This window comes from Dioscorea cayenensis, chromosome 21 (genome assembly GCF_009730915.1).
Source record: "Dioscorea cayenensis subsp. rotundata cultivar TDr96_F1 chromosome 21, TDr96_F1_v2_PseudoChromosome.rev07_lg8_w22 25.fasta, whole genome shotgun sequence".
Taxonomy (NCBI): domain Eukaryota; kingdom Viridiplantae; phylum Streptophyta; class Magnoliopsida; order Dioscoreales; family Dioscoreaceae; genus Dioscorea; species Dioscorea cayenensis.
The window spans coordinates 3,896,475-4,040,653 of NC_052491.1; the positions used below are offsets into that span (position 1 = coordinate 3,896,475).

Consider the following 144,179-nt stretch of genomic DNA (forward strand, 5'->3'; position numbering starts at 1 on the left):
ACCTTCTGAGAGTTATCTTCTTGTCTTTCTTTTGTGCGAGTATATGCTCTATTATGTTATTTGTCTGAACTCGTATTTTCTTTTACATTTTGTTGAGCTTCACTGAACCCCTTATATTCCGTGCAGATGGCCTTAAGAGTTATGCTGATGGTGTTTTAGTCATAGACATGATCATGTGATGTTGTCACATGGTCGTGTGAGCTCACAACCTATACAACATGCCCATGAGTTAGACTTCACCAAACAATTAATGAGGAGTTCAGGGGAGTATTGCTTTAATTGCATTCCCACACACATTATGCTTCCATTGTTATTATTTTTATTGTGCTTGCATGCGTACATTGAGGACAATGTACATCTTAAGTGTGGGGGAGGGTTCACCTTATACATGACTATACTTGTGTTTTCATGAGCATGCTCTTGTTGCCAATGAAGGTTCACCTTAGGGTTAAGAGTTTAATTCTTAGTTTTTGGAGGTTATAAACATGGATTTTATCGTGCTCTAGTTTTCATCCAATTTTATTGAATATTTTTGTCCGATTGCTCTTTGTGCACTTTTCTCACTCATTAGACCTATGAAGTATCTAGTTCATTATGTTTGGGACTTTAGTGTGCTAGTTTTTTTTTGAAAAAAAAGAGAGATTGGAAATTGTTTGGTGTTTGTACATAAAGGGTGGAAAGAGCTACCACCCATGATGTATGTAGCTACTCTCATAAGTCGGATACTTGTTATGCCCTAATGAGAGAAAGAGCTATCTCATCGGATGTGTGAAAGCTGCCATCCTTGGTCGAAAAAGCTACCACCTCGAAAGTGTGAAAGCCACTAGTGAGGCATCTTAGGAAAGGGCTACCTTAGAGGTTGTGTAAAGCTACTACCTATTCTTTTCTATTTATAAATAAGTCCCGTGTTAATAATAACATGGTAGTGGACTTAGTGTTGACATGAGTGGAGTTTTTCACACACACACACGCTTTTGGATTTTATCACATTCGTTTTTGATTGGATTGTTTGCTAGAGCATTGATTGTTTTGTCTAGTGTTTGATTCTCTCCATGACTGTAGAATTTTCTTCTTGTACTCTTTTGGTGAACCTAAGGCCAAGCACTTCTCTTTTCTTTCCATGAGTTTAATGTTTAATTTTGCTTGAGGACAAGAAAAGACTTAAGTGTGGGGGAGTTTGATAAGTGCTTGAGTAGACATATTTTTATATATGTTTTACATGCATTGAGCATCATTTTTACTATAGTTTTTGTCTCATATTGTGTATTTGGTGTTCTTTTATGCATATAGGTTGTGAATACCTTGAAGAGTAAAAAGGAAGCAAAGATAGGCTATAAAGACACAATGTTGGGAGTTCTTGTTCAATTCAAGGACCAAGACATGAGAGGAGTTCATAAACATGGAGATGTGTGCCAACTTCCAAGAAGATTAAAGTCAATTCACTAGTTGGAAGGGCACAAAGGCAGCCACATCTTCATGTTCATTCTCTTTGTGAAGATTGCAAGACCTTTCAAAGATACGTCGATGAAGAAAAGTTTTATTGCCTACCACATGGACGTGTGCCCGGACATGTGGCCTCAAGAGAAGAGTATTCGGATCGCTTTTTGTAAAAACTACTGTAGTAACTTCACTGCAGCAGTACTGTAGAAAAAATACTATTCACGCGCCCGTATGGAAATTCCTGCAGCCCACGCGGCCGCGTGGAAAATCCACACTAGCGCATGAGGACACGTGACAGGCGTGGTTTTGGGCTTTAAATAGGCCGTTTGCCCTATTTTTGAGAGACTTTTGGCAAGGGTTTTCGCGAGCACTTTGAAGGCAAGGTGGCTAGGGTTTTGGAGGAGGTCTTTGGCGATATTGGGGGGCATCCATCACCAACTTTGATCGATCGTCTCTCCATCATAGCATAGAGGGAGCCTTCGGCGACCTAGCTTCGGAGAAGGATTCTTCAAGATGTTGGGTGACCCATCAAGGCCATCATCACGAATTTAAGGGGGTTTTACTTCATGGTTTTCATTGTTTTTCATTGTAATAATCATTGTTTCGTAACTTGCTCTATGGAGGGCTAAACCTTAGTATGTATTTGGGCATGTGAACCCTAGGATCTATGTTTTTGTAATGATTTGCTTTATGTTTCTATTAAATCCGAGTTGATTTGAGTTTTAATCTTGTATTCCCATTGCTTCCTTGTTTAATTAATCCTTGTGGTTGATTGGATTCGCATGATTTATTACTTTGATGTGAGAGAGATCTCCATTATAGTTAGAACTTCAAGGTTAAAGAGGGTTGAGAGGGTGAGTCATGAGATAGTGGAGTGTTCCCTTTCCTTTCTGATTGAGTGTTTCCTATCTCCGTATTCCCTATACTCTATGAAACCATATTGGGTGTGAGGCGTGAGACTGAGAGATTTCTCCGCTGGGACCTTGTAGGGGGTTAGAGATCCTTTGCCGGGAATTAGGGTTGGATCTATTTTTAGGAATTGGTTTCACTCTTAGGTGTCCGTAGAGCGTATTGCGGTCATATGGGGTGTGAGGTGTTGAGATTGAGCGATTTCTCCATCGGGACCTTGTAGGGGACTAGTACCAGTGGGTTGGAGGCAAGGGCCGGTTGTTCTTTGATTACCTCGACTCATTAGACTCTGTTTAGAAGCATTTAGTGAATCATGAGCTTCATGTTAGATCCTAGGGGAAGCATTGTCCGAGTACCTCATCTTTATTGATTGAGATCTCCTTTAGTTGTTTTCTTGCTCGTTTGCTTGCTTATTAATTCTCTGGCAATTAGTTCATTTCATCACATCCATTGATTTCGAGTAGATAACTAAGAAGTGGTCAATACTAATACTTCTGTTCCCTGTGGATTCGACTACCCACTCACCAGGGTAATTATTAGTTTGACACCCATGCACTTGCGGTTTACACGCATATTCGGACGTGTTAATAACCCACAAAATTGACTTGCTCAACTGAAGATGCATCACCAATAGGAATAGGATAATCGGTTAGAGCATGTCCTCCCCCACAACCTATGTAAGTAGTGATGGCCGCCAATCTGTTAGAAGTTAGAAGGTCTTATTTCTTGCTCAATGATTCCACTTGGGCCACGAAGGAAGTGACTACACCGATTTCGTGGAGTCTGGCTACTTTCTTCCTTTCCCATGCGTTCCACTGGTAGCTGTTCATGGCCATTTCCTCTACCAATTATAGTGCTTCATCAGGGGTCTTGTTCCGCATTGTACCTCCTACGACAGCATCTATAAGCTGTCTTGTATTTGGATTCAACCCGTTGTAAAAAGTTTGAATGATCATCCAATTGGGAAAATCGTGTTGTGGACACTTCTGCAAGAGTTCATTGATTCACTTCCATATTTCAAACAATGATTTGAGCTCTATCTGTATGAATGAGGATATCACATTACAAAGCCTTGCTGATTTTCCCAGGGGAAAGTATCTCGCAAGAAAGGCTTTGGCCATTTCATTCCAAATCGTGATGGAAGACTTTTGCAATAAATGAAGCCATTGCTTGGCTTTTCCTTTCAGAGAGAATGGGAAAGCCCTCAATCTGATAGCATCATCCGACACTCCATTAATCTTTAACATATCACAAACTTCCAAGAAGTTCTAAATATGATTGTTCGGATCCTCATAAGCCAAACCATTGAACTGCGCTGACCGTTGAGACATTTGAATAAATGCTGGTTTCAGCTCAAAGTTTCTGAGCTGTGATTAGAGGTCACACAATACTCGATAGTGTGCCCAAAACTGAAGGTCTAGCATAGTCAGAAAGTGTTCTCTGTAGCTCATTCTATTCTGCCATATTATCCGACCCTTGACCTTCTACTTCAGCTCTAATTGAAGGTTCCTGTACAAGTTCTTTTCCCCTTCTTATAAGTGTACGCCCAAGCTCAGGATCTTCTTAAACAATTTGTGAAGGGTTCCCTCGGGTTATAACCTGGAGCTGTAACCAAAAAGAAAAGAAAAATAAGAACGATGATAGAATAATAAAATGTGAAATAGAATGAATGATGAATAGATAAAATAGCAAAGTGTAAAGTATCTCTAAACGCCTACTCCCCAGCAACAGCACTAAAAACATGACAATGCCCCTTGCATGTGACTTGCAAGTGCAAAGGTTTGTTGAAGTAATAAATCCCAGGTGAGTAGGTGACGAGGTCCCCTTGCGTATATCCCGCAAGTGCACGGGTTTGTTGAAGTAATAATCCCTGGTGAGCGGGGTCGAATCCACAGGGAGTAGGGAGTAAAGACACTTAATTCGATTCTTAGCTATGTGGAGTATCAACAATGATAAGTGTGATAATGATTCAATTCTCAACAATTAAAAGCAATAAGTAAGAGAGCAAAAGTAAGGAGGAGGTAAGGCAATCGATAAAGATGGGGTACTCGAATGATGCTTCACCTAGGATAATCGCTTCAAGTGCAAGAACTCTCTATTATGCTTCCTAATCAACGCAATGGTGAGTCATGGAAATCCTTACATACATAGTCCCAAATCTAAGGTCAACTATGCCTAACTCTATTCATGTCCCGGAGGAGAGATTAAATAACCTCTCAACTTCGCACTCGAATAAAGTTGCAATGAGCTCTAGGGATTCCAAGTGATAAATCACTTCTTAATTATAGACCTAACCCTTTGGTCCAGGCGGAAGGTCCCTAGCCACAATTAAGCCCTAGATACTAAGATCCCCTCAACGCTTCACTCCATTGCACGCGCAACTAGGCCCCAGCGAAGGTTCATCCCTTAGACCATTCACTCTATTATGGCTGCAAAGAACTCAAGGAACGGAGATAGAATTTATCACGTTAGAGCGGAAAAGGGACGCTCCTGTACCTCTTGACTCACCCTCTCAACCCTCTCCAACCTAGCTTTGTCTAACGCTCGTGGTGTGTCACAAACTCACAAGGTTACCAACAAGAACTCTCAACCCTAGTGTCACTCTAGGGGAAACGTTCATACAATCAAGCATTCAAGGTTGGAACTCATAATAAACATCAATTTATTGAAAGCATAATAAAAAAGTTCAATGAAACGAATACATCCTAGGGTTCACAATCACCCAAGTACCCACTAGGGGTTTAGCTCTCCATGGAGCTAAGTACAATCAAAGAAATCGAATGTAAAAGCAATGAATCCATAAAGAAACCCCCTCGATGGTCGTGTCGATGGTCTTGTGGAGAGTCCTCTACTCATCACAAGGGATCCTTTGTCCGGCCTAGGATACACCTTGCCGGATCGATGCCGACGAAAGCTCTCCAAATAACCTTCTTCCAAATGACGCGCGATGTCAGAGCCGTAGAACCTCTCCAAAACCCTAGCCAATATCCCTCAAAACCCTAGCCGAAGCCCTCTCTCAAGTTGGGGAAGAGATGGAGAAAAGAATACCAAAATCGGGGCTGAATCGGCTTTAAATTGGGCTAGAATCGGGCAACTCCATGGGCGTGGATGCTACACGCGCCCGTGCGGAATTTCCACACGGGCGTGGATAATTTCCACACGCACGTGTGGATTCTCTGTTTCTTTGATTTCTCGGCCGGCTGTGAACATTGCTGCTACAGTACTTGCTACATTGTTGCTGCAGTGCTCTGCTACAGTCTTCGACCTGAATAACTTCCCAATTCCATACTTTCATCGAGGTAACGCAAACGGGCACACGTTCACATCGTGAATCACTTGCTTCTTCAATGATATATATGTTGGTGGAGCTCTTGTTCTGATATGCATAAGACGGAATGCTCGACTGTGACTGCCTTTGTGCCCCTCCAAATGGATGTGCTCACTCGAATACGAGGAGGTTGGCACACACTCTAGCATCTCACACCTGTCCTATGTCTTCGCGTTTGAACCTTAGCAAGATCTCCTCCAAAATAGGTGCATTATGATCCACATTGGCCTATTTCTTTCATACTCAGCCTCAGAACCATACCTGCATAAAAGTAACATAAAAACACACATATTAATGTAAAAACCTGAGAAAAGTAATGCTCAACATAAGGAATGAACACTTCGCATTCATATCGCACAAGCACTTATCAGTGGGGTATCGTATCTACAGTAAATAAAGAATAGAAACAACAAAATTGCTACTTAACTAATTGGAAATTAAATAATGATGGTGTGGATAAAGATCGATGCAAACAAACTAAAGAAAATAAGAAAGAGAGGAACAAATAAATGAGAGAAAAGGCAATCAATAAAAGTGGAGTACTCGGATATTGTTCCTCCTACGATTATTTCTTCAAGTGCAAAACTAATTATTATGCTTCCTAACTGATGTTTAATGAGTCATGGACATCCTTAAATACACGGTCCCAAACCTAAGGTTAACCGTGACTAACTCTACACTATGTCCAGCCGGAGAAATCTCTCAGTCTCAACACCTCACACTGTGTAAAGTTGCAAGAAGATCTAGGGATTCCAAGTGATAAACCCAATTCCTATATGTAGATCTGACCCTTTGGTCCAAGCAAAAGACCCCTAGTCACAATTAAGCATAAGATATTAAACTCACTTCAATGCTTCACTCTGTTGCTCACGCAACTAAGCCTCTGTGGAGTTCATCCCATAACCCTTCACTCTATTGTGACCACAAAGAACTCTTGGAATGTGGAGGTAGGATAAATCACACCGGAGGGTAAAGGGGATACTCAGCTACCTCTCGACTCACCTTCTCGACCCTTTCCAATCTTGCTTTGTCTAACCCTTATTATGTGTCACTCACTCATAAGGATTACCAATGTAGACTCTCAACCCTAGTGTCACTCTAAGGGAGAAATCATTTAATAAGCATTCAAGATTGGAACTCAATTAAAGAGATCAATTAAGGTAAGCATAATAAAAGGTTAATGAAATAAATACATCCTAGGGTTCACGAAATCCAAGTACCTGATAAGTGCTTGTCTGATAAGAATGCGAAATATTCTTTCCTTATGATGAGCATTATGTTTATTAGGTTTTAGCACTAATATGTGTGTATTTATATTACTTTCATGCATATAGTGTTCTGAAGCCGAATGTTAAAGAAAGAAGCCAATGTACGTCATGAACGCACTATTTGGAGGAAATCTTGAGATGGTTCAAAGGTGAAGTCATAAGTCGGGTTTAAGATGTAAGAATGTGTGCCAACCACCTTGTATTCAAGTTAGCACAATGATTTGGAGGGGCACAAAGGCAGTCACATTCGAGTATCCTGGCTCGTGCATTGATACCAAAATCTTTAACAATGAAGCTGTTTATTGAAGAAGCAAGGCGATCTATAATGTAAACATGTACCCGTTTACATTACCTCGATGAAAACATGGATTCTAGAGTGTTTTGGGCTGTTATTGTAGCAGATTCTGTTCACAGCTGGCCGAAAAAATGAAGTTCAGAGAATCCATACGGGCATGTGGACATTATCCACTCTCGTGTTGAATTTCCACAAGCCCATGTGGAGAATCAAGAGGGGCATGTGGTTGCCCATTTCAAGCCCTATTTAAGGCTGATTTCAGTCCCTTTTTCAGGATTCTTTTATCCATCTTTTCCACATCTTAAGAGAGGGCTACAGCTAGGATTTTGAGAGGTATTGGCAATGGATTTGGAGAGGTTCTATAGCTTTGACATCGTGCTTGACACGTCCGAATATGCGTGTAAACCGCAAGTGTACGGGTGTCGAAGTAATAATTACCCCGGTGAGTGGGTAGTCGAATCCACAGGGAACGGAAGTATTAGTAATAACCACTTCTCAATTATCTAGTCGGAATCAATTAATATGATGAAGTGAACTAATTGCAAGCAAAGCAAACGAGTATGCAAGAAATAAAGTAGAAGAGTCTCAATCACTAAGGATGAGGTATTCGGGCAATGATCCCCCTAAGATCTTCCTTGAAGCTCAAGATTCACTAAATGCTCTACAATCGAGTCTAATGAGTCGAGGTAATCCAACGATAACCAATCCTTGTCTCCAAGCAAAAGGCACTAGTCCCCTACAAGGTCCCGGTGGAGAAATCGACCAATCTCAACACCTCACACCCTATATGACCGCATTATGCTATAAGGAAACCTAAGAGTGAAACCGATTCCTAAATGTAGATCCAACCCTAATTCCCGGCGAAGGATCCTAACCCCCTACAAGGTCCCGGCGGAGAAATCGAGCAATCTCACGCCTCACACCAAATATGGTTGCAAAGAGAATATGGAATACGGAGATAGGAAACACTCAATCGAAGGGGAAAGGGGACACTCCTCCATCTCAAGGCTCACCCTCTCAACCCTCTTTAATCTTGGAAATCTAACTCTAATGGAGACCTCTCACATCAAAGTATTAAATCATGCAATGTAAATCAACCACAAGGATTAACAACACTAGCAAGCAATTAAATCACAAGATTAAAACTCAAGACAACTCGGATTAACTAGAAGCATTAAGAGAATCAATTCAAAATATAAATCTTAGGGTTCACATGCCCAAATACCCATTAGGGTTTAGCCCTCCATGGGCCTAGTTACAAAAACAATAATGGATACAATGAAAAGCAATAAAACCCATAGAAAAACCCCCTCGAATTCAGCGGATTGGCCTTGATTGGTAGTTCTACGTCTTGAAGGGTTCCTCTCCGAGCTAGGTCGCCAATGGCTCCCCCAAGATGCTATGACGTCGAAGGAACCTATCAAAGTTGGTGAAGAACTCCCTCTCAATTGGCGAAGACCTTCTCCTCAAACCCTAGCCGCCTCTCTCTCAATGTCTCCCTCAAAGCTCCGCAAAAAGTCCCTTTAGAATCGGCCAAAAGGTGTATTTATAGCCTCACCACGCGTCTGTCACGTGCCCCCACGCGCCCGCGTGGGCTGCAAGAATTTCCACGCGGTCGCGCGGAATTTCCGTGCGGGCGCGTGAACAGTAATTCTGCTATAGTATCACTGCTACAGTAATTATGCTACGGTAATTTCCACAAACGCGATGATAAACAATCTCCTCTTAAGGCCACACGATCGGGCACACGATCATATGGTAGGCTATACGGCTTTTCCTTCATCAATGTGTCTTGAAAGGTCTTGAAATCTTTACAAAGAGGAGGAATGTGGAGACATGGCTGCCTTTGTGCCCTTCCATTAATAACTTGGCTTGCAAAACTATGGAAGTTGGCACACATCTCCTCATACACGAACTCCTCTTGTGTCTTCCAACTTGATTTGTACAAGAACTCCCAATATTATGCCATGATAGCCTATCTTCGTTCCCTTTTGAAATCCTAATGCCTTCACAACCTATATGCATAAAAGAACACCCAATACACGAAATGAGACATAAACCGAATAAAATATGATGCTCAATATATGTAAAACATGCATAAAAACATGTTCACTCAAGCACTTATCAGTGCTCCATTGGGAAGAAGGTTAGTGGGATAGCTTTCGTTGGCATCGATCCGTTTGCGGTGTATCCTAGGTCGGACAAAAGGACCTTTTGGAAGGGTCGAGGCTTCTCCACAAGACCATTATCATAACTATCGAGGGGGTTTTCTATGGATTACTTGCTTTTACATTGGATTTCATTATTGATTGTAACTAGCTCCATAGAGAGCCAAACCCCCTAGTGGGTACATGGATTTGTGAATCCTAGGATGTATTTATTTCATTAAACCTTTTATAATGCTTTCATTAATTGATGCTTTAATTGAGTTCCAATCTAGAATGTTTAATTAAATGAATACTCCCTTAGAGTAACACTAGGGTTGAGAGTTCTTGTTGGTAACCCTTGTGAGTGAGTGACATAACACGAGTAGTTAGACAAAGCTAGATTAGAGAGGGTTGAGAGGATGAGTTGAAAGGTAGCGGAGCATCCCCTTTCCCCTCCGGCGTGATTTATTCTACCTCTATTTCCTCTAGTTATTTGCTGTCATAGTAGAGTGAATGGGCTAAGGCTGACCTTTCGGTGGGGCTTAGTTGTAGGGGCAACAGAGTGAAGCGTTGTAGTGATTTTAGCACCTGGGGCTTAATTGTAACTAGGGACCTTCCACCTGGACCAAAGGGTTAGGTCTACATCTAGGAAGAGGATTTATCACTTGGAATCTCTAGAACTCGTTGTGTTCTATACAAGTATGAGGTGTTGTGATTATTCAATTTCTCCTCCGCGACATGTATAGAGTCAGGCATGGTTGACCTTAGATTTGGGACCATGTATTGAAAGATCTCAACTACTCATTAATGCATTAGTTAGGAATCATAATAGAGAGTTTTGCACTTAAACTGATCGTCCTAGATGGAACAATATCTGAGTACCCCATTTATATTGATTACCTTACCTCTCCCTTATTTGCGCTTGTCTTTCTTGTCTCTTTTATTCTTGTTTACATTACATTTTTTTAACAAAACTATTATTCATCTTTCACTTGGTTAAGAAACAATTAAAGTATTTTTATTTCCAACTCACAGTGGATACGGTACCCACTCAGTTAGATTTTATTACTCGACAAACACGTGTACTTGCGAGACATACCCAAGGGGTGTTGTCAGTACTCACTAAGGGTTTTAGCTCTCCATGGAGCAAGATACAATCAATAATGAAATCAAAAGTAAAAACATGCAATCTATAGTAAAGCCCCCTCGGTATTCGTGTTGATGGTCTTGTGGAGTTGCCTCGTTCTCTCCAAAGGTCCCTTTGTCAAGCCTAGGGCACACCTCGCCAGATCGGTGCTAATGAAAGCTCCCCCAATAACTATCTTCTAAGAGAAACACGGTGCCGAAGCCATAAATCACTAGAAAAGCCTTACTAAACAGTCACTTAAACCTAGCCGCCGGCCTCTCAAAAGTTGGAGAAAAGATGGGAAAAAGGATGGAAGGATCGTCCAAAAATTGATTGAATCACGTCTTAAATATAGCTGGAATTGGGCATCCACATGACCCTGTGGTTTCTCCACACGGGCCTGTGGAATTTCCATAAGGGTGTTGGGAATTTCCACACGCCCATGTAGATTCTCTGGAAATCTAATTTTCAGCAGGCTGTGAACAGTAACTACTACTATGATCCGCCAAAACACTCCCAATTCCATACTTTTCATCGAGGCAACATAAACGGGCACACGTTTTTGACGTAGATCGCAACTCTTCTTCAATCAAAGTCCTCATTGGTGAAGATCTTTCTAAAAATGCACAAGTTGGGATACGCAAATGTGACTACCTTCATGCCCCTCCAACTCTTTGTAATGCCTTGATTACATGGAGGTTGGCACACATTCACGTATCTTAGAGCCCCACTTGTGTCTTTGCGTTTGTTCCTTCCAAGATTCCACCAAATAGTGTGTTCACGATCTACTTTTGGCTTTTTTTTTAATATTTAGCTTCACAACCCTAAATGCTCAAAAGAACACAAATACACATGTATTAGTGCTTAAACCTGATAAAAGTAATGCTCATCGAAAGGAAAGAACACTTCGCATTCTTAACACACAAGCACTTATCACTTTTATTCAGGGACTTCTTCTCCAGCGGTGAATCCCTCAAGAGGATGATGATTAGGCATCACCACATGAGCTAAAGGTATCAAGGTTTAATCAGAGACACTAAAGAAGTGAAGTTTGCCCATTCCATGGAGTTCTTGATGTACAATTTAAGAAATCTTTGTAAAAAGGGGAAGTCATGTTTTCTTTCTTGTTTGCATTTATCTTCTACTCTCAATCATGTATGAATTCATTAGGGGCTAACCGTTCCACGATGTCTAGAGATTGTGAACTATATTGTTTCTTATACTTTGACTACTTGTTTCTAATACCTATAGAGTTCTAAAGTGTTCTTGTGTTATTTAATGTGTTGCATAACTTGGCATGATTGAGTGGTGTAGTTGATTGTGTAAAACTCAGCGTGTGTGGATTATTAGAGTTTTGATTACCTAGTGTAGTTGAAAAACTTGGCATGTATGAAGCTCATAGTTACACTTGTAAAGCATAGTGTATTTGAGAGTCCTAGATGCAACCGAGCTTTTGAGTACCCACAAGGATCTTATAATGTACCTTGGTAGGTATTAGACTCAGGTTAGTATCTCGAGCACATAATAATCATCCACGGGTATTGCTCTCTTGTTATCGAAAACTCATCCCTAGTCTACCAGGTTCCTACATCTTTTAGTTCATCTTCTTTGTTTAGTATTTAATCTCTTTATCACCCATTTGGATATCCTAGGTATTAGAGGATCAGTTAGTACTAGAAGTCTAATCCACATTATTTAACAATCCTACCCCTCACGGGGTACCACTGTATTACTTATAATGATCCGTGCACTTGCGGAGAGTATATCAAGTTTTTAGCTCTGTTACCCGGGAGTGGTAACTTTTAGGAAAATTAGGATTCTGGTGATCTAGTTTGTTTTTATTGTTTATTTTTGTGAATATTTCTTTATTTTTTTTATCATTCATTTACCTTTAAATGCAATTCTTAATCTTGAATTAATCTATTTCCCTCTTTTCTAGGTCTTAGTTTAGTTCTTGCATGAATAAGAGCTTTAGAGTTGGTGTCTTGATCTTTACATGCTATTGCTTTGTTTTTTTTTCTAATAGATTGTTTGTGTTTTAGTGTACTTTATTGTGATTGGCAAAGTTTTATGTCATTTGAGTATGTTTCCATGATTCTCTAGATTATTTTTCAATGTATATATAGTCTCTGTGTATGAATATCTGTTGCAGAAATTAATCTGCAGAGTTGTAATTTTTCTGAGTCTTCTAGAGAAGACACATGGCCGTATGGAAATTTCACATCGGCATGTGTTTCAATTCAGAGCTCAACTTCTCCATCCCGAGAAGACACAGGAGTGTGTAAACACCCATGTGAGCGACCTTGTGAAGGTCACACACCCATGGGTAATTTCCACATGGGCGTGTGAATCTTTGAAGAGACTTCTTCTCCATCCCAAGAGCACACAAGGGCATGTGAGTGCCCCTGTGAGTCCCCCTGTGAGCATCCACACGCCCGTGTTAAATTTCCACATGGGCGTGTGGAACAAATAGCTAAATTTCTCTAGAGAATAGAGAAGCCACAGGGGTGTGTGGGTGCCCCCGTGGGTCGGATACATGGGCGTAGGGAATTTCCACATGCCAGTGTGGATGCATTCAGAGGCAAAAAGAGATATCCTGAGAGCACATAGGGGCGTGTGTATGCCCTTGTCAAGGACCCTCTAGAAGTCACACGGGCATAGGTAATTTCCATACACTCATGTGGATGCACTGAACACCAAAAGGCGCGATTTAGCTTTAAAACACACTCGTATCTATTCATTCTAAAACTCCTAAATGCTCAAAGAATGCCTCTCTTCACCTTCTTGACCCCTCTCCATCTATTTATATGGATTTGAGTAAGTTTACCAGCCGCATTCAAAGTTTTTCACTCTTATATCATCAGTAAGCTTCCTCTTTCTCTTTTCTTCACTTGATCTTGATTTCTTTTGTTTTTTATGCTGATTTTGCATCATTTTCATGCTTTAATGGTTGGTGAGTGACTTGAGAAAGATTCTAAAATGATTTTGTAATGTATATTGAGTTTATTGGAGGTTTGGCCATGCAGCTTTCACGCACAAAGATCCACACAAGCGTGTGGAATTTCCACATGACAGTGTGGATTCCTACATAATGAGTTTTTCAGTTAAATTTGATCATTTTCTTTTCAATTTTATAGGAATGGCTCCCCATTCAAAGAAGATAGCTAGCAAACATCCTCGCGAACCCTCACCATAGCAGCTTGAGTTTGCTAAACTCGAACATTAAGCACAGTTCGAGTGTTTGTGAAAGCTGAAAATTGGACAGTCGAGGTTCCCAGATTTTAGTGCACTTAGAGAGATACAGTTGGAGGACTAGATGGCCAATGAGGTTGAGGAGTTATTGTCTGTGGGTAGCTGGTGGAATTTACTGTTAATCAAAGAGCCAGCTATTCGTATGTTAACACTAGGGTGCTCACCTTGTTTAAGTTTGACCGATCGTATAGCACTTTCTCGAGCATTAATGACATATAGTTTCGCGCATTCATTCAGTATCACAGTATGAGTGTGACTCAGTTTTCAGTTTGACTTGGGTTATACGATGAGGCCTTCATTGACACAGAGGAGTATGAGCAGTTGCCGACAGAATAATTTGGTAGCTTAACTCCTCAGCGCACTTAGAGAGCATTGTGCTGACAGGGACAGTATGAGCAGGAAGTGTCCAAGGCGACGTGTCTCTCCCGCCTAGCATACTAATACATCCACTCTGTTCTAAGCAGATTAGTGAATGGCTGTGGCGACAGTAAAGGAGTTTTGAGTAGACAGGAGTTACTATATCTATACTCTATTGTACAGAGTGAGCCGATCCATCTAGGCACATTTTGGCCGAGTATTTGCTTCACCAAGGCCAATACGCCAGAGTTGGGGTGATCTTCTCAGGCCTATACATTACTCGACTCATTATGGGGATGGGTCTAATAGAGGTGATCACAGGGGCCAAGAAGACTGATGGGCATGATCTATAGATGCAAAGATAGAGTGTATATTATTATCATACCCCCACCAAAGACGGCCAAGGATAAGGGTGATGCAGCCGAGGTATCTCAGCCTGTTCCTGAGCAACAGCAGGAGCAGATGGAGACAGAGGCACCTCCCACATTACGGGAGCCACCTCCAATGCGTATCTTTTATCTAACTCAATCCCATAATCGCTATGAGAAGCTCAAGAGTGCGATGGGGATGCTAAATTCAGATTTAGCTAAGGTTCATGCTACACAAGTTGTGAACCATGCCTAGGTGATGGCATGTCTCGATATTATACAGTAGCTACTTGAGCAAGATGTGACCTCACCATTTGTCATGAGACCCCGAGCTCCATCGACATCTCCAGCAGCACCATCATCACCATTAACATCACCAGCGGCATTACCAGCGGTATCACCAGCAGTAGAAGAGGCGCCAAATGAGTAGTACACCGATGCTTGAGGCATCTTTATATTTCTTGTCTTTCTTTATGTTTTGTTTGTCATTTTAGCATGTTATTTGGACTTGTACTACTCATAAAGGGTTTTCCTCCTGAGTTTATCTTTTATTTTTCAGTTGTTTCAAGTTGTATTTTATTTTCATATTTTTATATACTCGAGTTTATTTTGTTTTTGTTGAGCTTTACTTAACCCCGTTGTGCATACGTGCAGATGGTCTTGTGAGTCTTGGATTTAAGGAATAGTCATGGGCCAGTCATATAGCTTTTCACATGGCCGTGTGTGCTACACAACCCGTTGGAACTCAACTCTCAATAAATATAGCTCCATCAAACATACAATTGGAGTTCAGGGGAGTATTGTTTCAATTGCTCATCTCCACACATATTTGTTTTGATTTTTATACTTTTTTATTGTGCTTGCATGCGTATATTGAGGGCAATGTACATCTTAATTGTAGGGCGAGGGGAGTTTACATTACACACGTTCTTTACTTATGCGTTCATTAATCATGCTTATGCAGGCAATGGCGGTTCACCTTAGTTGCAATGCTTGTATTCTTGAGTTTAGGAGAATTTTTAACAATGAATATTATCATGCTCTAGTTTTAATTGAATTTTTAGGAATTTTTGCCCCATTAACATTTGTTGCACTACTCATTCATTAAACCTTGTGAAAACCCAAGTTAAACATTTTAGGGACAGTTTTAGTATTTTTCTTGTTTTGATTCCTTTAAAAAAAATGGAAAGCAATGGATAAGAAAAAAAAATGTGTTTGTTATTGTTATGCATTAGGGGTGGAAAGAGCTATCACCTATGAGGTATAAAGCTACTGTTATAAGTCAGATACTAGTTATGCCCTAATGAGAGAAAGAGCTATCATATAGGATAAGTGAAAGCTACTACCCAGGTAGAAATAGCTACCACCTCGAGAGTGTAGAAGCCACCTTGGCGGCCACCTAGGAAAGGGCTTCCTTAGAGGATGTGTGAAGCTAGTACCTTTTCTTGTTTTGTATATAAATAAGTCCCGCTTAACAAGAGCTTTGAGAAGTACATGTTGGGTTGACTAGAGTGAGTTTACACATACTGACACAATATCAGGTTTTTGTCCTTTTTTATTCAAGTTTTTAGCTAGAGCAATGATTCTTCTTATTCGGTGTTCAAAAATTTTCTTTACTTTTAGAATGCCTCTTTTGCATGCTTTTGGTGAACCTAAAGCCAAGCACTTTCAATTTTCCTTCTTTTATGATTGAATGTTTATTTTTGCTTGAGGAAAAGCAAAAGTATAAGTGTGGTGGAGTTTGATAAGTGCTTGTATATAAGTAACATGATGTATACTTTTCTTACATTGAGCAATACTTTTATCAGATTTTATAGCTCATTCATGTGTATTTGTGTTCTTTTGTGCATTTAGTGTTGTGGAGACAAGTTTAGGAGAATGGAAGTAAAAGTAGATCGTGGACATGGTTTTTGATGAAGTTCTTGAATCGAACAAAGATGAAGACACAAGTTGTGCCCAAAGACATATGGGTGTGTGCCAACCTCCTTTGTGCTCATGTGAATACACAAAGTGGAGGGGTACAAAGGTAGTCACACTCATTTGTTCTGACTTGTGAAACATTAGCAAAAGCTTCATCATTGTGGTTTCATTGAAGATCCATCACAATCTATCGCATGGATGTGTACCCATTCATGTGGCCTCGATGAAAAAAGTGGATTTGGGAGTGTTTCGGCAAAGAGCTATAGCAATTTATTATAGTAAAACTCTATAGCAAAATCACAGTAACAGTTCCTCTTCACAGTGCAAGAAATAAAGACCTGGAAATTCACATGGATGTGTGGGAATTCCAGAAGCCCATGTGGTTGCCCGATTCTAGCCCTATAAATACCGCTTTGAGAGATTCTTTTGGGGATGATCTTCCTATCTTTTCTGTATCTTATGAGGGAGAGGTGGCTAGGGTTTGGAGAGGCTTTTGCTAGGTATTTGGAGTAGTTGTATGGCCTTCAACATCGATTTCCTTTGGAAGAGAGCTATTGGAGGAGCTTTTGTCGGCATTGATTCAGTGAGGTGTGCCCTAGGCTTAACAAGGGAACCTTTGGAGAAAACGAGGCGGCTCCACAAGACCTTTGACATGGACTATAAGTGGGTTTTATCTATGGATTTGCATGCATTTACGTTCGATTTCATTGTTGATTGTGTTTTACTCCATGGAGAGTTAAACCCCTAGTGGGTGCTTGTACTTGTAAACCCTAAGATGATTTTGTTTTTTAGACTCCTTTTATGTTTCTTTAATTGATGTTTTTAATTGAGTTTCAACCTTGAATACTTGTTGAATTGATTTTCCCTTAGAGTGACACTGGGATTGAGAATCTATCTTGGTAATCCTTGTGGATGAGTAACACTCCATTAGGATTAGACAAAGCAAGGTTGGAGAGGGTCGAGAGAGTGAGTCAAGAGGTAGTGGAATGTACCCTTTGCCTTCCGATGTGATTTATCCTACCTCTACATTCCAAGAGTTATTTGTCATCATGATAGAGTGAAGTGCTAAGAGATAAACTCTACTGAGGCTTAGTTGTGATAGCAACAGAGTGAAGTGTTGAAGTAATACTTAGTGGTGGGGCTTAATCATGACTAGGGGTCTTTAGCCTGGAGCAAAGGGTAAGATCTATATTGGGGAATAGGGTTTTTCACTTGGAATACCTAGAGCTTCAAGCAAACTTACACAATGTGAGGCGTTGAGAGTATCCCTTTTCGTTGGGGCATAGTGTAGGGTTAGTCACGGTTGACCTTAGATTTAGAACCGTGTGTCTTTAGATTTCCATGACTCATTAAAATCAATTTGGAGATATAATAATTAGTCTTGCACTTGAAACAATAGTCCTAGGGTGAGCAATGGCCGAGTACCCCATCTATCCATCGATTACCTCTCCTTATTCCTATTGCTCTCTTTTCTCTTTACTTTATTTATTTTATTATTTTCATTGATATTATTCACTCCAATCACAAATTGATTCGCTTGATAGCTAAATAGCATTCATATTTGCTTCCTAACAACTATTCACTATAGATACGACTACCCACTCACCGGGATACTTTATTACTTTGATAACCCGTGCACTTGCGGTACACATATGCAAGGGGTGTTGATAAGTGCTTGTGTGATAAGAATAGAAAGTGTTCTTTCCTTATGTTGAGCATTACATTTCTCAGGTTTTAATGCTAATATGTGTGTATTTATGTTAATTTAATGCATATAGGGTTGTGGAGCCAAAAGTTAAAGAAAGAAGCCAATGTGGGTTGCAAGCGTACTATTTGGAGGAAATCTTGAGAAGGTTCAAATGCGAAGACATAAATCAGGTTCAAGATGCAAGAATGTATGCCAATCTTCTTGTACTCAAGTTAGCACTATGATTTGGAGGGCCACAAGGGCAGTCACATTCAAGCATTCCTGCTTGTGCATGTATAGCAAGATCTCTACCAATATGTCCGTTATTGAAGAAGCAAAGCGATTCACGATGCAAATGTAAGCCCGTTTGCGTTACCTCAATGAAAGCATGGAATTAGGAGAGTTTCGGGCCTGTATTGTCCAGTGTAATATAGTAAAGTACTATAGCATTTCACTGTAGCAAGTACTGTTCACAGGTGGCCGAAACTGAGTAAAATAGAGAATCCACAAGGGTGTGTGGAAATTCCACACCCCACAAGGGCATGTGGATTCCTGAATCCAGCCTTATTTACGGCCGATTTCAGCCCCGATTTCACAATTCATTTCCTAATCTTTTTCCCAACTTGAGAGAGGGCTGCGACTAGGGTTTGAAGAGGTATTGGCTAAGGATTTGGAGAGGTTCTATGGCTCTGAGATCACGCTGCATTTGAAAGAAGGTTAGTAGGAGAGCTTTCTTCGGCACCGATCCAACGAGGTGTATCCTAGGAAAGACCATCGCCACAACTATCGAATGGGTTTTCTATGGATTCTTTGCTTTTACATTTGATTGCATTGATTGTAATTAGCTCCATGGAGAGCTAAACCCCCTAGTGGGTACTTGGCTATTTGTGAACCCTAGGATGTATTCGTTTCATTGAACTTTTTATTATGCTTTCAATTAATTGATGTTTTATTTAAGTTCCAATTTTGAAAGCTTGATTGTATAAAACTCCCTTAGAGTGATACTAGGGTTTAGAGTTCTTGTTGGTAACCCTTGTGAGTGAGTGACACACCATGACAGTTAGACAAAGCTAGATTGGAGAGGGTTGAGAAGGTGAGTCGAAAGATAGCAGAGCGTTACCTTCACCCTCCGTCATGATTTATTCTACCCCCATTTCCTCAAGTTCTTTGCGGTCATAGTAGAGTGAATGGGCTAAAGGATGACCTTCCGCTGGGGCTTAGTTGTGGGTGCAACAGAGTTAAGCGTTAAAGTGATTTTAGCACCTAGGGCTTAAATGTGGCTAGGGACCTTCCACATGGACAAAAGGGTTAGGTATACATAAAGGAAGAGAATTTATCCCTTGGAATCCCTAGAACTCATTGCAATTCTATACGAGTGTGAGGCTGAGAGGTTATTCAATTTCTCCTTCGGGACATGTATAGAGTTAGGCATGGTTGACATTAGATTTGGGACCATGTATTTAATGATATCCACGACTCATTATTACATGATTTATTAAGTATAATAGAGGGTTCTTGCACTTGAAATGATTATCCTAGGCCGAGCAATATCTGGGTACCCAATTTTTATCGATTGCCTTACCTTCTCCTTTACTTGTGCTCTCTTTCTTGTTCTTTTACTTTTATTATTTCACATCTTGTCACACATATCACTATTCATATTTCACTTAGTTAAGAAATAATTTAAGTGTTTTTATTACCTACTCCCTATGGATATGATACCCCACACATCTCGGATTTTATTACTTTGACAAACCCGTGCACTTGCGGGACATACGCAAGGGCCGTTGTCAAGTTTTTGGCACCGTTGTCGGGAAGTAGCCATTTCGAGATACTTTGCACTTTGTTTTCTTAGCTATTCATTCATTCATTTTAGTTCACATCTTCTTTTCTATCATCGTTCTGTTTTTCTTTTTCTTTGTTTTTGGTGCAGCTCCAGGTTATGACCCGAGGAAACCCTTCACAAATTGTTGAAGGAGATCCTGAGCTTGAACGTACACTTAGAAGAAAAGGGAAAGAACTTGTGCAATAACCGTCTAAACTAGCTGATTTGGAAGTAGAAGAATCTAAACACATGACAGAACAGAATAAGCAATAGCGTACATTATCCTATTATGCCAGACCTTCAGTATTGGGGACACAATCAAGTATTGTGCATCCCCCGATTACAGCTTAGAACTTCGAGCTAAAGCTGGCATTCATCCACATGTTGCAGCAATCTACACAGTTCAATGGTTTGGCAAATGAGGATCCAAACAGTCATATAGAGAACTTTCTTGAGGTGTGTGATATGCTTAAGATAAATAGGGTGATGGACGATGGCATCAAGTTAAGAGCCTTCCAATTTTCTTTAAATGGGAGAGCAAAGCAACATGGATTCCTGGAGTTGATGATTGTTCAGACCTTTTACAATGTGTTGAATCAGAGTATAAGGCAACTCTTGGATATGGCAGCAGGAGGTACCATAGGTAGCAAGACCCCCAGTGAGGCTCATCAACTAATTGAGGAAATGAGGTTAAATAGCTACCAATGGAATGCTAGGGAGAAGAAAAAGGTGGCCGGGCTCCGTGAGATATATGTAGTAACTTCATTGGTGGCTCAAGTGGAATCATTGAGTAAGAACTTAGATCTTCTAACTTCGAATAGAGTGGCAGCCGTGACTACTTGCACCAGGTGTGGTGGAGGATATGCTCCCTCCGATTGCCTGATCTCCATTGGTGACGCATCCTCAGTTGAGAACGTCGATTTTGTAGGTAATGCAATGAGGAACCAAGGGAATCTATATAGAAACATCTACAATCCGGGTTGGAAGAATCATCACAATTTTTTGCGGAGCAACCAAGGTCCACAAAAGGCCATAGCACTAACGGGTTTCCAACAAAAACAAAGCCCAAACATGGAGAACCGAGTTTCAAGCTTGGAGACCCCTATGACGGATTTGGAGAAGGCCTTGACTAGGTTTGTGCAATCGTTGGATACAAGGTTTCAATCAGTTGAGGCTACACTTCGCAACCACATCGCCTCTTTGCACAATCTTGAAAATCAAGTTGGGCAGATTCTGAAATCTCTATCGGAAAAGCCACATGGAAGCTTGCCGAGTAATTTCCAGACCAATCCTAAAGAGCATGTTAAGGCGATCACTTTGAGAAGTGGTCGAGGGGTTGAAGGTAGGCTTAAAAGTGAGAAGCCCAATAAACACGTACACAAGGTCATAGAGGTTGAAGAAGGAACAAGCAAAGAGAAGGAGGTGGCACCCCCACCTTTCAAGCATAGAATCCCTTATCCTTCTAGGTTGAAGAATGACAAAGCGGATGAATAGTACAAGAAGTTCCTGAGTTTGTTCAAGCAACTCCACATCAATATTCCTTTTGTTGAGGCATTAGCCCAAATGCTTAAGTATGAAAAATTCCTGAAGGACTTATTGACTAATAAGTGGAAGTTGGAGGAGAGTGCTTCAGTAATCTTAGAGCGTCTTGCTCGGTGGTGCTGCAAAAGAACATGTTGAACAAGAAGAAAGACCCAGGAAACTTCATCATTACATGTAATATTGGCAATTTTGGTGAATAAATGGCATTGGCGAACTCAGGGGCCAGTATTAATGTCATGCCATACACCTTCTTTCAGAAGCTAGGCTTGGGAGAGCCTAGGCCCACTCGGATGACTTTGCAATTGGCGATTCAAATAGTGAGACATCCGAGGAGCATTAGTGAAGACGTGCTTGTCAAGGTGAACAAGTATATTTTTCTGGTTGACTTTGTAGTGCTAGACGTCGATGAGGATGCGGATGTACCTTTGATACTTGGGAGACCATTCTTGTAGAGTTCCAATGCATTGATTGACATGGACGGTGGGGTGCTAACATTGAGAGTTGGACATGACAAGCTCAAATACCGCCTTGCTGAAGCCATGCAGTATTCTCTTGATTTCGATGATGCTTTGTATTTTCTAGACACTATTGATGATATTGTTGATGAATACATGCAGGAAATGTTCAATCCGGACCCGTACAAGGGTTTGTTCGACCAAGAGATGGAAAATGAAGAAGTTATGATGCTTGGTTTGATTGAAGAAGTACGATCTACTCCGGGGATCCTGAAGAAGGTGCTCTGGAAGATGAAGATGGCAAGGAGACACCACTGGAAATGCTCCAAGGCTGTTGGAGATGAGCGCTGATCGCTTCCCCGCAAGTGTACGGGATCGCCAAGTAATACCTCGTGCAAAGACACGAGGATCGTATTCCACGGGGCTAAGGATCTCCTATTACTCCTTCTCGAGCTATTATCTAGCCTAAGATCTTAAGTGATGGATTTACTCTACTAAATACAAATAAAACTAAACACAAGATTTGCTAGCAAATTAGAGAGAACAAGCAATAAGCAAGCAAGAGAATCAATGAAGTGCAAAGGCCTATGGATGTGGATCCCCTTGAGGGGTTATCATGCAACATGGATGATGATTTAAAAGATGCAAGGGTAAATTGGACCATGAGATTCCAAGATTAGAACAACCCCAATTTCTCGGCGATTGAACCCTAATCCCATACGAACATAGATAAGAATTTCTTCCAAATCTACATTCCTATGATTGCATTAAGTACAAGGAAATCTCGCTTAGGAATAAACCTACTCTTCTTCGGATTAAACCTACATGGAGGGCTACCAAACACCCAATTTCTCGCGTGATGATACAAGTATCCCCTTCTAATCCATTCATGACCTAATACATGCGAGCAAGTCACATCTACATGCATCATTCATAAAAAGAGCTACGGATTTCTCCTTGGTGTAACACTTAGCATGAAAAACAATGGATTAGATCTCAAACATACCCAAGCATAGAATTAACAAGTAATCATCCAAAATACATGATAAAAACCCCCCAAGGTTCACCGACACCCGTGGCCTTGGGGGTCTAGTGTGTCATCATCTCATAACAAAGCATACAATCAAGCAAAAACATGAAACAAAGCATAGGTATGACACTCCCTAGATGAAATGGTGAAGGATGAGACGAGAATATGCCGAATGACGCTTCCCCCCGCCAAAGGAATGCCGAATGACGCTTCCTCTAGCCGCGGTTCTCCTTCCTTCAAGTCGTGATCGATCTCCCCTTTGAATGATGTTGCCTTCTTGCCTTGAGAGCCTTGGACCTTGGGCTTGAATGATCTTCTAGCTTTCTTGCCCTTCTTCTCCTCCCCAAGGTCACCCAAAATCTCCCAAATGATCTCCCAAAAGTCGGCCAACAAAAAGTTCTTTAATCAGCCCTAAAAAGTGAGTATATATACCCCCGAGGCATACGGGCAGTATAGGGGTCGTATGGGGGTCGATAGCACGAAAACCCCTAGATTCGCTCGGGCAGGGTGCATACGGCCTCCATACGGCCCCGTATACTGGGTAGTATGGAAATCGGACAGAACACCAACTCAATCCGTGCTACATAGCAGATACTGCCCCCATACTCGGGTAGTATGGGGGTAGTATGAAATTCTGCTTTTCTTCTCTTATTGCCAAAATGATATCTTCTTGTTCTCCATGGCTTCCATATGCCCTACAAAGCAAATAATAGACGATTAAGCGCGAAACGGGCATCAAACCTCACAAAATACATGCAAAGTGCATACGATACATATATGAAAACACCTACATTTAGACACTTATCAAGCGCGAACCGAACAAATTGGATGCACCATTTCTAGGTGGTCCCAAGCCTGTTAACTCTCCCTCTACCTTCAAGAGGCTTTGCGCTTCATGCTTTCAAGCTATGGGTAAGAGGGAAACCTTCATCTATGAACCCCCGTGAGGTAAGACAAGCTACGTCAAGTTAGTGACGTAAAACAAGCGCTTCGTGGGAGGCAACCAAAGGGTTTACTGTTTTCTTAGTTAGTAGTTTAGTGTTTGCATTAATAAAAGTGTTGAGTGTTGGTGTCTTTATTTTTAAATACTTTTATTATGGGTTTTTAATGGCATAGTGTGTTTTCATGTGGATTTGGTGAAGTTTATGTCATTTGAGCTTATTTTTTGTGTTTTCTCTCGTTGAAGTTGCCTTGTAAAGAAGGCTCTGAGTGTATAGTTGTGTTCATAAATTTTTTGCAGTGTTTCCAAAGTTATCTAAGTGTCTAGAGAAAACACACGCCCGTGTGGAATTTCAGCACGAGCGTGTGTTTTTGGTCAGAGTTCATCCAGAGACAGCACAGGGGCGTGGACACTCCTTGTGAGCGACCTTGTGATGGTCCACGCCCGTGGGTAATTTCCGCATGGGTGTGCGCCTTCCTGTAGAGACTTAGCAAATTATCCCGAGAGCACACAGGGGCGTGGACTCACCCCTGTGTGTAAACCTATGACAAACACACGAGCGTGGCCATTTTCTGCATGCTCGTGTGGATCTTACAAAAGAGCTCTCTCCATCCCGAGAAGATAAAGGGGTGTACGTTCGGCCCTGTAAGTTGGGCCTGTGAATGGCCATGCCCGTGAATATTCTAAGTGTTTCGCACACCCCGTGCGTAATTTTCACACGAGTATGCGAAACACTTAGAATAATTCTCTCGGTTGGACAGAGAAGCCACAGGGGTGTGCGGCTGCCCCTCTGGGTTGGGCACACGGGCGTGGGTATTTTCTGCACAGCCGTGTAGTTGCGTTCAGAGAGATTGAGTGTTATCCCGAGAGCGCACGGGGGCGTACGTCTACCCTATGGCTCTTCCCTAGGGAGATGCTCGGGCGTGAGTAATTTCAGCACGCCCGTGCGGATGTACAGAACGCCAAGAGATGCGAGTTCCTTTTGAAGGATCGCCGTTCCCCTTCATCCTAATATTCTTCATTCTTCTGAGATCACTCTCACATCATTTCCCGACCTCGCATAGCCGATTTGGAAGGATTTGTGCTTGGTTTTCTGACCGATTCAAGGTTTTCAATCTCAACTCGTCGTTAAGCCCTAGTTTTTGTTTTATTTTCTTCGCTAATTCTTGATCTTAATCGATGAAACTGCTTAGTAATGCTTTGTCTCTACAATTAGAATGATTATGCATGTTTAGAACGAAGTTAGAAGCAATTTAATGGTGTATTTTTGGATTTTTGAAGTGCGGCCGTGCGTCTTTTTCACGCCTCGTGGATCTACATGGGCGTGCGAAAATTCCACACGACTATGTGGATTTTTGCAGCATTACCTAATTAGCTAGTTTGATTAATTTTCTTTCAAAATTTGTAGATTATGGCACCTCGGTCAAAGAAACAAGCTGATAAACGGCCGCGTGAGTCATGTCCTGAGTAGAAGAGTATGAGATTTGCTATTCTGGAGCACCAGGTTCGTTTTGAGCGTTTATCAAGACTTCAGTTTGGATAGATTCGATTCCTGTACAAAAGCATATTAAGAGATTTATAGCAGGGAGATGAGTTCGTAGATGAAGTCGATAGTCTCGATTCAGTGGGAGGTTGGAGTCAGTTATTATCGACTAGGGAGCCGGGCATTCGTCTGATTACACTTGAGGTCTTATCGTCATTCGAGTTCGATAAATCTTATGCGAGATTCAACAGTCTTGACACCATTTAGTTCAGAGCATTTGGACATCACTATAGCATGAGCATTACTAAGTTTTCAGTTCGGTTTAGTTTAGAAGAGGAGGCATTCACAGACACTGAGGAGTATTACCAGTTAACAACAGATTACCTTGGAGCTTTGACCCCACAGAGAGCTTATAGGGCATTGTGTGGTCAGGGTCAGTATGAGCCGGGGATGTCCAAGGCTATGTGCCTTTCCCGACCTGCATACCGATATTTACATACCATTCTGAGTAGGTTGGTGAATGGCCATGGTGATAGCACTGGTGTCAAGAGCCGACAGGAGCTTCTGTACATGTATTCAATGGTTCAGCGCATATCGATTCATCTAGGGCATATCATAGCAGAGTATATCCAACATCAGGGGCAATATGCCAGATTGGGTGCGATCTTCTCGGGCCCCTACATTACGATATTAGTTTTCGGCATGGGTCTCTTGGACGCGATTCGCGGGGCTGAGAAGAAGAGTATACCTGCTCCCTTGAGCCTGGAGACGATGAGATTCATGGGTACGGTCTGCAGTGTTCGGACATGAGTTTATGCCTTGGTTCTACCAACTCCAGAGATAGCTGAGAGCGAGGATGATGATACCGAGGCTTTGTAGCCTATTCCTGAGCCTCCGCTGACACAGATAGAGACAGATGTACCTCCGGTAGCAGAGAACCCATCCCAGTACGCATGTTTTCACCATCTCGAGCCCATGATTACTTTGAGAGGCTCGAGAATGCTGTGGGGTTGATACGGATAGAGATCGCTGAGGTCCAAGTAGAGATTGTTGAGGTTCGAGCTGCATAGGCTGCACAACATACAGATTTCATGGGATGTTTTGACACGTTACAGCTAATTTTAGAGTGAGACTTTACCTCATCATTTTTCTTGCTGCCGAGGATTCCTTAGGCCCCTCCGGCATCACCATCACCACTTCCACCAGCACCTTTCCATCTAGCGTAGCAGCAAAGGAGCCAGAGCGCGGCATAGACACTTGATTTATTTTCTTTCGTTTTATTACTTTTTGCATTTCATTTTGGACTTGTATACTCACTAAGGATTTTCCTTCTTAGTTTATTTTTGTTTTGTTGCCTTGAGTTGTATTCATTGCTTTATCTTTTATATACTCGAGTTGTTTTTGTTTTATTGAGCTTCACTGAATAACAAGGTCCCCTTCCGTATATCCCGCAAGTGCACGGGTTTGTCAAAGTAATAATCCCGGATAAACGGGTATCGAATCCACAGGGAAAATGGAATAAAAACACTTAATCCGCTTCTTAGCTATGTGAAAGATCAGTAGTGATAAGTGTGACAATGATTCAATTCTCAAAAGTAAAAACAACAAGTAAGAGAATACGAGTAAAGAGGGAGGTAAGGCAATGGATAAAGATGGGGTACTCGGATAATGCTCCACCTAGAACAATCATTTCAAGTGCAAAAATCCTCTATTATGCTTCCTAATCAATGCAATGGTGAGTCGTGGAAATCCTTAAATACATAGTCCCAAATCTAAGGTCAACTATGCCTAACTCTATACATGTCCCGGAGGAGAGATTAAATAACCTCTCAACCTCACACTCAACGCTTCACTCCGTTGCACCCGCAACTAAGCCCCAGCGGAGGGTCATCTTTTAGACCATTCACTCTATTATGGCCGTAAAGAACTCAAGGAACGGAGGTAGAATCTATCACGTCGGAGGGAAAAGGGGACGCTCCTGTACCTCTTGACTCACCCTCTCAACCCTCTCTAACCTAGCTTTGTCTAACGCTCGTGGTGTGTCACTCACTCACAAGATTATCAACAAGAACTCTCAACCCTAGTGTCACTATAGGGGAAATGTTCATAAAATCAAGCATTCAAGGTTGGAACTCACAATAAACATCAATTAATTGAAAGCATAATAAAGAGATTCAATGAAACAAATACATCCTAGGGTTCACAAATACCCAAGTACCCACTAGGGGTTTAGCTCTCCATGGAGCTAAGTACAATCAAAGAAATAGAATGTAAAAGCAATGAATCCATAGAGAAACCCCCTCGGTAGTCGTATCGATGGTCTTGTGGAAAGTCCTCTACTCATCCTCCAAAGATTCCCTTATCCAGTATAGGATACGCCTCGACGGAAGCTCCCCTACCAACCTTCTTCCTAAGGAATGACAATGTCGGAGCAATAGAACCTCTCCAAAACCCTAGCCAATAACTCTCAAAATCCTAGCCGAAACCCTCTCTCAAGTTGGGGAAAAGATGGAGAAAAGAATACTGAAATTAGGGCTGAATCGGCTTTAAATAGGGCTCGAATCGGTGACCACACGGGCCTGTGGATTTTTCACATGCCCATGTGGAATTTCCACATGGCCATGTATAATTTCCACACGCCCGTGTGGATTTTCTGAATTCCTATTTTCTCAGCTGGCTGTGAACAATGTTGCTACAGTACTTTCGTTGGTGTGTGCTGCTACAGTACCTGGCCTAAAATACTTCCCGAGTCCATACTTTCATCGAGGTGGCGCAAACGGACACACGTTCACGTCATGGATCGCTTTGCTTCTTTAATGATGGACAAGTTGCTGGAGATCTTGTTCTATGTGCATAAGTCGGATTGCTTGAGTGTGACTGCCCTTGTGCCCCTCCAAATGGTTGTGCTAACTCAAATACGAGGAGGTTGGGACACACTCTAGCGTCTCGCACTCGACCTATGTCTTCACGTTTGAACCTTAGCAAGATTTCCTCCAAAATCGGTGCATTATGATCCACATTGGCTTCTTTCCTTTATAATCGGCCTCACAACCCTACCTGCAAGAAAGTAACATAAAAACACACATGTTAGTGTAAAAACCCGAGAAAAGTAATGCTCAACATAATGAAAGAATGCTTCGCATTCATATCACACAAGCACTTATCACTAAACCCCCTCGTGTATGCGTGCAGATGGTCTTGTTATCATGGGAATTAAGACTTTGTCATGGGTACAGCCAATGGTGTTTTAGCACTTGGCCATGTGTGCTTCACAACCCATTGGAACATCACTCCCAAGGATTTAGCTCTATCAAATGCAACACTAGGAGTCAGGGGAGTGTTGTTTTGATTGCTTCACCCACATTTGTTCTTGATTGATATACATTATGAGTGAGCTTGCTTGTGTACATTGGGGACAATGTACAACTTAAGTGTGGGGGGCAGTTTCATAGTGCACACATCTCTTTTGTATTAATTTTGATTGATATACATGCTCACATAGCCAATGGTGGTTTACCTTAGTTGCAATGATTGTATTCTTGAGTTTAGGATAATTTTTAACATTGAATGTCTTCATGATCTAGGTTTTTCTTGAATTTGTAGGAATTTTTGCCCGACTGACACCTGTTGCACTACTCACTTTTTAAACTCTTTTGGAAATTCATGTTTGTTATTAAAGGGACTAGTTATTGTTGTTTCTTTTGTTATTTGAAAAAAATGGAAAAATGAAAAGAAAGGACAAAATATTTTTATTGTTTAGTTGTGCTTGTTGGGTGGAAAGAGCTACCACCTATGAAGTATAAAGCTTCTCATAAGTCAGATACTAGTTATGCCCTAATGAGAGAAAGAACTATCTCATAGAATGAGTGAAAGATACTACTCTGGTAGAAAGAGCTACCACTCGAAAGTGTGAAAGCCACCTTAGCAGCCTCTTTGGAAAGGGCTACCTTAGAGGATGTGTGAAGCTGCTACCATCTTTGAAATTTTGGTATTGTTTGTAGATAAATAAGTCTGTTGTAGTTAGAACTTTAACGAGTATAATGTGGGTTATTTTGAGTGAGTTTACACACTTACACGATTTCGGGTTTGTTGTCCTTTTGATTCAAGTTTTTAGCTAGAACATTGATTTGTCGTATTTAGTGTTGAAATCTCCCTTACTTGTATAATGCTCTCTTTGTATGCTTTGGTGAACCTATGGCCAAGTACTACCAATATTTCTTTATCTATACTTTAATGTTTTAATTTTTGCTTGAGGACAAGTAAAAACTTAAGTGTGGAGGAGTTTGATAAGTGCTTGTATGATAAGAATACGAAGTGTTCTTTCCTTATATTGAGCATTACTTTTCTTGGGTTTTAATGCTAATATGTGTGTATTTATGTTACTTTAATGCGTATAGGGTTGTGGAGCCGAAGTTAAAGAAAGAAGCCAATGTGGGTTGTAAGCGCACTATTTGGAGGAAATCTTGAGAAGTTTCAAACGCGAAGACATAAGTCGGGTTCCAGATGCAAGAATGTGTGCCAACCTCCTTGTACTAAAGTTAGCACTATGATTTGGAGGGACACAAGGACAGTCACATTCAAGCATTCCGGCTTGTGCATTTATAGCAAGATCTCCACCAATATGTCCGTTATTAAAGACGCAAAGCGATTCACGATGCAAACGTGTGCCCGTTTGCGTTACCTCGATGAAAGCATGGATTCGGGAGAGTTTCGGGCCGGTATTGTGCAGTGTAATGTAGTAAAATACTGTAGCATTTCACTATAGCAGGTACTGTTCACTGCCGGCTGAAACAGAGTAAAATAGAGAATCCACACGGGCGTGTGAAAATTCCACATGCCCGTGAGAAAAATCCACAGGGGCGCCCACATGGGCATGTGGATTCCTGATTCCACCCCTATTTAATGCCAATTTCAGCCCCGATTTCACAATTCTTTTCTCCATCTTATCCCCAACTTGACAGAGGGCTGCTGCTAGGGTTTGGAGAGGTATTGGCTAGGGTTTGGAGAGGTATTGGCTATGCTTTGGAGAAGTATTGGCTAGGGCTATGACATCACACTCCGTTTGAAAGAAGGTTAGTCGGAGAGCTTTAGTCGGCATCGATCTGGCGAGGTGCATCCTAGGCCAGACAAACAGACCCTTGGATGAGTAGAGGACTCTCCACAAGACCATCGCCATGACTATCGAGGGTGTTTTCTATGGATTCTTTGCTTTTACATTTGATTTCATTGATTGTAATTAGTTCCATGGAGAGCTAAACCCCCTAGTGGGTACTTGGGTACTTGTGAACCCTAGGATGTATTTGTTTCATTGAACCTCTTTATTATGCTTTCAATTAATTGATATTTTATTTGAGTTCCCATTTTGAATGCTTGATTGTATGAATACTCCCTTAGAGTGACACTAGGGTTAAGAGTTCTTGTTGGTAACCCTTGTGAGTGAGTGACACACCATGAGAGTTAGACAAAGCTAGATTGGAGAGGGTTGAGAGGGTGAGTCAAAAGGTAGCGGAGCGTCCCCTTTCCCCTCTGGCGTGATTTATTCTACCTCCATTTCCTTATGTTATTTGCGGTCATAGTAGAGTGAATGGGCTAAAGGATGACCTTCCACTGGGGCTTAGTTGCGGGTGCAACGGAGTGAAGTGTTTAAGTTATTTTAGCACCTAGGGCTTAATTGTGGCTAGGGACCTTCCACCTGGACCAAAGGGTTAGGTCTACATCTAGGAAGAGGATTTATCACTTGGAATCCCTAGAACTCATTGTAATTCTATACGAGTGCGAGGTTGAGAGTTTATTCAATTTCTCCTCCATGATATGTATAGAGTTAGGCATGGTTGACCTTAGATTTGGGACCATGTATTTAAGGTTCTCCATGACTCATTATTGCATCAGTTAGGAAGTATAATAGAGGGTTCTTGCACTTGAAACAATTGTCCTAGGTGGAGCAATATCTGGGTACCCCATTTATATTGATTGCCTTACCTTCTCCTTTACTTGTGCTATCTTTCTTATTCTTTTACTGTTATTATTTCACATCTTGTCACACATATCATTATTCATATTTCACTTAGGTAAGAAATAATTTAAGTGTTTTTATTCCGTACTCCATGTGGATACGATACCCCACTCATCTGGGATTTTATTAGTTTGACAAACCCGTACACTTGAGGGACATACGCAAAGGGCATTGTTAGGTGTATCATGAAGCATCTAAGATCATATATCTAATCTCCTCCAAATTACTCTTTTTTGGTCAAGAGGTCTTTAAGGAACTTTGCATAGCAAGGCATTTGAGGCAACGCCTCCATAAATGGGATGTTGATGTGCAACTGCTTGAATAGACCCAAAAGCTTCTTCTATTGCTCATCATTTTGGTCATTCTTTAGCCTTGAGGGATAAGGAATTCTTGGCATGTAAGGTGGACGTACTACCTCTTTCTCTTTAGCGTTTTCCTCAACCTTCACTTCTATGGGTGGCTCGATCATCATTTTTTCAGTAGGGATCTTACTCTAAATTTCACAACCACATATCAAAGTGATCACCTTCACATGTTCTCTTGGATTAGTCTTCGTGTTGCTAGGCAAACTCTGTTGAGGTCTTTGTTAAAGTAACTTCTGAATTTGACTGACTTGGTTCTCCAAGTTATGCAAAGATGCGGTGTGGCTGTGAATTATGGCTTCAACCGACTGAAATCTCGTGTCGAAGATTGAATGCACTTAGTTAAAGCCTTTTCCAAATCAGTCATCCAGTTTTCCAACCCTGGAAATCTATTCTCCATATTTGGGGCTTGTTATTGTTGTTGGAAACCTGGTGGTGCCGTGGTCTTCTGTTGCCCTTGATTACTCGAAGACAGGTTTGCGTGGCTCCTCCACCCCGGATTGTAGGTGTTTCTATACGGATTTTCTTCACTTTTCATTAGATTGCCTACAAAATCCACTTGTTCCACTGAAGTTATACCACCAATAGCAATCGGTTAATCAGATGAAGCATATCCTCCCCCACACAAAGTGTAACTCATCACTGCTGCCAATCTAGGAGAAGTTAGGGTATTAACATGTCTGAATATGCGTGTGTGCACCGCAACTGCATGGGTGATGAAGTAATAAAATACCCGGTGAGTTGGGTAGTCGCATCCTGATAAACGCCTAAATGTATGTATTTTATATGTATTAATCTTGTATTATTTGTGTATATTTTAATGAATTGATGCCGTTTAAGTATAAATTGGTTATTTCGGTGTTGCAGATTTTAAATGAGCCGAATGAAGCTCAAAAATACAAATTGGATGAATTCAACACCAAAAACGGCATTTTTGGGGTTCCAGCACTGTAGCCGAGTAGTGTAGCACCGACACCTTTTCTGGGCGAAACGGCTGTGAGCTTCATGGGCTCCATGCACCCGCATGGATGCCCGTAAGGTTCGCTGGAATTTCACAACCCTCGGCGACTGCGGCAAATTACTGTAGCAAAATCACTGTAGATGAGTACAGTAGTACCAACATATTTTCTGGGCGAAATGGCAGTGAGCTTCACAGGCTCCATGCACCCGCATGGAGCCCATATGGACCTGACAGGATATATTATGGGCTGAACTTTTACGGCAAAAGGAGGAGGTTTTTGGAGGAAGCTTTTTGGGGAGTTCTTGGAGCCGACTTCCACTAGTTCAGAGGAGGCAAGATCACACATTTTGGAGAATGGGAATCAAAGGGAGAAGCTTGGTTTGGCTATATCTTCATCGATCACTTCTTTGGGAGCTTGTAGACGACAAGGGAAGCCGCCCCGATCGAGTCGTCTGTGGAAGCCTTCCACCTCACTTGGCTTGTCATCTCACTTCTATTGTTTGAGGGAGTTTTCATATGCCATTGGTAGTTGTTTTCATGGACCTATTGTTTGTATTTGTTTGCATGGACGAGTAGACTCCAAAGTCACTGGATGCCGGTGAACCTTGGGGTGAACTTGTGTATTTGGATGATCTAATTTTGTCTATTGTAACTGTTGTGTGTTTTTGATTCATTCTTTGTGCATTAGATGTGTTCCTTACATGAGAACTCTGTAAACCAACTGCTAGGTTTTACTTGGTAGCATGACCATTGCCCTTTGACAAGATCCCCTTATGTATATCCCGCAAGTGCACGGGTTTGTCGAAGTAATAATCCCGAGTGAGCGAGTATCGAATCCACAGGGAGTAGGGAGTAAAGACACTTAATTCGATTCTTAGCTATGTGGAATATCAACAATGATAAGTGTGACAATGATTCAATTCTCAACAATTAAAAGCAACAAGTAAGAGACCAAAAGTAAGGAGGAGGTAAGGCAATCGATAAAGATGGGGTACTCGGATGATGCTTCACCTAGGATAATTGCTTCAAGTGTAAGAACTCTCTATTATGCTTCCGAATCAATGCAATGGTGAGTCGCGGAAATCCTTACATACATAGTCCCAAATCTAAGGTCAACTATGCCTAACTCTATTCATGTCCCGAAGGAGAGATTAAATAACCCCTCAACCACGCACTCGAATAAAGTTGCAATAAGCTCTAGGGATTCCAGGTGATAAATCTCTTCCTAATTATTAACCTAACCCTTTCGTCCAGGCGGAAGGTCCCTAACCACAATTAAGCCCTAGATACTAAGATCCCCTCAACGCTTCACTCCGTTGCACGCGCAACTAAGCCCCAGCGGAGATTCATACCTTAGACCATTCACTCTATTATGGCCACAAAGAACTCAAGGAACAGAGGTAGAATCTATCACGTCGGAGGGGAAAGGGGACGCTCCTGTACCTCTCGACTCACCCTCTCAACCCTCTCCAACCTAGCTTTGTCTAACGCTCGTGGTGCGTCACTCACTCACAAGGTTACCAACAAGAACTCTCAACCCTAGTATCACTCTAGGGGAAATGTTCATACAATCAAGCATTCAAGGTTGGAACTCACAATAAACATCAATTTATTGAAAGCATAATAAAGAAGTTCAATGAAACGAATACATCCTAGGGTTCACAATCACCCAAGTACCCACTAGGGGTTTAGCTCTCCATAGAGCTAAGTACAATCAAAGAAATCGAATGTAAAAGCAATGAATCCATAAAGAAACCCCCTCGATGGTCGTGTCAATGGTCTTGTGGAAAGTCCTCTACTCGTCACAAGGGATCCTTTGTCCGAATTAGGATACACCTCGCCGGATCGATGCCGACGAAAGCTCTCCCAATAACCTTCTTCCAAACGATGCGCGATGTCGGAGCCGTAGAACCTCTCCAAAGCCCTAGCCAATACCCTCAAAACCCTAGCCGAAGCTCTCTCTCAAGTTGGGGAAAAGATGGAGAAAAGAATACCAAAATCGGGGCTGAATCGGCTTTAAATAGTGCTGGAATTGGGCGACTCCATGGGCGTGGACGGTACACGCGCCCGTGCTGAATTTCCACACGGCCATGGATAATTTCCACACGCCCGTGTGGATTCTCTGTTTCTCTGATTTCTCGGCCGGCTGTGAACAGTGCTGTTATAGTACATGCTGCAGTGCTCTGCTACAGTCTTCGACCTGAATAATTTCCTAATTTCATATTTTCATCGGGGTAACGCAAACGGGCAAACGTTTACGTCATGAATCACTTGCTTCTTTAATGATATACATGTTGGTGGAGCTCTCATTCTTATGTGCATAAATCGGAATGCTCGAGTGTGACTGCCTTTGTGCCCCTCCAAATGGATGTGCTCACTCGAATGCGAGGAGGTTGGCACACACTCTAGCATCTCACACCTGACCTATGTCTTCGCGTTTGACCCTTAGCAAGATTTCCTCCAAAATAGGTGCATTATGATCCACATTGGCCTATTTCCTTCATACTCGGCCTCACAACCCTACCTGCATAAAAGTAACATAAAAACACACATATTAGTGTAAAAACCTGAGAAAAGTAATGCTCAACATAAGGAATGAACATTTCTCATTGATATCGCACAAATACTTATCACCCTTGTACTAGACACACAAAGTTTGGAAGGGATTCATGTACGAATACGCCGTGACCATTGGATATTTTCTACCCCTTCAACATTAGGGCTAGATCAAGTTGTGTTCCGGCTCTAATTAGGGATTTCCTCCTTTGTTAATGAAATCGTATAAGGATTTGATCTGAAGAAATTCTGTATCAATACTTATACTGGATTAGGGGTCAATTGTCGTGACCATCGGGTTGATCTAATTTAGGAAATCTCTAGGTCCAAACCCTCAATTGCATGACATTCTTAGCATCCTTTACAGTTTAGTAGCCCCTAGGAGAGTCGTATCCATTACCATCTCTTTCCCTGGATTTTATACCCTTGCCTTATTTTAGACTCCACTTGTAGTTCTTTCATTTTAATTAATAGATTAGAGAAACCCTTCGGATCTTTCGGCTAGACAATACGCAAAGAGGAAGTAAGGGTAGATCCTTGGGCCCAGGGAATACGACCCTCTCGTGCTCGCACGAGAGATATTACTTGACGACTCCATGCACTTGCGGATCTCGCATCAAGTTTTTTGTGCCGTTGCCGGGGACCCACAAGGAATACTCGAAAAACTTAGAGCTTATTGATTTAGCCATTGTTTCCTTCATTTTGCACATTTGTTTCTTTTTATTTTTTTGTATATAAATTTCCATTCATTTGAAATTATTTTCTACTTTAAATATTTCTTTTTGCTTAACATTTCTTGGTTATTCATTATCCACTATAATCATGGCTGCAGCTAGTGGTTGGGGTGACGCTTCCTGTCTACAGATCCCATACTCGAATTCCCTATTTAAATATCTAGCGGTATTTGAACTGAAGGGAATGATGAGTACACATATTCTTGATAGTTGGAGACGGTCTGAGCATTACAATTTGGCTAGAATTGTACCCTTGGAAGAACATGACGTGCATGACCTATTCATGCATAATATGAAGTCTAACAATGTGTTGCCACTAGTTAAGCTTACTCCATCTGTCCTCCCCTCCATCCCCATCGGTGAGGAGGAGAGGAACAAGTCTGATAACTCAAGTGTACTAGTTCAGCGAGATGAAGAGGAAATAGATCTCATGGGGGGAAGTGACTCAAGGTCATCCGGATGTGAGATTCACACTATGGAAAAGTGCATGGATAGTGGTAGCTCCAAGGAAGATGAGTGTAGAGGGTTCGAGGATTTTGATCTCAGGAAGTTTGGGAGATTAAAATCATCAATTGAGGAACCGCCGGATCTAGAACTGAAGCCGCTACCCGAACACCTGGAGTACGCATTTCTGGCAGATCAAACTTCTTGATGCAGGCATCATTTACCCTATCTCTGATAGTGAGTGGGTGAGCCCAGTGCAAGTAGTACCAAAGAAAGGGGGAATGACAGTGGTCACTAATGAAAAAAATGAATTAGTCCCCACTAGAAAGGTCACAGGTTGGCGGGTGTGCATAGACTATAGAAAACTCAATGATGCTACTAGAAAAGATCATTTCCCTCTACCTTTCATTGACCAAATGCTTGAACGACTAGTAGGGCACTCATATTACTGTTTCTTGGATGGTCTCTCCGGATACTTTCAAGTCCTAATTGCCCCAGAAGACCAGGAGAAGACAAATTTCACATGCCCTTATGCTACTTTTGCTTACTGTCATATGCCTTTCAGTCTATGTAACGCACCAGCTACCTTCAAGCGATGCATGATAGCCATATTTGATGATCTAGTGGAAGATATCATGGAGGTTTTCATTGATGATTTCTTAGTTTTTGGTGATTCTTTCGACCTCTGCCTCAAATATCTAGAGCGGGTTTTAGCCAAATGTGAGGAAACCAACTTGGTTCTCAGCTGGGAAAAGTGTCATTTTATGCTCAAGGAAGGCATTGTGCTTGGTCGTAAGATATCACAACAAGGAATTGTAGTGGATAAGGCCAAGGTTTCCACTATCGAACAGCTACCTCCCCCAACGTCGGTGAAGGCCATAGGAGCTTTTTGGGACATGCAGGTTTTTACAGAAGATTCGTCAAGGATTTTTCATTGATTGTATGACCACTTACAAAACTCCTTGAGAAGGACACGGTATTCAAGTTTAGTGATGAGTGTATGACTGCTTTTCTTACCCTTAAGAAAAAACTTGTTGAAGCCCCGATTATTGTGTCCCCCGATTGGAATTTACCTTTTGAACTCATGTGTGATGCTAGCGACTTTGCAGTGGGAGCAGTTCTTGGGCAACGTCGAGGAGGTCATTTCCACCCTATATACAATGCAAGCAAGACATTGAATGATGCTCAGGAGAATTATACTACCACCGAGAAAGAAATGCTTTCTGTGGTTTTTGCATTTGACAAGTTCTGTTTATATTTAGTGTTATCAAAGGTGATCATGTTCACCGACCATTCCGCTCTAAAATATCTTTTGAGCAAACAGGATGCAAAACCTCATCTGATCCAGTGTATACTCTTGCTTCAGGAGTTTGACTTGGAGATAAAGGATAAGCAGGGGCTAAAAACTTGGCCGCCGACCATCTATCACGCCTTGTGATCCCATTGGAGAGCACCAAGGATTGAAAGGAGATAAATGATGGTCTTCCTGATGAGCAGTTGTTTAGCATTTGGATAAAATAAGAGAAGAAGAAACTCCATGGTTCGCTGATTTTGCAAACTATCTTGCTGCAGGGACACGTCCTGATGGGCTGACTTATCAACAAAGGAAGAAGTTCTACTCTGATCTGAAATATTACTTCTAGGAGGATCCTTATTTGTTTAGAACTTGTGCTGACCAGGTGGTGAGGAGATGTGTATCTCATTCGGAAGGGTATTCTATTTTGGAGCACTGCCATGCTGGTCCCGCTGGGGGGCATTATAGTGCCAACCGAACAACCAAGAAAATTCTAGATGCAGGTTTCTATTGGCCTTCCATCTTTCAAGATGCACAAAAGTTTGTTCAATGTTGCTATAGGTGTCAATGGACTGGAAACATTTCACGAAGAGATGAGATGCCACAAACCTGGACCCAAGCTTGTGAGGTGTTCGATGTGTTGGGGATTGAGTTCATGGGACCTTTCCCTAGTTCCCGTGGTAATCAGTTTATTCTGGTTGCTGTGGATTATGTTTCTAAATGGGTTGAAGCACAGGCATCCCCACACGTGATGCACGACTGGTAGTAAAATTTTTAGAAAAGCTATTCTCCAGATTTGGTACACACAGAACGATCATCAGCGATAGGGGAAGCCACTTTTGTAACTCTCAGTTTGCAAACACCCTGAAGCTATATGGAGTATTCCACAGGGTTGGAACTCCGTATTATCCTCAAACTAGTTGGCAAGTTGAAGTCTCTAACCGCGAATTGAAACGGATTTTGGAGAAATCCTTAAGTCAGCACAGGAAAGATTGGGCAGATCATCTGGATGATGCCCTTTGGGCATATCAGACAGCATATAAGACACCTCTTGGAGCAACCCCCTATAGGCTGGTCTCCGGGAAACTTGTCATTTACCCGTTAAATTGAAACATAAAGCATATTGGGCTATTAAGCAATTGAATTTCGATCCTCATCTAATCTGCCATAAGAGGAAGTTCCAACTAAGTGAGTTGGATAAATGGCGCACTATAGAATATGAAAATTCCTTGCTTTACAAGAAAAGGATCAAGGAGTATCATGACCGACACATTAAACAAGGGAAACACTTCAAGGAAGGGGACCAGGTTCTCTTCTTTAATTCCAGGTTACGACTCTTCCCGGGGAAGTTAAAATCGAGGTGGCACGGACCCTTCACAATTTCACAAGTCTTTCCCCATGGCGCCATCGAGATAACTCATCCGGAGAAAGGTATATTTAAGGTTAACGGTCACCGACTGAAGCCATAACTATCTTGGAGCACTTCTCTTGGGCTTGGAGGTATATCCCCACCATTTGATCCCCCATGAGGTAAGAATAAAGGTACGTCGAGCTAATGACGCTAAACAAGCGCTTCTTGGGAGGGAACCCAAGTCTTTTAATTCATCATCTTTAAATTTTCGTATTTCTTTTAGTTGCTTAGTTTCTTTATTGTGGTTGAATGCTCATGTTTGTGAGATTTTTGTATTTTTCTTTTGTTGTTGTTGTTGTGCTCAACTCATGCTTAGGCTTGGTCGCTTGTCTTTGGCATGAATTAGTATTGTTTAGTTGTGTTTCATTGTCATCTCAGTGTTTAAATGGTTGTAATTCATATTTTATTGAGTTTGCAAGAGGAACTATGTCAATTTTTTGATTTTCTAGGTCCATATGGGCTGTATACGGCCCGTATGGACACTTGTGGCATGATCCATGGCCTTGCGAGCATCATTGCAGCCGCAAGAGGCCCCTCGCAAGATCCTTGCCCATGGGTTGTGATGTGGTGTATGCTTAATTCTTCAAGTTCTTCCTTCATTTGTAAATTTTGGGAAGCTCCATGTCTAGGAGAAACTCTTGCAAAAAATTTTCACGAGTTACTGTAGCAAAGACTGAATTTTTCATTCTTCACATTGAAAATGTTGTGCAGTCACTTTTTCTTAATTCTATGATGATATGGATATCTCGTATGATTATATTCATGAAAATCGTGGTTTGATGTTGTGTTTTGTGGTATAGGAATGCCGGTCAAATGAGTTTCATCGAAGCGACCAAAACGCGACGCGACACCTATTGGAGAACCCTCCTTCACCTTACCACACCATAAGAAACATCAAAGATTGTGACTCTTCTCCTTTACTCTTTGCTGGCTTTGTTGCCCACTAACTGTGCTTTCACTGAACAATCTTCATCAACCAAATGGGGCAGTCTTTTTACCCTTCCTTTTCATGCTTCATTTATTTATTATGAATTGTACACCATGTTCTGCTGATTAATGTACATTGAGGGCAATGTACGATTCTAGGTGTGGGGATGGGTTATTTGCATGCTTACTTTACCGGTGATAGCTAAGATTTATTGTTAAGAACCTCCTGGCTTGAATGAATGATAGTAATGACTTGTAGTGTTATTTGTGCTTTAAGGAAGTCATGTTTTCTCTCTAGTGCTTTCTTCACAACTTTGACACAGAACTTCTACCTTGTTTGCCCTAGCTAACCCACTGCTTTGATTTAAAGTGTTAGAGTGGTAAATTTTTCCCTCAATGGTCTTTTAAGAGCTTGTGGTTCTTTTGTTCATTTTGCTTTATCCCTAACTGAAGTTTTGCATGAAGGTGCTTAGTAGACATGTATATAAAAAAAATGGAAAAATGAAAAAAAAATGAGTCTATATCAGTATTCCTCTGCTAATTTAGCATGAATGCGTCTATGTAGATTGTAATCGAGTAAGTTGGGTGGCTCTTGTGCCTAATCAGCATGTGTATCCCTCTGAAAGATTATAAGATATTTTGTGCAATCTACTTTAGGCGGACTCGGAAAAAAAAAAGAAAAAAATAATAATAAAAAAATTAATAATAATAAAAAATAATAATGATAATAAAGAAAGAAAGAAGTATTTATTCTCCTGGACTCAATCATGCATTCACCTAGATATTAAAGTATTGAATGTGGGCCGAAGGACTCTTGACTTACTATTGGGGCATCTTTAACATCCCTAACACCGGTAGTCATTGAATGTGGCGTGAATAGAGGAAGCGAGGGATGAAGTATACACACACTCACGAGTAAAGCACTCTAGAGGAATCTTGACTATCTCTACTAAGTGGGTTATTGTACCACTCATTTTTCTTGATTTCACTTCATCGGTGCCTATGGGGTTCTTCACTATTTAAGCTTAAGGTCGTACATTTAGCCGTTTATCTTCTTGCCCTTATTCTTTTATGTGTGTTTACTTGGGGACAAGCAAACGGTTAGGTGTGGGGATGTTTGATAAACGCCTAAATGTTTGTATTTTATACGTATTAATCTTGTATTATTTGTGTATATTTTAATGAATTGATGCCCGTTTAAGTATAAATTGGTTATTTCGGTGTTGCAAATCTTAAATGAGCCGAATAAAGCTCAAAAATGCAAATTGGATGAATTCGACACCAAAAACGGCATTTTTGGGGTTCCAGCACTGTAGCAGGTACTCCAGCTGAGTATTGTAGCACCGACACCTTTTCTGGGCGAAATGGCAATGAGCTTTACGGGCTCTATGCGCCAGCATGGGTGCCCGTGAGGTTCGCTGGAATTTCACAATGCTCGGCTACTGCGGCAAATTACTGTAGCAAGAATATTGTAGCTGAGTACTATAGCACCGGCATATTTTCTGAGAGAAATGGCAGTGAGCTTCACGGGCTCCATGCACCCGCATGGAGCCCGTATGGACCTGACGGGATATATTTTGGACTGAACTTTTAGGGCAAAAAGAGGAGATTTTTGGAGAAAGCTTTTGGGGGAGTTATTGGAGCCGACTTCCACGAGTGCAGAGGAGGCAAGATCACACGTTTTGGAGAAGGGGAATCAAAGGGAGAAGCTTGGTTTGGATAGATCTTCATAGATCTCTTCTTTGGGAGATTATAGACGACAAGGGAAGCCGCCCCAATTGCGGCGTCCGTGGAAGCCTTCCACCTCACTTGGCTTGTCATCTCACTTCTATTGTTTGAGGAAGTTTTCTTATGCCATTTGTAGTTGTTTTCATGGACCTATTGTTTGTATTTGTTTACATGGACGAGTAGACCCTAAGGTCACTGGATGCCAGTGAATCTTGGGGTGAACTTGTGTATTTGGATGATCTAATTTTGTCTATTGCAATTGTTGTGTGTTTGTGATTCATTCTTGGTGTATTTGATGTGTTGCTTACATGAGAACTCTGTAAACCAACTCCTAGGTTGTACTTGGTAGCGTGACCATCACCCTTGTACTAGACACACAAAGTTTGGAAGGGATTCATGTATGAATACGCTGTGACCATTGGGTATTTTGTACCCCTCCAACATTAGGGCTAGACCAAGTTGTGTTCCGGCTCTAATTAGGGATTTCCCCCTTTGTTAATGAAATCGTATGACGATTTGATCGGAAGAAATTCCGTATCAATACTTATACAGGATTAGGGGTCAATTGCCATGACCATCGGGTTGATCTAATTTAGGAAATCTCTAGGTCCAAACCCTCAATTGCATGACATTCTTAGCATCCGTTACATTTAGTAGCCCCTAGTAGAGCCGCATCCATGACCATCTCTTTCCCTGGATTTTATACCCTTGCCTTATTTTAGACTCCACTTGTGGTTCTTTCATTTTAATTAATATATTAGAGAAACCCTTCGGATCTTTCGGCTAGACAATACGCAAAGAGGAAGTAAGGGTAGATCCTTGGTCCCAGGGAATATGACCCTCTCGTGCTCGCACGAGAGGTATTACTTGACGACTCCGTGTACTTGTGGATCTCGCATCACATCCATAGGGAATAGGGTTACCAATACTAACTGCTTCGCTGCTATCTAGCTAATGATAAATGGGACAGTATGGCGATCTAATATGTGAAAAAATGAATACCGGAGATGAATATGCAAGGGTAAAATAGGAGATCTCAATAAGTAAAAGTGGGATATTCGAGCAATGCGCCCCTAGGATTCAGGTATTAGGTATGGGATATGCAAAGTGTTTCTATGATGAGTAAGGTAAGTCATGGAAATCCAAGTATAATCGGATCTGACCAGCAGATCACCGATACTAGTCCCCTACGAGGTCCGGGTGGAGAAATCGCTCAATCTCAACACCTTACACCACTTATGACCGCAAAACACTCTAGGGATTCCAAAAGGTGTATCTGATTCCTAAAGATAGATCCAACCCTAATTCCCGGTGAATAATCCCTAACCCTCTACAAGATCTTGGTGGAGAAATTTATCAATCTCACGCCTCACACCAAATATGGTTGCATAGAGTCTAGGGAATACGTAGATAGAATACACCAATTGGAGGAGAAAGGGGACGCTCCACTATCTCATGACTTACACTCTCAACCCTCTCCAATCTTGAGGTTCTAACCCTGATGGAGACCTCTCTTTCACCAAGGCAACAAATCATGCGAACCAAATAACCATATCATCAATAAGGCACACAAGTATTAGACAATCAAGATTGAAACTTAATCGAACTCAGTTTAAATAGAAACACAAAGCAAATCCACAAAAGACAAGAATCCTAGGGTTCACAAGCCCAAATACCCTCTACGGTTTTAACTCTCCATAGAGCAAGATGTGACTGCCTTTGTGCCCTTCCAACTAGTGAATTTACTTGAATCTCCTTGGAAGTTGGCACACATCTTCATATTCATGATCTCCTCTCATGTCTTGGTCTTTGAATTACACAAGAACTCTCAACAATGTGCTTTTATAGCCTTTCTTTGCTTCCTTTTAATACTTCAAGACATTCACAACCTAATTGCACAAAAGAACACCAAACACAAAATATGAGATAGAAACCATGGTAAAAATAATACACAATGTATGTAAAACACATATAAAAATATGTTTACTCAAGCACTTACTAGGTATCTAACTTCTTGCTCAAAGACTCAACCTGGGCTACCAATGATGTCATTACATCAATCTCATGAAGTTCGGCTACCGTCTTCTTGTCTCGTGTATTCCACTGATAACTATTTATAGCCATCTCTTCAATAAGTTGTCGAGTTTCTTTGGAGTTTGTACTGCCTAAGGTACCTCCTGCTACAACATCAAGTAATTACTTCATACTAGGGTTCAAACCATTGTAGAACATTTGGATAATTATCCACTCACAGAACCCATGTTGTGGATTGATAAGTGCTTGTGTATTAGTAATACGAAGTATTCTTTTCTTACTATGATCATTTCTTTTATCAGGTTTTAGCAATAATGCATGTGTATTTGTGAACTTTTGTGCATGAAGGGTTGTGAAGCAAAATATAAAAGAAAGAAGCCAAAGTGGAAAATCATTGTAGCAATTTACTGTAGTAGTTACTATTCACAGCATACATAAATTTGGATTTCCAAAAATCCACATGCCTGTGTGGATTCCCGATCCAGCCTATATAAAGCCGCTAACAACCTCAATTTCAGGATCCATCTTTCATCCTTTCTTCTATCTTTTCTCCAACTTTTAGGAGGCCGGCCGCTAGGGTTTAGAAAGGCTTTGGCAAGTCTTTTGGAGTGGTTCTATGGCTTCGACACTGCATTTCTCTTGGAAGATAGTTATTGGGGGAGCTTTCGTTTGAACCAATCCGACGAGGTATGCCCTAGGCTTGACAACGGAACATTTAGAGAGGATGAGGCTACTCCGCAAGACCATCGATACGAATACCGAGGGGATTTTACTATGGAGTGCATATTTTTATTTTTGATTTCATTATTGATTGTATCTTGCTCCATGGAGAGCTAAATCCCCTATTGGGTACTTCAGTTTGTGAACCGTAGGATGTATTTATTTCATTAACCTTTTTTATGCTTTTCTTAATTAATGTCTTTAATTGACTTCTAATCTTGAATGTTTGTTGAATGATTTCTTCCTTAGAGTGACACTAGGGTTGAGAGTCTACATTGGTAATCCTTGTGAGTGAATGACACACCATGAGGATTAGACAAAGCAAGTTTGGAGATGGTCGAGAGGGTGAGTCATGAGGTAGCGGAGCGTCCCCTTTCCACTCCGGTGTGATTTACCCTACCTCCACCTTCCATGAGTTCTTTGTGGACACAATAGAGTGAAGGGTTAAGGGATGAACTCCGCTGGGGCTTAGTTGTGCGAGCAATAGAGTGAAGCGTTGACGTGACTTTAACACCTGGGGCTTAATTGTGACTAGGGCCTTTCGCCTGGACCAAAGGGTTAGATCTACATATAGGAATAAGGATTATCACTTAGAATCCCTAGATGTTCTTGCAACTTTACACAGTGTGAGGTGTTGAGACTGGTTGATTTCTTCACTGGGCATAGTGTAGAGTTAGTCACGATTGACCTTAGGTTTGGGACCGTGTATTTAAGGATGTCCACTACTCATTAATCATTAGTTAGGAAGCATAATAGTCGGTTTTGCACTTGAAGCAATAATCCTATGAGGAACAATATCAGAGTACCCTACTTTTATCGATTCCATTTCCTCTCATTTTATTGTGCCTCTCTTTCTTATTTTCTTTAGTTTATTTGTATCGATCTTTATCCACACCATTATTGTTTCATTTCCACTTAGTTAAGTAGAAATCTTGGTGCTTCTATTCCTTATTCCATGTGGCTACAATATCCCACTCACCTGGAATTTATTAATTTGACAAACACGTGCACTTTCTAGTCAGACGAAAGAGGTGTGTCAAGGATATTTCTGCAAGAGATCCTTGAACATATCCCATGTCACAAAAAGAGACTCCAATTCCATTTGCACAAAAGAGGGTATTTTATTCTTGAGCTTTGTAGATTTTCCAGGAGGAAAATATCAAGCTAGGAAAGCTTCTGCCATCTTCTCCCAAGTAGTGATCGATGCTCGAGGCAATGAATGTAACCACTGTTTCGCTCTTCCCTTCAAGGAAAATGGGAAGGCCCTCAACTTGATGGCATCATCGGTGACTCCATTAATCTTGAGCACGTAGCACACTTCCAAGAAATTCTCGATGTGGTGGTTTGGATCCTCATCGGCCAATCCATTAAACTGTGCCGACTACTATAACATCTGAATGAAGCCTAGCTTGAGCTCAAAATTTTGAGCCGTGATCGGTGGCCTCACAATGCTAGATTGCTTGCCAAGAATTGTGGGTCTTGCATAATCTAAGAGTGTCCTCAGCTACTCATGATGTTCAGCTATATTGCCAGACCTGCAACTTTTATTATAGCTTGATTTGAATGTTTTTGCATAGGTTTCTTTTTGCATCTATGAGTTCTTCTAATTTCCAGATCACCTTCAACCAATGTCGAAGGGTTGCCTCGGGTCAAAACCTGGAGCAGTAATCAGAGAAAGAAAAACAAATAAGAATGAAGAAAGAATAAGAAAGTATAAAATAGAATAAGTGATGAATAGCTAAAATAGCAAAGTGAAAGTGCTTCAAAAACGCCAATTCCCCGGCAATGGCGCTAAAAACATGACATACCCCTTGTGTGTGTATAACGTGAGTGCACTGATCGTCGAAATAATAAAATAACCCGATTAGTGGGTAGTCGAATCCACAAGTAATTGTTCTTCAGAAGCACAAAGTATTGCTATCTTGCTAGAGTGATGTGGGATAAAAATACGCGCCCTGGTGTCGTGTCGATGAAGGGACACCAGGCGATATATCAAATCACAAATATTATTTTGTTTTTGTGGGCTCTTCCATTCCTAATTGAGGCAAGCCTCCATTATTAATTACCCCAGACTGAAATCTTAGGAACCTCCGATTAAGGGCTCAAGTATAAGTAAAGGCAAGAAGATTTGCAGATTTTAAATTTTATTATTTATCTATTACATATATATTATTAGATCACTTATGTGTTAACATATATATATATATATGTATATATCTGATAAGCGCTTGTGTGATATGAATGCGAAGCATTCTTTCCTTATGTTGAGCATTACTTTTCTCGGGTTTTTACATTAATATGTGTGTTTTTATGTTACTTTTATGCAGATAGGGTTGTGAAACCAATTATGAAGGAAAGAAGCCAATGTGGATCACAATGCACCAATTTTGGAGGAAATATTGCTAAGGTTCAAACGCGAAGATATAAGTCGGGTGCGAGATGCTAGAATGTGTGCCAACCTCCCCATATTTGAGTTTGCACAACCATTTGGAGGGGCACAAGGGCAGTCACACTCAAGCATTCCGACTTATGCACATAGAACAAGATCTACATCAACTTATCCGTCATTGAAGAAGCAAAGCGATCCACGGCATAAACATGTTCCCATTTATGTTACCTCAATGAAAAGTGGATTCGGGAGTATTTTTGGCATAGTACTGTAGCAGGTTACTATAGTAAATCAATGTAGCAAATACTGTATCAGTTACTGTTCACAGCCGGTCGAAAATGACAGTTTCAGAGAATCCACACGGGCGTGTGGAAATTACCCACGCCCGTGTGGAAATTCCGCACGGGCACGTGAAGCATCCACGCCCGTGTAGTCGCCCGATTCCAGCCCTATTTAAAGCCGATTCAGCCCCGATTTTGGTATTCTTTTCTCCATCTTTTCCCCAACTTGAGAGAGGGCTTCGGCTAGGGTTTTGAGGGGTATTGGCTATGTTTTTGGAGAGGTTCTACAGCTCTGACATCGTGCATCGTTTGGAAGAAGGTTATTGGGAGAGCTTTCGTCGGCATCGATCCGGCGAGGTGTATCCTAGGCCGGACAAAGGATCCCTTGCGACGAGTAGAGGACTCTCCACAAGACCATCAACACGACCAACGAGGGGGTTTCTTTATGGATTCATTGCTTTTACATTCGATTTTCTTGATTGTACTTAGCTCTATGTAGAGCTAAACCCCGAGTGGGTACTTGGGTTATTGTGAACCCTAGGATGTATTCGTTTCATTGAACTTCTTTATTATGCTTTCAATAAATTGATGTTTATTGTGAGTTCCAATCTTGAATGCTTGATTGTATGACCATTTCCCCTAGAGTGACACTAGGGTTGAGAGTTCTTGTTGGTAACCTTGTGAGTGAGTGACACACCACGAGCGTTAGACAAAGCTAGGTTGAAGAGGGTTGAGAGGGTGAGTCGAGAGGTACAGGAGCGTCCTCTTTCCCCTCCGACGTGATAGATTCTACCTTCGTTCCTTGAGTTCTTTGCTGCCATAATAGAGTGAATGATCTAAGGGATGAACCTCCGCTGGGGCTTAGTTGCGCGTGCAATGGAGTGAAGTGTTGAGGGGATCTTAGTATCTAGGGCTTAATTGTGGCTAGGGATCTTCCGCCTAGACCAAAGGGTTTGGTCTATAATTAGGAAGTGATTTATCACTTGGAATCCCTAGAGCTCATTGCAACTTTATTCGAGTGCGAGGTTGAGAGGTTATTTAATCTCTCCTCCGGGACATGAATAAAGTTAGGCATAGTAGACCTTAGATTTGGGACTATGTATGTAAGGATTTCCACGATTCACTTGTTTAGGGTTTAGGGTTTAGGGTTTAGTAAACTCACCATTGTATTGATTAGGAAGCATAATAGAGAGTTCTTGTACTTGAAGCGATTATCCTAGGTGAAGCATCATCCGAGTACCCCATCTTTATCGATTGAATTACCTCCTCCTTACTTTTGCTCTCTTACTTGTTGCTTTTAATTGTTGAGAATTGAATCATTATCACACTTGTCATTGTTGATACTCCACATAGCTAAGAATCGAATTAAGTGTCTTTACTCCCTACTCCCTGTGGATTCGACCCCGCTCACCCGGGATTATTACTTTGACAAACCCGTGCACTTGCGGGATATACGCAAGGGGACCTTGTCAATATCATATATTGCTGCCTGTGCCTTGTCATCGAATTGCACGCCGCGTTACTGCCGTGAGATATATACCTCACTACTGTCTTAAAGTTAGTTTTATCATCATTGCACAAAGCCACCTAATAGACAACACCGTCTCCATTAATTGCACGCCGCGTTACTGCCGTGAGTGTAATGTAACCCTTTCTTTTAGTCTCATACATTTTGAAATTGCTTTCATTAAAGTCTTACACTTATCTTCCTCTCCTTATCCATCAATATATATATATATTTTTATATTCAATAACACAAGGGTCGATGAACTTAGCTTTTAATTATATATTAAATATATATATTGATAATCTTCAAAGATAAAAAAATCAAACTCTTGTTGTATCAAATGATTCTTCAAGAAACATTTTGGAAGAACGTAGAGGCTCTTAATAGGCTTTTCAAATCCTCATGTGATTCCACAAACATGTTCCAAACAATGAGAATCAACCAAGTATCAAAGTCTCATATCACCACCCAATACATAAATCCATCTCCTTTTTCATACTTTTTTGATTAACAGGCTTTTTCAAATATTTCGTGGGGGTATGCACATGCTTGCATGCATTCACATAATATATATATATATATATATTTAAATATCTCTTCATGGTGGGCCTACCCTTTTTAAGAGAAATTTTAATTAATATGAGTGCATGCATGCCATTACGTGCATTTCATTTTTTTTTCTACCTAATATTCATTCATTTTTAATGTGGATCTCCGTCATGGTGAGACCCACAAGCTTTTATGTCATGAACATGCATGCAGAATACTGACATGCTTCTCGTCCTTTGTTTTTTTTTTTATCATTTTTTATTTGCATATAATACCCTCTCCTTTTTTAGCTACAAATAGTATTCTCACATATAATATATATATATATGTTGTAGCTTGGCCTTAGCATTCCAATTTAACCAATATCTGTAACTCCATTATTGGTCGACTTCCTTCCTTTTATTTATTTATTTATTTTTATTTATTTATTTAATTTCTGTTCTTTATCACATCACCAACAAAGGCAGGTATCTTTCACAATAAATCATTCATTGTGAAGTGCCATTACAATTTTCATTTATTATTATATTTTTTACTCATCTGATTGGAGATGTGCTAGTTTGAGAAGTTGCCATGCTAACGGATTAATTCCAATGTGTTTGCATATATAGTGATGGTTTCTATCACTGTTAGGAATACCATTCCTGATGTTGTTGTCCATTGCCAGATCCGGTCAAGAAACCAAGCGTTCTTTGAATAACTCATATCTAATATATATTTCCATTCCATTAAGTTGCAGCTTTTATTCCATGCAGAGCAAGCAGTTTGCACAGTTGTTGGCTTGAATTATACAAATCCTCAAGAGATGAGATTGATGCAATATCCCCGCAAGATAAGCAATGTTACTTTGGCTATTATTTTTTTATATCAAGGGTATTATTGATCACTTCATTCCTCTTTCCTCATTGTTTCTTTGAGAATCATCATTAATTTGATGCTACTTCTGTAATGGCTTCCTCTTCCCTCCAAAAATATTTCTCCTTCATTTTTTTTTCTTCTTCTCTTTCGTCTTTTTTGCTTCGTTACCTCTCCTTCCTTCACTGGTTTTCTTCTTCACTTCTTCGCTTTTTCTTTCTTCTTTCTTTCTCTCCATCCTCTTCTATTCCTTTTAACACACAAGAACTTGGTCAACCAGCCTTCGAGCCGTGCTGGGCGTGGAGTAAGAGAAAGGACGAGCGGTATCAACCTCTAAAGTCTTAATTAGGTCTCTATGATCCATGGACGTTCGTCCTCTGCTAATACTACTCGCATAGTCATATAAAGCTCGAGACGCCATCCATTGCTCTAGCCACCTTGGTTGCTGCTCCTCTGTTTCACTTCTCTCTTCAGTAGATCGTTCTGGTCTCCATGCCTGCTGAGAGAACGCGTACGAGAGTGCTTTCTCTCGTTTCAAGGCTGCGTCTTTCCTACTCTGCTGCAAAGCTTGGATCTCTTGCATGGTACGTGGCCGCTCCTCCATTTCATCCCTTAACATGGATCGTCTTTCATAAAACTCTTGGAGATGTTTGGACTCCCAAATGGAAACATCGCAGCTGAAGGATGACTTGCTGCTGCTTGCACTGGCAATGGGGCATCCGCCACCTTCGTGAATGAGACGCAGGCGTAGGTCGCACACGCACCAGAGCTTGCATGCATCTCAGTGTCATGTTGGCTTGCTTTCTAACGTTGTACCCGCGCATCAACCCCTTCAACGCTCGCAATGCCCATCTCGCCTCTTCTCTGTCGTCTAGGAAGTCCACCAATGTCCCGCACAGCAACAACGGAAGCAGCAACACAGCAACGATAGCAACGTCAATATATATATATATTACGACGGTGGTCATCATCGCCTCGATCCTTCTGTTTTCTCCGAGTTCTAATGTCACTTTCGTCGCCGGTCGATCTCTTTCTCTGGCAGCAACACAGCAGGGAAGAAACGTCAACAAGGGCAGCATGCGGCAATAATAACAAGGAATGATGGCGTCAGGCAACAGTAGCAACGACGGCGGCAGCAGAGATGGCAATAGGCAGCAACAACGGCATTGGGATTTTTTTTATGTAGATATATATAAGAGGAGAGAAAGACCTTCTTCTTCTTTCTTTCGTCTTCTTCAGATCTTCCTTCCCTCTCCTTCGTCTTCTTCTCTGGTTTCTTCTTCTTTCCTCTAGCAAAATCCCGGTTTGCCTCTTTTAAAGATTTCACAAGGCAGTTGCGCGGTTGCCGTTCGTAAAGCGGTGCGTCGGTTATGAGCAAACGTGGAGCGGTTCCGCATGAACATGACGGCCACGACAAGCATATATATATATATATATTTCTTATATTTTTATTATTTGTTTATTATTTATTCATTTCATATATATATATATTATTATTATATATATTATACATATATATTATATTATAGATTACATATTTTATTTAATTTTGAATGATCGTCATGTGGCCACGCCTGACGCCCCACGTTCCTACTTCTTTTTTTTTATTTTAATTGTATTATTATTATTATTATTATTATGGTGTTTTTATTTTTATTTTTAATTTATTATATTGATATATTATGATTTTTAATTTATTATATTTATGTGTTTATTTTATCTTCCTTTGATTTATATATATCTACATCTATATATATATATTTATGTATTTTATTTTTATTTGATTTTTTTTTTATCTGATTTGGATTTTTATTTATTTATTTATTTATTATCTTTATCTGATTTATATATATCTACATCTATATATATTATTTTTATTATTTATTTTTATTATCACTATCATTAGTTTATATATATAATAATAATAATAATTTTTTTGTTTTAATTTTTTTAATTAAATTTTTTTTAAATTTTATTCTTATTTTTATTTATTTTAATATGTATATATATATATATATTTTTTTATTTATATTATATACCTCATTATTATTATTATATTAATTGTTATTATCATTATTATTATTATTATTTATTATATATATATTTAATTTGCTTCGAGATCAATGCGCTCGACTGATCTTGAAATTTATGGATTTGAAATTGCCTTGAGCTCTGTACTGTCGGCTAATCTTGGAATTTGAATATTTTGGATCACTTCGAAATCGGTACCCTTAGCTGATCCATAGATTTAAGTATTTTAGACCGCCTCGAGGTCGGTGATCTTGACTGGTTCTGAGATTTGTGTATTTTGAATATTTTGGATATTTTGGATCGCCTCGAGATCGGTGCTCTCGGCTGATCTTGAGATTTAAGTATTTAGGGCCGTCTTGAGATCAGTCCTCTCGACTGGTCCTGAGATTTGTGTATTTTGAATATTTTGGATCGCCTCGAGATCAGTGCTCTCGGCTAGTCCAGGGATTTGAGCATTTTAGACTGTCTCGAGATAAGTGCTCTCGACGGGTCCTGAGATTTAAATATTTTGAATATTTTGGATCGCCTCGAGATCGGTGCTCTCGGCTGATCCTGAGATTTGAGTATTTTAGACTGCCTCGAGATCGGTGCTCTCGGCCGGCCTTGAGATTTGAATATTTTGAATATTTTGTTTAAATTAGGAAATACATTTAATTTATTTATTATTTATTTTTTTTATTTTTTTTATTTATATAAACAAGTGAAAACCAATTTGTGATGCTGCGTCAAAATATTAATGCAAATAAAAGTAAAAGAAAAAGGAGAAAGCAAGAGGAATAGAGAGAGATAATAAATGGTAAGATGGGGTACTCCAACAATGCTCACCCTATGACTATTATTTCAATTGCAAGACTAATATTATGTCTCATAATTGAAGTTTAATGACTCGTGGCGATCCAAAGACACACGGTCCCAAACCTAAGGTAAACCGTGACTAGTCCTTTACACTATGCCATGGCGGAAAGGGATACTCTTAATGCATCACACTGTGTAGGACTACTTGATGCTCTAGGGATTCTAAGTAATAAACCCTATTCTTTAATATAGATCTAACCCTTTTGTCCATGCGAAAGACCCCTAGTCACGATTAAGCCCCAAAACTAAGGATTGCTTCAACACTTTACTTTGTTAGTCGCGCAACTACACCCCAGTAGAGTTTGTCTCTTAGCACTGCACTCTATCGCCACCGCAAAGAACTCTTGGAATGTAGAGGTAGGATAAATCACGTCAGAAAGTAAAGGGGACATTTCGCTACCTCTCGACTCATCCTCTCAACCCTCTTCAACCTCGCTAAGTCTAACCTTAATGAAGTTGTCACCCCTTCAAAGGATTACCAAGATAGATTTTCAACCCTGGTGTCACTCTAAGGGAAAATCAAATCAATAAGCGAACAAGATTGAAACTCAATTAAAACATCAATTAAAGGAAACATAATCATAGTCAATAAAACAAAATCATCATAGGATTTACAAGTCCAATCACACATTAGGGGTTTGGCTCTCCATGGAGAAATACAAAATCAATAATGAAATCACAAGTAAATGCAAGCAATCCATAAAGAAAACCCCTTGTCATCCGTTTTGATGGTCGTAAGAAGCCGTCTCATCTTCTCCAAAGACTCCTTTACCAAGCCTAGGACAACCTCGTCGAATCGATACGGACGAGAGCTCCCCCAATAGCTATCCTCCAAAGGGGATCGATGTCGAATGTCGCAGAACCACTTTTAAAACCCAGAAAAAGCCTATCTAAACCCCAGCCGCTCTCTTCCCAAAAAAAAGGTGTTCTGTTTGTGCATTGGGGTGGAAAAAGCTACCACCTATGAAGTATGAAGATACTCTCATAAGTCAGATACTATTTCTGCTTTAATGAAAGAAAGAGCTGTCTCATAGGAGGAGCGAAAGCTACTACCCCGGTAGAAAGAGCTACCTCCACAAAAGTGTGAAAGCCACCTTGGCGGCCGCCTAGGAAAAGGCTACTTTAGAGGTAGTATGAAGCTCCTACATTCTCTTTTTGTGTATAAATAAGTCCTCCTTAATAAGAACTTTGAGGAGTACATGTGACACACCCCTTGCGTTTGTACCGTAAGTGCACGGGTCGTCGAAGTAATAAAATACAGCGGTAAGTGGGTAGTCGAATCCATAAGGAATAGTTGTTCAGAAGAACAAAGAATTGCTATTTAGTTAGAGTGAAACCCAATTTGTGAGTTGATTCAAGATATTAATGCAACAAAAAGTAAAAGAGAAAGAGAACAAGTAAGAGGAGTAAAGAGAGATGACCAATAGTAAAATTGGTTACCGAGACAATGCTCACCCTAGGACTATTGTTTCAAGTAAAAAACTAATATTATGCACCCTAATTGAAGTTTAATGAGTCGTGAAAATCCAAAGACATACAGTCCCAAACCTAAGGTCAACCGTGACTACCCCTCTACACTATGCTCAAGCGGAAAAAAATACTCTCAACAACTCACATTGTGTGGGACTGCTTGAGGCTCTAGGGGCTCCAAGTGATAAACCTTATTCCCTAATATAGATCTAAACCTTTTATCTAAACCTTTTATCTAAACTAATATAATTTTATTTTTGCATTTTATTTCGGACTTGTATTACTCAGAAAGGACTTTTCTTCTGAGTTTATCTTATTGCTTTTCAGCTATATCGAGTTTTATTTGATTCTATTATATTTATAGACTCGATTACTTTGTTTTGGACTGAGCTTAACTGAACCCCCTTGTCTATACGTGCAGATGGTCTTGTGAGTCTTGGAACTAAGAAATAGTCATTGGCACGGTCATGTGGTTTTCCATATGCCCGTGTGTGCTCCACAACCCATTGGAACTCAACCCTCAATGAATATGGCTCCATCGAATTCAACATTAGGAGTTCAGGGGAGTATTGTTTCAATTGGCCATCTTCACATACATGTTTTACTTGTTTTAATCTTTATTGTGCTTGCATCCATAAGTTGAGGATAATGTACATCTTAAGTATGGGGGAGGGGGGAAGTTCACATTATACACGGTCTATACATATGCATTATATGTTCATGCTCATGTAGCCAATAGCGGTTCACCTAAGTTACATTAGCAGTATTCTTAAGTTTAGGAGAATTTGGAACATTGAATTCCATCATGCCCTAGTTTTATTTGAATTTTAGGGAATTTTTGCCCAATTTTCTCTTGTTGCACTACTCATTCATTAAACCTTGTGGAAACTCAAGTTCAACACTTAAGGGACTATTTTAACATTGTTTTGTTTTAAGTTTAAAAAAAAGGTGTTCTGTTTGTGCATTGGGGTGGAAAAAGCTACCACCTATGAAGTATGAAGATACTCTCATAAGTCAGATACTATTTCTGCTTTAATGAAAGAAAGAGCTATCTCATAGGAGGAGCGAAAGCTACTACCCCGGTAGAAAGAGCTACCTCCACAAAAGTGTGAAAGCCACCTTGGCGGCCGCCTAGGAAAAGGCTACTTTAGAGGTAGTATGAAGCTCCTACATTCTCTTTTTGTGTATAAATAAGTCCTCCTTAATAAGAACTTTGAGGAGTACATGTGACACACCCCTTGCGTTTGTACCGTAAGTGCACGGGTCGTCGAAGTAATAAAATACTGCGGTAAGTGGGTAGTCGAATCCATAAGGAATAGTTGTTCAGAAGAACAAAGAATTGCTATTTAGTTAGAGTGAAACCCAATTTGTGAGTTGATTCAAGATATTAATGCAACAAAAAGTAAAAGAGAAAGAGAACAAGTAAGAGGAGTAAAGAGAGATGACCAATAGTAAAATTGGTTACCGAGACAATGCTCACCCTAGGACTATTGTTTTAAGTAAAAAACTAATATTATGCACCCTAATTGAAGTTTAATGAGTCGTGAAAATCCAAAGACATACAGTCCCAAACCTAAGGTCAACCGTGACTACCCCTCTACACTATGCTCAAGCGGAAAGAAATACTCTCAACAACACACATTGTGTGGGACTGCTTGAGGCTCTAGGGGCTCCAAGTGATAAACCTTATTCCCTAATATAGATCTAAACCTTTTATCTAAACCTTTTATCTAAACTAATATAATTTTATTTTTGCATTTTATTTCGGACTTGTATTACTCAGAAAGGACTTTTCTTCTGAGTTTATCTTATTGCTTTTCAGCTATATCGAGCTTTATTTGATTCTATTATATTTATAGACTCGATTACTTTGTTTTGGACTGAGCTTAACTGAACCCCCTTGTCTATACGTGCAGATGGTCTTGTGATTCTTGGAACTAAGAAATAGTCATTGGCACGGTCATGTGGTTTTCCATATGCCCGTGTGTGCTCGACAACCCATTAGAACTCAACCCTCAATGAATATAGCTCCATCGAATTCAACATTCGGAGTTCAGGGGAGTATTGTTTCAATTGGCCATCTATACATATGTGTTTTACTTGTTTTAATCTTTATTGTGCTTGCATCCATAAGTTGAGGACAATGTACATCTTAAGTTTGGGGGAGGGGGGAAGTTCACATTATACACGGTCTATACATATGCATTATATGTTCATGCTCATGTAGCCAATAGCAGTTCACCTAAGTTACAATAGCAGTATTCTTAAGTTTAGGAGAATTTTGAACATTGAATTCCATCATGCCCTAGTTTTATTTGAATTTTAGGGAATTTTTGCCCAATTTTCTCTTGTTGCACTACTCATTCATTAAACCTTGTGGAAACTCAAGTTCAACACTTAAGGGACTATTTTAACATTGTTTTGTTTTAAGTTTAAAAAAAAGGTGTTCTGTTTGTGCATTGGGGTGGAAAAAGCTACCACCTATGAAGTATGAAGATACTCTCATAAGTCAGATACTATTTCTGTTTTAATGAAAGAAAGAGCTATCTCATAGGAGGAGCGAAAGCTACTACCCCGGTAGAAAGAGCTACCACCACAAAAGTGTGAAAGCCACCTTGGCGGCCGCCTAGGAGAAGGCTACTTTAAAGGTTGTATGAAGCTCCTACATTCTCTTTTTGTGTATAAATAAGTCCTTAATAAGAACTTTGAGGAGTACATGTGACACACCCCTTGCGTTTGTACCGTAAGTGCACGGGTCGTCGAAGTAATAAAATACTGTGGTAAGTGGGTAGTCAGATCCATAAGGAATAGTTGTTCAAAAGAACAAAGAATTGCTATTTAGCTTGAGTGAAACCCAATTTGTGAGTTGATTCAAGATATTAATGCAATAAAAAGTAAAAGAGAAAGAGAACAATTAAGAGGAGTAAAGAGAGATGACCAATAGTAAAATTGGTTACCGAGACAATGCTCACCCTAGGACTATTGTTTTAAGTAAAAAACTAATATTATGCACCCTAATTGAAGTTTAATGAGTCGTGAAAATCCAAAGACATACAGTACCAAACCTAAGGTCAACCGTGACTACCCCTCTACACTATGCTCAATCGGAAAGAAATACTCTCAACAACTCACATTGTGTGTGACTGCTTGAGGCTCTAGGGGCTCCAAGTGATAAACCCTATTCCCTAATATAGATCTAAACCTTTTATCTAGACAAAAGACCACTAATCACGATTAAGCCCAGACACTAAGGATTACTTCAACACTTCACTCTGTTGCTCACACAACTAAGCCACAGTGAAGTTTGTCTCTTAGCACTTCATTCTATTGCAACCGCAAAGAACTCTTGTAATATGGGTGTAGGATAAGTCACGTCGGTAGGGAAAAGGGACATTCCACTATCTCTTGACTCACCCTTTCACTCTCTTCAATCTCGCTAAGTCAACCCTAATGAAGTTGTCACACCTTCAAAGAATTATCTAGATAGATTCTCAACCCTAGTGTCACTCTAAGGGAAAATCAAATCAATAAGGACACAAGATTGAAACTCAATTTAAACATCAATTAGAGGAAACATAATAAGAGTCAAAGAAATAAAATCATCCTAATTTTTACAAGTCCAAGCACCCATAGAGATATAAAGTCAAAGATGAAATCAAAAGTAACTGCAAGCAATCCAAAGAGATAACCCCCCTTGTTGTCCGTGTTGATGGCCTTGAGGAGCCGCCTCGTCTTCTCCAAAGACTCTTTTGTCAAGGCTAGGGCGCAACTCGCCGAATCGATGCCGATGAAATATTCTCCAATAGCTCTCCTCCAAAGGGAATCAATGTTGAATGCCATAGGAACGCTCCAAAACTCCCAAATTCATTTTCTTTATCAAGGCAGCATGATTGGGCACAGATCCATGCTGTAGATCCTGTCGCATCTTCAATTAAACTACATTGATAAAGCTCTTGGAAATGTTACACACGTTGGAACACATGAGTGTGACTGCCTTTGTGCCCCTCTACTTTGTATATTCACTTGAGCATTTTCGAGGTTGGCACACACCCATATGTCTATGATCACAACTTGTGCCTTGATCCTTGTTTGATACAAGAATTTTATCAACAATCGCGTCCACGATCTACATTTGTTTTCTTTCTTCCAAACTTGTCTCCACAACACTAAATACATAAAAGAACATAAATACACACGATTGAGCTATAAAATCTGATAAAAGTAATACTCAATGTAATAAAATTATACTTCATATTACTTATACATAAGCAATTATCAAACTCCCTACACTTAAGGTGTTGCTTGTCTTCAAGCAAAAATAAAACATTCAATCATCTAAGAAGGAAAATTGAAAGTGCTTGGCCTTAGGTTCACCAAAAGCATGCAAAAGAGGCATTTGACTAGTGCATTTCAAATATATATTTCCATAACCTTTCATGCATTTATCATGTCTTCAAGCATTTATTTATTGTGATTCAGTGCTACTTTGGATACTACAGTGTATTTATGCATGAAAACAGGTCCCTATGCAAAAGAGCAGGATTCGGCGCAATTATAGTGTGAAAAGATGAGAATCTACATTGCTCTCAGGCCTGACACGGTCTCGACATGATCGTGCGCATTCCACTGATTATTCGAAGCGATCTATGAAGATGAGTACTGTAGCAAAATCACTGTAACTGAGTTATTGTAGCATTCTACTGTGGTGTTTACTATATCAAATCACTGTAGTACAAGTCTGGAGAAGGGATACAGTTTGTGTGCTTCGAGCACGATCGTGTCGAGCCTAAAACCCTCATGTCGGAGGATGTGTCATGCCTGAAATTGCTTTTCTGTGACTGTTTTTCAATGATTTTCAGTGGGAGTGATACCCTTGTGTCCAAGGCGTGTCGTGCTTGGAAATTTGATTTTTAAGTCAAATCTAGGGCTTTCTTTGGGGAGATTCACTTCACCCTTTCTCCTTCTTCTTCTGGGCAGCTGCCATAATCTTTCACTTCATATTACTAGGGCTAGACTGAACTTTGGTGCTGGAGCACGAGTAGTGGAGGCACAAGAGAATTAGGGCTAGTAATGGAGCTCAACATTGGATGCAATCTTGAAGAGAAGGGAGTCTTATCTTCTTTATTTAGATCTGTAATTATTTTGTCCAAGTTTTACCCATCCTTCAGGGACTAACCATCCATGGTGCTATGGCATGTTGATCTTTGATGCTTTGTATGTTTTGAATGCTTTCTTCTAATGTTCTATGTAGTTTGAAACTAGCGTGTGAAATGCAGATGGCCGGTGGCTATGATTTAAATAATTTTGATTAAATAAAGTTTCTCGATAAATATCTGTGATAATAATCTCTTGCATTAATTTGAGAAATAATTAAGAAACAAAATAATACTCTCCCACTATTAATCTCATCAACAACAAAAGAAATTGGGCTTTTCAGCGAGCATACTCTTTTAAATTGATTATATTCTGGCAACAACATAAATATATAAATATATATTTATATTACGATATTAACTACTCATTGAGAACAAAACTTCCAGGAATTCAATAACTGCGTGCTGAAAAAATAGTGGTGAAAAAATCACCATAGGTACTACGAAGAAGTGTTAGTCCCTAAATATTCAATCCATTTGTTTAGAACTTGTGTTATACCTTATCAATTAGAAAATCATTTTTAGTGGTATTTTACAATATTATTATTTTAATCCTCTGATGTTAATTATGGGAGATTTTTTTTTACAAAGTTGATATACCGCATAGTCACGGACTTCCACAAAGCCGAGAAGTGAATATTCAATCTTGCATCCTCACCTGAAGACGCGGGGCTCAAAAGGCAAGTTCATGCCCACACCAAAGACCTGCTATCACTACTTTGCTACTGGGAGAATTTGAATTTGGGGCAATGAAAATTCTCTATCTCGATCTTAAACAAGAGGGGGCTCTGCAACTGAGCTATGAGTTATTTGGCATCATTGGAGATTCTAAACCCTTTGCTGCTATGAGTTATTTGGCATCATGAGAGTCTCTAAACCCTTCGTTTTAACAGGGTACAATTAAGAATAATATAAAGCTAGTTTTTGAAATCAAATAGTGATAAGTTCCCCTTGCGTATATCCCCCAAATGCACGGGTTTATCGAAGTAATAATACCGGATGAGCGGGTATCGAATCCACAGGGAGTAGGGAATAAAAACACTTCACCCGCTTCTTAGCTATGTGAAAAATCAGTAGTGATAACTGTGACAATGATTCAATTCTCAAAAGTAAAAACAACAAGTAAGAAAGCACGAGTAAAGGAGGAGGTAAGGTAATCGATAAAGATGGGGTACTCGGATAATGCTCCGCCTAGGACAATTGTTTAAAGTGCAAGAACCCTCTATTATGCTTCCTAATCAATGCATAGTCCCAAATCTAAGGTCAACTATGCCTAACTCTATACATGTCCCAGAGGAGAGATTAGATAACCTCTCAACCTCGCACTCGAATAGAGTTGCAATGAGCTCTAGGGATTCCAAGTGATAAATCTCTTCCTAATTATAGACCTAACCCTTTGGTCCAGGTGGAAGGTCCCTAACCACAATTAAGCCCTAGATACTAAGATCACCTCAACGCTTCACTCTGCTGCATGTGCAACTAAGCCCCAGCGGAGGGTCATCCCTTAGACCATTCACTCTATTACGGCCGCAAAGAACTCGAGGAACGGAGGTAGAATCTATCACGCCGGAGGGGAAAGGGGACGCTCTTATACCTCTCGACTCACCCTCTCAATCCTCTCCAACCTAGCTTTGTCTAACGCTCGTGGTGTGTCACTCACTCACAAGGTTACCAACAAGAACTCTCAACCCTAGTGTCACTCTAGGGCAAATGTTCATACAATCAAGCATTCAAGGTTGGAACTCACAACAAACATCAATTAATTGAAAGCATAATAAAGAGATTCAATGAAACAAATACATCCTAGGGTTCACAAATACCCAAGTACCCACTAGGGGTTTAGCTCTCCATGGAGCTAAGTACAATCAAAGAAATAGAATGTAAAAGCAATGAATAAATAGAGAAACCCCCTTGATAGTCGTGTCGATGGTCTTGTGGAAAGTCCTTTACTCGTCGTACAAGGATTCCCTTGTCCGGTATAGGATACGCCTTTACGAAAGCTCCCCTACAAACCTTTTTCCAAAGGAATGACGATGTCAGAGCCGTAGAACCTTGATAAGTGCTTGTGCGATATGAATGTGAAGCATTATTTCCTTATGTTGAGCATTACTTTCTCGGGTTTTTACATTAATATGTGTGTTTTTATGTTACTTTTATGCAGGTAGGGTTGTGAAACCAATTATGAAGGAAAGAAGCCAGTGGATCACAATGCACCGATTTTGGAGGAAATCTTACTAAGGTTCAAACGCGAAGATATAAGTCGGGTGCGAGATGCTAGAGTGTGTGCCAACCTCCCCGTATTTGAGTTTACACAACCATTTGGAGGGTCACAAGGGCAGTCACACTCAAGCATTCCGACTTATGCACATAGAACAAGATCTCCATCAACTTATCCGTCATTGAAGAAGCAAAGTGACACATCCGAATATGCGTGTGTGTACCGCAAGTGCACGGTTGTCGAAGTAATAATTACTCGGTGAGTCGGGTAGTCGAATCCACAGGGAACGGAAGTATTAGTAATAACCACTTCTCAATTATCTAGTCGGAATCAATGAATATGATGAAGTGAACCAATTGCAAGCAAAGCAAACAAGTATGCAAGAAATAAAGTAGAAGAGTCTCAATCACTAAGGATGAGGTATTCGGGCAATGATCCCCCTAAGTTCTTCCTTTAAGCTCAAGATTCACTAAATGCTCTAGAATCGAGTCTAATGAGTCAAGATAGTCCAACGATAACCAATCCTTGTCTCCAAGCAAAAGGCACTAGTCCCCTACAAGGTCCCGGTGGAGAAATCGACCAATCTCAACACTTCACACCCTATATGACCGTAATATGCTATAAGGAAACCTAAGAGTGAAACCGATTCCTAAATGTAGATCCAACCCTAATTCCCGGCGAAGGATCCTAACCCCCTACAAGGTCCCGGCAGAGAAATCGAGCAATCTCACGCCTCACACCAAATATGGTTGCAAAGAGAATATGGAATACGGAGATAGGGAAACACTCAATCGAAGGGGAAAGGGGACACTCCTCCATCTCAAGGCTCACCCTCTCAACCCTCTTTAATCTCGGAAATCTAACTCTAATGGAGACCTCTCACATCAAAGTATTAAATCATGCAATGTAAATCAACCACAAGGATTAACAACACTAGCAAGCAATTAAATCACAAGATTAAAAACTCAAGACAACTCGGATTAACTAGAAGCATTAAGAGAATCAATCCAAAATATAAATCTTAGGGTTCACATGCCCAAATACCCACTAGGGTTTAGCCCTCCATGGGCCTAGTTACAAAACAATAATGGATACAATGAAAAGCAATAAAAACCCATAGAGAAAAACCCCTTGAATTCGCGGATTGGCCTTGATTGGTAGTTCTACGTCTTGAAGGGTTCCTCTCGAAGCTAGGTCGCCAATGGCTCCCCAAAAATGCTATGACGTCGAAGGAACCTATCAAAGTTGGTGAAGAACTCCCTCTCAATCGGCGAAGACCTTCTCCTCAAACCCTAGCCGCCTCTCTCTCAATGTCTATGCTCAAAGCTCCGCAAAAAGTCCCATTAGAATCGGCCAAAAGATGTATTTATAGCCTCAGATCGCGTCTGTCACGTGCCCCCACGCGCCCGTGTGGATTTTCCACGCGTCCGCGTGGGCTGCAGGAATTTCCACAGTACTTTTGCTACAGTAATTCTTCCACAGTACTTTTGCTACAGTGATTTCCACAACGCGATGATAAACATTCTCCTCTTAAGGCCATACGATCGGGCACACGATCATATGGTAGGCTATACGGCTTTTCCTTCATCAATGCGTCTTGAAAGGTCTTGAAATCTTTACAAAGAGGAGGAATGTGGAGACATGGCTGCCTTTGTGCCCTTCCATTAATAACTTGGCTTGCAAAACTATGGAAGTTGGCACACATCTCCTCATACACAAACTCCTCTTGTGTCTTCCAACTTGATTTGTACAAGAACTCCCAATATTATGCCATGATAGCCTATCTTCGCTCCCTTTTGAATTCCCAATGGCTTCACAAACTATATGCATAAAAGAACACCCAATACACAAAAAGAGACATAAACCGTATAAAATATGATGCTCAATGTATGTAAAACATGCATAAAAACATGTTCACTCAAGTACTTATCACAAAGCGATCCACGGAATAAACGTGTGCCCGTTTATGTTCACAGCCGGCCAAAAATGACAGTTTCAGAGAATCCACATGGGCGTGTGGAAATTACCCACGCCCGTGTGGAAATTCCGCACGAGCGCGTGTACCGTACACGCCTGTGGAGTCGCCCGATTCCAGCCCTATTTAAAGCCGATTCAGCCCCGATGTTGGCATTCTTTCTCCATCTTTTCCCTAACTTGCGAGAGGGCTTCGACTAGGGTTTCAAGGGTATTGGCCAAGGTTTTGGAGAGGTTCTATGGCTCCGACATTGTGATTCCATTAGGAAGAAGGTTGGTAGGGGAGCTTCGATCGAGGCGTATCCTATACATGACGAAGGAATCCTTGGACAACGAGTAGAGGACTTTCCACAAGACCATCGACACGACCATCGAGGGGGTTTCTTTATGGATTCATTGCTTTTACATTCTATTTCTTTGATTGTACTTAGCTCCATGGAGAGCTAAACCCCTAGTGGGTAGTTGGGTGATTGTGAACCCTAGGATGTATTCGTTTCATTGAACTTCTTTATTATGCTTTCAATAAATTGATGTTTATTGTGAGTTCCAACATTGAATGCTTGATTGTATGAACATTTCCCCTAGAGTGACACTAGGGTTGAGAGTTCTTGTTGGTAACCTTGTGAGTGGGTGACACACCACGAGCGTTAGACAAAGCTAGGTTGGAGAGGGTTGAGAGGGTGAGTCGAGAGATACAGGAGCGTCCCCTTTCCCCTCTGATGTGATAGATTCTACCTCCGTTCCTCGAGTTCTTTACGGCCATAATAGAGTGAATGGTCTAAGGAATGAACCTCCGCTGGGGCCTAGTTGCGCGTGCAATGGAGTGAAGCGTTGAGGTGATCTTAGTATCTAGGGCTTAATTGTGGCTAGGGACCTTCCGCCTGGACCAAAGGGTTATGTCTAAATCTAGGAAGAGATTTATCACTTGGAATCCCTAGAGCTCATTGCAACTCTATGCGAGTGCGAGGTGTTGAGATTGTTCAATTTCTCCTCCGGAACATGTATAGAGTTAGGCATAGTTGACCTTAGATTTGGGACTATGTATGTAAGGATTTCCACGACTCACCATTGCATTGATTAGGAAGCATAATAGAGAGTTCTTGCACTTGAAACAATTATCCTAGGTGAAGCATCATCCGAGTACCCCATCTTTATCGATTGCCTTGCCTCCTCCTTACTTTTGCTCTCTTACTTGTTGCTTTTAATTTCTGAGAATTGAATCATTACCACATTTATCATTGTTGATACTCCACATAGCTAAGAATCAAATTAAGTGTCTTTACTCCCTACTCCCTGTGGATTCGACCCCGCTCATCCGGGATTATTACTTCGACAAACCCGTGCACTTGCGGGATATAAGCAAGGAGACCTTGTCAAACCTCTCCAAAACCCAAGCCAATAACCCTCGAAACCCTCGCCAAAACCCTCTCTCTAGCTGGGGAAAAGATGGAGAAAAAAATACTGAAATCAGGGCTGAAATCGGCTTTAAAAAGGGCTGGAATCGGGCATCCACACGGTCCTTTGGATTTTTCACACGACCATGTGGAATTTCCACACGGGCGTGGGTAATTTCCACACACCCATGTGGATTATCTGGAATTGTGATTTTCTGTCGTCTGTGAACAGTGCTGCTTCATTACTTTTGCTACAGTGCTCTGCTATAGTACCTGGCCTAAAACACTTCCCGAGTCCATACTTTCATCGAGGTGACACAAATGGGCACACGTTCACCTCGTGGATCGCTTTGCTTCTTTAATGATAGACAAGTTGGTGGAGATCTTGTTCTATGTGCATAAGTCGGAATGCTTGAGTGTGACTGCCCTTGTGCCCCTCCAAGTGGTTGTGCTAACTCAAATACGAGGAGGTTGGCACACACTCTAGCATCTCACACCCGACCTATGTCTTCGCGTTTGAACCTTAGCAAGATTTCCTCCAAAATCGGTGCATTATGATCAACATTGGTTTCTTTCCTTCATACTCGGCCTCACAACCCTACCTGCACGAAAGTAACATAAAAACACACATATTAGTGTAAAAACCCAAGAAAAGTAATGCTCAACATAAGGAAGGAATGCTTTGCATTCATATCACACAAGCACTTCTCAAACTCCCCCACACTTAAGCTTTTGCTTGTCCTCAAGCAAAAATTAAACATTCTGTCCATAGATGAAGGAAATATTGAAAGTGCTTGGCCTTAGGTTCCCCAAAGTGTACAGAGAGAGCATTCTACAAGTAAGGGAAATTTCAAAATTAAATACAAAAAAAAGTCAAAGCTCTAGCTAAAAACTTGAATAAAAAATGACAACAAACCAGAAATCGTGTACGTGTGTGAACTCACTCAAAACAACCCAAGGTATATTCTTCAAAGTTCTAAGTACAAGGGACTTATTTATCTACAAAAGTGACAACAATTTCAAAGATGGTAGTAGCTTCACACATCCTCTAAGGTAGCCCTTTCCAAAGCGGCCGCTAAGGTAGCTTTCACACTTTTGAGGTGGTAGCTCTTTCTACCAGAGTGGTAGCTTTCACTCATCCTATGAGATAGCTCTTTCTCTTGTTAGGGCATAACTAGTATCCGACTTATGAGAGTAGCTTCATACTACATAGGTGGTAGCTCTTTCCACCCAACAAGCACAAATAAACAATAAAACTATTTTGTTCTTTCTTTTCATCATTCATTTTTTTTCTTCAAAATTTAACACAAGAAACAACTATAACTAGTCCCTTTAACATCGAACATGAGTTTCCAATAGAGTTTAAAGAGTGAGTAGTGCACTTAGTGTAATTCGGACAAAAATTCCTAAAAATTCAAATAAAACTAGAGCATGAAGATATTCAATGTTAAAAATTCTCCTAATCTCAAGAATACAATCATTGCAGCGAAGGTGAACCGCCATTGGCTATGTGAACATGGATATCAATCAAGAACAATAAAAAGGATGTGTGCACTATGAAACTCCCCCCCCACACTTAAGATGTACATTGTCCCCAATGAACACATGCAAGCTCACTCATAATGTATATCAATGAAGAATATATGTGGGAGAAACAATCAAAACAATACTCCCCTGACTCTTAGTGTTGCGTTTGATGAAGCTAAATCCTTGGGAGTAATGTTTAGATGGGTTGTGAAGCTCACACGGTCAAGTGCCAAAGCACTTTGGCCGTGCCCATGACAAAGTCTCAATTCCCATAATGACAAGACCATCTGCATGCATACACGAGGGGGTTCAGTGAAGCTCAATAAAACAAAAACAACTCGAGTATATGATAAGTGTCTAAATGTAGATGTTTTCATGTATATATCGTATTCACTTTGCATGTATTTTGTGAGGCTTGATGCCCGTTTTGCACTTAATCATCTATTATTTGCTTTGTAGGGCATAAGGAAGCCATGGAGAACAAGAAGATATCATTTGGGCGAAAAGAGAAGAAAATAGGATTTTCATACTACCCCCATACTACCCAGTATGGGGGCCGTATGCACTGTAGCAGCGAATTAATTTGGAGTGTCTACCCAGATTTCCATACTACCCAGCATGGGGGCCGTATGCACGCCGTATAGATCATGAATCTAGGGTTTTTGGGTGCTATACGACCCCCATACGACCCCCCATATGACCCGTATGCCTCGGGGGGTATAAATACCAACTTTTAGGGCAGGAAAAGGGACTTTTGACTCGACCTTTTCTTGGCCGACTTTGGGGAGATCACTTGGGAGATTTTGGGCAACCTTGGGAAGGAGAAGAAGGGCAAGGAAGCTAGGAGATCATTAAAGCCCAAGGTCGAAGACTCTCAAGGCAAGAAGGCAACATCATTCAACGGGAGATTTACCACGATTTGAAAGAAGGAGACCCACAGCTAGAGGAAGCATCGTTTGGCACTCCTTTGGTGGGGAAAGCGTCATTCGGCACATTCTTTACCTCCTCCTTCACCATTTTATCAAGGGAGTGTCATTTATGCTTTTGTTTCATGTTTTGCTTGTTTGTATTGCTTGTTGTGGGATGATGACACACTAGACCCGCAAGGCCACCGGGTGTTGGTGAACCTTGGGGGGTTTTATCATGTATGTTGGATGATAACTTGTTAATTCCATGCTTGGGTAATTTTGAGATTTAATCCATTGTTTTCATGCTAAGTGCTACACTAAGGAGAAATCCGTAGCTCTTTTATGAGTGATGCATGTAGATGTGACTTGCTCGCATGTATTAGATCATGAATGGATTAGAAGGGGATACTTGTATCATCACGGTGAGAAATCGGGTGTTTGGTAGCCCTCCATGTAGGTTTAATCCGAGGAAGAGTAGGTTTAATTCTAAGTGAGATTTCCTCGTACTCAATGCAATCATAGGAATGTAGATTTGGAAGAAATTCCTATCTATGTTCATATGGGATTAGGGTTCAATCGCCGAGAAATTGGGGTTGTTCTAATCTTGGAATCTCATGGTCCATTTTACCCTTGCATCTTTAGAACATCATCCATGTTGCATGATAACCCCTCAAGGGGATCCTCATCCATAGGCCTTTGCATCTCATTAATTTTCTTGCTTGCTTATTGCTTGTTCTCTCTAATTTGGTCATAATCTCGTTTTAGCTTTAATTACATTTAGTAGAGTAAAAATCCATCACTTGAGATCTTAGGCTAGATAATAGCTCGAGAAGGAGTAATAGGAGATCCTTAGCCCCGTGGAATACGATCCTCTCATCTTCACGCGAGGTATTACTTGGCGATCCTGTACACTTGCGGGGAAGCAATCAGTATATATAAAAGATAGACAATGAATATAACTCGAGATGCAAAATGAAAATAAACTCAGAAGGAGAATCCTTTCTGAGTGAACAAGTCTAAAATAAAATGCAAAATAAAGAAAATACAGAAAAATAAAGTCAAATGTCGGTGTCACGCTCTGTAGGCTCCTCTGCTACTACTGGTGGTGGGGAAACATAAGGTGGATCCACCGGTGCTGGTATAGGAGATGGGGGTGCAGGAGCCGAGGGGGGCTGAGGAGTCCTCGGTCGCAAGACAAATGAGGAGGCGACATCTCGCTCTAAGATTTGCTGTAATATGTCAAAACGTGCCATGAACTCTGAGTACTGAGCGGCTTTGCGTAGCCCTTGATCTCGGCAATCTCTACTCGAGCCTCAGCCATCTCTGTCCGTATCCCTCCCACCACACTCTTTAGACTCTCGAAGCGATCATGGGCTTGAGATGGTGAAAACATACGTACGGGGGAGCGTCCTCTGTCGTCGAAGGTGCCTCAGTATCCATCGGTGCTGACTTAGGCTGGGGAGTAGGCTGGGGAGTAGGCTGGGAAGCTTCGGCATGATCACCCTCACCCTCAGCTATCTCCGGAGCTGGTAGCACCAACGCATAAACCCCTGTCCGAACTCTACAGACAATGCCCATCAATCTCATCTTCTCAGCCCCACGAATCAAATCCAAGAGACCCATACCCAGCACTAATCTCATAATGTAGGGGCTCGAGAAGATCGCTCCTAGTCTAGCATAATACCCCTGATGTCTGATGTACTCTGCCATGATGTGTCCTAAGTGAATAGGTACGCGCTGCACCATCGAGTAAAAGTATAGAAGCTCCTGCCGGCTCAGAATGCCAGTGCTATCTCCACGGCCATTCACCGATCTGCTCATGATGGCATGTAAGTATCGGTATGCAGGTCGGGAAAGGCACGTGGCCTTGGACACCCCCGGCTCGTACTAACCCTGACCACATAGCGCCCTGTAAGCTCTCTGCATGGTCAAAGCTCTAGGATAATCATTCGGTAACTGAGAGTACTCCTCAGTGCCTGTGAATGCCTCCTCATACAAGCCAAGCAGAACTGAAAACTGAGTGATGCTCAAGCCATGGTGGTGTCCAAGTGCTCTAAACTGAATGGTGTCCAAACTGTCGAAGCTCGTGTACGATCTATCAAACTCGAATGATGATAGCACCTCCAGTGCAAATTCTCAGATGGCTGGCTCTCTAATCGTCAATAACTGCCACCAACTACCTGCTGAAACGAGATCCTCGACCTCATCAGCGAACTCATCTCCCTGCTGTAGATTTCTCAGTATACTCATGTCCAGGAATCGAGTTTGTCCAAACCGGAGTCTCGACAAGCTCTCATAGCGAACCTGATGCTCTGGAATCGTGATACTCATGCCCTCAGGCTCATGGGATGACTCAGGGGATGACTCACGCGGCCTCTTATCATCTTGCTTCTTCGACCTAGGTGCCATAATTTGCAAAATTTGAAGCGAAATCGATCAAACAAGTTGATAAACTAACGCTGCAGAAATCCACACGGTCATGTGGAATTTCCGCATGCCCGTGTGGATCCACGGGGTGTGAAAACTGCACGGCCGTGCCACAAGAATCCAAAAATACAACTTAAAAATACTTCTAACTTCGTTCTAAACATAAATCATCTTTCTAATTGAAGAAACGAAGCATTATTAACCAGATTTATCTATGAAAATCATGAATTGATGAAGGAAATCATAAATAGGGCTTACGGACGAGTTAAAATGAAAGAACTACGAATCAACACAAAAACCTTGCAACAATCCTACCAAATCGGCGCTAGGAGGTCGGGGGTTGATGTAAAAGTGCTCCTAGACGAATGGAGGGTGTGAGGGAGAAGAGAAACGACTATTCTTTAAAAAGAACTCGTGTCTCTTGGCATTCTTTACATCCACACGGGCATGAGGAAATTACCCATGCCCGTGCGCCCCCACAGGAGAGCTTCACAGGGGCAGGTGCATGTCCCTGGGCGCTCTCAGGAAAAACTCTCACTGCCTCTGAATGCTCTCGCACGGGCGTGCGGAAAATACCCATGCCCGTGTGCCTGACCCACAGGGGCAGCCGCACGCCCCTGTGGCTTCTCTGGAAATCCGAGAAAAATCGCTAAGTGTTCCACACGCCCTTGCGGAAATTCCGTACGACCGTGGGCATTCACAAGCCCAGCTCACAAGGGTGATCGCACGCCCTTGTGGCTTCTCGAGATGAAGAGAACTCCTCTGCAGAGTTTCGCACGGGCGTGCAGAAATTACCCACGCCCGTGTTGTTTTCACAAGGTCACCCATAGGTGCGAGTTCACGCCCCTGTGCACTCTCGGGATAATTTTGACAAACTCTGCAGGAAATCACACGGCCGTGTGGAAATTACCCATGGGCATGCGATATTCGCATGATCATTCACAGGGGCAGCCGAACGCCCCTGTGCCTTTTCCGGATGAGCTCGCAATACAAATACACGGGAGTGGTGAAATTCCACACGCCCGTGCGTTTTCACTGGATGCCTTAGAAAAACCTGCAGGCTCTGCAGAAAGTTTCTGAACATGTTTACACACTCAGAGCCTGCCTTAGTATGCAAGTTTTACCAGTGAAAAACATGGAATAAAGCTCAAATGACATAACTTCGCCAATTCCACATGAAAACACACGATGAATACTCAAAGCCCACAAGAAAATCTCAGCACAAGCATCTAAAATCAAGACACCAACACTTAACAAATTATTCATGCAAAGAAACTAAACTAGAAGATAAGAAAACAGTAAACACTTGGGTTGCCTCCCAAGAAGCGCTTGTTTAACGTCACTAAGCTTGACGTACCTTGTTTTACCTCACGGGGGTTCATAGATAAAAGTTGCCCTCTTACCCATGACTTGAAAGCATGATGTGCAAAGTCTCTTAAGGATAGAGGGTGAATTATCGGCCTTTGGACCACCTAGCGATGGTTTATCCAACTCCTTCGGTTTACGGACATCTCTAATAGCCTTGGAGTGTTTCCGGTGGCATCTCCTAGCCCTTTTCATTTTTCGGAGCACCTTCTTCAAGATCCCCGGGTTAGATGGTACTTCTTCTGTCGAACCAAGCATCATTACTTCTTCATAATCCTTTTCTTGGTCGAACAAACCCTCGCATGGGTCCGGATTGAACATTTCCTGGATGTATTCATCAACAATGTCATCAGTAGTGTCTAGAAAGTATAAAGTATCATCGAAATCAAGAGAATGCCGCATGGCTTTAGCAAGACGGTATGTGAGCTTGTCATCTCCAACACTCAAAGTTAGCTCTCCGCCGTCCATGTCAATCAATGCCTTGGAAGTCCGCAAGAATGGTCTCCCAAGTATCAAAGGTACATCCGCATCCTCATCGATGTCCAGTACTACAAAGTCAACCGAAAAAATGTACTTCTCCATCTTGACAAGCACGTCTTCAATGATGCCTCTCGGATGTCACACTGTTCGGTTCCCTAGTTGAAAAGTCATCCGAGTAGGCCTAGGCTCGCCCAAGCCTAGCTTTTGAAAGAAGGTGTATGGCATAATGTTGATACTGGCCCCTAAGTCCGGCAATGCCATTTCCTCACCTAGATCGCCAATATTACACGGAATGATGAAGCTTCCCGGGTCTTTCTTCTTGTTCGGCATGTTCTTTTGCAATACCGCAGAGCATGAAGCATCTAAAATCACTGAAGCACTTTCCTCCAATTTCTTTTTATTAGCCAACAAGTCTTTCAAGAACTTCGCATACTTAGGCATTTGGGCCAATGACTTAACAATAGGAATATTGATGTGGAGTTGCTTGAACAAACTCAGGAACTTCTTGTACTGTTCATCCCCTAGGTCATTTTTCAATCTAGAGGGATAAGGGATTCTTGGCTTGAAAGGTGGGGGTGCCACCTCTTTCTCTTTGCTTGTTCCCTCTTCTACCTCTATAACCTCGGGTGCGTGTTCTTTTGGCTCCTCACTCGGAATCCTACCTTCAACCTCACGACCACTTCTCAAAGTGATCGCCTTCACGTGCTCTCTAGGGTTGGTCTCTGTATTGCTCGGCAAGCTTCCATGTGTCCTTTCAGAGAGAGACTTCGCAATTTGCCCCACCAGATATTCAAGGTTATGCAAAGAGGCGGTGTGGTTGCAAAGTGTAGCCTTGACTGATTCAAACCTCGTATTTGCAGATTGCACAAATCTAGTCAAGTGCTTCTCTAAGTCATTCATTCAGGTTTCCAAACCTGAGACTCTGTTTTCCACCTGAGGGGCTTGTTGTTGTTGTTGGAAACACGGTGGCCCCATAGCCTTTTGTGTACCCTGATTACTCCATGAGAAATTGGGATGATTCTTCCAACCCGGATTGTAGGTATTGCTATATGGGTTTCCTTGAGGTCTCATGCCATTACATACAAAATCAACGTTCTCCACCGAAGAAACATCACCGATAGAGATCAGGCAATCAGAGGGAGCATTTCCTCCACCACATCCGGTGCAATTAGTCACGGCCGCCACTCTATTTGAAGTTAGAAGATCTAACTTCTTACTCAAATTTTCCACTTGAGCCACCAATGAAGTTACCGCATCTATTTCATGGAGACCGGCAACTTTTTTCTTCTTCCTAGCATTCCATTGTTAGCTGTTTAACCCCATTTCTTCAATTAACTAACGGGCCTCATCGGGGGTCTTGCTACCTAAGGTACCTCCTGCTACCGCATCGAAGAGTTGCCTTGTACTCGGGTTCAAACCATTATAAAAGGTTTGAACAATCATCTTTTCTGGGAATCCGTGTTGCAGGCACTTTATCAGGAGCTCCATGAACCTTTCCCATGTCTTGAATAAGGACTCCAATTCCAACTGAACAAAGGATGAGATCTCAATCCTATGCTTTGCTAATTTTCCGGGAAGGAAATAACGAGCCAAAAAAGCTTCTACCATCTCCTCCCACGTGGTAATTGACGCTCTAGGTAATGAGTGTAGCCACTGCTTCGCTCTCCCTTTTAGAAAAAATCGGAAGGCTCGCAACTTGATTACATCATCCGTCACCCCGTTTATCTTCAGCATATCACACACCTCAACAAAGCTCTCTATATGATTGTTTGGATCTTCATCAACCAAACCATTGAATTGTGTAGATTGCTACAATATGTGGATAAATGCCGGCTTCAGTTCGAAGTTCTGGGCTGTAATCAAGGGACGCACAATACTCGACTGTGTCCCCAATACTGAAGGTCTGGCATAATCGGATAATGTTCGCTGTTGCTCATTCTGTTCTGAAATGTTTTCAGATTCTTCCACTTCCAAATCAGCTAAATTAGACTGTTCTTGCACAGGCTCTTTCCCTTTTCTTCTACGTGTATGTTCAAGCTCAGGATCTCCTTCAATCAATATTGAGGGATTCCCTCGGGTTATAACCTGGAGCTGCACCCAAAAAGAAAGAAAAAGAAATCAGAACGATGATAGAATAAGAAGATATGAAATAGAATATATGGTGAAATAGCTAAGAAAACAAAGTGCAAAGTATCTCTAAACGCCTACTCCCCGGCAACGGCGCCAAAAACTTGACAAGTTCCCCCTGAATATATCCCGCAAGTGTACGGGTTTGTCGAAGTAATAATCCCGGATGAGCGGGTATCGAATCCATAGGTAGTAGGGAATAAAAACACTTAATCCGCTTCTTTGCTATGTGAAAAATCAGTAGTGATAAGTGTGACAATGATTCAATTCTCAAAAGTAAAAACAACAAGTAAGAGAGTACGAGTAAAGGAGGAGGTAAGGCAATCGATAAAGATGGGATACTCGGATAATGCTCCGCCTAGGACAATTGTTTCAAGTGTAAGAACCCTCTATTATGCTTCCTAATCAATGCAATGGTGAGTTGTGGAAATCCTTAAATACATAGTCCCAAATCTAAGGTCAACTATGCCTAACTCTATACATGTCCCAGAGGAGAGATTAGATAACCTCTCAACCTCGCACTTGAATAGAGTTACAATGAGCTCTAGGGATTCCAAGTGATAAATCTCTTCCTAATTATAGAACTAACCCTTTGGTCGAGGTGGAAGGTCCCTAACCACAATTAAGCCCTAGATACTAAGATCACCTCAACGCTTCACTCCATTGCACGCGCAACTAAGCCCCAACGGAGGGTCATCCCTTAGACTATTCACTCTATTATGGCAACTCGAGGAACAGAGGTAGAATCTATCACGCCGGAGGGGAAAGGTGACGCTCTTATACCTCTCGGCTCACCCTCTCAACCATCTCCAACCTAGTTTTGTCTAACGCTCGTGGTGTGTCATTCACTCACAAGGTTACCAACAAGAACTCTCAGCCCTAGTGTCACTCTAGGGCAAATGTTCATACAATCAAGCATTCAAGGTTGGAACTCACAACAAACATCAATTAATTGAAAGCATAATAAAGAGATTCAATGAAACAAATACATCCTAGGGTTTACAAATACCCAAGTACCCACTAGGGGTTTAGCTCTCCATAGAGCTAAGTACAATCAAAGAAATAGAATGTAAAAGTAATGAATCCATAGAGAAACCCCCTCGATAGTCGTGTCGATGGTCTTATGGAAAGTCCTCTACTCGTCGTACAAGGATTCCCTTGTCCGGTATAGGATACACCTTGACGGAAGCTCCCCTACCAACCTTTTTCCAAAGGAATGACGATGTCAGAGCCATAGAACCTCTCCAAAACCCTAGCCAATACCCCTCAAAACCCTCGCTGAAACCCTCTCTCAAGTTGGGGAAAAGATGGAGAAAAGAATACTGAAATTGGGGCTGAAATCGGCTTTAAAAAGGGCTGGAATCGAGCATCCACACGGTCCTGTGGATTTTTCACACGCCCATGTGGAATTTCCACACGGGCGTGGTTAATTTCCACACACCCTTCTGGATTCTCTAGAATTATGATTTTCGGCCGGCTGTGAATAGTGCTACTTCAGTACTTTTGCTACAGTACTCTGCTACAGTACCTGGCCTAAAATAATTCTCGAGTCCATACTTTCATCGAGGTGATGCAAACGGGCACACGTTCACGTCGTGGATCGCTTTGCTTCTTTAATGACGGACAAGTTGGTGGAGATCTTGTTCTATGTGCATAAGTCAGAATGCTTGAGTGTGACTGCCCTTGTGCCCCTCCAAATGGTTGTGCTAACTCAAATACGAGGAGGTTGGCACACACTCTAGCATCTCACACCTGACCTATGTCTTCGCGTTTGAACCCTAGCAAGATTTTCTCCAAAATTGGTGCATTATAATCCACATTGGTTTCTTTCCTTCATACTCGGACTCACAACCCTGCCTGCACGAAAGTAACATAAAAACACACATATTAGTGTAAAACCCGAGAAAAGTAATGCTCAACAAAAGAAAAGAATGCTTCGCATTCATATCACACAAGCACTTATGAAATTGCAAGGTAGATATGTTTTTAATGTTTTAAATCCAAAATGTTTCATGAATTACTTTTTATAACAAAATAAAAGTAGGAACACAAAAAATTATCCATTTTTCTTCAAATTACTTTTTTGTTTAACAACAAAGAAATATATAAAAAAGAGATAACAAGGTTATTTAATTTCATCCATCATAATCAAACCAAACTCGAGGAAACATAAAATAAAACTTTTCCTACTTTAATATATATTTTACTATTTCCCCTTCTAATTTCTTCTCAACCTCAGGCCAAGAAAACCACACAACACCTCCCAAACCAAATGATTTCTTAGAAATTCAGTCACTCAAATTAAAATTCTTATTGGTTGTGTCCACCATAGAACAAAACTCCCTTTAGATTTATAAACTTATCACTTATTATAATTTACACCATCTTCAATTCTTCCTTTAAAAAGCCCTTCTCCTCGTCATCATCCTCATCCTCATCTTTCTTTCAATATTTATTTTTTTATATATATATACATGGGTGCTGAGAATAATAGTGGAAATAATAATAATAATAATAATATGAAAGAATGGATGGCAAAGGGAGAGGAGATAATAAGAATATCAGCTTTAATTGCATGTATTAGGGCAACATTAGTTATGGGATTGAATAAAGAGAGCAAGAGCATTGTAGTTGCTGCTGTGGAAATAATAATAATATGAAAGTATTTATGGCAAAGGGAGAGGAAATAATAAGAACATCAGCTTTAATTGTATGTATTGTTCTCAAATTAATTATGTTTTGAAGATTGGTTAAGTTTCCAATGCTTTGAGGGATGAGACCTATTATTTGATTAGAAGGTATTTCAAAATTTCTCAAGTTTACTAGATTTCCAATCTCATTAGGAATGGAGCCATGTATGGTATTGTTATGTAGGTAAAAGTTTTGAAGCTTAGTCAGGTTTCCAATGTTTTATGGGATGGGATTGGTTATTTGGTTATTAGTTATTTCAAAATCTCTCAGTTACTAGATTCACAATCTTATAAGGAATGGAACCATTTAAATTATTATTATGTAGGTAACAAATTTAAAGCTTGGTTAGGTTTCCAATACTATATTGGATGGGACCAGTTATTTGGTTGGAAGATATTTGAAAATCAATCATGTTCACTAGATTCCCAATCGCATAAGGAATAGAGCCAATGAGATTATTTCTCCCCAAGTATAAAAACTTGAGTTTGGTCAAGTTTCCAAGCACCGGAGGATAGGAACCAACTAAGAAATTTTGGAAGATGGCTAAGGAATTCAGGTTCAAAAGCTTTTTAAAAGAAGGAGGTATTGAGCCACTTATCTGATTATGATGGAGCAACATGGTGTAGAGCATTGTCAAATTACCAAGCTCTGAAGGGATGGTGCCTGTGAGATTATTGGCAGAGATATCAAGGATGGTGAGCTTGGAAAGAGCTAAAATGGCAGCAGGGATAGAGCCACTTGTTTGATTCTCATTGAGCAACAAAGTTTCTAGAATTGACAGATTACCAAGCTCTAAAGGCATGATGACTGTGAGATTTTTGAAAGATAGATCTAGGAAGGTAAGCTTGGAGAGAGCTAAAATGGTTGTAGGGATAGATCCATGTAGATAGTGATTTTGACTGAGGTCGAGAACCCTGAGAGATGCCAGAGTTAAGAAGTTGAGAGTCTCCAGCTTCCACTCTAGTTCCAACTGTTTCAACTGGATCCTGGTGATGGTTGCTCCACGATGGCCAATATATCTGCAAGTGATTCTTGTCCAGTTTTGTGTCCACCAAAGATTAAAACTCTATTTACATCTATAAACTTATCACTTATTATAATTTACACCATCTTCAATTCGCCCTTTAAAAAGCCTTTCTCCTCCTCGTCATCCTCACCCTCATCTTTCTCTGAATATTTCTCTTTATATATATGCACATGGGAGGTGAGAATAATAGTGGAAATAATAATAATAATGTGAAAGCATGGATGGCAAAGGGAGAGGAGATAATAAGAATATCAGTTTTAATTGCATGTATTGTGGTAACATTAGTTATGGGATTGAATAAAGAGAGCTAGAGCATTGTAGTTGCTGTTGTAGCTAACACCTCCATCTCTCATTGTTGTGGCTAACACCTCCTTTTGGATTCTAGTGTTTAACCTTGTGTTTGCATAACTTGATGTGTTTGATTTGCATAGTTGCTTAAGTAAAACTTAGTGTGTGGATTGCCATATTTGTAGTTGTCTTGTGTGATAGGAAAACTCGATGTGTATGAAACCATAGTTACCCTAGCAAAACATGGTGAATTTGAGAACCATAACATTGCTTTTGAGCACATGGATGAACCATAGAATATACCTGATAGGCATTAGAGGTCAGTCGGCATACGATAGCTCATAGGAATCATCCCAGGGCATGGCTCTCTTGTTGTTGATAAGTGCTTGTGTATAAGTATTACTAAGTATACTTTTCTTACACTGAGCATCAATTTAATCAGATTTTATATCTCATTTGTGTGTATTTGTGCTCTTTTGTGCGTTTAGGGTTATGGAGACAAGTCTGGAAGAAAGAAAGCAAAGATGGATCATTGACACAATTGTTTAGCAAATTCTTGTATCGAATAAGTGTCAAGGCATAAATTTTGCTAAAAAATATGTGGGTGTGTACTAACCTCCAAAATGTTCAAGTGAATACACAAATTGGAGAGGCACAAAGGTAGTCCTACTCATATGTTTCGACTTGTGTAACATTATTAAGAGCTTCATCAATATGTTTGAAGGAGAAGGTATGATATGATTTACTGCATTGATGTGTGCCCAATCACGGAGCCCCAATGAAGAAATTGAAGTCGGGGGACTATAGAAAAAGTACTGCAGAAGTTTACTGCAGTAAAATTATTGTAGCAGTTACTATTTATAGTGCGCAAGAAATGGAAACCTGCAAATCCACATGCCTATGTGGAATTTACAGAGGACCGTATGGATGCCCAATTTCAGCCCTTTAAATACCGCTTGGAGAGTTTATTTTAGGGATCTTCTTCCAACCTTTTACCAATCTTTTGGGGAGAGCGCAGCTAGGGTTTGGAGAGGTTTTTGCTGGGATTTTCGAGCGGTTCTATGGCATTTGACATCAATTTTTTTTGGATGAGAGTTATTAAGGGAGCTTCTAATGGCCTTGATTCAGCGGAGTGTGCCCAAGGCTTGATGAAGGAGTCTTTGGAGAAGTCGAGGCAGCTCCTCAAGACCATCAACATGGATGACAAGGGGGTTATCTCTATCGATTGCTTGCACTTATTTTTGATTTTATCTTTAACTATGTATTACTCCATGTTCAGTTAAACCCCTAGTGGGTGCTTGGACTTGTAAACCCTAGGATGATTTTGTTTCATTGACTTTTATTTTGTTTCTTTAATTGATGTTTTAATTGAGTTTCAATTTTGCATGTTTATCATTATGATTTTCCCTTAGAGTGACACTAAGGTTGAGAATCTATGTAGGTAATCCTTGGAAGGGGTGCTAACTTCACTAGGGTTAGACTTAGGGAGGTTAAAGAGGGTTGAGAGGGTTAGTCGAGAGGTAGCGAAACATCACCTTTCCCTTCCGACATAATTTATCCTACCTCCATGTTCCAAGAGTTCTTTGTGATCATGATAGAGTGAAGTGGTAAAAGACAAACTCCATTGGGGCTTACTTGCGTGAGCAATAGTGTGAAGTGTTGAGTAATCCTTAGTGTTGGGGCTTAATTGTGATTAGAGGTCTTTTGTCTGGACCAAAGGGTTCGATCTAAATTAGGGAATAGGGTTTATCAGTTGGAGTCCCTAGAACTTCAAGCAGTTCCACAGAGTATGAGGTATTAAGAGTACTCCTTTCCGCCGGGGCATAATATAGAGTGCTAGTCGTGGTTGACCTTAGGTTTGGGACCATGTATCTTTGGATTTCCATGACTCATTAGACTTTAATTAGGAGGCATAATATTAGTCTTGCACTTGAAACATTAGTCCTAGGGTGAGCATTGTCCAGGTACCCCATTTTACCATTGATCGTCCTATTCGATTACTCTTTCTTGTTCTGTTTTCTTTTCCACTTTTCTTTGAATTAATATCTTGAATCAATTCACAAATTTGTTTTCACTTTAGCAAAATAGCAATACTTCTTGTTTCAGAACAACTATTCCTTGTGGATTCGACTACCCACTTATCGGGGTATTTTATTACTTCGACAACCCGTGCACTTGCGGTACACACATGCAAGGGGTGTGTCAGCCATCATTATGAATTCAAGGGGGGTTTTATTCAATGGTTTTTATTGATTTTCATTACGTTATTTTTTTGCTTTGTAATTAGCCCCATGGAAGGCTAAACCCCAGTAGATATTTGGGCATATGAACCCTAGGATCATATCTTTGTATTGATTTACTTTATGTATTTTATTAAATCTGAGTTTAATTGAGTTTAAATCTTGTTTTCTAATTGCTTGCATGTCGTATTAATCCTTATGATTGATTTGTTTTGCATGATATGTTGCCTTGGTAAGAGAGAGGTCTCCATTAGGGTTAGAACTCCAAGATTGAAGAGGGTTGAGAGGGTGAGTCATGAGATAGTGGAGTGTCCCCTTTCCCCTCCGATGAGTGCTTCCTATCTCCAAATCCCTAAGCTTTATGCAACCATATTTGGTGTGAGGCGTGAGATTGAGAGATTTCTCCACCAAGACATTATAGGGGTTAGGGATCTTTCACCTAGAAGTAGGGTTAGATCTATCTTTAGGAATCATTGTACTTTTAGGAATCCCTATAGTCCATTGGGGTCATTTGTGGTGTGAGGTGCGAGATTGAGTGATTTCTCCACCAGGACCTCGTAGGGAACTAATATCGCTGGCCTAGAGGTAGGGATCAATTACTCTTGGATTACCTCAACTCATTTAGCTCGGTTCAGTAATATTAAGTAAATCTTGCGCTTCATGTTAGATCCTAGGGGGATCATTGCCAGGTATCTCATCTTTATTGATTGAGACTTACCTTATTTTATTTTCCATTTGCTTCTTGCGAGATTTATATTTCTTCCTTTATTTTATTTTTATTGACCAGATAACTGAGAAAAGGTTATTACTAATACTTCAGTTCCTTGCAGATTCGACTATCTGACCCATTGGGTAGTTTATTAATTCGACACCCATGCACTTGCAGCACATGCACACAGATTGGTGTATCATGAGGTGTTAAGATTAAACGATTTCTACACTGGTTCTTCGTAGGGGAATAGTATTGGTGATTTGGACGCACGTTCCAATTATTCTTGGATTTCATCAACTTGATTAACTCGGTTTAGACACACTTGTAAATCTTACACTTTGACAAGATCCCCTTGCGTATATCACGCAAGTGCACGGGTTTGTCGAAGTAAAAATCCTGGGTGAGCGGGTATCGAATGCAGAGGGAGTAGGGAATAAAAATACTCAATTCGATTCTTAGCTATGTAAAAGATCAATAATAATGAGTGTGACAATGATTCAATTCTCAACAGTAAAAGCAACAAGTAAGAGAGCAAAAGTAAAGAAGGGGATAAGGCAATCGATAAAGATGGGGTACCCGGATAATGCTCCACCTAGGATAATTGTTTCAAGTGCAAGAACCCTCTATTATGCTTCCTAATCAATGCAATAGTGAATCGTGGAAATCCTTAATTACATAGTCCCAAATCTAAGGTCAACTATGCTTAACTCTATACATGTTCCGGAGGAGAAATCGAACAATCTCAACACCTCGCACTCGATAGAGTTGCAATGAGCTCTAGAGATTCCAAGTGATAAATCTCTTCCTTATTATAGACCTAACCCTTTGGTCTAGGTGGAAGGTCCCTAACCACAATTGAGCCCTAGATACTAAGATCACCTCAACGCTTCACTCCATTGCACGCGCAACTAAGCCTCAGCGGAAGTTTATCCCTTAGACCATTCACTCTATTATACCCGCAAAGAACGAGGAACGGAGGTAGAATCTATCACGCCGGAGGGGAAAGGGGACGCTCCTGTACCTCTCGACTCACCCTCTCAACCCTCTCCAACCTAGCATTGTATAACGCTCGTGGTGTGTCACTCACTCACAAGGTTACCAACAAGAACTCTCAACCCTAGTGTCACTCTAGGGGAAATGTTTATACAATCAAGCATTCAAGGTTGGAACTCACAATAAACATCAATTTATTGAAAGCATAATAAAGAAGATCAAAGAAACAAATACATCCTAGGGTTCACAATACCCGAGTACCCGCTAGGGGTTTAACTCTCCATGGTGCTAAATACAATCAAAGAAATAGAATGTAAAAGCTATGAATCCATAAAGAAACCTCCTCGATAGTTGTGTCGATGGTCTTATGGAAAGTCCTCTACTCGTCGTCCAAAGATTGCCTCGTCCGATATAGGGTACGCCTCGACGGAAGCTCCCCTACCAAGCTTCTTCCTAAGGAAATACAATGTCGGAGCCGTAGAACCTCTCCAAAACCTTGGCCAATACCCCTCGAAACCCTAGCCGAAGCCCTCTCTCAAGTTGGGAAAAAGATGGAGAAAAGAATACCAAAATCGGGGCTGAATCGGCTTTAAATAGGGCTGGAATCAGGCGACTACACGGGCGTGGATAAATTCCACAAGCCCGTGTGGATTCTCTGTTTCACTGGTTTCTCGGGCGGCTGTGGACAGTGCTGCTACAGTACATGCTACAGTGTTGCTGCATTTCCCTGCTACAGCATTCGACCTGAATAGCTTCCCAATTCCATACTTTCATCGGGGTAACACAAACGGGCACACGTTCACGTCGTGGATCACTTGCTTATTCAATGGTGTACACGTTGGTGGAGCTCTTGTTCTATGTGCATAAGTCAGAATGCTCGAATGTGACTGCCTTTGTGCCCCTCCAAATGGATATGCCCACTCGAATACGAGGAGGTTGGCACACACTCTAGCATCTCACACCTGTCCTATGTCTTCGCGTTTGAACCTTAGCAAGATCTCCTCCAAAATAGGTGCATTATGATCCACATTGGCCTATTTCCTTCATACTCTACCTCATAACCCTACTGCATAAAAGTAACATAAAAACACACATATTAGTGTAAAAACCCGAGAAAAGTAATGCTCAATATAAGGAATGAACGCTTCACATTCGTATCGCACAAGCAGTTATCACACTCAGATCCTGACTATCTTCACCACCAGAGTCAGTATTTATGGATAGGGGCACTCTTTGCTCAACCATACATCTCTTGACTCCTTTCTAAGATGGGTTTTCTTCATGCAATTCAAGGGGATGAGAAGATCAGTACCCCGCATCTTTGGGAATGATTACTCTTCGACTGATGGGTATTGTGAGGCGCACTGGCGCAGGTGGATATGCACTGGTGGAGCTTTTTTCTGAGGAGTCTAGGAAAGACAGTGAGACACCAGATCAAGATGTAGATGCACCACCTGTGGGAGAGCAGATGGACACAGAGGCACTATAGTAGCACCTAGAGTATCATCCGATCCTGATCCATCTTCTACTTGAGTTCACGACCTTCTGACGAGAATTGAGGCTATTATGGCCACTATCCTTGAGAAACAAGCATGTATTCTAGAGTCCCTTGATCACATTCAGAAGACTTTAGATGAGGACATTACCTCTAACTCAATAGTAGCACCAGCACAGGACGCTGACGCTTGAGGCATCCCACTCGTTTGACTTTCTTTATTTGCTTATGCTTTTATTTTTGTTATTGTTATTTTATCTTTTGGACTTGTGTACTCAGAAAGGTTTCACCTTCTAGGAGTTATCTTCATGCTTTATTTTTGACTCACCCCTTACGTGTTTGTACTGCAAGTGCACGGGTTGTCAAAGTAATAAAATACCCCAGTGAGTGGGTAGTTGAATCCATAGGGAATAAATGCCCAGAAATAAAAAGTATTGCTATTTATCTAGAATGAAAACTAATTTGTGATGTTGATTCAATATATCAACGTGAATAAAAGTAAAAAGAGAAAAGAGAAAGCAAGAGGGATAAAGAGAAGTAATTGATGGTAAAATGGGGTACTCAAACAATGCTCACCCTAGGACTATTGCTTCAAGTGCAGACTAATATTATACCTCCTAATTGAAGTTTAATGAGTTATGGAGATCCAAAGACACACTGTCCCAAACCTATGGTCATTCGTGACTGGCCCTCTACACTATACCCAGCGGAAAGGGATGCTCTTAACATCTCACACTGTGTGGGACTGCTTGAGGTTCTAGGGACTCCAAGTGAAAACCCCTATTCCATAAAATAGATCTAACCCTTTGGTCCAGGTAAAAAACCCCTAATCATGAATAATCCCCGCCGCTAAGGATTACTCAACACTTCACTCTGCTATTTGCGCAACTAAGCCCCAGTGGAGTTCGTCTCTTAGAACTTCACTCTATTATGATCGCAAAGAACTCTTGGAACATGGAGGTAGGATAAATCACATTGGATGGGAAAGGAGACGTTCCGCTACCCCTCGACTCATCCTCTCAATCCTCTTCAATCTCACTAAGTCTAACCCTAATGAAGTTGTCACTCCTTCAAAGGATTACCTAGATGGATTCTCAACCTTAGTGTCACTCTAAGGGAAAATCACAACAATGATTATGCAAGATTGAAACTCAATTTAAACATCAATTAAAAAAGCATAATAGAAGTTAATGAAACAAAAACATCCTAAGGTTTATAGCCCAAGCACCCACTAGGGGTTTAGCTCTCCATGGAGCAATACAAAAGCAAAGATGAAATGAAAGATAAATGCAATCAATCCATAGAGAAAACCCCTTCTCATCCGTATTGATTGTCTTGAGGAGCCGCTCTATCTTCTCCAAAGACTCCTTTATCAAGCCTAGGTGATAAGGTCCCCTTGCGTATATCCCGCAAGTGCACGGGTTTGTCGAAGTAATAATCCTGGGTGAGCGAGTATCGAATCCACAGGGAGTAGAGAATAAAAATACTCAATTCGATTCTTAGCTATGTAAAAGATCAATGATAATGAGTGTGACAATGATTCAATTCTGAACAGTAAAAGCAACAAGAAAGAGAGCAAAAGCAAAGAAGGGGTGTAAAGCAATCGATAAAGATGGGGTACCCGGATAATGCTCCTCCTAGGATAATTGTTTCAAGTGCAACAACCCTCTATTATACTTCCTAATCAATGCAATGGTGAGTCGTGAAAATCCTTAATTACATAGTCCCAAATCAAAGGTCAACTATGCCTAACTCTATACATGTCCCGGAGGAGAAATCGAACAATCTCAACACCTCGCACTCGCATAGAGTTGCAATAAACTCTAGGGATTCCAAGTGATAAATCTCTTCCTTATTATAGACCTAACCCTTTGGTCTAGGTGGAAGGTCCCTAACCACAATTGAGCCCTAGATACTAAGATCACCTCAATGCTTCACTCCGTTGCACGCGCAACTAAGCCCCAGCGGAAGTTCATCCCTTAGACCATTCACTCTATTATAGCCGCAAAGAACTCAAGGAACGGAGGTAGAATCTATCACGCCGGAGGGGAAAGGGGACGCTCCTGTACCTCTCGACTCACTTTCTCAACCCTCTCCAACCTAGTTTTGTCTAACGCTCGTGGTGTGTCACTCATTCACAAGGTTACCAACAAGAACTCTCAACCCTGGTGTCACTCTAGGAGAAATGTTCATACAATCAAGCATTCAAGGTTGGAACTCACAATAAAAATCAATTTATTGAAAGCATAATAAAGAGGTTCAAAGAAACAAATACATCCTAGGGTTCACAATACCCGAGTACCCACTAGGGGTTTAGCTCTCCATGGAGCTAAGTACAATCAATGAAATAGAATGTAAAAGTAATGAATCCATAAACAAACCCCCTCGATAGTCCTCTACTCGCCTCGACGGAAGCTCCCCTACCAACCTTCTTTCTAAGGAATGACAATGTTGGAGCCGTAGAACCTCTCCAAAACCTTGGCCAATACCCCTCGAAACCCTAGCCGAAGACCTTTCTCAAGTTGGGGAAAAGATGGAGAAAAGAATACCAAAATCGGGGCTGAATCGGCTTTAAATAGGGCTGGAATCGGGCGACTACACGGGCATGGATGCTCCACGCGCCCGTGCGGAATTTCCACACGGGCGTGGATAATTTCCACAAGCCCTTGTGGATTCTCTGTTTCACTGGTTTCTCGGGCGGCAGTGAATAACTTCCCAATTTCATACTTTCATCGGGGTAATGCAAACGGGCACACGTTCATGTCGTGGATCACTTGCTTCTTCAATGGTGTACACGTTGGTGGAGCTCTTGTTCTATGTGCATAAGTCGGAATGCTCGAATGTGACTGCCTTTGTGCCCCTCCAAATGGATATGCCCACTCGAATACGAGGAGGTTGGCACACACTCTAGCATCTCACACCTGACCTATGTCTTCGCGTTTGAACCTTAGCAAGATTTCCTCCAAAATTGGTGCATTATGATCCACATTAGCATATTTCTTTCATACTCGGCCTCACAACCCTACTGCATAAAAGTAACATAAAAACACACATATTAGTGTAAAAACCTGAGAAAAGTAATGCAAAACACACATATTCGTATCGCACAAGCACTTATCACTAGGGAAAACCCCGCCGAATCCAGCCATCACAAGCTCCCTCAATAACTTTCTTAACGAGGAAGTCATTGTCAAATGGCATAGAGCCACTCCAAAATCCCAGCAAAAATCTCTCCCATCCCTAGCCGCCCCCTCCCCAAAAGATAGGAAAAAGATAGGAAGAAGATCCCTAAATGAAGCTCTCAAAGCGGTATTTATAGGGCTGAAATTGGCCATCCACACAGGCATGTGGAATTTCCACATGGCCTTGTGGATTTCTAGGCTTCATTTTCCTGTGAGCTATGAACTGTAACTACTATAGTGATTTAGTATATCAAACAACTATAGTACTTTCCCTACAATGCTCTCGACTTCATTTTCTTCATCAAGGCCACCAAGTTGGGCACACAACCATGCGGTAGATCACATCGCGTCTTACTTTCAAGCACATTGATGAAGCTATTAACAATGTTACACAAGTGAGAACATATGAGTGTGACTGCCTTTGTGCCCCTCCAATTTGTGTATTCACTTGAGCATTTTGGAGGTAAGCACACACCCACATGTCTATGAGCACAACTTGTGCCTTGATCCTTGTTTGGTCCAAGAGTTTCCTCAATAATTGCGTCCATGATCTATTTTTGCTTTCTTTATTCCAAACTTGTTTACACAATCCCTAAATGCACAAAAGAACACAAATACACACAGATGAGACAAAAATATATGATAAAAGTAATGGTCAATGTAAAAAAAGTATACTTCGTAATACTTATACACGAGTGATAAGTGCTTATGTAATAGTAATATGAAGTATTATTTTAATATAATAAGCATTACTTTTCTCAGATTTTATCTCTCATTGATGTGTATTTGTGTTACTTTCGTGCATGTAGGATTGTGGAGACAAGTGTAGAAGAAAGAAGCCAAAGTAGATCGTGGAGGCACTTTGTTGATGACATCTTGGAGTGAACAAACATGAAGGCGTTGAGTTGTGCTCAAAGACATGTAAGTGTGTGCCAACCTCCATTGTATTCTAGTGAATATGCGAATCGGAGGGGCACAAAGGCAGTCACACTCATGTGTTCTGATTTGTGCAACTCTAACAAGATTATCTTCAAATATGATTTTTGTTGAAGAATCAATACTATCTACCGCATGAATGTGTGCCCATTCATGTGGCCTCGATGAAAAGTGTGAACTCAGGAGTATTTGGGTAGAGTACTATAGCAAATTACTTTAGCAGTTACTGTTCACAAGCCACTGAAAAATCGATTCCTGTGAATCCACGTGGGGATGCACGATTCCAGCCTATTTAAGACGCGATTTCAGTCTGTTTTGAGAATCATTTTCCCATCTTTTGCCCATCTCTTCACAATCTTTGGAGGTGCTCGCTGCTAGGGTTTAGAAAGGCTTTGGCAAGGCTTTTGGAGTTGTTCTATGGCTTTAAACACCACATCCCTTCTGAAGAGAGTTATTGGTGGAGCTTTCATCGGCATCGATTCGATGAGGTGTGCCCTAGGCTTGATGAGGGAACATTTTGGAGAAGATGTGGCCACTCCACAAGACCATTAACATGAATACCAAGGTGGTTTTACTTATGGATTGCACACATTTACTTTTGATTTCATTATTGATTATATCTTGCTCTATGGAAAGCTAAAACCCTAGTTGGTACTTGGACATGTAAATCCTAGGATGATATTGTTTTTTTGATCTTTCTATTATGTTTTTTTAATTGATGTCTTTAATTGAGTTCTATTCTTGAATGATTATTGAATGGGTTTTCCTTTAGAGTGACACTAGGATTGGGAGCCGACATTAGTAATCCTTGTGAGTGAGTGACACATCACGAGGGTTAGAAAAAGCAAGATTGGAGAGGGTCGAGAGGGTGACTCGAGAGGTAGCAAAACATCCCCTTTCCTCTTTGGTGTGATTTAACCTACCTCCATGTTCCAAAAATTCCTTGCAGTTATAATAGAGTGAAGTGCTAAGAGACCAACTCCGCTAGGGCTTAGTTGCGCAAGCAATAGAGTGAAGTGTTGAGGTAATCCTTAGTATCTGGGATTAATTATAACTAGGGGTCTTTCACCTGGACCAAAGGGTTAGATCTATGTTAGGGAATAGGGTTTATCACTTAAAGTCCTTAGTGCTTTAAGAAATTTTACACAGTATGAGGTGTTGAGACTGAGCGATTTCTCCATCGGGGTATTGTGTAGGGCTAGTCACGGTTGACTTTATGTTTGGGACCGTGTATTTTAGGATTTCCATGACTCATTAAGCATTAGTTAGGAGACATAATAGTTGGTTTTGTACTTGAAGCAATACTCTTAAGGGGAGTAATGTCCGGGTGCCCCACTTTCTATCGATTGCCTTTCTTTTCTTTTTTTCGTTACGTCTCTCTTTCTTGTTCTTTTTATTTCTTTTCATAATGATATTGTTCACACTACTATCGATCTATCTACGCTTTAGTTAAATAGCAATCCTTGTGTTTATGATCACTATTCACTTTAGTAAAATTGCTACAGTATTTTGCTATAAAACGCAGTCCAAACACTCTTCTCTTGAGGCCACATGTCCAGGCACACGTCCATGTGGTAGGCTATAAAACATTTCTTCATCGACGTATCTTTGAGAGGTCTTGCAATCTTCACAAAGAGAAGGAACATGAAGATGTGGCTGCCTTTGTACCCTTCCAACAAGTGAATTGACTTGAATCTTCTTGGAAGTTGGCACACACCTCCACGTTTATGAACTCTTTTTGTGTCTTGGTCCTTGAATTGAACAAGAACTCCCAATATTGTGTCTTTATAGCCTATCTTTACTTCCTTTTTACTCTTCAAGGCATTCACAACCTATATGCATAAAAGAACACCAAATACACAATATGAGACATAAACCATGGTAAAAATGATGCTCAATGCATGTAAAACATATATAAAAATATGTCTACTCAAGCACTTATCAATATACGTGTGGTCGTTTATGTTGCATCGATGAAAAGTGCAGATTCGGGGTATTTTTGGTGGACTACTATAGCAGGTTACTACAACAAATCATTGTAGTAATTCACTGTAGTAGTTACTATTCATACAGGAGTGTGGATATTCCACATGCTCTTGTGGATGCCCGATTCCAGCCTTATTTAAGTTGCGATTTCAGCCCGATTTAGGGATCCTTATTTCCATCATTTGGCCTATCGTTTCTCACCTTTTGGAGAGTTTTACGGCCTTAGACACCGTGTTTCCTTTGGAAGAGAGTTATTGGGGAAGCTTTCGTTAGTACCAATCCGGTGAGGTGTACCCTAGGCTTGGTAAGGGGACCTTTGGAGAAGACGCGGCCAATCCACAAGACCATCGACACAAACACCAATTGTGTTTTATTCATGGATTGGATATTTTTACTTTTGATTTCATTATTGATTTTATTTTGCTCCATGGAGAGCTAAACCCCTAGTTGGTACTTGGGCTTGTAAACCCTAGGATGATATTATTTCTTTGACCTTTCTATTATGATTCTTTAATTGATGTCTTTAATTGAGTTCCAACCTTGAATGCTTGTTGAGCTGATTTCCCCTTAGAGTGACAATAGGGTTGAGAATTCATTTTGGTAATCCTTGTGGATGAGTAACACACCATGAGGGTTAGACAATGCTAGATTGGAGAGGGTTGAGAGTGTGAGTCGAGAGATAGCGAAACGTCCCCTTTCCTCTCCGGTATGATTTATCCTACCTTCATATTCCAAGAGTTCTTTGTAGTCATAATAGAGTGAAGTGCTAACAGAAGAACTCCGCTGGAACTTAGTTGCGCAAGCAACAAAGTGAAGCGTTGATGTAATCCTAAGGATTTGGGGCTTAATTATGACTATGGGTCTTTCGCCTGGACCAAAGGGTTAGATCAGTTTCAGGGAATAGGGTTTATCACTTGGAATCCCTAGAGCCTAAAGCAACCTAGCAGAGTGTGAGGTGTCAAGACTGAGAGATTTCTCCACCGGGGTATAGTGTAGGATTAGTCATGGTTAACCTTAAGTTTTGGGGCCATGTGTTTACGGATCTCCACGACTCATTCGACATTAGTTAGGAAACATAATGATTGGCCTTGCACTTGAAACAATAGTTCTAGGCTGTGCAATGTCCGGATGCCCCATTTATCATTGATTGCCTCTCTTATCTTTTATTTGTGCCTTCTTCTACTTTTCTTATTTCTGTTTGCATTGATTCTTATTCACATCACTATTAATTCATTTTCGTTCTAGTTAAATGGCAATCTTTGTGTTTCTAATCAGTATTCCGTGTGGATTGGACTACCCACTCACCGGGGTATTATTACTTCGAAAGGTCCTTGAACTTGTGGTACACACACAAAATGGCATTGCCAAGTTTTTGGCACTGTTGCCGGGGAGTATGCGTTTTAGAAACACTTTGCACTTTGCTATTTTAGCTATTCACAATTTAATGTATTTCACACTTTCTTATTCTTCCATCGTTCTGATTTGTTTTTCTTTTTTCGGTTGCAGCTCTGGGTTATGACCGGGGAAACCCTTCGACATTGGTTGAAGGTGATCCTGAACTTGAATGAACACTTCGTAGAATGGGTCGAGAACCTATACAAGAACAGACAAATGAAGGTGAGGTAGAAGGTGAAGGGTCAAATATGGTAGAACAGAATGAGCAGCAGAGGACACTGTCCGATTATGCCAGACTCGCGGTTCTTGGCACACAATCTAGCATTGTGCGGCCACCGATTATAGCCCAGGTTTTTTAGCTCAAACTAGCATTCATCCAAATGTTACAGTAGTCAGTACAGTTCAGTGGTTTGGTCGATGAAGATCCAAACAATCATATAGAGAACTTCTAAAAAATATGCGACATGCTTAAGATTAATGGAGTTACGGATAATGCTATCAAATTGAGGGCGTTTCCATTTTCCTTAAATGGGGGAGCAAAGCAGTGGCTACATTCATTACGTCGAGCATCGATTACTACTTTGGAGAAGATGGTAGAACCTTTTCTCGCCCAATATTTCCCTCCTGGAAAATTTGTGAACCTCAGGAATAAAATTTCTTCCTTTGTGCAAACGGAATTTGAGTCTCTTTTTGAGACATAGGATAAGTTCAAGGAGCTCCTGCGGAAATGTCTTCAGCATGGGTTCCTTGAGTGGATGATCATTCAGACTTTTTATAATGGTTTGAACCCAAGTACGAAGCAGTTACTCGATGCTGCAATAGGACGTACCATAGGGAGCTAGACCTCAGAAGAAGCCAGGAATCTCATTAAGGAAATTGCTATGAACAGTTATTAGTGGAATACAAGGGACAGAAAGAAGGTAGACACCCTAACTTCTAATAGAGTGGCGGCCATGACTAGTTGCACAGGGTGTGGGGAAGGATATGCTCCATCTAATTACTCGATTTCTATTGGTGGCACATCCTCGATAGAACAAGTCGTCTTTGTGGGTAACATAATGAGAAATCAAGGTAATCCATGTAGCAACACGTACAATCTGGGTTGGAGGAGCCATCTGAATCTTTCATGGAGTAATCAAGGGCAACAGAAGACAATGGCACTACCATGTTTCCAACAACAACAACAAGCCCCGAATATGGAGAACCGAGTTTCAGGGTTGGAAAACCAGATGACCAATTTAGAGAATGCTTTAACCAAGTTCATTCAATCATTGGATACAAGATTTCAATCGGTTGAAGTTACACTTCGCAACCACACCGCATCAATCAAGTGGGGAAAATTGTAAAGTAGTTATCAGAGAGACCTCAAGGAAGCTTGCCTAGTAACACTGAAACTAATATAAGGGAACATGTGAAGGTGATCACTTTAAGAAGTCATAGTGAAGTTTAGGGTAGGTTTCCGGGTGAGAAGACCGATGTTGATGAGGTCGTGGAGGTTGAGGAGAGAACAAAAGGAAAAGAGGTGGCATCACCACCTTACAAGCTAAGAATCCCTTATCCTTCAAGATTAAAGAATGACCAAAATGATGAGCAAAATAAGAATTTCTTGGTTTATTCAAGCAGTAGCACATCAACATTCCATTTGTGGAGGCGTTGTCTTAAATGCCTCATTATGTAAAGTTTCACAAGGACCTCTTGACCAATAAGAAAAACTCTGAGGAGAGTGCATCTGTGATTCTATATGCTTCATGTTTGGTGGTGTTGCAAAAGAATATGCCAAACAAGAAGAAGGACCTTGGAAGCTTTATCATTCTATGCAACATTGGTTTCATGGGTGAAGAAAAGGCATTGGCATACTAAGGGTCTAGCATCAGTGTCGTGCCTTATACATTTGATAAGTTCTTGTGTGATAAGAATGCGAAGTGTTCTTTCCTTATGATGAGCATCAATTTTATCAGGTTTTAGCGCTAATGATAAATGCCTAAATGTACATATTTTATATGAATTAATCTTGTATTACTTGTGTATATTTTAATGAATTGATGCCCGTTTAAGTCTAAATTGGTTATTTCAGTGTTGCAGATCTTAAAAGAGCCGAACGAAGCTCAAAAATGCAAATTACACGAATTCGACACCAAAAATGGCATTTTTGGGGTTCCAGCACTGTAGCAGGCACTTTAGAGGTACTGTAGTGGAGTCACTATTCATGCTATAGGCATTTGGTTGTGAGCTTCATGGGGTCCATGCGCTCGCATGAGTGCCTGTGATGTTTGCTGGAAATTCACAATTTTCAGTTATTGTAGGAAAACATTGTAGTTGAATACTGTAGCACCGACACCTTTTCTAGGCAAAATGGCAGTGAGCTTCACGGGCTCTATGCGCCCGCATGGAGCCCGTATGGACCTGACGGGGTATATATTGGACTGAATTTCTAGGGCAAAAGGGGGAGGATGTTTTTGGAGAAAGCTTTTGGGGGGAGTTCTTAGAGCCAACTCCCACCAGTTCAGAGGAGGCAAGATCACACATTTTGGAGAAGGGGAATCAAAGGGAGAAGCTTGGTTTGGCTAGATCTTCATCTATCTCTTCTTTGGGAGCTTGTAGACGACAAGGGAAGCCACCCCGATCGCGGCGTCCGTGGAAGCTTTCCACCTCACTTGGCTTGTCAACCCACTTCTATTGTTTGAGGAAGTTTTCTTATGCCATTTGTAGTTGTTTTCATGGACCTATTGTTTATATTTGTTTGCATGGACAAGTAGACCGTAAGGTCACCGGATGCCAGTGAACCTTGGGGTGAACTTGTGTATTTGGATGATCTAATTTTGTCTATTGCAATTGTTGTGTGTTTGTGATTCATTCTTGGTGCATTTGATGTGTTGCTTACATGAGAACTCTGTAAACCAACTCCTAGGTTGTACTTGGTAGCGTGACCATTGCCCTTGTACTAGACACACTCAGTATAAGAAGTTCCTGAGTTTGTTCAAGCAACTCCACATCAACATTCCTTTTATTGAGGCTTTGGCTCAAATGCCTAAGTATGCGAAGTTCCTGAAAGACCTATTGACCAACAAGAGGAAATTGGAGTAGAGTGCTTCAGTGGTGCTTGATGCTTCATGCTCGGCGGTGTTGCAAAAGAACATGCCAAACAAGAAGAAAGACCCGGGAAGCTTCATCATTCCGTGTAACATCGGCAACTTAGGTGAGGAAATGGCATTGGCGGATTCAGGGGCGAGCATCAACGTCATGCCATATACTTTCTTCCAAAACCTAGGCTTGGGTGAGCCTAGGCCTACTCGGATGACTTTACAATTGGCGGACCAAACGGTGCGACATCCGAGAGTCATTATTGAAGACGTGCTTGTCAAGATGGACAAGTACATCTTTCCGATTGACTTTGTAGTGCTAGATGTCGATGAGGATCCAGATGTAACCTTGATACTTGGGAGACCGTCCTTGCGGACTTCCAAAGCATTGATTGACATGGACGGTGCAGAGCTCACATTGAGAGTCGGAGACGATAAGCTCACTTACCGCCTTGCTGAAGCCATGCGACATTCTGTCGATTTTGATGACACTTTGTATCTTCTAGACACTACTGATGAGATTGTTGATGAATATATACAGGAAATGTTCAACCCGGATTCGTATGAAGATTTGTTTGACCAAGAGGAGAGCAATGAAGAAGTAATGATGCTTGGTTCGAATGGAGAGGAAACATCTACCCTGGGGATCTTGAAGAAGGTGCTCCGGAAAATGAAGATAGCTAGGAGATGCCACCAAAAACGCCCCAAGACTGTTGGAGACGTACATGAGCCAAGGATGTTGGATGAACGATTGCTAGGTGGTCCGAAGCCCGATAGTACACCCTCTACCCTCAAGAGACTTTGCTCATCATGCTTTCAAGTTATGGGTAAGAGGGCAACCTTCATTCATGAACCCCCGTGAGGTAAGAAAGATACGTCAAGCTTAGTGACGTTAAACAAGCGCTTCTTGGGAGGCAACCCAAGTGTTTACGGTTTTCGTACCTTTTAGTTTAGTTTGTTTGCATGAATAAATTGTTAAGTGTTGGTATTTCAATTTTTGAGTGCTTGTGCTGTGATTTTATTGTGGGTTTTTAAAAGAATTCATTGTGTGTTTTGTTGCGAATTGGTGAAGTTTGGTCGTTTGAGTTCTATTTTGTGTTTTTATCTGGTAAATTTTGCATAATAGGGCAGGCTCTGAGTGTGTCAACATGTTCAGAATATTTCTGCAGAGCCAGCAGGTTTTTCTAAGTCATCCAGAGAAAACACACGGGCGTGGGGAATTTCCGCACGCCCGTGGATGTGTACTGTGAACTCATCCAGAGAGGGCACATGGGCGTGCGGCTGCCCCTGTGGATGACCATGCGACTGGAGCATGCCCGTGGGTAATTTCCGCACGGGCGTGTGCCTTCCTACAGAGTTGGGCAGATTTTCCCGAGAGCACACAGGGGCGTGGACTCACCCCTGTTGGTGACCATGTGAACCACACACGGGCGTGGGTAATTTTCGCACGCCCGTGCGAAACTCTGCAGGTTGATCCCTCCATCCCGAGAAAACATAGCGGCGTGCGGCTGCCCCTGTGAATTGGGCTTAAGAATGTCCACGCCCGTGGGGAATTTACGCACGGGCGTGTGGAAGACTTAATATCTTTCTCGGATGTCCAGGGAAGCAACAGGGGTGTGCGTCTGCCCCTGTGGGTCTGGCGCACGGGCGTGGATATTTTCCGCACGCCCGTGTGATATCATTCTAAGTCAGTGAGAGTTTTTCCTGAGAACGCACAGGTGCGTGCGTACGCCCCTGTGGAGTTTTTGAAGTGAGGCGCACGGGCGTGGGGAATTTCCACACGCCCGTGTGGATGCACAGAACGTCAAAAGTCACGAGTTCTGTTTAAAAGAGGATGATTTCTCTCCCTCTTCACGACTCCTTTTTCATTTGAAAACACTCTCACAATACTCTCCTAGTCCATTGCGCTAGTTTGGTGGGATTTTAGCAAAGTTTTCCGGCCGACTCTTCATTTACTCACTTCTCCTCGTCGGTAAATCCTTTTTCATCATCTTCTTCGTCAATTCATGATTTCTATTGATTAATCTAGTTAATAATGCTTCGTTTCTTCAATTGGAACAATGATTTGTGTTTAGAACGAAGTTAGAGATATTATTGAGTTGTATTTTTGGATTATTGATGCCTGGCCGTGCGGTTCTCACGCCCCGTGAATCCACACGGGCGTGCAGAAATTCCACATGACCGTGTGGATTTCTGTAGTATTGTTTTATCAACTTGTTCGACTAATTTTGTTTAAATTTGGCAGATCATGGCACCTAGGTCAAAGAAGCAAGCTGATAAGAGGCCACGTGAGTCATCCTTTGAGCCCGAGGGCATGCGATTTGCGATTCCCAAACATCAGGTCCGTTATGAGCGCTTATCGAGACTCCACTTCGGACAGACTCGATTCTTGGACACGACTATACTACGAGATCTTCAGTAGGGAAATGAGTTCACTGATGAGGTTGAGGACCTTGTTTCAGATGGTGGTTAGTGGCAGTTGTTAACAATTAGAGAGCTAGCCATCCGAGAGTTTGCGCTGGAGGTGCTCTCCTCGTTCGAGTTTGATAGAGCGTATGCGAGCTTCGACAGTTTGGGCACCATTCAGTTCAGAGTGTTTGGACGGCACCATAGCTTGAGCATTACGCAGTTTTCCGTACTACTTGGCTTATATGAGGAGGCATTCACAGATACAGAGGAGTATGCACAGTTGCCTACTGATTATCCTGGAACCTTGACCGCGCAGAGAGCTTACAGAGTGCTACGTGGTCAAGGTCAGTACGAGCCGGGGGTGTCCAAGGCCATGTGCCTTTCCTGACCTGCCTACAAATATTTGCACGCCATCATGAGTAGGTCGGTGAATGGCCGTGGTGACAGTACTGGTGTCTTGAGCCTTCAGGAGTTGCTGTACTTGTACTCGATGGTAGAGCGCGTACCGATCCACTTAGGGCACATCTTGGCTGATTACATCAGACATTAGGCACAGTATGCTAGACTGGGAGCGATCTTCTCGGGCCCTTACATTACGAGATTAGTGTTGGGCATGGGTCTCTTGGATTCGATTCGTGGGGCCGAGAAAACGAGTGTACCCGCTCCCCTGGGTCTAGAGACGATGCAGTTGATGGGCATGGTCCACAGGGTTCGGACAGGGGTTTTTGCGTTAGTCCTACCAGCCCCAGAGATAGCTGAGGATGAAGGTGATGACGCCGGAGCATCTCAACCCGCCCCCGAGCCTCAGCCCGCATCGATGGAGACCGAAGGTACCTCCAGCGGCCGAGGAACCACCCCCAGTGCGTATGTTTTCACCATCTCGAGCCAATGATCACTTTAAGAGGCTCGAGAATGCTATAGGAGTGGTCCGAACCGAGGTTGCCGAGATTAGGGCTACGCAAGCTACTCAGTACACAGAGTTCATGGCACGTTTTGACATATTACAGCAGATCCTAGAGCGAGACGTTGCCTCATCATTTGTCCTGCAGTCGTGGACTCTTCAGGCCCCCTCAGTTTATCCAGCACCTCCCTCCTCGACCCCAGCACCGGAGGACCCACTATATGCCTCCACTTCAGCAACAGCAGCAGCGGAGCCCGAGAGCGACTCCGACACTTGACCTTTCTTTTACTTTCATGCATTTTACTTTATCTTATTTTCTTGTTTTTAGACTTGTTCACTGAGAAGGGATTTTCCTTTTGAGTTTATGTTATTTTGCATTATCGAGTTGTATTCATTGCTTCATCTTTTATACACTCGAGTTATTTTTGTTTTTCTTGAGCTTCACTGAATCCCCTCGTGTATGCGTGCAGATGGTCTTGTCTTCCTGGAAATTGAGACTTAGTCATGGGCACGGTCAAGGTGCTTTGGCACTTGACCGTGTGAGCTTCACAACCCGTTGGAACACTACTCCCATGGAATTTGCTTCATCAAACACAACACTAGGAGTCAGGGGAGTATTGTTTTGATTGCTTCTCCCACATATATTTTTGAATGATATATTTTGAGTGAGCTTGCATGAGTACTTTGAGGACAATGTACAACTTAAGTGTGGGGGGGAGTTTCATACTGCACACATCTTTTCTATTGTTCTTGATTGTTATATGCTCACATAGCCAATGGCGGTTCACCTTAGTTGCAATGTTTGTATTCTTAAGTCTAGGAGAATTGTTAACATTGAATGTTTTCATGCTCTAGTTCTTGCTTGAATTTTTAGGAATTTTTGCCCGATTTACACTTAGTGCACTACTCACTCTTTGAACTCTACTGGAAACTCATGTTTGATGTTAAAGGGACTAGTTAGATTTACTTCTTTTGGTAAATTTAAAAAAAAAAACTGGGAAATGAAAAGAAGGAACAAAATAGTTTTATTGTTTATTTGTGTTTGTTGGGTGGAAAGAGCTATCACCTATGAAGTACGAAGCTACTCTCACAAGTTGGATACTAGTTATGCCCTAATGAGAGAAAGAGCTATCTCATAGGATGAGTGAAAGCTACCACTCGTGTAGAAAGAGCTACCACCTTGAAAGTGTGAAAGCCACCTTAGCGGCCGCTTTGGAAAAGGCTACCTTAGAGGATGTGTGAAGCTACTACCATCTTTTAAAATTTTTATCACTTTTGTAGATAAATAAGTCCCTTGTAATTAGAACTTTGAGGAGTATAACTTGGGTTGTTTTGAGTGAGTTCACACACTTACAAGAAATTCGGGTTTGTTGTCCTTTTTTATTCAAGTTTTTAGCTAGAGCATTGATTTTTCGTATTTAGTGTTGAAATTTTCTTTACTTGTAGAATACTTTCTTTGTATGCCTCGGTGAACCTAAGGCCAAGCACTTTCAATATTTTCTTCATTGATGCACAGAATGTTTTAATGTTTGCTTGAGAACAAGCAAAAGCTTAAGTCTGGGAGAGTTTGATAAGTGCTTGTGTGATATGAATGCGAAGCATTCTTTCCTTATGTTGAGCATTACTTTTCTCAGGTTTTTACATTAATATGTGTGTTTTTATGTTACTTTTACGCATGTATGGTTGTGAGGCTGATGATGAAGGAAATAGGTCAATGTGGATCATAATGCACCTATTTTGGAGGAGATTTTGCTAAGGTTCAAACGCGAAGACATAGGACCGGTGTGAGATGCTAGAGTGTGTGCCAACCTCCTCGCATTCGAGTGAGCACATCCATTTGGAGGGGCACAAAGCCTGTCAAACTCGAGCATTCCGTCTTATGCATATAAGAACAGGAGCTCCACCAACATATATATTACTGAAGAAGCAAGTGATTCACGACGTGAACGTGTGCCCGTTTGCGTTACCAAGATGAAAATATGAAATTGGGAAGATATTCAAGTCGAAGACTGTAGCAGAGCAATGTAGCGGCACTGTAGAAAGCACTGTAGTAGCACTGTTCACAGTCGGCCGAGAAACATAGAATCCACACGGGCATGTGAAAATTATCCATGCCCGTGTTGAAATTCCGCATGGGCGCGTGTATCGTCCACGCCCGTGGAGTTGCCCGATTCCAGCCATATTAAAAGCCGATTCAGGCCCGATTTTGGTATTCTTTTCTCCATCTTTTCCCCAACTTGAGAGAGGGCTTCGGGTATGGTTTTGAGGGGTATTTGCCAAGGTTTTGGAGAGGTTCTACGACTCTGACATCGTCATTCCTGAGGAAGAAGGTTGGTACGGGAGCTTCGATCGAGGCATATCCTATACTGGACGAGGGAATCCTCGGACGATGAGTAGAGGACTCTCCGCAAGACCATCGACACGACCATCGAGGGGGTTTCTTTATGGATTCATTGCTTTTACATTCAATTTCTTTGATTGTACTTAGCTCCATGGAGAGCTAAACCCCTAGTGGGTACTTGTGTGATTGTGAACCCTAGGATGTATTTGTTTCTTTGAACTTCTTTATTATGCTTTCAATAAATTGATGTTTATTGTGAGTTCCAACCTTGAATACTTGATTGTATGAACATTTCCCCTAGAGTGACACTAGGGTTGAGAGTTCTTGTTGGTAACCTTGTGAGTGAGTGACACACCACGAGCGTTAGACAAAGCTAGGTTGGAGAGGGTTGAGAGGGTGAGTCGAGAGGTACAAGAGCGTCCCCTTTCCCCTCCGACGTGATAGATTCTACCTCCGTTCCTTGAGTTCTTCGCGGCCATAATAGAGTGAATGATCTAAGAGATGAACCTCCGCTGGGGCCTAGTTGCGCGTGCAATGGAGTGAAGCGTTGAGGGGATCTTAGTATCTAGGGCTTAATTGTGGCTAGGGACCTTCCGCCTGGACCAAAGGGTTAGGTCTATAATTAGGAAGCGATTTATCACTTGGAATCCCTAGAGCTCATTGCAACTTTATTCGAGTGCGAGGTTGAGAGGTTATTTAATCTCTCCTCCGGGACATAAATAGAGTTAGGCATAGTTGACCTTAGATTTGGGACTATGTATGTAAGGATTTCCATGACTCACCATTGCATTGATTAGGAAGCATAATAGAGAGTTCTTGCACTTGAAGCGATTATCCTAGGTGAAGCATCATCCGAGTACCCCATCTTTATCGATTGCCTTACCTCCTCCTTACTTTTGCTCTCTTACTTGTTGCTTTTAATTGTTGAGAATTGAATCATTATCACACTTATTATTGTTGATACTCCACATAGCTAAGAATCGAATTAAGTGTCTTTACTCCCTACTCCCTATGGATTCGACCCCACTCACCCGGGATTATTACTTCGATAAACCCGTGCACTTGCAGGATATACGCAAGGGGACCTTGTCACCCTCGGGTTATAACCTGGAGCTGAACCAAAAGAAAGGAAACAAAATCAGAATGATGATAGAATAAGGAAATATGAAATAGAATGAATAAATGAATAGCTAAGAAAAACAAAGTGCAAAGTATCTCTAAATACCTACTCCCCAGAAACTTGACATATCCGTATATCCGTGTACACCGCAAGTGCACGGGTGTCGAAGTAATAATCCAAGATGAGTGGGTATCATATCCACAGAGAGTAGGGAATAATGACACTTAAATTGTTTCTTAACTAATGTGGAAGATGAATAGTGATACGTGTGATAAGACTCAATTCTCATGAGTAAAAACAACAAGAAAGAGAGCACAAGTAAAGGAGAAGGTAAGGCAATCGATAAAGATAGGGTACCCGGATATTGTTCCGCCTAGGACAATCATTGGAAGTGTGAGAAACCTCTATTATACTTCCTAATTAATGAATAATTTGTCATGGAAATCCTTAATTGTATAGTCCCAAATCTAAGGTGAACCATGCCTAACTCTATACATGTCCCGGAGGAGAAATCGAACAATCTCAGCACCTTGCACTCGTATAGAATTGCAATGAGCTCTAGGGATTCCAAATAATAAACCCCATTCCTATGTATAGACCTAACCCTTTGGTCCAGGTGAAAGATCCCTAGCCACAATTAAGCCCTAGATACTAAAACCACTTCAACGCTTCACTCCGTTGTACTCGCAACTAAGCCCCAGCAGAAGGTCATCCCTTAGCCCATTCACTCTACTATGGTCGCAAAGAACTCTTGGAACTTGGAGGTAGGATAGATCACACTACAGTACCGGCTCGAAATACTCCAGAATCCAAGAGTACCCTACTACAGTGAACAATTCCTATTTTCTTGGCTGGCAGTGAACAATTCTGGTACAGTATTCTTGCTACAATTTTGCTATAGTACCCTACTACAGTACCGGCCCGAAATACTCCTGAATCCATGCTTTCATCGAGGTAACGCAAACTGGTACACTTTTACGTCATGGATCGCTTTGCTTCTTCATTAACGGACATGTTGCTGAAGATCTTGTTCTATATGAACAAGTCGGAACACTTGAATGTGACTGCCCTTGTGCCCCTCCAAATAGTTATACTAACTTGAATATGAGGAGGTTGGCACACATTCCTATATCTCGAACCCGACCTATGTCTTCGCGTTTGAACCTTAGCAAGATTTCCTCTAAATAGGTGCATTTACGACCCACATTGGCTTCTTTATTTCATATTCGGCCTCACAACCCTACCTGCATGAAAGAAACATAACTACACACATATTAGCATTAAAACCCGAGAAAAGTAATTCTCAACACAAGGAAAGAACACTTCATATTTTTATCACACAAGCACTTATCAGTCACTCTAAGGGAGAAATCATTCAACAAGCATCAAGATTGGAACTCAATTAAAGACATTAATTAAGGAAAACATAATAAAAGGGTAATAAAACAAATACATCCTAGGTTTCAGAAATCCAAGTACCCACTAGATGTTTTAGCTTTCTATGTAGCAAGATACAATCAATAATGAAATCGATTGCAGGCTTTAGCTCGAAGTTCTGAGCTGTAATTGGGGGACGCACAATACTCGATTATGTCCGCAATAATGAAGGTCTGGCATAGTCAGATAATGTCCACTGTTGCTCATTCTATTCTACCATGTTTTCATATTCTTCTACTTCCAAATCAGCAAGATTAGATGGTTCTTGCATAGGTTCTTTCCCTTTTGTTCTAATTGTACGTTCAAGCTCAGGATCTCCTTCAATCAATATTGAGGGGTTCCCTCGGGTCATAACCTGGAGCTGCACCAAAAAGAAAGAAAAAAAAAATCAGAACGATGATAGAAAAGAAGATGTAAAATAGAATGAATGAATGAATAGATAAGAAAACAAAGTGCAAAGTATCTCTAAACGCCTACTCCCCGGTAACGACGCCAAAACTTGACAACCCCCCTTGTGTATGTCCCGTAATTGCGCAGGTTTGTCGAAGTAATAAAATCCCAGATGAGTGGGGTATGGTATCCACAGGGAGTAGGGAATAAAAACATTTAAATTGTTTCTTAACTAAGTGAAAGATGAACAGTGATATGTGTGACAAAATGTGAAATAACAAAAAAACCAAGAAAGAGAACACAAGTAAAGGAGAAGATAAGGCAAACGATATAAATGGGGTACCCGGATACTGCACCACCTAGGACAATCATTTTAAGTGCAATAACCCTCTATTATACTTCCTAACTGATGCAATAATGAGTCGTGGAGATCCTTAGATACATGTTCCCAAACCTAAAGTCAACCATACCTAACTCTATACATGTGCTGGAGGTGAAATTAAATAACCTCTCAACCACACACTTGTATAGAATTGCAATGAGTTCTAGGGATTCCAAGTGATAAACTCTCTTCCGAGATGTAGACCTAACCCTTTGGTCCAGGTGGAAGGTCCTTAGCCACACTTAAGCCCTAGGTGCTAAAATCACTTCAACGCTTCACTCCGTTGCACCCACAACTAAGGCACAGCGGAAGGTCATCTTTTAGCCAATTTACTCTACTATGACTGCAAAGAACATGAGGGAATGGAGGTAGAATAAATCACACTGGAGGGGAAAGTGGATGCTCCGCTACCTCTCGACTCACCATCTCAACCCTCTCTAATCTAGCTTTGTCTAACTCTCGTGGTGTGTCACTCACTCACAAGGGTTACTAATAAGAACTCTTAACCCTAGTGTAACTCTAGGGTAAATGTTCATACAAACAAGCATTCAAGGTTGGAACTCACAACAAACATCAATTAATTGAAAGCATAATAAAGAGATTCAATGAAACAAATACATCCTAGGGTTCACAAATACCCAAGTACCCATTATGGGGTTTAGCTCTCCATGGAGCTAACTACAATCAATGAAATCAAGTGTAAAAGCAAAAAATCCATAGAAAACCCCCTTGATAGTCATGGCAAAGGTCTTGTGGAGAGTCCTCTACTCATCTAATAGTCCCTTTGTCCGGCCTAGGATACACCTCGCCGGATCTGCACCGATGAAAGCTCTCCCACTAACCTTCTTCCAAACAGAACACGATGTTGGAGCCATAGAACCTATCCAAATCCTATCTAATACCTCTCTAAACCCTAGCCGCAGCCCTCTCTCGGGTTAGTCAAAAGATGGAGAAAAGAATTCTGAAATCAGAGCCGAAATCGGCCTTAAATAGGGTTGGAATTGGGAATCCACACGGCCATGTGAGCGCCCCTGTGGATTTTTCACACAGGCGTGTGGAATGTCCACACGCTTGTGTGGATTCTCTGTTTTGCTAAGTTTCAGCTAGCTCTGAACTGTACCTGATACGGTGAAATGCTACAATGGTTTGCTACAGTACACTGCTACAGTACTGGCCCGAAACTCTCCCGAATCCATGTTTTCATCGAGGTAACGCAAACAGGCACACGTTTACATCGTGAATCGCTTTGCTTCTTTAATATCGGACATGTTTGTGGAGATCTTGCTATACATGCACAAACCGGAATGCTTGAATGTGACTGTTTTTGTGCCCCTCCCAATCGTTGTGCTATCTTGAATATAAGGAGGTTGGCACACAATCCCTCATTTCGAACCCGACTTATGTCTTTGTGTTTGAATCTTCTCAATATTTCCTCCAAATGATGCATTTATGATCCACATTGGCTTTTTTCTCGAATATTTTGCCTCACAACCCTATCTGCATGAAAGTAACATAAATACACACATATTAGCATTAAATCCCAAGAAAAATAATGCTCATCATAAGGAAAGAACACTTTGTATTCTTATCACACAAGCACTTATCAAACTCCCCCACACTTAACCTTTTGCTTGTCCTCAAACAAAAATTTAAACATTAAAGTATAGATGAAGGAATTATTGGAAGTGCTTGGCCTTAGGTTCACCAAAGCATACAAAGAGAGCATTCTACAAGTAAGGGAGATTTCAACACTAAATACGATAAATCAATGCTCAATCTAAAAACTTGAATAAAAAAGGATAACAAACCCAAAATCGTGTAAGTGCGTGAACTCACTCAAAACAACCCAAAGTATACTCCTCAAAGTTCTAAGTGCTAGAGATTTTTTTATCTACAAAAAGTAACAAGAATTTCAAAGATGGTAGTAGCTTCACACATCCTCTAAGGTAGCCATTTCCACACCGGCCGCTAAGGTGGCTTTCACACTTTCGAGGTGGTAGCTCTTTCTACCAGAGTGGTAGCTTTCACACATCCTATGAGATAGCTCTTTCTCTCATTAGGGGATAACTAGTATCTGACTTATGAGAGTAGCTTCATACTTCATAGGTGGTAGCTCTTTCCACCCAACAAGCACAACTAAACAATTAAACTATTTTGTTCTTTCTTTTTATTTTTCCATTTTTTTCAAAAATAACAAAAGAAACAACAATAACTAGTCCCTTTAACATCAAACATGAGTTTCCAAAAGAGTTTAAAGAGTTAGTAGTGCAACAAGTGAAAATCGGGCAAAAATTCCTACAAATTCAAGCAAAAACTAGAACATGAAGACATTCAATGTTAAAACTTCTCCTAAACTCAAGAATACAATCATTGCAACTCAGATGGAAAATCTTTTCTGAATATACAAGTCCAAAATAAAATGCAAAAAGTAATAAAAATGAAAGAAAATAAATCTAGCGTTGGTGTCACGCTCTGGCTCAGCTACTTATGCTGGTGCTAGATCGAAGGGTGCTGGTGGAGGTGGTGATGGTGATGCCGGAGGGGTTTGAGGAGTTGATTGCTTCCCCGCAAGTGTACGGGATCGCCAAGTAATACCTCGTGTGAAGACACGAGGATCATATTCCACGCGGCTAAGGATCTCCTATTACTCCTTCTCGACCTATTATCTTGCCTAAGATCTCAAGTTAGGGAATTTACTCTACTAGGTGCAATTAAAACTAAAGCAAGATTATCAACAAATTAGAGAGAACAAGCAATAAGTAAGCAAGAAACTTAATATAATGCAAAGGCCTATAGATGCGGATCCCCTTGAGGGATTATCATGAAACATGGATGATGAATAAAAGATGCAACGGTAAGATGGACCATGAGATTCCAAGATTAGAACAACCCCAATTTCTCGGCGATTGAACCCTAATCCCATACGAACATAGATAGGAATTTCTTCCAAATCCACATTCCTACGATTGCATTAAGTACGAGGAAATCTCATTTAGGAGTAAGCCTACTCTTCTTCGGTTTAAACCTACATGGAGGGCTACCAAACATCCGATTTCTCAGTGTGATGATACAAGTATCCCCTTCTAATCCATTCATGATCTAATACATGCGAGCAAGTCACATCTACATGCATCACTCATAAAAGAGCTACGGATTTCTCCTTAGTGTAGCATTTAGCATGAAAACAATGGATTAAATCTCAAAATTTCCCAAGCATGGAATTAACAAGTAATCATCCAAAATACATGATAAAAAATCCAAGGTTCACCAACACCCGGTGGCCTTGGGAGTCTAGCTTGTCATCATCCCACAACAAGCAATACAATCAAGTGAAACACAAAAAAAAAAATAGCATAAGTGACATTCCCTAGATGAAATGGTGGAGGAGGAGGTAGAATATATGCCGAATGACACTTCTCCCGCCAAAGGAATGCCGAATGACGCTTCCGCTAGCCGCGGGTCTCCTTCCTTCAAATCGTGGTAGATCTCCTCTTGAATGATGTTGCCTTCTTGCCTTGAGAGTCTTGGACCTTGGCCTAGAATGATCTCCTAGCTTCCTTGTCCTTCTCCTCCTTCCCAAGGTCCCCCAAAGCCTCTCAAGTGGCCTTCCAAAATAAGCCCAGGAAAAAGCCCTTTGTTCTGCCCTAAAAGTCAATATTTATACCGCCATGACTTACGGGCCGTATAGGGGTCGTATGGGGGTTGGATAGCACTGAAAAACACTAGATTCGCGTTTCATACAGGGTGCATACAGCCCCGTGTACTGGGTTTTATGGAAATCTGGGAAGAAAACTCCAAATCATTCTGCTGCTACAGTGCATATGGCCCCCATACTGGGTAGTATGGGGGATGGTATGAAATTCTTGTTTTCTTGTCTTTTCACCTAAATGATATCTTCTTGTTCTCCATGGCTTCCTTATGCCCTACAAAGCAAATAGTAAATGATTAAGCGCAAAACGGGCATCAAACCTCACAAAATACATGCAAAGTGAATACTATATATATATATATATGAAAACAGCTACATTTAGACACTTATCAAATATCCACACACTTAAGCGTTGCTTGTCCCAAGCAATCAACTCATGAAAAACAAAGAGACTAAAAAGTGTCCAAATACATTACCTCTAGCTTCAAGCAAACATAAGACTCCAAAAGCAATGGACAATGATACATAGATGTTGAGTTAAAGTTAATAAGCATAATAAAAATATCCTTTCTCACCCATTATATGTCTGTGCCGTGTAAGTGAATCTTATATCTCATTTGCCCTGATCTGGTCTAGCCTAAGGCCTTCAATCAGTACAACTCTAGATGCTAATAACTCCACTTACAAAGAATACTAAGCCTTAAACTACTAAGTGCTACTTCAATGGCCAAGTAAGATCCTTCTAATTCTATAGCTCGAAACTAAATCCACTTTCATCTTAAAACCTTTGGTAAGTACTCAAAAAGATCACTAGGGTTTTTATTTTCATTTCATCATATATTTCTCTTTTTTTTTTTTTAGTCTGACTAACGTAGACTGCACCAACATCATTTTGAAATCTTTTTCTGGAGAGTGCACATGCTGGTTAGGCACAAGAGCCACCCAAATACTCGATTACAGTCTACATAGACGCATTCATGCTTCAGTAGCAGAGGAATACTGACATAGACTCATTTTTTTTTCTCTTTTTCTTTTCTTTTTTTCATTCATTTCATTTTTTTTCACATTCACCCTAGATCACATCTTGAAAGTACTCTACATGACACAAAACTAGGATTAGCGCAACAAGACTTAGAAGTTCTTAAGAGTCCATTGAAGGATAGAACTTAGTGTTCTAAGGACAAGTACTCAAAGTAGTGTGTTATGCATACAAGAGAGTTAAAGTATTCATGTTGGCTATTCCCAGGGCATCGACAGAAAATTCAGTGCACATGACAATACTAGGGGTAAAATAGGATTCAATAAAGCATAAAAACAAGTAACTCACATCAATCATTAATCCAAGCTGAAAGAATCTTACAAGAATGAACAAAGCCATCATAGGTAACACTAGCATGTAACAAATGGTACTAATACATGAAATACACCCATCCCCACCCTTAGTGTTGTGCATTGCCCTCAATGTACACTAATCATGAAGAACATGCAAGAAGAAGCAATGCAAATAATAGAGGAGGGTGAAAACGAAACTTCCCCGGTTCATCTTGTGTTCGTCGTGAGGTATGACTCGACAAAAGGTGTGATGAGCAATGCATGTCTCATCCGACCTCCATTAAAATTAGGAAAGCTCACCAAACTCCCTCAATGCCCTAGCAAACTCCAAGTGGTGTATAGTACGCTTTTTCCCAAAAGCTTGAAAGCGGATGGTGATACACTTCCTATCCCACATGGAGTGTCCATCTTGTTGTGCCTCGAATGTACTCAAAACCTCCAAGGTTAATTGGTGAAAGGTTGGCTCGTTTATGGCAAAAAGCTTGTCTTAACAGTTATGTGATAACCATTCCTTTACTTGATTTACTATCCCGAGGTCCTCCACAAGCCCCCAATCAAGGTAGCACAATGTCCCAAATGGTTTTGTCTTCAACTTATCATATCTTTCTCGATTATGGGAAAACTTGAAGACGGGTTCATCGGGTGTAGATGAGGGTCCGGTGGTTCTTGGGCGTTTGGAGGCGAGCCTCTTAGTGTTATGCATCCCTACAATGAAGACAAACCTTGTTCAATCTCATAAGGATACAAGATAAACCAAAATAAAATGCAAAAGATAGAGGAAACCAATGAAAAATTGAATTTTTCAGGTCATACGGCCGTATGGTCACTATTCACACGTCAAGAATTTCCCATATATTCATAGAATCGAAAACGTTTTACATAAATTTGAATGAAAATTCATCCATGACGTTCACAACATCCAAACCAAGCAAAATGATAAAGAAATCCCACCCAAAATCTCCAAGAATGCCCAAGAAATGAAAAAGATAAAACTAGGGCATTGAAAAAGCATACCGACGAAATCTCGAGAAAACAAGCTTTAAACTCGGAGAAAATCACTAGATCGACATCTCCAATGGATTGGGAAGAGTTTTAGGAGAAAAAATGAGAAGATTTGGACAAGACATTAGGGAGAAAGAAGAGAGAAATTTGGTGGAAAGTGAGAGAGAAGAGAGAATGGAGGAGAGAGAGAAAAGAGAGAGATATAAGAGGGGGGGAGAGAGAGAGGCTGGCCCTAGACAGCCCCCACACGGCCCCATATGGGGGGCCCTCCGGGCCATTTGGCCTCTCTCGGCAGATAAATAAGGCCATCTGGGAATCGTCTGCGATGGCACAGAGCCTCATGTTTACTCTGTGTTCATCTCAGACGATCCCCATACGCCCAGTATGGCCGTAGGACCTTAAAACTCGGCTGAAACTTCAAAAACCTGCTTTAAACAATGTACAAATGGTATGGCAAGGTCGAGGACTTCTCCAAAAATGAATGAAATGAATAAAATGACGATCTAGCACATCAATTAACTCCTTAACATGAGTTTCTCAAGAAGTTGCACAAATACACCACAATTAGAATGACAAGAGCAATGTGCCAAGTGTGAGAGCATGAATTTATTCAAAAGCAACACAAGTCTAAGAAATACGAAAAGTGAAATGAACTAGAAACTAAAATACGAAAAATGAAAGAAAACACCCCCGAATTCTTGGGTTGCCTCCCAAGAAGCGCTTGTTTAACGTCACGAGCCTGACGTACCTCATTCCTTACCTCATGGGGGCTCAAAGAGTTTGAAGCCACCCCCGGTTTCTCTTGGAGTGTTGTTTCTTCCCGGTAAATTCAGTGACAACATGGAAAAGACATCAAATTGTTCATGAGTAGAGAAGGGTGAAAAATTTACCTTTCCAACTTGAGTTGTGGGGTGATGAAGCTTGATCTCTTTCTTTTGTCTCCCACGAATCTCCCTCCATACTTTTTTCATAAATGATTCTTTTTTTCTCTTTTTCCTTAGCATTGGTACTGGTTATCTTCTCTTTTGGTTGCTTCAAGTTGCAAATCTGAGGATGGTATTGAGGTTCTTCCTGTTCTTCACTCTCCAACTCTCCCAAATACTCATCCAAAGGGTTTATCGAGAGTACCTCCTGCACACAATCAGAAATTAACCTATCAGTTTCATCAATGAAGTCAAGTGTGTCATCATGATCTAAGAAATGTTTCATAGCAGCTGCAAAGTGTACACCACTTCCTCTTCTCTGACTCTTAACGTTAATTTCCCTTATTTTAAATCAATTAGAGCACCTCAGGTGCTAAGGAATGGTCGGCCAAGAATAAGTGATATCTCCACATCCTCATCGATGTCCATGATGACAAAAGCCACAGGAAAAACAAATTTGTCCACTCGGACAATCACATCTTCAACAATCCCATGACGTTTCTGTGTTGATCGATCCGCCAGTTGTAAGGTCATCCTCGTGGGCCTTAACTCATCCAAGCTATGTTTTAAATACATGGTGTAGGGCATAACGTTTATGCTAGTCCCCGAGTCCGCTAGAGCATTTTCTTGGACTCCACCTTCAAGCATACACGGGATAATGAAGCTTCCCAGATCTTTTAACTTTTGTGGGAGTTTCTTTTCTAAAATAGCTGAACAATTCCTCATAAGTGCAACCGTGCCTTCTTCCTCCAACTTTCTCTTGTTCGTGAGGAGCTCTTTTAAAAACTTGGCATATTTCAGCATTTGAGTCAATGCTTCAACTATCGGGATGTTCAAGTGGAGTTGTTTGAAGATGTTGATGAATTTTCTGAAGTGAACATCCTCCTTGTCATGCTTCAATCTGGTTGGATAAGGGATTGGAGACTTGTACTCAGATGATTTTGATGGTCCTTTTTGTTGCGGCTTGTCATTTCTTCCCTGATTTTTTCCTTCACTACTTTCTTCAACTAGCTTGGTGTCTTTCCTGAAGGCTACCCCACTTTTCATGACACTTGGGTCAACTTCGACCCTTGTCTCCACTTGCCTCCCGTTCTAAGAGCAATGGCCTTCAAGTGCTCCTTAGATTGTCTTCCGTGTTACTTGGAAGACACCCTAGATGACGATCAGAATTTGCCTTCACGAGTTACCCTACTCGATGCTCAAGTGACTTTACCGAAGCTTGGAGGTTTCTCAAGACTGAACCTATCTCACTGAACTATTTGGCGTGCTAAGTGAGCTGAGCATTCACCTTGCCAAATTGTGCGTCCATGCTACTAGTTAGGCTATTGAACCTGTCATTAGTACTGAGCATGAACTTGGCAAGGATATCTTCAGTAGTAAATTTCTTCTCAAAGGCCGGTTGTTGAAATTGAGATCCTTGAGGTGGTGCACCTCTTTGTTGTTAGCCTTGGTTCGATGAAAAATTTGGGTGGTTCTTCCACCCCGGATTGTAAGTTGAGCTATACGGGTTCCTTTGATTTCATTGCCCCCCAATATAGTCGACATTCTCAATGGAAGCAACAGAGGAGCTACCAAAAAGACATTGGGCTGCACCATGCCCACCACCACAAGTACTACAACTCAACACTGATTCTAGCCTCGAACTACTGCCCATAAGAAGATCAAGCTTTCGAGGTAACCTTTGCGGCCAAGGTATCATTGCTACTCACTTCGTATAGCCCAGCAGTCTTTTGTGAAGATCCCCTTGAGGCCCAATGTGATTCATTGCTCGCCATAGACTCAAGTAATTGCTCAGCCTGATCAAGATACTTGTTGCTAAGGGAACCACCCGTTCTGGCATCAATAAGTTGCCGAGTAGCATAATTCAGCCGATTATAAATGATTTGTACTCGCATCCATGAGACAAAACCATGATTGGGGCACCTTCTAAGGAGGTCCTTGAATCTCTCATAGGCTTCAAACAATATTTCGGACTCCCCTTGTTTAAAGGATGAAATTTCTTGCCTCAACTTCGCCGCTTTGCTTGGCGGAAAATACCTCCCAAGGAATTTCTCAACCATATCCTTCCATGTTTTAATAGACCCCGGAGAAAATGATGTAAGACAATGATAAGCTCCGTCTCTCAAACAGAATAGAAATAGTCTCAAACGGATAGCATCGTCCGACACCCCATTAATCTTGAATGTAGAGCAAATTTGGAGGAACCAGGAAAGGTGGTCATGTGCATCTTCATTTGAAAGACCATTGAATTGAATCGAGTTCTGTACCATGCCGATTATACTTGCTTTAATTTCAAAGTTGTTGGATGCCACGGATGGTGCTTGAACACTAAACTCGTCACCCGTGAATTGGGGTCTTTCATACTTAGATAGAGTGCGTCGCTCTTCGGCCATGATTGAAGACTCTCTATCCTCAATTTTAATATTCTGTGTACCCGACCCTTCACCAACTTCTCTCAATCTCCGATGTAAATTCTTTCAATCTCACTATCCGGCGTAATCAAGGTCGATGGATTTGAATGTGTCATGCATAGTACCTTGCAAAACCAAGAAAGATGATAGAAAGTTAAGATCAAAGGAAAAGAAAAATAACAATAACAAATGAGTAAAGAATTGAATTGCTAGGGTAATATTCTAAGAGTTTCCTAGAATTCCTTAAAGTTCCCCGGCAACAACACCAAAAACTTGATTGCTTCCCCGCAAGTGTACGGGATCGCCAAGTAATACCTCGTGTGAAGACACGAGGATCGTATTCCACGGTGCTAAGGATCTCCTATTACTCCTTCTCGACCTATTATCTAGCCTAAGATCTCAAGTGAGGGAATTTACTCTACTGGGTTGATAAGTGCTTGAGTAGACATATTTTTATATATGTTTTACATGCATTGAGCATCATTTTTACCATGGTTTATGTCTCATATTGTGTATTTGGTGTTTTTTTATGCATATAGGTTGTGAATGCCTTAAAGAGTAAAAAGGAAGCAAAGATAGGCTATAAAGACACAATGTTGGGAGTTCTTGTTCAATTCAAGGACCAAGACACGAGAGGAGTTCATAAACGTGGAGATGTGTGAAAACTTCCAAGAAGATTCAAGTCAATTCACTAGTTGGAAGGGCACAAAGGCAGCCACATCTTCATATTCCTTCTTTTTGTAAAGATTGCAAGACCTATCAATGATACGTCGATGAAAAAAAGGTTTATAGCCTACCACATGGACGTGTGCCCGGACATGTGGCCTCAAGAGAAGAGTGTTGGGGCTGCGTTTTGTGAAAAGTTCTGCAGTAATTTTACTGTGGTAATTTCACTGTAGCAGTACTGTAGTAAAATTACTGTTCGCGCGCCCGCGTGGAAATTCCTGCAGCCCACGCGAGCGTGTGGAAAATCCACATGAGCGCGTGGGGGCACGTGACAGACGCGGTCTAAGGCCTATAAATCGACGTTTTGCCCTATTCTTTCTCATCTTTTGTGCGGCCCTTGAGGGGTGAGACGGCTAGGGTTTGGAGAGGAGGTCTTTGCTGCTTTGGAGGCACTTCGTCACCAACTTTGATCGATTCCTCCTCCGTTATAGCATCAAGGAAGCCACCGGTGAACCTAGCTTCGGAGTGGGTCCTTCAAGACGTCGAAGCTCTCCATCAAGGCCATCAGTTCATATATAAGGGGTTTATTTCAATGGTTTAATATACTTTCATTCATTGATAGTGTGTTTTGTATGTTTCTCCATGGAGAGCTAAAACCCTAGAGGGTATTTGGGCTTGGGAACCCTAGGATTCTCATCTTTTGTGGATTTTCTTAGTGTTTCTATTTAATCTGAGTTTGATTAAGTTTTAATCTTGATTGTCTAATGCTTGCTTTCCTTATTGATCTTTTGGTTATTTGGTTTGCATGATTTGTTACCTTGGTGAGAGAGAGGTCTCCATTAGGGTTAGAACCTCAAGATTGAAGAGGGTTGAGAGGGTGAGTCATGAGATAGAGAGCATCCCCTTTCCCCTTCGATTGGTGTATTCTATCTCCGTTCCCTAAGCTCTATGCAACCATATTTGGTGTGAGGCGTGAGATTGAGAGATTTCTCCACAGGGACCTTGTAGGGGGTTGGGATCCTTCACCGGGAATTAGGTTTGTATCAATCTTTAGGAATCGGATACACCTCTTGGAATCCCTAGAGTGCTTTGCGGTCATATGTGGTGTGAGGTGTTGAGATTGAGCGATTTCTCCACCGGGCCCTTGTAGGGGACTAGTATCAGTGATCGGGAGGCCGGATCCGATTATATTTGGATTTCCACGACTTAACTTACTCTTCATAGAAACACTTTGCTCATTCGGTACCTAATACCTGAATCATAGGGGGAGCATTGCCCGAATACCCCACTTTTACTGATTGATTTCTCCATCCATTTCATCCTTGCATATTCGTCTCTGGTATTCATTTCTTCGCATATTAGATCACCACATGTTTCCATTTATCATTAGGCTAGAAAGCAGAGAAGAAGTTAGTACTAGTAGCCCTGTTCCTTGTGGATTCGACTGCCCACTCACCGGGGTAATTATTAGTTTGACACCCATGCACTTGCAGTTTACACGAATATACGGACACGTGTCATAGGTGCAATTAAAGCTAAAGCAAGATTATCAACAAATTAGAGAGAAAAAGCAATAAGCAAGCAAGAAACTCAATGTAATGCAAAGATCTATGGATGCGGATCCCCTTGAGGCGTTATCATGAAACATTGATGATGAATAAAAGATGCAAGGGTAAGATGGACCATGAAATTCCAAGATTAGAACAACCCTAATTTCTCGGCGATTGAACCCTAATCCTGTATGAACATAGATAGGAATTTCATCCAAATCTACATTCCTACGATTGCATTAAGTACAAGGAAATCTCAATTAGGAATAAGCCTACTCTTCTTCGGCTTAAACCTACATGGAGGGCTACCAAACATCCGATTTCTTGGCGTGATGATACAAGTATCCCCTTCTAATCCATTCATGATCTAATACATGCGAGCAATTCACATCTACATGCATCACTCATAAAAGAGCTACGGATTTCTCCTTAGTGTAGCACTTAGTAAGAAAACAATGGATTAAATCTCAAAATTACCCAAGTATGGAATTAACAAGTAATCATCCAAAATACATGATAAAACCACCCAAGGTTCATCAACACCCGGGGGCCTTGAGGGTCTAGTGTGTCATCATCCCACAACAAGTAATACAATCAAGTGAAACACAAAATAAAAGCATAAGTGACACTCCCCGGATGAAATGGCAGAGGAGGAGGTAGAATATATGCCGAATGATGCTTCCCCCACCAAAGGAATGCCGAATGACGCTTCCTCTAGCCGCGGGTCTCCTTTCTTCAAATCGTGGTAGATCTCCCCTTGAATGATGTTGCCTTCTTGCCTTGAGAGTCTTGGACCCTGGCCTTGAATGATCTCCTAGCTTCCTTGCCCTTCTTTTCCTTCCCAAGGTCCCCCAAAGCCTCTCAAGTGGTCTCCCAAAATAAGCCCAGCAAAAAGCCCTTAAATGTCAGTATTTATACCCCCCACGACTTATGGGTTGTATAGGGGTCGTATGGGGGTCTAATAGCACTCAAAAACCCTAGATTCGCGTTTCATATGGGGTACATATGGCCCCGTATACTGAGTAGTATGGAAATCTGGCCAGACAAATCCAAATCATTCTGTTGCTATAGTGCATACGGCCCCCATACTGCGTAGTATGGGGGGTGGTATGAAATTCCTGTTTTCTTTCCTTTTCGCCTAAATGATATATTCTTGTTCTCCATGGCTTCCTTATGCCCTATAAAGCAAATAGTAAATGATTAAGTGCAAAACGAGCATCAAACCTCACAAAATACATGCAAAGTGAATACGATATATATATATATATAAAAATGCCTACATTTAGATACTTATAAGGAGTCCTCGGCCTTAAGACAAATGACTAGGTGATGTCTCGCTCTAAAATCTGCTGTAACGTATCAAAACGTACCATGAACTCTGTATAATTTATGGCCTGCGCAGCCCGGACCTCAGCAATCTCTACTCAGACCTCAGCGACCTCTATCCGTATCACCCCGACAATATTCTCGAGCCACTCAAAGCAATAATGGGATCGAGATGTTGAAAACATTCATACTGTGGGTGGGTCCTCTGCCACTAGAGGTGCATCGGTCTTCATATGTGTTGGCAGAGGCTCAGGAACAGGCTGCGAAGCCTCCGCATCATCACCCTCCTCCTCAGCTATCTCTGGAGCTGGTAGAACCAAGCCATAAACTCCCGTCCGAACCCTGGGGACCATACCCATCAATCTCATTATCTCCAAGCTCAGGGGAACAGGTATACTCATCTTCTCAGCCCCGTGAATTGCGTCCAAGAGACCCATGCCCAAAACTAGTCTTGTATTGTAGGGGCCTGAGAAGATCCCTCCCAATATGGAATACTGCACCTAATGTCTGATGTACTCTATGACGATGTGCCCTAGATGAATTGGTATGCAGTGAACCATCGAATACAGGTACAAAAACTCCTGTTGGCTCAGGAAATCAGTGCTATCACCACGGCCATTCACAGACCTACTTAGAATGGCATGTAAATATCGGTATGTAGGTCAGGAAAGGCACGTGGCCTTGGTCACCCCCATCTCATAATAACCCTGACCACACAATGCTCTGTAAGCTCTCTACAAGGTCAGAGATCCAGGGTAATCTGTCTGTAACTAGGAATACTCCTCAGTGTCTGTAAATGCCTACTCGTATAAGCCAAGCCGAACTGAAAACTGAGTAATGCTCATGCTATGGTGATGTCCAAATGCTCTGAACTGAATAGCGTCAAGACTGTCGAATCTTGCATAAGATCTATCAAACTTCAATGACGATAAGTCCTCAAGTGTAAGCTCACGAATGGCTGGCTCCCTAGTCGACAATAACTGCCTCCAACCTCCCACTAAAATGAGATCATCGACCTCATCTATGAACTCATCGGCCTACTGTAGATCTCTCAATATGCTCGTGCCCAGGAATCGAGTCTGTCCGAACCGAAGTCTCGACTAATGCTCAAAACGCACCTGGTGTACAGGGATAGCAAATCTCATGCCCTCGGACTCGGGGGAAGACTTACGCAGCATTTTCTCATCTTGCTTCTTAGACCAAGGTGGATAATCTACAAAATTTAAAAGAAAATTGATCAAACTAGTTAATTAAGTAATGCTGCAGAAATCCACACGGTCGTGTGGAATTTCCATATGCCTGTGTGGATCCACGGGGCGTGAAAAACGCATGGCCGCCCCTCAAAAATCCAAAAATACACCATTAAATTGCTTCTAACTTCGTTCTAGACATGCATAATCATTCTAATTGCATAAACGAAGCATTATTCCCTAGTTTCATCGATTAAAATCAAGAATTGATGAAGAATACAAAAGATTGGGCTTACCAATGATGTGAAATGGGAAAAACATGAATCGTCCAGAAAAACAAACAAAAACCCCTCCAAATCAGCACTACAAGGTTGGGAAAAGGTGTTAGAGTACTCTCAGATGACTGGAGAATGTGAGGAAATTACCCACGGCCGTGCGCCTCCACAGGAGAGCTTCACTGGGATAGGTGCACACCCTTGTGCGCTCTCAAGAAAACCCTCACTGTCTCTGAATGCTCTCGCATGAGTGTGTGGAAAATATACACGCTCGTACAGCCGACTCATAAGGGCAGCTGCACACCTTGTAGCCTCTTTGTCCATGCGAGAAAAAATCGCTAAGTATTTCACACGCCTGTGCGGAAATTCCGCAAGGGCGTGGATATCCACAGGCCCAACTCATAGGGGCACGCACATGCCCGTGTGTCTTCTCGGGATGGAGAGAGCTTTTCTGCAGCAGCCCGCATGGGCATGTGGAAAATACCCACGCCCGTGCGTTTGTTACAGGTTCGCCCACAGGGGCGAGTCCACGTGCCTGTGTGCTCTCGGGATAATTTGCTAAGTCTCTGCAGGAAAACGCATTCCCGTGCAGAAATTACCCATGGGTGTGGACCATCACAAGGTCGCTCACAGTGGCGAGGCCACGCCCCTATGCCATCTCTGGATGAGATATGAATAAAAATGCACGCCTCTGCAGAAATTCAACACGGGCGTGTGTTTTTTCTGGACACTTAGAAAAACTTTACCAGCACTGCAGAAATTTTCTGAACACAATTATACACCTAGAGCCTGCTTTACAAGGCAACTTTAACCAGACAAAACATGAAAAATAAGCTCAAACGACCTAAACTTTGCCAAATCCACATGAAAACACACGATGACATTAAAAAAAACCCACAATAAAACACAGAAAAATCATCTAAAAATCAAGACACCAACACTCAACACTTTATTCGCGCAAACACTAAACTACTAACTAAGAAAATAGTAAAAACTTGGGTTGCCTCCCAAGAAGCGCTTGTTTTACATTACTAAGCTTGACATACCTCGTCTTACCTCACCGGGGTTCATGAATGAAGGTCGTCCTCTTACCCATAGCTTGAAAGCATGAAGAGCAAAGCCTCTTGAAGGTAGAGGGGGAGTTATCAGGCTTGGGACCACCTATCAATGGTGCATGCAATTTGTTCAGTTCACGCGCATCGCCAACAGCCTTGGAGCATTTTCGGTAGCGTCTCCTCACCCTCTTCATCTTCCAGAGCACCTTCTACAGGATCCCTAGAGTAGATGGTACTTCTTCAGTCGAACCAAGCATTATAACTTCCTCGTTTTTCACCTCTTGGTCGAACAAACCCTCATACGGATCCGGATTAAACATTTCCTCCATGTATTCATCAACAATCTCATCAGTAGTGTCTAGAAAATACAAAGAATCATCAAAATCCAGAGAATGCCACATGGCTTCAGCAAGGCGGTATGTGAGCTTGTCATCTCCAACTCTCAATGTTAGCTCCCCGCCATCCATGTCAATCAATGACTTGGAAGTCCGCAAGAACGGTCTCCAAAGTATTAAAGGTGCATCCTCATCCTCATCGATGTCTAGCACTACAAAGTCAAACTGGAAAAATGTACTTATTCACCTTAACAAGCATGTCTTCAATGATACCCCTCGAATGTCTCACCGTTTGATCCGCCAATTGCAAAGTCATCCGAGTGGGTCTAGGCATGCCCAAGCCTAGCTTTTGAAAGAAGGTGTATGGCATGATGTTGATACTAGCTCCTGAGTCCGCCGATGCCATTTCTTCACCCAAATTGCTAATATTACATAGAATGATAAAGCTTCCCGGGTCTTTCTTCTTGTTCGCCATGTTCTTTTCCAACACCGCTGAGTAAGAAGCATCAAGGATCACTGAAACACTCTCATCTAACTTCCTCTTGTTAGTCAACAAGTCCTTCAAGAATTTTGTATACTTAGGCATTTGAGCCAATACCTCAACAAAAGGAATATTGATGTGGAGTTGTGATAAGTGCTTGTGCAATATAAATGCGAAGTATTCATTCCTTATGTTGAGCATTACTTTTCTCAGGTTTTTACACTAATATGTGTGTTTTTATGTTACATTTATGTATGTAGGGTTGTGAGGCCGAGTATGAAGGAAATAGGCCAATGTGGATCATAATGCACCTATTTTGGAGGAAATCTTGCTAAGGTTCAAACGCAAAGACATAGGTTAGGTGTGAGATGCTAGAGTGTGTGCCAACCTCCTCGCATTCGAATGAGCACATCCATTTGGAGGGGCACAAAGGTAGTCACACTCGGGCATTCCGATTTATGCACATAAGAACGCGAGCTCCACCAACATGTATATCATTGAAGAAGCAAGTGATTCATGACGTAAATGTGTGCCCATTTGCGTTACCCTGATGAAAATATGGAATTGGGAAGTTATTTAGGTCGAAGACTGTAGCAGAACATTGGAGCATGTACTGTAGCAGCACTGTTCACAGCCGGCCGAGAAATCAGAGAAACAGAGAATCCACACGGGCGTGTGGAAATTACCCACGCCCGTGTGGAAATTCCGCACGGGCGCGTGGACCATCCACGCCCGTGTAGTCACCCGATTCCAGCCCTATTTAAAGCCGATTCAGCCCCGATTTTGGTATTCTTTTCTCCATCTTTTCCCCAACTTGAGAGAGGGCTTCGGCTAGTGTTTTGAGGGGTATTGGCTAGGTTTTTGGAGAGGTTCTACGGTTCTGACATCGCGTGTCATTTGGAAGAAGGTTATTAGGAGAGCTTTCATCGGCATCGATCCGGCGAGCTGTATCCTAGGCCGGACAAAGGATCCCTTGTGACGAGTAGAGGACTCTCCACAAGACCATCGACACGACCATCGAGGGGGTTTCTTTATGGATTCATTGCTTTTACATTTGATTTCTTTGATTGTACTTAGCTCCATGGAGAGCTAAACCCCTAGTGGGTACTTGGGTGATTGTGAACCCTAGGATGTATTCGTTTCATTGAACTTCTTTATTATGCTTTCAATAAATTGATGTTTATTGTGAGTTCCAACCTTGAATGCTTGATTGTATGAACATTTCCCCTAGAGTGACACTAGGGTTGAGAGTTCTTATTGGTAACCTTGTGAGTGAGTGACACACCACGAGCGTTAGACAAAGCTAGGTTGGAGAGGGTTGAGAGGGTGAGTCGAGAGGTACAGGAGCGTCCCCTTTCCCCTCCGACATGATAGATTCTACCTCCGTTTCTCGAGTTCTTTACGGCCATAATAGAGTAAATGGTCTAAGGGATGAATCTCCACTGGGGCTAAGTTGCACGTGCAATGGAGTGAAGCGTTGAGGGGATCTTAGTATCTAGGGCTTAATTGTGGTTATGGACCTTCCGCCTGGACCAAAGGGTTAGGTCTATAATTAGGAAGAGATTTATCACCTGGAATCCCTAGAGCTCATTGCAACCTTATTTGAGTGCAAGGTTGAGAGGTTATTTAATCTCTCCTCCGGGACATAAATAGAGTTAGGCATAGTTGACCTTAGATTTGGGACTATGAATGTAAGGATTTCCACGACTCACCATTGCATTGATTAGGAAGCATAATAGAGAGTTCTTGCACTTGAAGCGATTATCCTAGGTGAAGAATCATCCGAGTACCCCATCTTTATCGATTGCCTTACCTCCTCCTTACTTTTGCTCTCTTACTTGTTGCTTTTAATTGTTGAGAATTGAATCATTTTCACACTTATCACTATTGACCTTCCACATAGCTAAGAATCAAATTAAGTGTTTTTACTCCCTACTCCCTGTGGATTCGACCCCGCTCACCCGGGATTATTACTTCGACAAACCCGTGCACTTGCGGGATATACGCAAGGGGACCTTGTCAAGTTGCTTGAACAAACTTAGGAACTTTTTGTACTGTGCATACCCTTGGCCATTCTTCAACCTGGAGGGATAAGGGATTCTTGGGTTGAAAGATGAGGGTGCCACCTCCTTCTCTTCAATCCAAAAATTGAATGCCGTCTTTAATTCGAAGTTCTGCACTGTAATCAGGGGACGCACAATTGATTGCTTCCCCGTAAGTGTACGGGATCGCCAAGTAATACCTCGTGTGAAGACACGAGGATCATATTTCACGGGGCTAAGGATCTCCTATTACTCCTTCTCGAGCTATTATCTAGCCTAAGAACTCAAGTGATGGGTTTTACTCTACTAAAAGTAATTAAAACTAAAACAAGATTATGACCAAATTAGAGAGAACAAGCAATAAGCAAGCAAGAAAATCAATGAGGTGCAAAGGCCTATGGATGAGGATCCCCTTGAGGGGTTATCATGCAACATGGATGATGATCTAAAGATGCAAGGGTAAACCGGACCATGAGATTCCAAGATTAGAACAACCCCAATTTCTCGGCGATTGAACCCTAATCCTATACAAACATAGATAGGAATTTCTTCCAAATCTACATTCCTACGATTGCATTAAGTATGAGGAAATCTCACTTAGGAATAAACCTACTCTTCTTCGGATTAAACCTACATGGAGGGCTACCAAACACCCAATTTCTCGCCATGATGATACAAGTATCCCCTTCTAATCCATTCATGATCTAATACATGCGAGCAAGTCACATCTACATCCATCACTCATAAAAGAGCCACGGATTTCTCCTTAGTGTAGCACTTAGCATGAAAAACAATGGATTAGATCTCAAAAATTACCCAAGCATAGAATTAACAAGTTATCATCCAACATACATGATAAAACCCCCCAAGGTTCACCAACACCCGGTGGCCTTGGGGGTCTAGTGTGTCATCATCCCACAACAAGCAATACAAACAAAGCAAAACATGAAACAAAAGCATAAATGACACTCCCTAGATGAAATGGTGAAGGAGGAGGTGAAGAATGTGCCGAATGACGCTTTCCCCACCAAAGGAGTGCCAAATGACGCTTCCTCTAGCCGTGGGTCTCCTTCCTTCAAATCGTGGTAGATCTCCCCTTGAATGATGTTGCCTTCTTGCCTTGAGAATCTTGGACCTTGGGCTTGGATGATCTTCTAGCTTCCTTGCCCTTCTTCTCCTCCCCAAGGTTGCCAAAAAACTCCCAAGTGCTCTCCCAAAGTCGGCCAAGAAAAGGTCCAGCCAAAAAGTCCCCTTTTTCTGCCCTAAAAGTTGGTATTTATACCCCCGAGGCATACGGGTCGTATGGGGGTCGTATAGCACCCAAAAACCCTAGATTCACGATCCATACGGGGTGCATACGGCCCCCATACTGGGTAGTATGGAAATCTGGGCAGACACTCCAAATCAATCTGCTGCTACAGTGCATACGGCCCCCATACTGGGTAGTATGGGGGTAGTATGAAATTCCTGTTTTCTTCTCTTTTCGCCCAAATGATATCTTCTTGTTCTCCATGGCTTCCTTATGCCCTACAAAACAAATAGTAGATGATTAAGCATAAAACGGGCATCAAACCTCACAAAATACATGCAAAGTGAATACGATATATACATGAAAACATCTACATTTAGACACTTATCAAATATCCCCACACTTAAGCGTTGCTTGTCCCCAAGCAAACAACTCATGAAAAACAAAGAGACTGAGAAGTGGCTAAATGCATTACCTCTGGCATCAAGTAAATATAAGACTCCAAAAGCAATGGACAATGATACATAGATGTTGAGTCATAGTCAATAAGCATAATAAAAATATCCTGTCTCACCCCTTATATGTCTGTGCCGTGTAAGTGAATCTTATATCTCATATGCCCTGATCTGGTCTAGCCTAAGGACTTCAATCAGTACAGCTCTAGATGCTAATCACTCCACTTACAAAGAATACTAAGTCTTAAACTACTAAGTGCTACTTCAATGGCCAAGTAAGATCCTTCTAATTCTATAGCTTGAAACTAAATCCACTTTCTACTCAAAACCTTTGGTAGGTACTCAAAAAGATCACTAGGTTTTATTTTCATTTCATCATTCATTTCAAATTTTTTTTTTTCGAGTCCGACTAACGTAGACCGCAAGAAAATCATTTTGAAATCTTTCTGGAGGGTGCACATGCTGGTTAGGCACAAGAGCCACCCAACTACTCGATTACAGTCCACATAGACGCATTCATGCTTCAATAGCAGAGGAATACTGACATAGACTCATTTTTTTTCACTTTTTTTCATTTTTATTTTTTCTTTTACATTCACCCTAGATCACATCTTTAGAGTACACTACATGCCACAAAATTAGGATTAGCTCAACAAGACTTAGAAGTTCTTAAGAGTCCATTGATGGAAAGAACTTAGTGTTCTAAGGCCAAGTACTCAAAGTAGTGTGTTAAGCATACAAGAGAGTTAGAGAGTAGTCACATTGGCTATTCCTAGGGCATCGACAAAAAATTCAGTGCACATGACAATACTAGGGGTAAAACAGGATTCAATAAAGCATAGAAACAAGTAACTCACATCAATCATTAGTCCAAGCTAAAAGGATCTTACAAGAATGAACAAAGCCATCATAGGTAACACTAGCATGTAGCAAATGATCCTAAAACATGAAATACACCCATCCCCACACTTAGTGTTGTACATTGCCCTCAATGTACACTAATCATGAAAAACATACAAGATGAAGCAATGCAAATAATAAAGGAGGGTGAAAACGAACTCCCCGGTTCAACTTGTGCTCGTCGTGAGGTAGGACATGAGAAAATGTGTGGTGAGCAATACATGTCCCGTCAGACCTCCATTAAAACCAAGAAAGCTCACCAAATTCCCTTAATGCCCTGCGAGGCAAAAAGGGGACATCATCATTCCACAAAGATTTAAAATTACAATCATAAGGGACAAACTAGGGAGTAGTCAACAAAAACACAAAGATGAAAATAAACTAAAGTTCGACAACACAAGTCGGTAGGGTAGAACCATGCCAACTCAACAAAATACAAAACGAAGGAAGCAAAAGTAAACAATAAGTGTCCAAGCTCCAACAAGCTGCTACTCATCACAATCTGGTGTTGGTGGTGGTGGCATGATGGTAGAAGAAGTGGCTACAGTGTGCGAGGATGAACCACAGTAGGAGGAGATGAAACGATGAAGATCTGCCTCGAGCCGGTGCTGTCCCTCAATGATCTGGTGAAGCTAGCCATGAATCTCACGCTGCTCCTGACGCACAGCCTGAACCTCGCCCTCAATCCCCCTAAGTCGCATGTCGAAGTCAGGTAAAGATGTAGCACTGGGGGTAGGAGCAGGTGCGCCCTCAGGGTCTAACTCTGTGTGCTCAGTCTGTCGCTGACTAGACTCACCAGTGGCCTGGTGGCGTGTGGGGCGGCCACGCGTGATCACCAAGCCGATTGCACATATGTGGGTTAGTTCGAGGGGTACTGTACCTCCTACAACGGTCATGCCTCGCGTCTGCTCAAGTAAACCCATGCCACGAATCAATCTAGTCACATAGGGCCCAATAAATATAGCTCCTAATCGTGAATACGAGCCCTGGTGAAGAAATGCATCGGCGACGAGATGGCCAAGGTGAGTAGGGCGTCGCTCGAAGATGCCATACATCGTATAAATATCAGCTTGAGTGACAACCCCCTTGCTATCGGTCCGGCCCCAAATAGATTGAGCAATCAAAGCGTGAATGAATCTGTGTGCCGGGTCAATCATGCGTGAAGGCTTTCGTGTTTGATCATCACCCGCCAAAGTCGCCCAACAGTTTCTTCGACCAACTCCACTTGGGAAATCAAGCTTAAGACGTTTACCGGGCATGGAGTTGATAAACTCATCATCATAGATCCCCAAGTACTTGGCAAAATCCAAGTGGTACATAGTACGCTTCCTTCCAAAAGCTTGAAAACGGATGGTGAGAATTTTCCTATTCCACACAGAATCTCCATCTTGTTGTGCCTCAAATGTACTCAAAACCTCCAAGGTTAATTGACGAAAGGTTGGCTCGTTTATGGCAAAAAGCTTGTCCCAACAATTTGTTGATAGCCATTCCCTTACTTGACTTGCAATCCCAAGATTCTCCACAAGTCCCCACTCAAGGTAGCACAATGTTCCAAGTGGTTTGGTTTTTAGTCGATCATATCTCTCTCGATGATGGGATAGCTTGAAGACGGGCTCATCGGGTGTAGAGGAGGGCCCGGTGGTCCTTGGGCGCTTGGAGGCGAGCCGTTTTGTATTAGGCATCCCTACAATGAAGATAAACTTTGTTCAAGCTCATAGGGATACAAGATAAAGCAAAAGAAAATGCTGGAGGTAGAGGAAACACATGAAAAACCTAATTTTTAAGGTCATACGGCCGTATGGGGGCCGTATGGTCACTATTTGTCCGACAAGAGTCTCCCCTATATTCAAAGCATCGAAAATTTTTTACATAAATTTGAAGGAAAATTCAACCATGACATTCACATTATTCAAACCAAGCAAAATGCTAAAGAAATCCCACACAAAATCTCCAAGAATGCCCAAGAAATGAGAAAAATAAAACTAGGGCATAGAAAAAGCATACCGATGAAATCTTGAGAAAACAAGATTTAAACTCGGGGAAAACCACTTGATCAACGTCTCAAATGGATGAGGAGAGAATTTAGGAAGAAAAATGAAGAGATTTGCTCAAGAATTGAGTGAGAATGAAGAGAGAAAATTGGTGGAGAAAGAGAGAAAAGAAGAGAATGGAAGAAGGAGAGAGAGAGGGATTAAATGGGGGGGGACCCGACCCCATACGGCATCCATACGGCCCAGTATGGGGGCCGTATGGGCCAAATGGCCCTCTCGGCCAAGAGGGCATCCCGTAACAGACTGCCCCATATAGGGGCCGTATGGGGGGCCGTCTGTGACGGCACAGAGCCTCTGTGTCGTCTCAGATGGCCACCATACGGCCCAGTAAGGTTGTATGCCCATTAAAACCAATGAAAACTTCGAAAACCTGCCATAATTGATGAAAAAAAATGATAAAGCAAGCTCAAAGACCTCTCCAAAAATGAGTGAATTGAATAAAACGACGATCTAGTGCATGAATTAACACCTAAATATGAGTTTCTCAAGAAGTTGCACAAACATACCACAATTTAAATGATGAGAGCGCTATGCCAAGTGTGTGAGCATCGACTTATTCAAAAGTAAAACAAGACTAAGAAATATGAAAATTTGAAATGAACTAGGAACTAAAAATACGAAAAATGCAAGCAAAGACCACCGAACACTTGGGTTGCCTCCCAAGAAGCGCTTGTTTAACGTCACGAGCCTGACGTACCTCATTCCTTACCTTATGGGGGCTCAAAGAGCTTGATTCCACCCCCGGTTTCCTTTGTAGCATTGTTATTAAAGTAAAATTTTAATCGTTGCCCATTGACCTTAAAAGTGTCATTTTCCGGGTGGGTCACCTCAACCGCTCCATGTGGGAAGACTTGAGTAACCATGTATGGACCTGACCAACGTGATCTTAGCTTCCCCGGAAATAATTTCAGCCTGGAGTTGAACAGTAGGACTTGATCGCCTTCGTGAAACTTCTTAGGGTGCTTGATGCGCCTGTCGTGGTACTCCTTTACTTTTTCTTTATAGAGCTTTGAACTCTCATATGCCGTGGAGCGCCACTCGTCAAGTTCATTTAGTTGAAGCTTCCTCTTGCACCCTGCAAGAGAAGAGTCAAGATTCAGAAACTTAATGGTCCAATAAGCTTTATGCTCGAGCTCAACCGGTAAATGGCAAGCTTTTCCATAGACTAGTCTATATGGAGTGATCCCAATAGGAGTCTTGTAGGCTGTTCTGTATGCCCAGAGAGCGTCATCAAGATGTTCTGTCCAATCTTTTTGGTTCTGAGATACAGTCTTCTCCAGGATTCGCTTTAAGTCCCTGTTGGACACTTCTACTTGCCCGCTAGTTTGTGGGTGGTATGCTATTGCCATTTTATGGGAAACTCCATAGCGCTTCAATATCTTTGCGAATTGGGCATTACAGAAATGAGTGCCTCTGTCACTGATGATAGCCCATGGTGCGCCAAACTTGGAGAATAATTTCATCAAAAATTTCACCACCACCCTCGCATCATTTGTTTGCAATGCTTGAGCCTCCACCCATTTAGACACATAATCAACTGCCACGAGTATGAACTTGTATCCATGGGAGCTCGGAAAAGGTCCCATAAAATCAATCCCCCACACATCAAAAACTTCACAGGCTTGGTTCCAATTTTGGGGCATCTCGTCCCGGCGAGATATGTTACAGACACGCTGACATCTATCACAAGATTGAATGAATTTCTGGGTGTCATGGAACACCGATGGCCAATAGAAACCTGCATCAAGAATTTTCTTCGTTGTTCTATTCGCATCATAATGGCCACCAGTGGGTCCCGAGTGGCAATGCCTCAAAATGCTTAGACCCTCAGCCCTAGAAACACATCTTCGAGCTACCTGATCGGAACAAACCCTGAATAGGTATGGATCTTCCCAGATGTAGTGCTTGAGGTCTGAAAAGAATTTCTTCCTTTGTTGATATGTAAACCATTTCGGGATGACCCCACCAACCAAGTAATTAGAGAAATCGGCAAACCAGGGTGGTTCCTTCTCTTCTACTACCTGGATATTATACAAGTGTTCTTCAGGGAATGAGTCATTAATGTCCTTGTCTCTCATAGTTTCTGTGCTAGAGCCCTCCAAACGGGATAAATGATCAGCTCCAAGATTCTCTGCTCCCCGCTTATCCATAATCTCCAGGTCAAATTCTTGAAGCAGCAAGACCCACCTAATCAAACGTGGTTTGGCATCTTATTTGCTAAGCAAGTACCTTAAAGCTGAATGATCGGTGTACACCACCACTTTAGAAAGAACCAAATATGACCGGAACTTATCAAAGGCAAATACCACGGCAAGTAGCTCCTTTTCAGTTTTAGTGAAATTCGCTTGGGCTCCCGTTAGAGTCTTACTTGCGTAGTAAATGGGGTGGAAATGTTTGTCCCTCCGCTGACCAAGCACTGCCCCAACTGCAAAGTCACTTGCATTACACATCAATTCAAATGGGGAGTCCCAATCTGGAGCTACCATAATCAGCGCTTGAATTAGTTTCTCCTTGAGTGCCATGAAGGATGTCATGCAGTCATTATCGAAATCGAATGGGACATCCTTTTCCAATAACCTTGTTAGGGGTCTAGCAATTTTAGATAAATCCTTGATGAATCTTCTATAGAACCCGGCATGTCCCAAAAAACTTCTTATGGCCCTCACAGAATTTGGAGGTGGCAATTTTTCGATGGTGGAAATCTTTGCCTTGTCAACCTCAATTCCATCTTTTGAAATTTTGTGCCCCAAGACTATCCCCTCTTGGACCATGAAATGGTATTTCTCCCAACTTAACACAAGATTTGTCTCCTCAAATCGAATGAGGACCCACTCAAGGTTCTTGAGGCACACATCGAATGAATCACCAAAGATGGAAAAATCGTCCATAAACACCTCCATAAAATCTTCTACCATGTCTTCAAAAATGGCCGTCATGCATCTCTGAAAGGTTGCCGGGGCGTTACATAGCCCGAAAGGCATGCGGCGATAAGCAAATATGCCATACGCACAAGTGAATGTAGTCTTCTCCTGATCTTCGGGGGCGATGGGAATTTGGAAATAACCAGAGAACCCATCCAAAAAACAATAGTAGGCATACCCAGCTAACCGCTCCAGCATCTGGTCAATGAATGGTAGGGGAAAATGATCTTTTCGGGTGGCATCATTCAATTTTCTATAGTCAATGCATACCCTCCACCCGGTTGTTGTACGAGTCGGGATTAACTCATTTTTCTCATTGGTGATCACGGTCATTACCCCTTTCTTTGGGACCACTTGTACATGGCTTACCGACTCACTGTCTGATATCGGGTAGATAATGCCCACATCAAGAAGCTTGATGATTTCTGCCCGGACCACTTCTTTCATATTTGGATTGAGTCTTCTTTGTGGCAAGGCTTTGGGTCTGTGATCGTCCGTCATTAGAATTTTGTGAGTGCAAACAGATGGATTTATCCCTCTTATGTCAGCAATCTTCCAAGCAATTACTCTCTTGTGTCTTTTTAGTACATCCACCAACCCATTCTTTTGCTCAACTGTTAGGTTCGAAGAGATGATGACTGGAAGTTGTGTATCTTCTCCCAAAAAGGCGTACTCAAGGTGTTAAGGTAGTGTTTTCAACTCCAAATTTGGTGCTTCCTCAATTGACGGCATCAACCCTCTATTCCAAAGCCCATCACCTTGTTCGGACCCTACTTCTTCTACCGACCCCGCACTCTCATCAGAATTGTTGTCTGTACCATGAACACGAAGCTCATAAAATTTGGCATTATTTCCTAGACCTTCATGATGCTCAAACTATTGCCCCAAGTTACACTCCTGTACCGTTGCTGACACTTGGCCCATATCAACACGGTCCTCAAAGGTGGGATTCATGTTAGCAAATTGTCGACCATCGGTAGTCAAAACAAACTGTTCAATTAGTGATATGCTTCCTTCGCTCACTGATGGTGTTCCACTTTTCATAAAAGTCTCAAACACTGTTTTCCAGCTGCAACCATCAAAAGATATGCTAGAATCCCCAGATGGCAGCAAAGTATATAAATGGTTGTCTGGAGGGTGTGAAAAATGTTGCTGAGTCTATGAGTTAATCCAACCATCAAATCTGTGTACGCAGTCTTCCAACTTGATGTTCGGATTAGCCATGATGTACGCATGAGACGGACGTGTCATGCACAGTACCTTGCAAAACCAAGAAAGATGATAGAAAGTTAAGACCAAAGGAAAAGAAAAATAACGACAAGAAATGAGTAAAGAATGAAATGGCTAGAGAAATAATCTAAAAGTTTCCTAGAATTCCTTAAAAGATCCCCGGCAACGGCGCCAAAAACTTGATTGCTTCCCCGCAAGTGTACGGGATCACCAAGTAATACCTCGTGTGAAGACACGAGGATCATATTCCACGGGGCTAAGGATCTCCTATTACTCCTTCTCGACCTATTATCTAGCCTAAGAACTCAAGTGATGGGTTTTACTCTACTAAAAGTAATTAAAACTAAAACAAGATTATGACCAAATTAGAGAGAACAAACAATAAGCAAGCAAGAAAATCAATGAGGTGCAAAGGCCTATGGATGAGGATCCCCTTGAGGGGTTATCATGCAACATGGATGATGATCTAAAGATGCAAGTGTAAACCGGACCATGAGATTCCAAGATTAGAACAACCCCAATTTCTCGGCGATTGAACCCTAATCCCATACAAACATAGATAGGAATTTCTTCCAAATCTACATTCCTACGATTGCATTAAGTACGAGGAAATCTCACTTAGGAATAAACCTACTCTTCTTCGGATTAAACCTACATGGAGGGCTACCAAACACCCAATTTCTCACCGTGATGATACAAGTATCCCCTTCTAATCCATTCATGATCTAATACATGCGAGCAAGTCACATCTACATGCATCACTCATAAAAGAGCCATGGATTTCTCCTTAGTGTAGCACTTAGCATGAAAACAATGGATTAGATCTCAAAATTACCCAAACATAGAATTAACAAGTTATCATCCAACATACATGATAAAACCCCCCAAAGGTTCACCAACACACGGTGGCCTTGGGGGTCTAGTGTGTCATCATCCCACATGAAAAAGAAAATCAGAATGATGATATAAAAGAAGATGTAAAATAGAATGAATGAATGAATAGCTAAGAAAACAAAGTGCAAAGTATCTCTAAATGCTACTCCCTAGCAACGGTGCAAAAAACTTGATAACGCCCCTTGCGTATATCCTGCAGGTGCACGGGTTTGTCGAAGTAATAAAATAACTGATGAGTGTGGTATGGTATCCACAGGGAGTAGGAAATAAAAACACTTACATTGTTTCTTAACTAAGTGAAAGATGAACAGTGATATGAATGGGGTATCTGGATAATGCTCCGCCTAGAACAATCGTTTCAAGTGCAATTACCCTCTATTATACTTCCTAACTGATGCAATAATGAGTCATGGAGATCCTTAACTACATCGTCACAAACCTAAGGTTAACCATACCTAACTCTATGCATGTCTCGGAGGAGAAATTAAATAACCTGTCAACCTCACACTCGTATAGAATTGTGATAAGTGCTTGTGTGATATGAATGCGAAGCATTCTTTCCTTATGTTGAGCATTACTTTTCTCAGGTTTTTACATTAATATGTGTGTTTTTCTGTTACTTTTATGCAGGTATGGTTGTGAGGCTGAGTATGAAGGAAATAGGCCAGTGTGGATCATAATGCACCTATTTTGGAGGAGATCTTGCTAAGGTTCAAACGCAAAGACATAGGACAGGTGTGAGATGCTAGAGTGTGTGCCAACCTCCTCGCATTCGAGTGAGCACATCCATTTGGAGTGGCACAAAGGCAGTCACACTCGAGCATTCCGTCTTATGCATATAAGAACAGGAGCTCCACCAACATATATATCATTGAAGAAGCAAGTGATTCACGACGTGAACGTGTGCCCGTTTGCGTTACCCCGATAAAAGTATGGAATTGGGAAGTTATTCAGGACGAAGACTGTAGCAGACACTGTAGCAGCACTGTTCACAGCCGGCCGAGAAACAGAGAATCCACACAGGCGTGTGGAAATTATCCATGCCCGTGTGGAAATTCTGCACGGGCGCGTGTATCGTCCACGCCGGTGGAGTTGCCCGATTCCAGCCCTATTTAAACCCGATTCAGCCCCGATTTTGGTATTCTTTTCTTTATCTTTTCCCCAACTTACGAGAGGGCTTCGGCTAGGGTTTCGAGGGGTATTGGCCAAGGTTTTGAAAAGGTTCTATGGCTCCAACATCGTGATTCCATTAGGAAGAAGGTTGGTAGGGGAGCTTCGATCGAGGCGTATCCTATACCGGACGAAGGAATCCTTGGAAGACGAGTAGAGGACTTTCCACAAGACCATCGACACGACCATCTAGGGGGTTTCTTTATGGATTCATTGCTTTTACATTTGATTTCTTTGATTGTACTTAGCTCCATGGAGAGCTAAACCCCTAGTGGGTACTTGGGTGATTGTGAACCCTAAGATGTATTCGTTTAATTGAACTTCTTTATTATGCTTTCAATAAATTGATGTTTATTGTGAGTTCCAACCTTGAATGCTTGATTGTATGAACATTTCCCTTAGAGTGACACTAGGGTTGGGAGTTCTTGTTGGTAACCTTGTGAGTGAGTGACACACCACGAGCGTTAGACAAAGCTAGGCTGGAGAGGATTGAGAGGGTGAGTCGAGAGGTACATGAGCTTCCCCTTTCCCCTCCGACGTGATAGATTCTACCTCCGTTCCTCGAGTTCTTTGCGGCCATAATAGAGTGAATGGTCTAAGGGATGAACCTCTGCTGGGGCCTAGTTGCGCGTGCAATGGAGTGAAGCGTTGAGGTGATGTTAGTATCTAGGGCTTAATTGTGGCTAGGGACCTTCCACCTGGACTAAAGTGTTAGGTCTAAATCTAGGAATAGATTTATCACTTGGAATCCCTAGAGCTCATTGCAAATCTATGCGACTGTGAGGTGTTGAGATTGTTCGATTTCTCCTCCGGGACATGTATAAAGTTAGGCATAGTTGACCTTAGATTTGGGACTATGTATGTAAGGATTTCCATGACTCACCATTGCATCAATTAGGAAGCATAATTTAGGGTTCTTGCACTAGAAACGATTATCCTAGGTGAAGCATTATCCGAGTACCCCATCTTTATCGATTGCCTTGTCTCCTCCTTACTTTTGCTCTCTCACTTGTTGCTTTTAATTCCTGAGAATTGAACCATTATCACACTTATCATTGTTGATACTCCACATACCTAAGAATTGAATTAAGTGTCTTTACTCCCTACTCCCTGTGGATTCGACCACGCTCACCAGGGATTATTACTTCGACAAACCCGTGCACTTGCGGGATATAAGCAAGGGGACTTTGTCAAATTGCAATGAGTTCTAGGGATTCCAAGTGATAAACCCTCTTTCTAGATGTAGACCTAACCCTTTGGTCTTGGTGGAAGGTCCCTAGCCACACTTAAGCCCTAGGTGCTAAAATCATTTCAACACTTCACTCCATTGCACCCGCAACTAAGGCCCAACGGAAGGTCATTCTTTAGCCCATTAACTCTAGTATGACTACAAAGAACATGAGGAAATGAAGGTAGAATAAATCACACCGGAGGGGAAAGGGGATGCTCCGCTACCTCTTGACTCATCCTCTCAACCGTCTCCAATCTATCTTTGTCTTACACTCGTGGTGTGTCACTCACTCACAAGGGTTACCAACAAGAACTCTCAACCCTACTATCACTCTAAGGGAGTATTTATACAATCAACCATTTAAGATTGGATCTCAAATAAAACATCAATTAATTGAAAGAATAATAAAGAGGTTCAATGAAATGAATACATCCTAGGGTTCAAAAATACCTAAGTGCCCACTAGGGGCTTTAGCTCTCTATGGAGCTAATTACAATCAATGAAATCAAATGTAAAAGCAAAGAATCCATAGAAAACCACCTCTATAGTTGTGGTGATGGTCTTGTGGAGAGCCCTCTCTTCGTCCAAGTGTCTCTTTGTCCGGCCTAGGATATACCTCACCAGATCAGTGCCGATGAAAACTCTCCCACTAATCTTCTTCCAAACGGAGTGCGATGTAGGAGCCATAGAACATCTCCAAATCTCTTACCAATACCTCTCCAAACCCTAACTGCAGCCCTCTCTCAAGTTAAGGAAAATATGGAGAAAAGAACTCTGAAATCGGAGCTGAAATCGGCCTTAAATAGGGCTGGAATCAAGAATCCACACGCCCTATTTAACGGGGGCGTGTGGATTCTTGATTCCAGCCCTATTTAAAGTCGATTCAGCTCTGATTTCAGCATTATTTTCTCCATCTTTTCCCCAACTTGAGATAGGGTTTTGGCTAGGGTTTTGAGAGGTATTAGCTAGGGTTTTGTAGAGGTTCTACTCCTCTGACATCGGTATTCCTTTGGAAGAAGGTTGGTAGGGGAGTTTCCGTCGGGGCGTATCCTATACCGGACAAGGGAATACTTGGACGACGAGTAGAGGACTTTCCACAAGACCATCAACACGACTATTGAGGGGGTTTCTCTATGGATTCATTGCTTTTACATTCTATTTCTTTGATTGTACTTAGCTCCATGGAGAGCTAAACCCCTAGTGGATACTTGGGTATTTGTGAACCCTAGGATGTATTTGTTTCATTGAATCTCTTTATTATGCTTTCAATTAATTGATGTTTGTTGTGAGTTCCAACCTTGAATGCTTGATTATATGAACATTTTCCCTAGAGTGACACTAGGGTTGAGAGTCCTTGTTGGTCACCTTGTGAGTAAGTGACACACTGATAAGTACTTGTGCGATATGAATGTGAAGCGTTCATTCCTTATGTAGAGCATTACTTTTCTTGGGTTTTTACACTACTATGTGTGTTTTTATGTTACTTTCGTGCAGGTGGGGTTGTGAGACCGAGTATAAAGGAAAAAAGCCAATGTGGAACACAATGCACCGATTTTGGAGAAAATCTTGCTAAGGTTCAAACGCGAAGACATAGGTCGGGTGTGAGATGCTAGAGTGTGTGCCAACCTCCTCGTATTCTAGTTAGCACATCCATTTGGAGGGGCACAAGGGCAGTCACACTCAAGCATTCCGACTTATGCACATAGAACAAGAGCTCCACCAACTTGTCTACCATTGAAGAACCAAGTGATCTCACGACGTGAACGTGTGCCCGTTTGCGTTACCCCGATGAAAGTATGTATTTGTTTCATTGAATCTCTTTATTATGCTTTCAATTAATTGATGTTTATTGTGAGTTAAAACCTTGAATGCTTGATTGTATGAACATTTCCCCTAGAGTGACACTAGGGTTTAGAGTTCTTGTTGGTAACCTTGTGAGTGAGTGACACACCACGAGTGTTAGACAAAGCTAGGTTAGAGAGGGTTGAGAGGGTGAGTCGAGAGGTACAGCAGCGTCCCCTTTCCCCTCTGACGTGATAGATTCCACCTCCGTTCCTCGAGTTCTTTGCGGCCTTAATAGAGTGAATGGTCTAAGGGATAAACCTCCGCTGGGGCTTAGTTGCGAGTGCAACGGAGAGAAACGTTGAGGTGATCTTAGTATCTAGGGCTTAATCATGGTTAGGGACCTTCCACCTGGACCAAAGGGTTAGGTCTATAATTAGGAAGAGAATTATCACTTGGAATCCCTAGAGCTCATTGAAACTCTATGCGACTGCGAGGTGTTGAGATTGTTCGATTTCTCCTCCGGGACATGTATGGAGTTAGGCATAGTTGACTTTAGATTTGGGACTATGTAATGAAGGATTTTCATGAATCACTATTGCATTAATTAGGAAGCATAATAGAGAGTTCTTGCACTTGAAGCGATCGTCCTAGGCGGAGCATTATCCAAGTACCCCATCTTTATCGATTGCCTTACCTTCTCCTTTACTCGTGCTCTCTTACTTGTTGTTTTTACCTTTGAGAATTGAATCATTGTCACACTTATCACTATTGATCTTTCACATAGCTAAGAAGTGAATTATGTGTTTTTATTCCCTACTCCCTGTGGATTCGATACCCTCTCATCCGGGATTATTACCTCGACAAACCCATGCACTTGCGGGATATACGCAAGGGGACCTTGTCAAGTTTTTTGCACCGTTGCCGGGGAGTAGGCGTTTAGAGATACTTTGCACTTTGTTTTCTTAGCTATTTCACCATACATTGTATTTCATATCTTCTTATTCTATCATCGTTCTGATTCTTTTTCTTTTTTTTTGGGTACAGCTCCAGGTTATGACCCGAGGGAGTCCCTCAATATTGATTGAATGAGATCCTGAGCTTGAACGTACACTTAGAAGAAAAGGGAAAGGGCCCGTGCAAGAACAGTCTAATTTTGCTGATTTGGAAGTGGAAGGATCTGAAAACATGGCAGAACAGAACAAGCAACAGCGAACATTATCCGATTATGCCAGACCTTCAGCGTTGGGGACACAATTGAGTATCGTGCATTCCCAGATTACAGCTCAGAACTTTGAGTTGAAGCCGGCATTCATCCACATGTTGCAGCAATCCGCACAGTTCAATGGTTTGGTCGATGAGAATCCAAAGAGTTATATAGAGAGTTTTCTCGAGGTGTGTGATATGCTTAAGATAAATGGAGTGATGGATGATGCCATAAAGTTGAGAGCCTTCCCATTTTCCCTAAAGGGGAGAGCGAAGCAGTGGCTACACTCATTACCTAGAGCATCGATCACCACATGAGAGAAGATGGTAGAAGCTTTTCTTGCCCGTTATTTCCCTCTCGAAAAATCTGAAAAGCTTAGAATGAGATCTCATCCTTTGTTCAGTTGGAATTGGAGTCTCTATTCGAGACATGGGAAAGGTTCAAGGAGCTCCTGAGAAAGTGCTCGTAATACGGATTCCCAAAGTGGATGATTGTTCAGACTTTTTATAATGGTTTGAATCCGAGTACAAGGCAACTTTTGGATGCGGCAGCAGGAGGTACCCTAGGTAGCAAGACCCCAGATGAGGCCCGTTAGTTAATTGAAGAAATGGCGCTAAACTGCTACCAATGGAACACTAGGGAGAAGAAAAAAGTGGCCGATCTCCATGAAATAGATGCGGTAACTTCATTGGCGGCTCAAGTGGAGAGTTTGAGTAAGAAGTTAGATCTTCTAACTTCAAATAGAGTGGAGGCCGTGACTAATTGCAACGGGTGTGGTGGAGGACATGCTCCCTCTGATTGCCCGATTTCTATTGGTGATGGTTCTTCGGTGGAGAACGTTGATTTTGTAGGTAATGGCATGAGACCTCAAGGAAACCCATATAGCAATACCTACAATTCGGGTTGGAAGAATCATCCCAATTTCTCATGGAGTAATCAGGCTCCACAAAATGCCATGGGGCCATCGGGTTTCCAACAACAACAACAAGCCCCTCAAGTGGAAAATAGAGTCTCCAGTTTGGAAACCCGAATGACTGACTTAGAGAAGCACTTGGCTAGATTTGTACAATTTTCAAATACAAGGTTTGAATCAGTCGAGGCTACACTTCACAACCACACCGCTTCTTTGCATAACCTTGAAAATCAGGTGGGGAAATTGCGAAGTCTCTCTTTGAAAAGCCACATGGAAGCTTGCCGAGCAATACAGAGAAAAATCGTAGAGAGCATGTGAAGGCGATCACTTTGAGAAGTGGTCGTGAGGTTGAAGATAGGCTTCCGAGTGAGAAGCCAAAAGAACACGCACCCGAGGTTATACAGGTAGAAGAGAGGATGAGCAAAGAGAAATAGGTGGCACCCCCACCTTTCAAGCCAAGAATCCCTTATCCCTCTAGATTGAAAAATGACCAAGGGAATAAACAGTACAAGAAGTTCCTGAGTTTGTTCAAGCAGCTCCACATCAATATTCCTTTTGTTGAGGCATTGGCCCAAATGCCTAAGTATGCGAAGTTCTTGAAAGACTTTTTGACCAACAAAAGGAAGTTGGAGGAGAGTGCTTCAGTGTTTTTAAATGCTTCATGCTCAGCGGTATTGCAAAAGAACATGCCAAACAAGAAGAAAGACCCGGGAAGCTTCATCATTCCGTGTAATATTGGCAATTTAGGTGAGGAAATGGCATTAGCGGACTCAGGGGCTAGTATCAACGTCATGCCATACACTTTCTTTCAGAAGCTATGCTTCGGCGAGCCTAAGCCTACTCGGACGACTTTGCAACTAGCGGACCGAATAGTGCAACATCCGAGAGGCATCATTGAAGACGTGCTTGTCAAGGTGGACAAGTACATTTTTCTTGTTGACTTTGTAGTGCTAGATGTCGATGAGGATGCGGATGTACCCTTGATACTTGGGAGACCATTATTGCGGACTTCCAAGGCATTGATTGACATGGACAGCGGAGAGTTAACTTTGAGGGTTGGAGATGACAAGCTCACATACCGCCTTGTTGAAGCCATGCGGCATTCTCTTGATTTCGATGATACTTTATATTTTCTAGACACTACTTGTTAGATTGTTGATGAATACATGCAGGAGATTTTCAATCCGGATTCATATGAAGGTTTGTTCGACCAAGAGGAGGATTATGAAGAAGTAATGATGCTTGGTTTGACAGAAGAAGCACCATCTACCCCGGGGATCTTGAAGAAAGTGCTCTGAAAAATGAAGAGGGCTAGGAGACGCCACTGGAAACACTCCAAGGCTGTTGAAGACGTACGTGAACCAAAGAAGTTGGATGAATCATTGTTAGGTGGTCCGAAGCCCGATAATTCACCTTCTACCCTCAAGAGATTGTGCACATCATGCTTTAAAGCCATGGGTAAGAGGGCAACCACCATCTATGAACTCCCGTGAGGTAAGACAAGGTACGTCAAGCTTAGTGATGTTAAACAAGCGCTTCTTGGTAGGCAACCCAAGTGGTTACTGTTTTTCTTAGTTGAATAATGTAGTCTTTTGCATGAATAAATTGTTAAGTGTTGGTGTCTTGATTTTTAGATGCTTGTGCTGAGATTTCCTTATGAACTTTAAATATTAATAGTGTGTTTTCATGTGGAATTGGTGAAGTTATGTCGTTTGAGCTTTATTCCATGTTTTTCATTGGTAAAAATTGCATACTAGGCAGGCTCTGAGTGTGTGAACATGTTCAGAAATTTTCTGCAGAGCCTTCAGGTTTTTCTAAGGCATCCACTGAAGACACACGGGCGTGTGGAATTTTCGCATGCCCGTGGATTTGTATTACGAGCTCATCCAGAGAAGGCACAGGGGCGTGCGGCTGCCCCTGTGAGCGACCATACGACTGTCACACGCCCGTGGGTAATTTTTGCACAGGCGTGTGAATTTCTGCAGAGTTGTGCAGATTATTCCGAGAGCACAAAGGGGCATGGACTCGCCCCTGTGGGCTACCTTGTGAATTACACACGGGCGTGGGTAATATCCGCACGCCTGTGCGAAATGCTGCAGAGGAGTTCTCTCCATCCCGAGAAAACACAGGGGCGTGTGGTTGCCCTGTGAGTTGGGCATGTGAATGTCCACGCCCATGCGGAATTTCCGCACAGGCGTGTAGAACACTTGGCATTTTTCTCGGATGTCCAGGGAAGCCGTAGGGGCGCGCGGCGGCCCCTGTGGGTTGGGCGCACGGGTCTGGGTATTTTCCACATGCCCGTGCGAGAGCAGTCAAAATCAAAGGAGTGTTTTCTCGAGAGCCCACAGGGATGTGCGTTCGTCCCTGTGGCTCTCTTGTAATGGGGCGCACGGGCGTGGGCAATTTCCACACGCCCGTGTGAATGCACAGAATTCCAAGAGACGCGATTTTTTTTCCTTAAAAACCTTGTGCACCATCTCATTCCTCATCTCCAGTCGCCTGAAAACTACTTCTGATCATCTTCTCGACCGATCACCGTGGTTTAGGAGGATTTTTCATCGTACATCGTGCCGATTTTTAGAGTCTTCATATTTATTTCATCGGTAACCTTTTTTCTTCGCCAACTCTTGTTTTCGTGGATTAAATGTCTTCATGAGCACGAATTTTCATTTAAAAATGCATGGTGCATGTTTAGAAAGCGTCTAGACGTGGTTTTAAGTTGAATTCTTGAGAATTGTTGTGTACCCGTGTGGGTTTTTCACGCCCTGCAGGCCCACACGGGCGTGGGTGATTTCCACAAGCCTGTGTGGAATTCTGCAGTATACTATTTTTGAGCTTCTTTGATCATTTTCCTCTTTTATGTACTCTAGATATGGCACCTCGAGTGAGGAAGAATGAAGTTAAGAGTCTCAGAGTCACTCCACCCGAGCCAATACACATGGATTTCTTAAATCCCGAGCATCAGACTTGATTTGAGAAACTTTCAGGACTTGGTTTTCGTTAGACTCGTTTTGTGGATTTGCAAGTGCTAAGAAATATTCAGCGGGGTGACGAGTTAGCTGATGAGATTGATGAGATGCTAGCAGTAGGAAGCTGGAGGAAACTACTGACGATTTGTGAGCCAGCTTACCGCGCATTGACGCTTGAGGTTTTAACGTCTTTGAGTTTCATCTGATGCATGGGAGATTTGACACTATATAGGCGATACAGTTTCGGGCATTCGGACATCCATTTTCTATGAGCGTCACTGAGTTTTCGATTCGGATGGGCCTATACGATGTCACATATACAGGTAAAGTGGAGTGTGGACAGTTGCCTGCGGATTTTCCAGTATCAGTGACTCCACATCATGTGTATAGGATTTTGTGTGGCCATGGGGAGTATGAACTGGGGATGTCGAAGGCCACTAGCCTATCCCGGTTGAGCTACAGTTATTTGCACGTAGTTATCAGTAGGTCTGTGTCAGGTCGTACCGATAACACAGCTGCTCTGACTAGGCAGGATTTGTTCTTTTTATACTCCATGGCCCGCAATGTACAGATTCACCTGGGGTGCATATTAGCAGATATTCTGAAGTACCAAGGTCAGTCTTCGAGAGTGGGTTTATTATTTGCTGGCCTTTACATCACCAGGCTCATTTTGGGAATGGGTTTGGGGGATGCTTTACGTGGTGATGAGACGACATTTATGCCTACCCCTCTTGCATTTGAGACGATCAGGATGATGGGGTTGGTACGGAGATGTGGGCTAGGGGTCTATATTATTGCTACAGCTATCCCAGAGACCGCCAGGAGTGGAGGAGATACTGCGGAGGTATCCCGACAGATTCCCGAACCACTCGCAGCACAGGGTCCTCGAGCTTATGACCGTATTGAGAGGCTCGAGAGCGATGTGGGTGAGATTTCAGACCGAGATAGCGGAGCTCCGAGCTACCTAGGCATTGCAGTATGCTGAGAGATTTGACCGTTTTGACATGGTACAACGGCTACTGATGGGCAGGCCACTGGTTCCCCCACCACCTCCTCCGGCATCTCCCTCAACACTTCCGCCAGCACCCTTCGATTTAGCACCACTAGTAGCAACACCGGAGCCCAAGGGCGACACCGACACTTTACTTTACTTTATTTTCCTTTTATGCATTTTATTTCTGGACTTGTTCACTCAGAAAGGACTCTCCTTCTCAGTTTATTTTCATTTTGCATCTCGGGTTGTATTCATTGTCTATCTTTTATATATACTCGAGATATTTTGTTTTTATTGAGCTTCACTGAACCCTCTCGTGTATGCGTGCAGATGGTCTTGTCATCATGGGAATTGAGACTTAGTCATGGGCACGGCCAAAGTGCTTTGGCACTTGGCCGTGTGAGCTTCACAACCCGTCGGAACATTAATCCCATGGATTTATCTCCATCAAACGCGACACTAGGAGTCAGGGGAGTATTATTTTGATTGCTTCTCCCACATATATTCTTCATTGATATACATTATGACTGAGCTTGCATGTGTACATTGGGGACAATGTACAACTTAAGTGTGGGGGGAGTTTCATAGTGCACACATCCTTGTTATTGTTCTTGATTGATATACATGCTCACATAGCCAATGGTGGTTCACCTTAGTTACAATGATTGTATCCTTGAGTTTAGGAGAAAATTTTAACATTGAATGTTTTCATGCTCTAGTTCTTGCTTGAATTTCTAGGAATTTTAACCCGATTTACACTCAGTGCAATACTCACTCTTTAAACTCTATTGGAAACTCATGTTCGATGTTAAAGGGACTAGTTATAGTTGTTTTGTGTGTTAAATTCTGAAAAAAAAATGAAAAGAATGAACAAAATAGTTTTATTGTTTATTTGTGCTAGTTGGGTGGAAAGAGCTAGCACCTATGTAGTATGAAGCTACTCTCATAAGTCGAATACTAGCTATGCCCTAGTGAGAGAAGGAGCTATCTCATAGGATGAGTGAAAGCTACCACTCTGGTAGAAAGAGCTACCAACTCGAAAGTGTGAAAGCCACCTTAGCGGCCGCTTTGGAAAGGGCTACCTTAGAGGATGTCTGAAGCTACTACCATCTTTGAAATTGTTGTCACATTTGTAGATAAATAAGTCCCTTGTACTTAGAACTTTGAGGAGTATACCTTGGGTTGTTTTGAGTGAGTTCACACATGTACACGATTTTGAGTTTGTTGTCCTTTTTGATTCAAGTTTTTAGCTAGAGCTTTTATCTTTCATATTTAGTGTTGAAATTTTCCTTATTTGTAGAATGCTCTCTTTGTATACTTTGGTGAACCTAAGGCCAAGTACTTTCAATATTTTCTTCATTGATGCACAGAAATGTTTAATTTTTGGTTAAGGACAAGCAAAAGCTTAAGTGTGGGTGAGTTTGATAAGTGCTTGTGCGATATGAATGCGAAGCGTTCATTCCTTATGTTGAGCATTACTTTTCTCGGGTTTTTACACTAATATGTGTGTTTTTATGTTACTTTCATCCAGGTGGGTTTGTGAGGCCGAGTATAAAGGAAAGAAGCCAATGTGGAACACAATGCACCGATTTTGGAGGAAACCTTGCTAAGGTTCAAACACGAAGACATAGGTCGAGTGTGAGATGCTAGAGTGTGTCCCAACCTCCTCGTATTCTCGTTAGCACATCCATTTGGAAGGGCATAAGGGCAGTCACACTCGAACATTCCGACTAATGCTCATAGAACAAGAGATCCACCAACTTGTCTATCATTGAAGAAGCAAGTGATCCACGATGTGAACGTGTGCCCGTTTGCGTTACCCCGATGAAAGTATGGATTCGGGAAGCTATTCAGGCTGGATACTATAGTGGAGCACTGTTCACAGCCGCCCGAGAAAACAAGAATTATGAGAATCCACACGGGCGTGTGGAAATTATCCACGCCCGTGTTGAAATTCCACATGGGCGTGTGAAAGATCCACAGGCCCGTGTAGTCGCCCGATTCCAGCCCTATTTAAAGCCGATTTAGCCCCGAATTCAGCATTCTTTTATTCATCTTTTCACCAACTTGAGAGAGGGCTTCGGCTAGGGTTTTGAGGTGTATTAGCTAGGGTTTTGGAGAGGTTCTACGGCTCCGACATCATCATTCCTTAGGAAGAAGGTTGGTAGGGGAGCTTCCGTCGAGGCGTATCCTACACCGGATGAGGGAATCCTTGGACGACGAGTAGAGGACTCTCCACAAGACCATCGACAAGACCATCGAGGTTGTTTTTCTATGGATTCATTGCTTTTACATTCTATTTCTTTGATTGTACTTAGCTCCATGGAAAGCTAAACCCCTAGTGGGTACTTGGGTATTTGTGAACCCTAGGATGTATTCGTTTCATTGAATCTCTTTATTATGTTTTCAATTAATTATGAAAAGTGGATTCGGGAGTGTGACATGTCCGTATATGCATGTAAACCATAAGTGCACGGGTGTCGAAGTAATAATCCCAGATGAGTGGGTATCGTATCCACAGAGAGTAGCGAATAAAGACACTTAAGTTATTTTTTAACTTATCCGGAAGATAAATAGTGATAAGTATGACAAAATATGAAATAACAAAAAATAAAAGTAACAAGATAGAGAGCACATGTAAAGGAGAAGGTAAGGTAATCAATAAAGATGCGGTACCCCTACATTGATCAGCCTAGGACAATCGTTTCAAGTGCAAGAACCCTATATTATACTTCCTAAATTATGCAATAATGAGTCTTGGAAATCCTTAATTACATGATCCTAAATCTATGGTCAACCATGCCTAACTCTATACATGTCCCGGAGAAGAGATTGAATAACCTCTCAACCTCGCACTCGCATAGAATTGCAATGAGCTCTAAGGATTCCAAGTGATAAACCGTAT

The 144,179-nt window shown here is 41.6% G+C and overlaps 1 protein-coding gene and 3 non-coding genes across 4 annotated transcripts; 2 read left to right on the plus strand and 2 right to left on the minus strand.

The window, feature by feature from the left end:
* The first annotated feature begins 73,392 nt into the window (after positions 1-73,392).
* Positions 73,393-73,499, plus strand: LOC120252666. Its single transcript, XR_005534123.1, has one exon. It is a non-coding gene; the product is annotated as a small nucleolar RNA R71 (small nucleolar RNA).
* A 3,592-nt stretch (positions 73,500-77,091) lies between these two features.
* On the minus strand, positions 77,092-116,367 carry LOC120252526 (probable leucine-rich repeat receptor-like protein kinase At1g35710). The gene is made up of 2 exons (XM_039260699.1): positions 116,122-116,367; positions 77,092-77,823 (listed from the first exon to the last, which is right to left on the minus strand). Exons 1-2 carry the CDS (start codon positions 116,365-116,367, stop codon positions 77,092-77,094), a joined length of 978 nt encoding a protein of 325 aa, XP_039116633.1.
* Positions 91,650-91,756, minus strand: LOC120252628. The gene has a single exon (XR_005534085.1). It is a non-coding gene; the product is annotated as a small nucleolar RNA R71 (small nucleolar RNA).
* On the plus strand, positions 111,883-111,989 carry LOC120252614. The gene has a single exon (XR_005534071.1). It is a non-coding gene; the product is annotated as a small nucleolar RNA R71 (small nucleolar RNA).
* Positions 116,368-144,179: the final 27,812 nt, after the last annotated feature.

Coding starts and splice junctions, on each gene's coding strand:
- LOC120252526 (XM_039260699.1), bottom strand. CDS start 116,367: ATGGGTCTCTTGGACGCAATTCACGGGGCTGAGAAGATGAGTATACCT. Junction 77,824..116,121: donor TGGCAGAGGACCCACCCACA/GTATGAATGTTT, acceptor AGATGTAAATAG/AGTTTTAATCTTTGGTGGAC.